The 144179-nt window shown below is 43.3% G+C and overlaps 3 protein-coding genes across 5 annotated transcripts; 2 read left to right on the plus strand and 1 right to left on the minus strand.

Moving 5' to 3' along the window:
• Positions 1-3320: 3320 nt before the first annotated feature.
• LCMT1 (leucine carboxyl methyltransferase 1) lies at positions 3321-58675 on the plus strand. Of its 2 annotated transcripts, XM_029221254.1 has the most exons (12): positions 3409-3640; positions 23092-23183; positions 25263-25384; positions 26055-26087; positions 32100-32176; positions 33078-33139; positions 42653-42755; positions 47001-47121; positions 50409-50510; positions 51932-52023; positions 55569-55666; positions 58452-58675. In XM_029221254.1, exons 1-12 carry the CDS (start codon positions 3531-3533, stop codon positions 58472-58474), a joined length of 1035 nt encoding a protein of 344 aa, XP_029077087.1. In that variant the 5' UTR covers positions 3409-3530; the 3' UTR covers positions 58475-58675. The 2 variants fall into 2 exon arrangements, with proteins under 2 accessions (XP_029077088.1, XP_029077087.1); XM_029221255.1 differs by lacking the exon at positions 26055-26087 and having other exon boundaries at positions 3321-3640; positions 58452-58666.
• An 11450-nt stretch (positions 58676-70125) lies between these two features.
• On the plus strand, positions 70126-80214 carry AQP8 (aquaporin 8). 2 transcript variants are annotated; one of them, XM_029222243.1, is made up of 6 exons: positions 70126-70227; positions 70367-70620; positions 73315-73441; positions 75489-75703; positions 77157-77291; positions 78529-80214. In XM_029222243.1, exons 1-6 carry the CDS (start codon positions 70216-70218, stop codon positions 78575-78577), a joined length of 792 nt encoding a protein of 263 aa, XP_029078076.1. In that variant the 5' UTR covers positions 70126-70215; the 3' UTR covers positions 78578-80214. The 2 variants fall into 2 exon arrangements, with proteins under 2 accessions (XP_029078076.1, XP_029078075.1); XM_029222242.1 differs by lacking the exons at positions 70126-70227; positions 70367-70620 and having other exon boundaries at positions 72608-73441.
• Positions 80215-88405: 8191 nt separating this feature from the next.
• ZKSCAN2 (zinc finger with KRAB and SCAN domains 2) lies at positions 88406-103170 on the minus strand. Its single transcript, XM_029221382.1, has 7 exons — positions 102705-103170; positions 101489-101675; positions 98933-99024; positions 98475-98601; positions 94881-95564; positions 92458-92949; positions 88406-90172 (listed from the first exon to the last, which is right to left on the minus strand). Exons 1-7 carry the CDS (start codon positions 103107-103109, stop codon positions 89232-89234), a joined length of 2928 nt encoding a protein of 975 aa, XP_029077215.1. The 5' UTR covers positions 103110-103170; the 3' UTR covers positions 88406-89231.
• Between the last annotated feature and the right edge of the window lie 41009 nt (positions 103171-144179).

Raw genomic sequence — 144179 nt, forward strand, 5'->3', positions numbered from 1 at the left:
GGCTGTGTGTGTCTCCATTGCTGCACGCGGGCTTTCTCCAGTTGCGGCGAGCAGGGGCTACTCTCCGCTGCAGTGTGCGGGCCTCCCACTGTGGTGGCCTCTCCCGTTGCAGAGCACGGGCTCCAGGCATGCCGGCCTCTATGGTTGTGGTGTGCGGGCTTCAGTAGTTGTGGCGCACAGGCTCAGCATTTGTGGCGCATGGGCCCAGTTGCTCCGCAGCATGTGGGATCCTCCAGGACCAGGGCTAGAACCCATGTCCTCTGCATTGGCAGGCAGATTCTTAACCACTGTGCCACCAGGGAAGCGCTCTCAACTGATTTTTGACAATTGTGCAAAAGCAGTTCAAAGCAGAAAATATAGCCTTTTTAACAGGCCATAGCTGTCTATGGAAAGCTTGTGAGGAAATCTCAGGCCAAAAACTTAGAAAATTGGACCAGCCAAGAAGGAAGACAATGATTTGATTGACGTTCTACCAGGTAGTGATGGGCGGGGAGGGATAGTGTGCACACAGATCAGGATGAAAGCTGCAGGTGTTTATTTCATCTTTCTGAATCCAGCCTCTTCTGATTGATCCATCACAGGCTCTGGTGATTTTCCCATCAGCCCCACACTGCAAAGTCAGGTCACCCCTAACTGAGCATATAGTGTTCCAGACAACATTAGCCTTCCCAATAGCAAAATTCTCAGGCTATACAAGGTAGCAAGATGGCCCTCAATAGCTTCAAAGGTACAGCCTCCCGGGTTCAAGTCTGCCAGAAAAGAGAGCTCTTAGAGACTTAACAACTCCCATTCAACTCCTGGGATTCATTCTGATTGGACCAACCTGGTCACGACCACCACATCACACACACACTCTTGAAGTGTAGCTAGGGTGATTTTTTGTATGATTGGCCAGGCCTTGGTAAGGTTCCACCCCCAGTGTCAGGCACAGAGCCTTACCTGATCCATGTGGACTAAAAGGAGAATGCGGTTCTCCATAATAAACTCTGGTTGTTGTTATAGAAGAAAGAATACTGAATAGCCAAAGTGGCAAACGTCCACTCTAGCCTCTCAGGGAGAAGTTTCATGGTTAGAGCCCAGCTATTTGCTCCCAATATTAACTAATGTTCAACAGGGCTTTTAAACTCTAGTTTCTCTTTTCTTGACTTTATCAGGGGATACAGATTAATTGTCAGTGAACTTTTGCTGGGACATTGTTCATGGCCACCCCAGCGTAGTCTCATATTTGGAGGTATTATGCAGCTTAAGATGGCTAAGCTTGCCATTTCCAGATTCCACTCCTGTATCATAAAATTCCAGCGCCTTGACCAGGAGCTCAAGTGGAATGAGCTAGCCCTGCCTGCAGGAAGCCTCTGGGGTGACCCCTCAGTGAAAAACTGACCAAAGTCCTCTGAATCACCAGTTTTTCTGAATCAAACTCTCAGCAGAGATCAGAGATGTTCTTTGCTCATCAAACAAGAGAGGAAGAAGGCTCCACCTTCTTCTAGTCCCTCAGTCTCACCATCCAGACCTATGGAATTGATGTCTTATACTACTGCTTGCTGTTGACCCACTGTTCTTGCCCACTGACACCCATGGACTGTGTACACTGCCAAGTTGGGAGACTATGCGTGTTCACTGGTTTGCATTACCCCCTTGGCAAAGGATCACTCAAAGAAAGTGGTGTATTTCATCTCATCACCACTCCCTCTGGCAAAACTCCCTAACCTCAGCCTTCCCCACTGTCATTTCTACTTTGGGTATCAATGGGCTCTTGTTCCTCCATTGAATACTAAGCAAGGATTTGATAACTGATCTTGCCCCAAGATACGTGTACTGGGTTTTTGTTGTCGTTTGTTTACTTTGCTTGTGTGTGTGTGTGTGTGTGTGTGTGTGTAAGACTCAAGGTTCTTCAAGTTTGAGTATATCCATTCTCTGCTCCTGACAGATAATGAAATGGAACATGCAAACACACTTTAAAAATTTTAGTTAGAAAATGTTTTATTGGTGGCGCAGGAGTCCGCCTGCCAATGCGGGGGACACGGGTTCGAGCCCTGGTCCAGGAAGATCCCACATGCCGCGGAGCAACTAAGCCCGTGTGCCACAACTACTGAAGCCTGCGTGCCTAGAGCCCATGCTCTGCAGCAGGATAGGCCACCGCAGTGAGAAGCCCACGCACCCTGTGCACTGCAACGAAGAGTAGTCCCTGCTCGCTGCAGCTGGAGAGAGCCCGCATGCAGCAACAAAGACTAAACGCAGCCAAAAATTAAAAAAAAAAAAGTTAAAAGAAAAGAAAATGTTTTATAATAAGTCTAGTACACAATATATGAACATCTTGAATATGTATCATAGTGAAACAAACACACGTGAACCTACCTCAGCTTTAGAAATTATTGAAGTGTCTATATACTCCTTCCCCATTTCGTTTCCCTGGAGTGTCCTACCCTCCTCCCTAAAGGTCACAAGGAGCCTAACATCTGTTTTTCTCCACTCATTCCTTTACTTTTCTGTATATTATTACCATATATGTTGTTTTTCTAAATAACATTAGTTTTGCTTGGATTGAACTTTACAAAAATGTTATCTATTTCTTCTTTCACCGAATATCATGTTTTTGAAATTCAGACACTGATGCTTGTAACTGGTAACTCTAGTTCGTTCATTTTCATTGCTACATAGTTTTCCATTGTATTCGTTTTCTACATATTCCTTCCCTCACAACATTTCAAAGGCGATTGTGTGTGCAAAGCTCTATCGCCCAGTTCCTGGGGTAGAGTCGGCACTCAGTAAATACTTGTTCAATTTCTGAATGAGACTGAGCCCCAACTGACTGTAACACTGACACCTGTTTTTCCGTCTGGATTCTCTGCCCTTTGCCCCAGTGCTGAGAATCCTTCCAGCTCTTCCGCTCTGAGTTAACTACAGTTATCGTGACTAGCAATAAGAAACTAGTGGCGGGGCTTCCCTGGTGGCACAGTGGTTGGGAGTCCGCCTGCCGATGCAAGGAACACGGGTTCGTGCCCCGGTCCGGGAAGATCCTACATGCCGCGGAGCGCCTGGGCCCGTGAGCCATGGCCGCTGAGCCTGCGCGTCCGGAGCCTGTGCTCCGCAGCGGGAGAGGCCGCAACAGTGAGAGGCCCGCGTACCGCAAAAAAAAAAAAAAAAAGAAAGAAACGCAGGGGCCTCTCAAAGCCCCTAAGACTACAATTCCCGGAGAGCATTGCGGTGCTCCCTTACGTCAATTTCAGTTTACTTTCTCCCTCCGGGTACTTCCGGGTTATGTGGGCGGGGCCAAGGGAGTTGTCCAATGGGCACCTCCGTGGGCTGATGGGGCGGGGAAATTGTCCAATGAGCGTCTTCGCAAAGGAGCTAATCAGCGGGAAGGTTGCTGGGGCAGCCGCCGTGGGCGGCGTCACTGAGCCGCGCCAGCTGAGCCTTGTAGAACCCAGTCCCTCTCTACTACCTTGTCTGGGGATCGCTCATTCTCCCGGCGTCCGTCGACCCCGCTTCCATGTCACCGGTGGACGCAGCACCCCGACACCTTCACGCCCATGGCCACTAGCCTGAGGAGGCCCTCTTTCAGCACCTGTTCTTCTTCCCCTACCGACACGGACGACGAGGGCGTGCGCGGCACTTGCGAAGATGCTTCTATATGCAAGAGGTGACTGCCTGGCGTGGGGTTAGGGGCTGGCATCTCCGGGGGGCTGGGGCCTAGGTGGGAGGCGGGCCTGTGTCTAAGGAATACGCTTTTACGCCAGAAGTCACCCGTCAACTCGTGCGACCTCTGTGAAATGCTCAGAGCAGGCATTCATCTACTTAACTCATCATTATCTAATTTTTGCTGTGGGCCAGGCACGGTACAAGCCCGCGGATACCGTGCCTGGGATACGGCGCTGAACCAGGCAGACGTGGACTTGGCCTTCTCGGAGCCAAGGTCTTGCTGGAAACACACTTGAAGCGAGTAATAACTACAGTTTTGATAGGTTGTGGGGAGAAGTGCAGGTTCTCCCTCTTTTGTAGGTTACATTCCATTGGGACTTGGCGTGATCCCCATTGTGCACCTGAAACTCAGGTCAGTTAAGGGGGGAAATGACCTGTCCAGGGTCACATAATATTTGTGTGCAGAGCCAGTATTTTCCTGAGAGCTTTCCTGTGTGCTATTGGAGTCTGCACTTTTGCGGGTGTAGTGGGGGCTATGTGGGGGGCCGTTGCGAGCACAGGTATGTGTCACGTACCTGAAAGCATGAAAAAGAAAGCATGAGACTTGAGTGTATGCCACTCATTCATTCATTCAACAAAAATTATTGAGGGAGTTAACGTGGCGGTCCAGTGGTTAGGACTCTGCACTTTCACTGCCAAGGGCGCGGATTCAGTCCCTGGTCAGGGAACTGAGATCCCACAAGCCTGGCGGCGTGGCCAAAAACAAAAAAAAACCCCCAAATTATGGAGAGCTTATTTCCTTTTGTCTGGTTGGTGGGTATTCAGTGATTGAGAACCCATGAAGAAGATTGACATGGTGTCTGAACTCACCCCCTAGTTGGAAAAGACAGGAAGCAAATAATTACCCAGGAAGTAATATAGTTACAATTTTGTGTTTAATGCTGAGAAATACAGTGCGCCATTAGAGTTTGAAATTTAGTTGATAATGTTTGAGCTGAGAACAGATGACTTTAAAAAAAGAAAGAAAATAGGGATATAGGAGGGTGTTCAGGCAGGTCAAGGAAGGAGTATGGACTGTTTGAGGAACTGAATGAATGCCTTGGAAGCTGCGGCCTTGTAGGGACCTGGTGGGGAAAACAACTTTTGGGTTAAGGTTTGAACTTTTTGTAGGTCTTGGAGACTAAGCATAGTGATTCAGAGCATGGACTCTGGAGCCAGACTGTCAAGCTGGGCCATTCACTAGCTGCGTGAACTTGGGCAGGTTACTAAATCACTCTGTGTCTCAGTCTCTTGATCTGTAAAGTGGGGATGAAAATAATACCCACTTCATAGGTGCTTGTAAAGATGAAATGATATTAAATATTAGTAAAGCACTTAGTGTAGTGTCTGGCATGTAGTACGTGTTAGTGGTGGTTGAGTAAATAAATAGATAAATACATTCATAAGTATTAAAGGCTTGAAGGCAGTCCCTGGTGAAATTTGTGAGCTTAAATGAGTTATACCCAACTGTATTTCTTCTCCAGCTTTTGATCTCTATTGACCACATCCGTAGCATTATTGAATTAGAAGCAATTTTTCTCATATTTGACTGCTGTTTGCTAAGAGAATCAGAAGTGCCGTCAGAATTACCAGAGAGAAATAAAATACTTTCCAGTAGCACGTTAGGGCTAGGTTTACTTAATATTTATTGGTAATACTTGGCTCATTTAATATTTGTTGGTAACATTTTTGGCCAACTTGCCTACATAAAGCAAATTAGGTACTATATATAAAATAGATAACTAATAAGAACCTACTGTCTAGCACAGGGAACACTACTCAATACTTTGTAATGACCTGTATGGGAAAAGAATCTTAAAAAAGAGTAGATATATGTATATGTATAACTGATTCACTTTGCTGTACAGCAGAAACTAACACAACATTGTAAATCAACTACAATAAAAATTAATTTAAGAAAATAAAGCAAATTAGCTAGGAAATAGTTCAGACACAAAAGTACAGAGAAATAGTATAACCAGAGCATGCCTTTCCTTGGCTCTCTGTTGGATGGTTTTTATAATTTCATTTCTTCTCTGCCTCAGTTTCCAATGCCCTTGGTGTCTTCAGACATCTCAGCGTCATAGGGGAAGTTTGGATTTGGAACTGCAGAGAATCTAAGGCAGTAGTTCCCAGCCCAAACTGCACACCAGCATAGCCTTTGCAGCTTTTAAAAGAAACGCAGATACTCAGGGCCGACTCTAGATCCACTGAATCAGAATCTTCTGGGATAGGTTCCTGGGCCGTAAAAACCAGACATGTTTGCCATCTGGATTCATTTCATCAAAGCTTCTTTTGCACTGGGTTTTCTCTCATCTGGAAAAAACATGCAAAGAGATGGTGAGAATCCATAAGTTAATGTTTTAAGATATTTTGCAGGATTTAATAACTTTCAAGTTCTGTTGATACTGTGACCTGCACCTTCACTGTAACATATGAAACCCTTAAGTCTTGTCAAGAAGTCATCTTATTAAATAGGGATTCCTTGGGTGAATTGTGGGCATGTTACTCTCTTTCTGCCTTAGTTTTCTTATCTTTATAATGGGGATAATAATGGTAACTTGCCTTTTAGATGTGAGGATTAAATGAGATAATCCATGCAAAGGTTAGCACAGGATCTGGCACAAAGTGAAGCCTTCAATAAATTCTTACTGTTATTTTGATTTTTCCTCCAGTCTGAATATTATTTGTTTGAAGTTACTGAAATAGCTGTGGGTCCTGCTGGTTCCTGCCGCCACGAGTTACAGCTGTAAGATCCCTAAAATAATGTTCAAAAAGTCGATTAGCTCCCCAGGGCTCCTACAGTTCCGTTATTTCTGTTTTAACTTGCGCCCTCCTTTTGGTTTAGAGCCCCTCTGCAGATAATAATGCTGTGATCGGTCTCAGAGGGTTGTTGTGAGGCTTAAATGTGGAGTGCTTCCAAGAGTGCTTGGCACACAGTAGGTGTTCACAATTGGTAGTTGTTGTCATCGTCACTGCCCCATTGTCACCAAATCATCATCATCATCGTCATCACCACAGACTCCATCACTCCTACAGTCCAACAGTTAGAACGCTTCCGATTGGATATATTAGGTTTATGCCTAGTAACTCCCATTTGATTCAACAGCTGTCTATAGTGCACTTACCAGGATGGCTAACTCACCCCACTCCTCAGTCCTCCTTATCTTCCCCATCATGCTGTGCCCCTAAGTCAGTTCCCCACTCTTTTTTACCCTTGATCGCACCCCTCCTGCAGCCCCCACTGTGCCCTCTGAAATCACCACTCCATAATCATCCCCCACCTCTATTTCCTTAGCCTCTCTTTAGTCATTCCGTCCCTCTCTTTGTATTGACGCCGGCCCTTCCCTGGGGATATCCTTTTCTTGAAGCCAAGTCATGCCTCTGTTTTCTCATACCCTGGATATCCTAGAATCAGGAGGATCAGAATTTGTGTCCTCACTGCTCTTTGTCCCCTCACCCCATTTCTTTGAGACCCACGTCCCCAGCATCCTCTCCTCCATATTACTGTTTTTTACCTTCTGCTGGTTATTCACCTAATTCATTGATGACTTGGGTATCTGGCCCACAGGCCTTCCTCTCTGCCTCAGTTCTTGCCATCATCCTAGTTGACTTCCTAGCGTGCATGTGGAGGACCCAGTGTACACGCGGGAACGCTCATTTTCTCGAACACCTCATCTGCAGTGATTACCTCTGCTCATCCGCCTCTGTCACCGTTCCCGCCACGATCCCCTGGATTTCCATCCCGGTGCTGCATGCACCACCTCACAGATGAACAGTGCAGCGCCCTTCAACCCCAGTCTCTTCTTTCCAGCACGCTTGATCAGTTGTTTCTGCTCTGCCCTCAGCATCTTTCTCCTCAGGACCTCCATGGTTTTCTCCAGCCTTTAGACACTTCCCTGTAGGCTGCTACGTCTTAACTGAGCTTCGAGTTCATAGCCAATCCTTCAGTAGTTCTCTTGGCAATGGCTTTATTTCCCTTGCCCTTAATCCTAGTAAACCCAGACCCTGGTTGAACCAGACTCTCCGTTTTCACCCGGAATACTGGTGGTAGAAATCACACAGCAGGGTGGCTTCGTACTGCTGGCATTTCGTGTCAGCCAGCCTCACCTGTGCCCTTACAGGACCAGCTCATTCCAGCGTGATTCTCTGGCTAGCTCACTTTCCTGTTCTCCAGTGTTTTGAGTGTAAAATTCATAATAAAAATGAAACATTAAAAAGTTGATAGAGGGCTTCCCTGGTGGCGCAGTGGTTGAGGGTCCGCCTGCCGATGCAGGGGACACGGGTTCATGCCCCGGTCCGGGAAGATCCCACATGCCGCGGAGCGGCTGGTCCCGTGAGCCATGGCCGCTGAGCCTGCGCGTCCGGAGCTTGTGCTCCGCAACGGGAGAGGCCACAACAGTGAGAGGCCCGCGTACCGAAAAAAAAAAAAAAAAAAAAGTTGACAGACATTTTATTTTAGAATTGCCTTATTTTCCAGCCAGTGGGAAGTTTTCTTTTTCATCTCTGAATTTGAAACTTTAAAGTTATTAATCTTGGGAAAGCGGATGAAAGCCCTGAGTTAAAATAGGAGGCTCTTTTTAAGTTAAGGGAGCTTTGGGGCCTATCCGTAAGGGGTGTTAGAAAGAACTTACAGGATTTGGGCTTCAGTTGGGTAATTTGGGGGAGGGTTCAAGGAAGCAGAGATTTGCCCGGGATTGGGTGCTCACAGGAGGCGGGGACAATTTTGTGATTGGGTAGCTCAGTCTTTTCTAGGAGGAGGTGTGTCTGACTTTTCTATAGTCAGACACTCTGTGATTCGTAAAGAAGCCACAGTTGCTCATCTCAGCCAGGAGAGAGGAGTGTTTGGGACCCTGTGGCTGGCATGATGACCTTGGTTTTGTCTGTTAGACAAAATTATGAAGGGGTCCTGTTTTGTCTCAGTTCGTCGCTGTTGCGGTGCGACCTTGTGCTGCTGGTCCTGCGAGATTGTTTCTGTCCAACAGAAGGACAGCGTGGCCTCTGTGAGCACCAGGCAAGCATCTAACTGCAGTGAAGCCTGGCTCGTGGTACCAGGCCAACTCCTAGCGGTCAGCACTGGTTTTCTTATTTTCACAGGGGAGGAGAGGTGAGTCTTAAAAAGACGGATAGGTGTTTACCAGGCAGAAGAAAAGAGCAGGAGCCAAAGAACATAGAGATCGAAGCTCTTAGGGGAAGTGTTAGGGGAACTTGACCTTGGATGGGCGCTGGGTAGCAAGAGTAAATTCTGGAGAGGTTGTCAGAGAACAGAATGGGGAAGGTCCCAAGGGCTTTTAAGTTGGGGAACTGACGTGATCTGGGTTTGTGTTTTAGAAAAATCCCCAGCAGCTGTGCAGCAGATGGGCTGGTGACAAAGGGAAAGTCTGTTCCCTTTTCCTTCCCGACGGCCACAGCCCTCGCTCACCTGATCTGTTGCAACATGTCCTTATTGTTCTACCTGCTTCTAGTCTGGCCATCTCCCCTGTCCAAGTGTTTATGCCGTGGCCAGGGTGATTTTTTCAGAATCACAAATCTTATCCTGTCACTTTGCTACTTGAAACTTTTTGATTCTCCATCAGCTACAAGATAAATAGCGACACACCTCACCTTTCCTGATCTGATCACGCTACCCTGGATCTGATCCTTGCCAGCTGGAAATCTCCATTTGGATTTCTCAGAATGACCTCAAATTCATTATTTCCAAAACTGCACTCAAGATCACCTTCCCGAATTTTCCTCCACGCCACCCCACCTTCGCAACTCAGTGGGTGATGCCATTGTCCCCTCAGTTAGAGTAAAAAAGGTAGGAGTCATTGTGGAGCTGCCCTTTCACTTATCCCCTGTAAGTGAAATTCATCTATGAATTTGAATCTATGAATCAATCACCGAGACCTTAGATTGTGTCTGCAAAATGTTTCCGGAATCTACCTCCTTTCCTCCACCTCTGCGGCTGCCGTCTCAGTCCACGCTCAGGTCATCCGTGGTCTGAGCCGTGACACTCATCTGCCAGCTGAGCTCCCCAATCATGCTTACGTCCCCAAGTCCAGTTCTCACACTGAAGCCAGAGGTTTGCAAAAGGCACATGGGACCTTATCACTCCCTAGTTTAATGGCTTCTTGTAGCTGTTAGAAAAAGAGCGAAGTTTCTCACATGGTCCGCCCGGCCCTGCCTGCTCCATCTGGCTCCTCCAATCTTGCTTCCCCCAGCTCTTCCCTTCTCACCACCGTCCTCTCAGTTCCTCAGGCGAGCCCTGTTCCTGTCTTTCCTGGGGCCTTTCAGCTGGCCATTCCCTCCCGAAATGCTTTCTCCCACCCTTCCTTGTCTGATCAGCTCCATGTCATCCCTCAGACTGATGCCTTCATTTGATATTCGTTATTGAGACCCTGCTCAGTTTATGGAGACCCTGTTCTAGTGTGGATGCAGAAGTGAATGAAACAGACAAAAGCGGAGCTGTCATGGGGCATGTATTCCAGTGGAGGAAGCAGCCAGGAAGCAAACGAGCAACATATCTGGCATGTGAGATGGTTGGCGATGCTGTAGGAATGTTGGAAGGCCACGTGAGCCGGGATGCCCAGGGACGGCCCCATCGAGAAGGTCAGTGCTGGGGAGGGAGTGAGCCCTGAGGATGGACTTCTGGGGAAACAATGTCCCAGGCAGAGTACAAAGGCCCTGTGAGGCAGGAGCTGGCCCCGCCTGTCCCAGGAGCTGCAAGGCCGGCTGAGTGAGGGGGAGACGAGCTCTTTTAAGGACTCAGCTTTCACTCTGAGTGAGATGGGAGCCGCTGGGGGGCTTGGAAGACGAAGGTGACTTGGGTTTGAACTGGATCCCTTCAGCGTCTCTGGTGAGAACAGACTGTAGGGGGCAGCATGGAGGCAGGGAGATGTGCTCTCAGAATACCCCAAGTCAGAGATGCCGGGGGCTTGGCTCAGGATGGTAGTGGTGGAGGTGCTGGGAATCCGTTAGATTCTGGATACACTGAAGGTCAAGCTGATAGAATGTACTGACGGATTGGATGGACGGTGAGGAGTCAAAGATGACGCCAAGATTTTTGGCTTATCTCAGGTGTGGCTCCTTCCAGGAGGCCCTTTTGGCCCCTGCAGACAAGACGTAGCCTCTGTTCCGTGTTCTCATAACACTCTTTGCGTCTCCTTTGTGGTCATCAGCCCAGTTGTAGTTCAGACATGCTGTTTAATGTCTGTCCCTTCGACCAGAATGAAAACAACACAAAGCAGGGACCTGTCTACCTTAGTGCCATTCGCATTGTAGACACACAATAATTATCTGTCGGATGGCTAAACTGATTAGACCCGAATGCAAGTGTTCAAGATTATATTTCCTGATGAGGTCTTAAAAATTCTGTTTTTCTGTTTAACTGGTTTTCAGTGGTCCATGTGTGTTAGAAGCCAGACCAGGGGCTGTAAGGCTGAAATTCTACTGTGCAAATAATAGAAGTTCATCTGATTTCTCAACCGAATCGACAGATGTCCCCCGCTACCCGGTCATGAAAGCAGGACACAGGATCACCTCTCAGGAAAGCCAGCGTTTTCCCGAGGGCCCTGGCCTCTCCAGCACACTGATTGCATCTTCACAGCTATGCCCCAGAGGGCAGGGCTAAGATTTTGATCTGAAATACTTTGAAGGCAGGTGCCAAGGTACTTTCCACTCCCAGAGAAGACATGTCACTTTAGAACTAGAACATACTGTGGAGGATACGTTAGCTGCCAACCTTGCCCATCGAAAAGGTCAAATAAACTGGGGATGTTTTATCGCCCCCATTTTTTTTTTTTTTTAATAAAAGGAAAACATTAGATTTTGGAAAACATTTGCGAAAGGTAGTGATCTTAGATCTCAAATAGTAATATCACATCTTTTTTTTCCCCTCTCTTAAAAGCTTAATTTTTTAAATGAGAAAGGTGAGTACAGTTGACTCTTGAGCAAGATGGGTTTGAACTGCACGGGTCCACTTATGCAGGCAGAGTGTTTTTTCATTAAATACCGTTCTACACGATCCAAAGTTGTCAAATCTGCAGGTGCAGAACCGAGGATACAGAGGGCCAACTGTAAAGCTGTACCTGGATTTTCTACTGCATGGGGGTCAGCACCCCTAACCTCCACGTTGTTCAAGGGTCAACTGTACTTTTTCCCCACTCAAGAGCCTACTGTGAATGCATTGTACGTGTAACTTCGCCCAGATCTGCCTCATTCTTTTTATTGGCTGCACAGTATTCTACAGTGTGGTTGTACCTTATTTGACTCTTCTTTTGGTCAGCATTTAGGTGGTTATGATTTTGTTCTTAAAATCGTGCTGTGGGGGCTTCCCTGGTGGCGCAGTGGTTGAGAGTCCGCCTGCCGATGCAGGGGACACGGGTTCGTGCCCCGGTCCGGGAAGATCCCACATGCCGCGGAGCGGCTGGTCCCGTGAGCCATGGCCGCTGAGCCTGCGCATCCGGAGCCTGTGCTCCGCGGCGGGAGGGGCCACAACAGTGAGAGGCCCGCGTACCGCAAAAAAAAAAAAAAAAAATCGTGCTGTGATGAGCATCTTTGCATACGTGTTTGAGTTTTCCCGTGAGACAGATTTCAGGGGAGAAGCTTCTGCAAGATGGTCCTCCAAGGAGGTGATAATCCGTTTCCATTCTTAACCTATGGTGAACGGAAATGCTAATCATGGAACATTCTCAGTCTCTTAGATTGTTCACCAACTGGCAGGTGGAAGATAACGCCTGTTCTTAATTTGTATTCCTAAAATCACGAGTGAGACTGAGCATTTTTTGACTGCTCACACACTCATTGATATTTTCTGTGTGAATCCTCTCTCCCACGTTGCTGTCCTACTGGGTTGTTGTCTTTTTCTTGTTCGGTTATTTGTATTTTTATTATTGATTTGTAAGAACCTTTTGTATCTGGAATAGTAATCCTTTACCTTGGTATTTGTTGCAGCATTTTCTCTCAAGCTGTTGCTTGTCTTTCAGTATAGCTTGTACTGTACATTTCATAATACAGAAATGGTGACGCTTTAGGGTATAGAATCTGACAATCTAACTTTATGGCTTGTGGTTTTGGGGTAAAGCTTTTAAAGGCCATTCTCAATCTTTATAACATTTTCTTTTAGCACTTCTAAGGTTTTGGCTTTTATGCTTAGATCATTCATCTATACTTATTATTTTGGACATTATAAGGTAGCAGTTTTAACTTAATTTTGTCTCAAATTATTAGCCATTTGTTCCTACATCATCTACTGAATGGTCTTATTTTCCCAATTGATTTGAAATGTCACTTGTATACTAAATTCTTATATATACTTTAGCACAGCAGTGCATATGTCATTCTTTTTTTATTGAAGTATAGTTGATTTACAATATCGTGTTAGTTTCAGGTGTACAGCACAGTGATTCAGTTATACATATATATATGTGTATATATATATATCTATATTCTTCTTCAGAGTCTCTTTCCTTATAGGTTATTACACAACATCGAGTATAGTTCCCTGTGCTTTACAGTAGGTCCTTGGTTGTCATTTCTTGACTTCCAGTTGAAATCGCTTTTTTTTTTTTTTCCATTTTGATGTCTGAAAATTTTCGACTCACAAAGTTACTCAGCTGTGAATTGATTCAGAGCTCCCACAGCTTGCTTCACAGGGTGAGGATAGGTTTGTAGCAGGGTTATCAGAATTTTTTTAGTCTGAGCAGCTGTGCTCCGGGAAGAAAGCAAAGGAAGGGATACTAGCAAGAGCCATGTATGTGTCTGAATCTGCCCATTTTCGTCAGGAAGGCAGTAGCTTTTTGGGAAGCCCAACCCTGTAGACTTCTGTGTACTTAGCCATCATTAGGACACATGGCTCCACTCCTGGGTGCAGGAAAGTGTGGGGAGGTAAGAATTTCCAATAGGGCAGATTGATGCCTCAAACAAAATTGGGATCCTCTTAGGAAGAAAGGGTGAATGGATATTGGAAAGGGAACTTGGAGGATGTGCTATATCCCTCACCTTTTTTTTCCTTCTGGAATTTCCTCAGGTATTCTTAGGAGAGAAGGGGAATGGGGAGAGGGAGATAATTTATACAGAATAAAATGTTCAGTTTGATGAGTGTTGATAGTTGCATATATCTATGTACCACCACCCGAAACAAGATACAAAATATTTCTGAAACTCCAGAAAGTTCCCTTATCTCTAGTTAGTCTCATTACCACTCTTCCGCCCCCCAGCAACCATTTTCTGTTTCGGGCTACCATAGATTTGCCTATTCTTGAATGTCATATAAACAGAATCATACAGTATGCATTCTTTTTGTGTCTTTCACTCAAGATGTTCTTTGAGATTCATCCATGTTGTACACGTTGTCAAAGATAAACACCCGTTGTCACAGATAAAGCTGGATGCTAAAGTGGTAAGGTCAGATTTTAATCAGCAGTAACTATTGCAACAGGGAAAAGAATCCAGCATGAGCTAAACTCAACTCTGATTTGTACAGAGGGTGTTTTAAAGGGCAAATGAGGGAGGAAGGAGGGGGGCGAGCAGGGATTCAGTAGAATCAGAGAAAAAATTACAGAAAATGGGAAAAGGGAGTGTTGGTCCAGCAGAAACCATCTGGATTTGCTAGCTGGGAGACAGGGAGGCCTTATCTTTAGGTGTTGCCTGGAACCAACAGTAAGTTCTTTTGGCAGCCTTGAGTTTTCTCAGGCAGGCATGCTAAGGGGGACTAGAGACACCCTAGTGGTGTGGCCTTGAGCTGTTAGGAGCTATGTTAATGTTTGCTCAGGTCTTTATATTATAGGCCAAGGTTGATGCCTAGTCGAGGAGGTCTCAGAGGAGCCTGGCTAGAGTTTGGTCAAGGAGAGAATCTTTGTCAGGGTAAAATAGTTTGCTCCTTTTTGTGTTGTATGAATGTACCACGATTTGTTCATCCATTCACCTGATGATGGACATTTGAGTCGTATCTAGTTTTTGGCCATGGTGAATAGGCTGCAATGAACGTTCTTATATAAGCCTGAATTTTTCTTGGATAAATATCTAGGAGTAGAATTGCTTAGTCATAGGGTGGGTATGTATTTAACTGCCAGACTAATTTCCAAAGTGGTTTATCAGATTACACTTCCCACCAGCAATGTATCAAAACTCCAGTTGCTCCATATCCTTGTTAAACATTCAGCATTGTTAGTGAGTGTGAAATAGCATCTCATTAAGGTCTGAAATAGCATTTCCCTGGTGACAGATGTATACTTATTGTGTGCTTATTGGTCATTCCTGCATCTTCTTTTGTGAATTGTCTGTTCAAGCCCTTGCCCATTTTCACTAATGATGATAACGTTGATTTTGACTTGTTGGAGTTCATTATATATTCTGTATAGGAATCGTTTGTCAGATAGATGTGTTGTAAATATACGTACACATATAGGAAAGTGAAAAATTTTAAATATTATTTACAATAGCATTAAAAAACCAACTGTCTAAATCCCAGTCAAAACCCTAGCCATCTTTTTGGAAGAACTTAACAATTGATTCTAAAATGTATATGGAAACACAGAAAATCTAGAGTAGCCCAAAAAAATGTTCAAAAGAAGGATGAAGTTGGGGAACTTACACTGCTTAATCTACTGATTTCTAAGACCCACTGTAAAGCTACAGTGATCAAAACAATGTGGTCTTTGCATAAAGGAAGAAAAATAGATCAATGAAACAGAAATAGACCTATACCGGTGCTGTAAGTCGATTTTTGCCCCGAGTGCCAAGTCATTTCAGTGGGGAAAAGTGAAGTCTTTTTAACCAATAATTCTAGATCAACTGGATATTCAAGTGGAAACAGAATGAACACTGACCTCCTTCTGTACACACATACTAATTTGGGATGGACCATAAACCTAAATATGAAAGCTAGAACCGTAAAGCTTCTGTATGAAAACATAGGGGAATACCTTGGCAGCCTTGGGTAGGTAAATATTTAGTATGTAGAACACAAAAAGTACTAACTACAAAGGAAAAAGAGATAAACTGAGAAAATGAACAGGCAAGCCTCAGACTGGAGGAAATATTCAGAATACAGGTTCTTAAATGTTTTATTTTTTTCAAAAGTACATCAGCATTATTCAGGTCCATGGCATCCTGTTACTGTGTTCTGTATTAATTTTATTAATTACATTTTCTGTTTTTTTGGTTAAAAAGTTAGATATGGGACATTGTACCAAGGGGACTGATTTGATTCTTCTACTTATTTCACTCTCTGTGAATGTAGGTTCCTTTTCCGTTTACGCTTTGACCACTATTCAGTGACTGCTTACAAGAGAGACAGTAGATTGTAGATCATATTACTTGTAAAGTAATTAGATGTTAGATTAAGCCAAAAGGCAATACCAGTAGCCTCCTTTGGGAGGAAACTAGCCTGTGAGTCTTCTTAGTTATTCAGGCCCAGTTTTTTAGATGATTGAACACTTAAGGTCTGCCGATCTGCTTAGGAAAACAAAAAGAAGCTTTCAAGAGCTCCCAAGAAAGGAAGCAAATCCGAACTCTGTTTAGGTACAGAGTCTATTGCCCTTAAGACTTTGCTTCCTATCTTCCATTTATAAACCAAGAATAAAACCAACAGGAAATAGAAACCAAAAATTGAAACCAAAAGATGTAGAAGAACAACAATAAAATTAAAAATTAGAGGACCACAAGAAGTATGCAGTTAAAATCCCAAACTTGAAAATTAGTGCTGAGAATATTCGGTTGACTTTTGCAATTGCATATATATAGATTTACATACGTACAGATACATATGTATCTATAAGCAGCTAAGCAATACACATACACACACACACACACACACACACACACACACACACGATAGATATGTATCATTTAAGCACTAAAGTGTTTGGGGAGGGATCTAAATCCAGGTGGGTGGGTAGGTTTGTAAAGCAGTTAATTTCCCTAAAGGTTCCACAGCTTAGGCAAACTACTTTAGGGTTGTTACAAGGGCTCAATGTGTTCCTATTTGTCAAGCATTTGAATGATGCCTGGCACCGCAGTCAGTGTTCAGGAGAAGTGAAACAAACCAGCCCCAGCCTTGACCCTCATAGTCAGGGAGACCAGGGAGGGCCTTTCCCAGTCCCTGAATCCTCAGATGAAGAAATGCCTATTGGAAGGCGCTTCACAACTTCACGTGAATTTCCCATTGTTGCAGCTGATACTTATGCAAATAGGACAGAATCAGTAAATGTCTCTTTAATGAATTGGTGGTTGGGCCAGATCACTGTTTCCCATGAGAGGAATGTGAGATGGTTTTAGGCGGTACACAGATAGATGTTTTAAATGTTAATGGTTAGGTATTCGTTACAGTGTGTGTTAGAAGAAAATATTAGGTAGCACATCAGACCTGAGTACTAAGAAAATTGAGTTTATTTAAAGACATATTACATTGGGAAGGAGGGGGCGTGGGAGGGAAGGATTGGGAGTTTGGGGTTGCAGATGCAAACTGTTATATATAGGATGGTTAAACAACAAGGTCCTGCTGTAGAGCACAGGGAACTATATTCAATATCCTGTGATAAACCATAGTGGACAAGAATATGAAAAAATATATATATATGTATAACTGAATCATTTTGCTGTACAGCAGAAGTTAACACATTGTAAATCAACTACACTTCAATGAAATAAATGTTAAAAAAAAGACATTACTTTGAACAGGTGGTATGTGAGTGTCATGAACATTTTGAAAGCAATAGTGATTGAATGAAGATTGAGTGAATCTTTCAGGTCTTTCCAGATCTGAGATGTTTGATTCTCTGATTCTGGGTTTGAAACATGAAATCAAGATATTCAAATGGAAGGGATGTTCTCTGGATTTGGGAAACAGAGGACGATCGTGGAAGTGACAGAACTAGGTGCACAGTATTGGGGTGTGGAGATAACCACTATTAACATTTTGGTATCTACTCTGGGCAGTCTTTATATATATGTGTACGTTCATTCTAACAAACTTGGGAATGTCCTGTCTGTATAATCTTGTGGCCTGTTTTGTCGACCTGATACTATAACTCCAGGTACAGCGTTCTTGTAAAAAAAAAAAAAAAAAAAAAAATCTTTGTGTTCATTCTTGGTTATTTCCTAAGGATAAAATCCCAGAAGTGGGACTGTTTGGCTATTGTGTTCGCACGTTATTCTGGCTTCTTATACCTGTTGCCACGGTGCCTTGAAGCATGACCGTGCCAGTTTCCAGTTTGGACATTGGTGCTCTAGGGCCCTCTTCCTCATTCCTCTCCAAAGCCAGGTTCTATTAAAAAAGAGTTTTATTGCTGATTTGATAAGAGCAGTACTGCTCTCTTGTTTTTGCTTTCATTTTCATTTTGCTTTTTTTTTTTAAATCATTGATAAGGCTGAGCTTTTTGTATGTTCATTGGTCAGTTTTTCTTCTTTTGTGAATGGTTCATTTTTGTCCTTTACCCATTCTTTTTCTTCTGGAATATTAGTTTTTTCCCATATTAATTTATGAGTCCTTTACATTGTGAGGATATTAGCACTTTGTGACCTGTTACAAATATTTTTCCTAGTGTAATATTTGCCTTGTATGTTTGTTTATGAAATCCAAACTTACTGTTGCTCTTGTGAAGACAATACTCTCTTTTTGATGGAAATAATTAATTTAGTTTAAAAAGAAATAGAATAACATCATTTAAAAATGGCAGATATTGGGCCTTCCCTGGTGGTCCAGTGGTTAGGGCTCCACGCTTCCACTGCAGGGGGCGCGGGTTTGATCCCTGGTCGGGTAACTAAGATTCCACATGCCGTGTAGCACAGCCAAAAAAAAAAAAAAAAAAGGCAAATATTCCTCCCTTGTTAGCTATTCCATTGCTAAATGTTGACATCTGGCAAGTCCCTTGTCATCATAGGCAATGGTGGTTCCTCACAGTTCAATACTATTTTTTAAAATTGAAGTATAGTTGATTTACAATATTGTGTTAGTTTCAGGTGTACAACAAAGTGATTTCAGTTATACATATAGATGTGACAATACTATCTGAGCCATTTTGCGACACACATGGTCTTGCATTTTAACTTCTCTGAAATCAGATGTGACTTACTCTCAATGTGTCCTGCAGACACTGTCAAGTCTGTTAGAGGTGTCCTTACCTGTGCAAGCAGGCATGGAGGTTATTTCTGCTGGCATGGCATGGTTGGGCAGCTGTGACCACAGTCCCTGGTGCTTTTAGTCCACATACTGTTTACGGGCCATTTGAAGAAAGAACCCAGATCCTGATTGCTGTTGAAAATCATCCCTTGATACCTTCTAATGAGATCAAGAAAAAGCCAGTATCAAAACTTCCAGGGTGAGGGTTAGCTGCTTGGAAGAAAATCTCAGAGATGATGGTGGAGATCTGTTAAGGAATGTATCCTCGCTAACGCCCTCGATGGCACGGAGGTTGATATTGTGTCGAAAGGCACAGACATGCTAAAAGTGAAGTCTTAGCAGCTTACTTCACTCACCTTTTCCTTTTTCTGTCTGTACAAGAGAGAGAGATGATGACACTCTGTCCCAATGAAGGAGCTTTTTCAGTAACCACAAAATTAAAATTCTAAGCAATAAGAAAAACATTAATTGGCAGTGTTTTTTAACTTCTTTTTTCTTTATTTTCTTTATTTATTTTTAGTTTTAGTTTTTGGCTGTGTTGGGTCTTCTTTGCTGTGTGTGGGCTTTCTCTAGTTGCGGCGAGCAGGGGCTACCCTTCCTTGCGGTGTGAAGGCTTCTCAGTGCGGTGGCTTCTCTTGTTTCAGAGTGCGGGCTCAGTAGTTACGGCACACGGGCTCTAGGGCATGTGGGCTTCAGTAGTTGCGGTGCGTGGGCTCCGTAGTTGTGGCGCGTGGGTTCTAGAGCGCAGGCTCAGTAGTTGTGGCGCATGGGCTTAGTTGTTCTGCGGCATGTGGGATCTTCCCGGACCTGGGATCAAACCTGTGTCCCCTGCATTGGCAGGCGGATTCTTAACCACTGTGCCACCAGGGAAGTCCCTTTAATTTCTTTTTTCAGTCTTACAACTGGTGGTGTCCTGGATGTAACGAAATATAGCCTATGTTTCATGAAACTCTTGCCGTCCCCAGTTCTTCTAATTTACGTTTCAGATGACTGGTTAGTACTCATTGTGTGGATGCCCTGTAATCTGCTCGGCTGAATCATGGTGCCCGCCTCCCTTCAGAGCTCCCAGCAGCAATGCCCAGCAGCACCCTCTTCCTTCTTCGCAGCAGTGTGTTGTACGTCCTTTTATCTTGGCCACTGTCACGGGCAAAGCAGTGAGCCTTTTTCCTCAGAGGCATGGAAACCACTGGCAGTCATCTAGATTTGAGGACTGCTAAGAGACACATGTTGGAAAAATTAGGAAGTAGGAGTCATGGGAACTAGTGATCAGGGGTCCTTGTGTTATGTCCAGGCATCTCCCCAAATGATCGGGGGTCCTTGTGTTATGTCCAGGCACATCCCCAAATGATCGGGGGTCCTTGTGTTATGTCCAGGTGCATCCCCAGATGATCGGGGGTCCTTGTGTTATGTCCAGGCATCTCCCCACCTTTCTGTACTGCTGCACATCACTGACCGCGTCCAGTGTGTTGTGGAGATCCATCCCAGGCTCCTGCCAGGCCCTGTGTGACCTGAGTCTGCTTCTCTCTCCATCGTCTTCTCCAGTTTCTCCTGTTTTCTTACTCTTCTCCAGCTGCCCTGCCTACTTCCTGCTACTAGAACACTCCACGTGCACTCCCACCCCCAAGTGTTTGTATCTGCTCTTCCTCCTACCTGGAATGCCTTTTGCACATCTGCCTTTCCCTAATTCTCTAGGACTCGACTCAGCCATGCCCTTTAAGAGAGGTCTTCCCTTTCACCTCTAAAGTAGGTCCTCTATCCGCCATACCATTATATCCCTCGTTTGTCATAATCTCTGTCTTTGTCTCTGTCCCTTCTCTATTTTGTTCACCACTGTAACCCTATGCCTGGCACTTAGCAGACGCTCAATAAATATTGCTAGACCAAATCAATAATATTAACTCAACTGATAATGCAGAGTTGGGAGGAATAGAAACTGCTCCTTGTTTTCCAAGAGGGCACTGATAAATCCAACAAGGAACACTTAGAGGGGGGCAAATTGATGAGCTTTTCAGCAGTTCGAGTTTCTTCGCAGTGGGGTGAGTGCCTTCTCTGTGGACAGTAGTCAACAGTGGCTCCATGTTGTCCAAAGGATTCTTGCTCTGGATGTTGGGCTTGACTAAGGTCCCTTCCAAGCTCTAAATTGTTCGAGGCGTGTTCTCATCACTGGTCTACCGTTGTTGCTTCAACTGCAGATATGGCTTTTACCACTAGATGGCGCGAGATGATTCCTTTGAAATCAGCGTTCCTCAAACTGCCACCCACAGTGAGAGCACATTTTTCTCGGCACTTATACCCCCAACACACACTTGAAACAAAAGCTTCACAAAACACTCTTACAATGTGGAATGATGCTGCTATTTTCTGTTTTACTCTGTTCTACTTCATTTTCTAAAAGGGAGATTTGCAAATTATTACATCGATTTTATGATATGAATGGGTCACAACTCATTGTTTGAAAAGCACTCTTTTATTTTATTTTATTATTTTATTTTATTTTATTGGCCGTGCTGTGTGGCTTGCGGGATCTTAGTTCCCCGACCAGGCATTGAACCCTCGCCCTCAGCAGTGAAAGCGCAGAGTCCTAACCACTGGACCGCTGGGGAATTCCTGGAAAGCACTATTTTAGACAACTGGGCAAGTTTGTTTGTAAAACTCTGTGGGTCTGCTGTTTTCCTTGGACAGTCTGGGCTTATAGCAAATTGTGTTCCTTAGTACTTTGTGTGTTTCTGTGTTGAGATGCTGCCTTGAGTAGTTGAACATATGTGCTTTGTTGTGGGTATCTATGGATGTGCAGATGTGGATGCGAGAGACTGGAGGAGGCATGTTTGTGCAGAATTCAGCACCTATTGCTGTCAAGGCAGCAGTAAGCCTTGTTGGTAGATATGAAGAAAAGGAAAGATGTAATATGTGCTCTGGGAGCTTAGAACTTAGCTGGGTGACACCACACACACACACACACAAACACACACACACACACACACACCCAGCCACCTTAAGTTTCAGCTTATTTATCAAGCAACATGGAAATGGATGTATTATTCAGGATATCACTTAGGATGCTTGAGACTGCAAGTAACAGAAGCCTGACTCAATTTGACTTAAGTGGTAAAGATGTTTCTTATCTCACTAAGTATTCGTTGCCAGGTAGAGAAGGCTCCAGGCCCACGGGTGTGGCGTGGCCTTAGGGATCCAGCTTCCTTCCCTGACTTCTCATTTGTCCTAAGGCTGGTTCCACTCATGGTTGCCAGGAGACTTCCAGTGGTAATCAGGGCTTCAGCTCCTAGGCTTGGAACACTACAACTTTAACTGCTTGTAGTGTAGACTGGGTTAGAGAGAGTTTGGGCTACCCTAGCATTTTCCAAGTTATAGCTGTTTTATTTGTTCCTAGTTTCCCCACTGTGACCTCCTTAAGGGACATGAAAGGACAGGTATTTAATACGAAGTCAGGAGAAATACTTTGGTAGTTGTTAGTGATGTTTGCCAAATATTTCTGGGTCTCCCTTCCCTTGGATACAAAACTTTTGGTTGAGCCGAGTTATCTGACTAGCTCTGGCCAGTGAGTTTGCTGAATGAATAATTGGTTGCAGGTCTTCTGTATGAAGTATGAGGTGAGGTTATTTGCTATTTAGGGTCCTGGGAAAGGAATTAGTGATAAGGGGGAAGAGGTAAGAAATGGTCGTGGTGGGAAATGTGATGGGCGGTGTATGTGAATGCAGAGGTGGATGGATGAGTCTGTTTAAGCTTGTGCTGGAGCATTAAATGTGATTTGGCCTTTTTAAAATTGAAGTATGGTTGATTTATAATGTTGTGTTAATTACTGCTGTACAGCAAAGTGATTCAGTTGTACATATATATACATTCTTTTTTAAAAAAATATTCTTTTCCATTATGGTTTATCACAGGATATGGAATATAGTCCCCTGTGCTCTACAGCAGGACCTTGTTGTTTATCCATTCTGTATATAATAGCTTACATCTACTAACCCCAACTTCCCACTCCAGCCCTCCCCCAACCCTCTCCCCCTTGGCAACCACCAGTCTGTTCTCTATGTCCATGAGTCTGTTTCTGTTTCATAGATAGGTTCATTTGTATCATATTTTTAGATTCCACATATAAGTGATATCATGTGGTGTTTGTCTTTCTCTTTCTGACTTACTTCACTTAGTATGATGCTCTCTAGTTGCATAATTTAGCCTTTTGAGGTCAATAAATTTCCTGTGGATCCTTGACCTGGTTCCTGGGAACGTGGCCATGGAACCTGGCCTGAACCTACTCTCTACTCACCTGCTTCCTTTTTCATCTCTTTCAGGTTTGCAGTGAGCGTTGGCTACTGGCAGGACCCTTACATCCAGCATTTGGTGAGACTATCTAAAGAGAGGAAGGCCCCGGAAATTAACAGAGGCAAGTGACCATCTCCCTCCCCGACATCTCATCAGCTGAGAGGCCTGAGGTTTTAGGGATTCATTCTTAAAAAGAGAGTTCCGGGGTGTACTGTCTTCAACAGTGTATGAAAGTGCTCGTTTCCCAACTTCTTCACCAGCACAGTGTATTATGAAACTTCATCTTTGTTCACCTGATACATGAAAAATGGTTTTTACAGTAATATAAAAGCCATTTACATATCTTTTACTATAAAAGCCATTTATATATCTTTTACTGCAAGCTGTCTGTTCACATAAGGGATTATTTTTGTTGTTGTTGCCCAATTAAAGTGCTAGTAACACTATTAGGTTCTGCAAGTAATTTCCATCAAGGAAGTCGAAGGAGTTGAGATTGGAGGGTGACTTAGTTTCAGCCAGATTGAGAAACTGACCAATGAACGTAATTCTTATATGTATGGGGAATCTAGGCCCTAAAGATGGGTCCCGTAGGTGGGTTCTATAAGAAGGGAAAAGGAATTTGTAAATGGTTGTTCCTGAGAAGAAGGACATGGTAGTTACTTTGAGCTGAGGGTGAATCCAGGCATCAGTTATATTGGGCAAGGCCTGGTTAAGAGGCCTTTCTTAAGCCTCCCTCCCCAGCTCTTGAGACAGATTTCCCAACGAATGTTCCAGAGACAGGGACCCACCATGGCAACTGGCTTGGTGCCCCAGGTGACATGTCAGCCCCCCTTCCTTCTTCCTCTCCTGGTTTGCAGATTGGGGACCTCCAGCCCAGTAGGAGAGCGCTTCCCAAACGTCTTTGGTGAAGACATATTTTTTTCTCCCAAGTCGAATCCATTGTGGATGATATTCTGTAATATACAATAAAGGTGATTTACTAGGAAAATGAAATGTAGACACAAGCCCAAATTATTTATTTATTTATAAGGTAGGGATTATCAAATTGATTATTTTATTTTATTAATTAATTTATTTTTTTTTGGCGATGCTGCGTGGCATGCGGGACCTTAGGTCCCTGACCAGGGATCGAATCCGTGCACCCTTGCAGTGGAATCGCAGAGTCCTAACCACTGAACCGCTAGGGAATTTCCCTGAATTATTTATTAGCACACTCACCAGACATAAAATTTCTCTGTCAAATGGCAATAAAGTTTCTAAATGCTACTCTCAAATTTTGTTCTTAAAACGGTCACACCTCAGGCTTCCCTGGTGGCACAGTGGTTGAGAGTCCGCCTGCCGATGCAGGGGACACGGGTTCGTGCCCTGGTCCGGGAAGATCCCACATGCCGCGGAGCGGCTGGGCCCGTGAGCCATGGCCGCTGAGCCTGCACGTCCAGAGCCTGTGCTCCGCAATGGGAGAGGCCACAACAGTGAAAGGCCCGCGTACTGCAAAAAAAAAAAAAAAAAAAAAAGGTCACACCTTGAGCAACAGGCCTTTAGAACAAGACAGACGCTGTCTTCCTGTCTCCCTTCTGGGTTTTCCATCTCCTTTGTCCCAGCTCCCCACCCCAGAGCTTAACAAGTCCATTAATTAGGCCACCACTTGCTGGTGTCTCTCCTCCCACTGTCTGCGATGCCATTTTATAAACACAGAGGCTCTAACCCAGACAAGATGGAGGTGAAAGGAACAAGATAAGAAGCATGGCTTTTTTTGCTTTGACTGACATTCATCTGCCCAATTTCCTGACCTAAAAATATTATTTCCCACACGCCCTTGCAATTTTGAGTTTCATCAGGGTACTAATTAGCTTTCCCTAAAGCCGTGAAAAAGCACATTTACAAGAGAAGCATTTAGATCAGATGTTTTGATATAAAACACTTGTCTTTCCTAAGTAAAAGTATAGGACACTATTTTTCTTCAGATCGTTAATTCCACCATTAAGTAGCTAGTACTTATTTTTGTTCAACCAGCTTTTTTAAAAAAAAAAAAAAAATGGAAGAGAGTTTGAAAGTCATTATTTCTTCCATGAAGTTTGCAGATAAACGCTGACCCCGAAGAAGGGCAAAGTGTAGTTTTGCTCTCCCTAGCACCGTGGGCTTTGCAGGGATTATTTCTGTCGTCACCGAGTGATAGCTTGCTTCTCTGTCTGTCTCTTAGGATATTTTGCTCGAGTCCATGGCGTCAGCCAGCTTATAAAGGCATTTCTACGGAAGACAGAATGTAATTGTCAAATTCTAAACCTCGGGGCTGGGATGGATACCACCTTCTGGAGGTTAAAGGTAAATTAAAATTTCCCGTTTTCTCTTTCCAGTTGTTTAAATTTAATTTGTTGAAGACATTCACCTGGTTCAAAAGTGTAAAGGAAAGATTAAAATGCAGTGCGATGGCAGCCTGTCTCCCACCTCGCTTTGCAGCCCTCCAGCCCCACAACTGCCTTCATCCCTGTACTTCATCTCACCAGGGCCCCAGTGAGGATATGTGGGTGGTTTCTCACCTTTTGCTGCTACTAACTGGGTTATAGTAAACATTCTTGGGTACATTTCCCCTGCATATGTGGCAGTATACCAGGAGAAGGAGCAAGGATTCTACCCGTGGAACTGCTGAGACAAAAGAACACTCGCGTTTGTAATTTTGACGATAACTTAAGATTTTATTGTCGGCATCGCGGTGTCTTAGGTAACATTTGGAGATTTGCAAGGCTGGGTAATGATAACATGATGCAAAGCCCTTTTGTAGTCATTCTGTGATTTGATGCCTCAATTGTTCTATTTGGGTTCAAGGGCAGGTGTAATTATACTCACTCATAGGAAAGGAAACTTGGGTCTAGTCAGTGGCAGAACCAGGACTAAAGTTCTGGTCTTTGATTCCTGGGCTGGATTTTATTGCCAAACCTTTTCTCTACAAATATCTCACTGATTGCAGTTTCTTTCTTTTTTCTTTTTTTGGTAGGTTTGTACAGATTTTTCTTGGTTCTTCTATCAGGTCAGTCACGTGGTAGTAATGGGTATGTGCGTCTCTTCAGATTTCTTTTTAAAAAATAATTAATTAATTTGTTTTTGGCTGTGTTGGGTCTTCATTGCTGCACGCGGGCTATCTCTAGTTGTGGTGAGCAGGGGCTTCTCTTCCTTGCAGTGCGTGGGTTTCTCATTGCAGTGTCTCCTCCTGTTGCGGAGCACAGGCTCTAGGTGTGCGGGCTTCAGTAATTGTGGCACTCAGGCTCAGTAGTTGTGGCTTGCAGGCTCTAGAGCACAGGCTTAGTAGTTGTGGCGCATGGGCTTAGTTGCTCTGCGGCATGTGGGATCTTCCCGGACCAGGGCTCGAACCCGTGTCCCCTGCATTGGCAAGCGGATTCTTAACCACTCTGCCACGAGGGAAGCCCCTCTCCAGATTTCTTGCAGGCGTAGACCAAGATAGATGAGAGTATATAAGCATAACTCGACCTGCATTATCTATTTTGTCCCTAATTAGCTCACCTGATAAGAAGGTCTTTGGTCATCAGAGCTCCCAGTCTTTCTGTTACTTGAGAATCAGTGTCCTCAACATGGCCCTAGTATCGTTTGCCTCTGCATTCTTCCTTCTAGATGAGATAACTGACATTTATGAAGTGCGTTTACATATATGACGTCATTAGTTAACACAAGAGCTGTGTTGGGTGGGGGAGCTTACACATCTGAGGGAAGTGGGGCTTTGAAAGTCTGTGTCTTCCCCCAAATTGGACAGCCAGTGGCATTAGGACATGGAACCAACATTGGCTCCAGCTCTTCAGACTCCCAATTCCTTCCTCTTTCCTCTGCACACAGCTCTGTGGTTGTTCAGGGAGAGTTTTTTCTGTGGGTCGATTGTGCCTCTGTAATGCCGTGACCCTGGTGTGGTGGAAGCAACTGGAACAGAATGTAGTGTAAGAGTGTGTGCACTGCCGGCATTACAGGGGCCGCTGGAGAAATCCCTCCTTTTTACCCTTTTGACTTGGTCATATGGTTTGGTTTTTCTCCCCATCTTGTAGGTGGGTGAATAATGAATAAATCTGAGATTTTAATTTCTGAGCCAGGTACACCGAGTCTTATGTGCCCCTTCCAAGAAAAAGTTTCTCTGTCGAAGGTGAGGAAGGGGAGTAGCACAGGGCCTTAAAGTCCTTTGTGGAAGTTTTTTGTTTTATTGATAATTGTATTGATCCAAAGGGATTTTTAAAAATCTAAAGTTTCTCTCTTTTTTAAATTATGCTTGTTTGCTCTTTTTTTTTTTTTTTTTTTTTTTTTTGCAATATGCGGGCCTCTCGCTGTTGTGGCCTCTCCCGTTGCGGAGCGCAGGCTCAGCGGCCACGGCTCACGGGCCCAGCCGCTCCGCGGCATGTGGGATCTTCCCGGACCGGGGCATGAACCTGTGTCCTCTGCATCGGCAGGCAGACTCTTAACCACTGCGCCACCAGGGAAGCCCTTGTCTGCTCTTTTATTATTATTTTTTGTCTTTTCCATTTTGTTGTGAGTTTTCCCCCCGATTTGATGTTTGCCTTTAATTTTTATTTTTTATTATTTATTTGGCCACTTGTGTACTTGCGGGATCTTAGTTCCCCGACCAGGGATCAGACCCCGTCCCCCTGCAGTGGACGGGCGGAGTCCTAACCACTGGACCGCCAGGGAATTCCCTTGTTTGCTCTTTTAGAGCTGAGGTTGCACAGGCCAAATCTGGCCAGCCACCTATTTTTGTAAATAAAGTTTTATTGGAACACAGCCATGCCCATTTATTTACATCTTATCTATGGCTCTCACAGCAGGGCTGAGTAGTTACAACAGAGACCATTACGGCCTGCAAAGCCTAAAATGCTTACTTTTTGACTCTTTCCAGAAAGTTTGTTAATCCCTGTTTTAGAGCTGTATGTGCCTCTATAAAAGAGCAGGGGAAGTCGTGTCCATCGATCTTATAGTCTCGTGCTCTTTCCACCTGGGATGGCCCCCCTGCTGCACCAGCAGAGGCTTAGTTGCGAGTCACAGGCTTTCTGGGGCCACTACCGTGTGAGCTTGTTCTGTATAATCTCAGGGGCCCAAGACTGGACAGTCGAAGACTCATCTTCAGGCAGCAGGCAAAAACAGGGCCAGGGAAAGCTGGCATCATCATGAGCAAAGAATAAAGGGTGAGTGAAACCCTTTAAGTGGCCTCACTTCTTGGTGTCTCTTGAATTCTGTTTCTGTACAACCAACGGGTCGGGTATGGAGGGGAAGCAGTCTCAGTTTTGGCCGCCTGTGAAGCGGTCGACTACCTTGGATCTTGGAGTCTGAGGGCCACCCTTCCTCGTGGCTGTTCCTGGCTTCCCCCTGGTGGCTGTGCCCTGCCTTGGGTATCTCCCCTGCCTCCTATGCCATGTGAGCTACTTGGGAGTGGAGTGTCAGAGGGCCGCAGAGAATCGTGGAATAAGAAGTTGAAGCATCACTTGCCAGAGCCATTTTGCCCGTTTCTGAAAGCGGAGAAAGAGGATGTCTGTTTCTTAAAAGTTCCAGGTGTGCCTTTTGTAAGCTTTCCTTCCTCGGTTACCCCTTATTCAGAATTCTTATAAGGATCAAGTGCACGAGTGCCTAGGAAAGCTCTTTAAAAGGTCAGAAGTCCTGGGCATCTACCCTGAGAAAACCATAATTCAAAAAGAGTCATGTACCACAATGTTCATTGCAGCTCTATTTACAGTAGCCCAGACATGGAAGCAACCTAAGTGTCCATCGACAGATGAATGGGTAAAGAAGATGTGGCACATATATACAATGGAAGATTACTCAGCCATAAAAAGAAACAAAATTGAGTTATTTGTAGTGAGGTGGATGGACCTAGAGTCTGTCTTAGAGTGAAGTAAGTCAGAGAAAAACAGATATCGTATGCTAACACATATATACGGAATCAAAAAAATTTATGAAGAACCTAGGGGCAGGACAGGAATAAAGACAGACGTAGAGAATGGACTTGAGGACACGGGGATAGGGAAGGGTAAGCTGGGATGAAGTGAGAGAGTGGCATGGACATATATACACTACCAAATGTAAAATAGATAGCTAGTGGGAAGCAGCCACACAGCACAGGGAGACCAGCTTGATGCTTTGTGTCCCCCTAGAGCGGTGGGATAGGGAGGGTGGGAGGGAGACGCAAGAGGGAGGAGACATGGGGATACATGTATACGTATAGCGGATTCACTTTGTTATGATGCAGAAACTAACACACCATTGTAGAGCAATTATACTCCAATAAAGATGTTAAAAAAAAGTCAGAAGTCCTGTGTGAGATATGGGACACTGTGCTGTCCTTCATTTATTTGCTTTTGATTGTCCTTGTGGTCTTCTGGAATTTTAGACTGTTCTTAACACTCTATACCTTGTGAGTAAAAGTTCTTGAAAGGTGTTGTAGAATTTCTTAGAGAAAGTTATTTCTGTGTATCCTTTAAACACATCCTCTCAATATCTTCAGATAGCTTTTACATAGCCCTGCTCTGCAGTCAGGTAGTAGGTATGTGTTGCAATTCCAAGAGTGAACAGCTGAAGGTGGTGAGTCCAGGTCTCCTCTGATGTCAAGAAACCGTATTGTCCCTTTGTTTTGTTTCTTTCTTTTTCTCTTCCTCCTTCCTTCTCTGTCCTTCCCCTCCTTCCCCCAGACCAGATCCCCTGAAAATTTAACTGAGGACCATTTTCCATGTGGGTGGATCTCCCAATTCTGTTACTTGCCCTTAGGGGTCACCTTCCTACCAGGAACTGCTTCCTCATGATTTCTGCCCCCATCATTCTGTCCTCAGTGGCAGGGGGGGGATCTGCTGCCCCTCCCGACCTGTCCTTCATCTCTAGTTATTGTCTGTGTAAATGGTGCTCTTACCTGCCAGTCTGCTCATCAGAAACAAGGAAACATCCTTACCCCTCCTTTTTCTTTATCCCATCCTACACCAAAGAAGCCACCACCAGGTTCTGGATATCAGCAACTTTCTTTTTCTTTCCTCTTTTTAAATTTTTTTTTTAAAATAAGTAGCTCTCTATTTCTGGGATATAAGTGCAGGTGGGCATGAGGGTATTAAAAAGAGGAGCAGGTTATGGAGTGCCTTGTTTCTTGCTAAGTCTTAGGGGTGTGAAGAGCTGTTGCAGACAGAAAGGGGTGTTGTTTTAGTCTTCACAGCTGGTGATAATAGAGCTGAGGAGGAGAGCATGCATTTGAGAATAGTCAGCAGGGCTGAGTGATTTTTTTTTAATTGAAATATATCAATACTTGACATAATTTTTTTAATTGAAGTATAGTTGATTTACAATGTTGTGTTAGTTTCAGGTGTACAGCAAAGTGATTCAGTTATATATATAGAGAGAGATACAGACATACATATAGATATCTATTCTTTTCCAGGTTCTTTTCCCTTATAGGTTATTACAAAATATTGAGTAGAATTCCCTGTGCTATACAGTAGGTCCTTGTTGGTTATCTGTTTTATATATAGTAGTGTGTATGTTAATCCCAAACTCCTCTAATTTATCCCTCCCCCCTTTCCCCTTGGGTAACCATAAGTTTGTTTTCTCTGTCTGTGGGTCTATTTCTGTTTTGTACATAAGCTCATTTGCATCATTGTTTTTAGATTCCACACATAAGCGATATCATATGATTTGACATATAATACTATGTTAGTTGCATAGTATGTATTGCATAGTGATCTGACATTTGTGTACATTCAGGCTGAGGGATTGATTGGACAGGGAGGAGGAGCTGGAGAATTCTAGCATGACCAGTAGGTGACTGGATGGGGGTGTAGCCACCGACTAAGCTAGGAAAAGCACGAAGTGGGGGGGGCTTCCCTGGTGGCACAGGGGTTGAGAGTCCGCCTGCTGATGCAGGGGACGCGGGTTCGTGCCCCGGTCCGGGAAGATCCCACATGCCGCGGAGCAGCTGGGCCCGTGAGCCATGGCCGCTGAGCCTGCACGTCCGGAGCCTGTGCTCCGCAACAGGAGAGGCCACAACGGTGAGAGGCCCGCGTACCGCAAAAAAAAAAAAAAAAAAAAAAAAAAGCGCGAGGGGGAAGCAGGGCTGTGTGTGTGTGTGTTTCACACTTTTTAAAACTGCAACCACAGTAAAAAAAAATAACTGTACATCCCTAGCCAGGACCCACATCTATGTACCTATGTCTGTAAATAATAAGGGCACACACATGGTACTTACTAAGGGCGGGCCCTGTTCTGAGTGTCACTCACGTATTTCCTCATTAATCCGCACAACCCTATGAGGTGTTATTTTCTCTACTTTTCAAATGAGGAAACCTTGGCCCAGGCAGTTTAGTGACTTCCCCAAGGCCTCACAGCAAACAAGTGGTGGAGCTGGGATTTGAACCTTGTCCCTCCAGGCTCCAGAGTGCCTGCTGTTTACCACCCCACTATTCTCCACTATCACAGAAAAAAATAAATGTATCCCTCATTCCACATGATGCTTTCTGACATTTGCTACTTTATTCTATTTCATCCCCAAACTGCTGGTCACAACCCACCACATTGGTTTCTTGACCCTCTCTAATAGGTCCCAAGCTGCTTTTTAAAAAAAATGAATGAATGAATGAATTTTTGGCCGCATTGGGTCTTTGTTGCTGCGCGCGGGCTTTCTCTAGTTGTGGCGGGGCGGGGCTGCTCTTCGTCGCGGTGCGCGGGCTTCTCATTGCGGTGGCTTCTCTTGTTGTGGAGCATATCAAGCTGCTTTTTTGAGAAATACTCTTAGGTCCTGCTTCCAGTCTACCTCTTAACATCCCAGTGACCATTCCCCTGATTCAGGCTCCCCATCACTTGGTTCCTGGACAGCTACAATAATCTCCTTTTTCCCTCCATTTGTTCTTTATGCCGAGACCAAATAACTTGAAAAGTACATTTCTTACCATATCATTCCCCTGATTTTAAATCCGTAAGTATCCCATTGCTCTTCAGGCCCTAGCACTTGGTACATGAACATGATAGGTAAATGTATGAGTAATAAATAATTATAGAAAGATTACTGTGTGTTTTTTCTCAGGATGAAGATCTTCTACCAAGTAAATATTTTGAAATCGACTTTCCAATGATAGTCACGAGAAAGCTGCACAGCATCAAGTAAGTGTGGCTTTGGCCGGAAGCAAGAGCATGGTGAGATTCAGAACCAGATCCTGGTAGACGGCAGGTCTGAGGCAGGAGACCTCATTTTAAGGCACTGCTTTCCTTTCATCCCCTCCTCCCTCTTTCTTGCCCCTGGGACACTCATTCGAACATATCGTGCAGTCTTCAACATGAAATACACCCTCCTTTGTGACTCTTCTATCCGTTCATGTAATTTCTCTGAACATTTAAAAAAATGACCTAGAGTAGATTAATAATCAGAATTTAAAAAAATTTATATTGGATTGTAGTTCATTAACAATGTTGTGTATTAATCTGTATTTCTATGTGTATTTTGCTTACTTATCGTCAGGGTATAGAAAGGTGCCTGACCCAGAATAGATGTGTAGTAAATATTCTTTGAATGAATGAATGGGAGGCTGAAGTTAATCAGTTACTTTGGGCTCGGCCTATGGGATCTTAGTTCCCCGACCAGGGATCGAACCCGTGTCCCCTGCATTGGAAGCACAGAGTCCTAACCACTGGACCACCAGGGAATTCCCTGTTTTCTTGCATATTTTTGATTGGGAGAGTTATCACATAAATGTTACTAAAAACACTGGAACATTTGGAAAATTCTTGCTAGCCTGTCTGTAGCTGTTTCTAAGTACGTATGTCATGATCAGTTTGTGATTTGATATCAGATTCTCCATGTAAAGCTTAGTTGACCTAACTGACTTGTATCCCCTGGACTTTTACTGTACGTGCCTAGGGTCAAATGTGATTAAACAGATGACCCTTTGGCGTGGCCCTTCCTTTGAACAGTAGTGATACCTATTTGCCATGTCTGTGGTGGCTGTCTGCATTTTAGCAGTAAATGAGCTGCTTGACTCGCCTTTCTTTTTCTCACCTTCTGCAGATTGAAACCTCTCCTATCAAAACCCATTTTAGACTTACATTCAGAGGACACACTTCAAATGGGTAAGTATCCTTAACCTAAGTAATACAACCTGGGCTATATAACAATTTTTGCTCTTTTTCCCCTTTTATTTTTAAAGATGGTGTGTGTGTGTGTGTGTGTGTGTGTGTGTGTGTGCGCGCACACACGAATACACGTATCCTTCTGCTGATACATTTTCACTTCCACCACAGTTACTATGAAGGAATTTAAAACAGTTTTGATGTGACTCTTCTTAGATGTCCATAGGTCCCCACTCTTTAAAAAGAATTTAAATTAGTTGTGAACATTTCAAAAATGGGAGATTTTTCATGAAAGTCTTGATTTTCCGTTTTGCTTGGAAAAATCACATCTAGCTCCTACATGGCAGTCATTGAGCAGCGGCCGCTTTATTTAGAAGGGTCATGTCTTCTCCAGTTCTGACCCCACCACTCCCTCTTGTCTTACACCTGACCTGCTTCCTGGTTTATGTCACCTCCTTGGCCCCTGCAGTCAGTTTTTCCCCTCAAGTTTTAATTATGAATGTTTACAACACCACTTTCCTCATTTCTAAGCCTTTCGAATTATGGTAAAACTCTTCCAGAATCTTCCATTGTTTTCAGTCTCTATCTGACAGAGAGGTTCCAGGGCCTTATTAATAATTTGGGTCAGAAAACATGCTTAGAGAGGATGGCCTTCTCGGATGGTTGACACAGATAGCACAGCAAACATCAGACAATTAGATACGCTTCCTCTTTTACACAACCACAGTGCTTTAGTCATCCTCCTAGTGATCAGATTCCCAATAAAGTTTCCACAGAAAATGATATCTCCCCCATCCTTTGTTTCCCTTATACAAGTTGTAAGTAGAAGCTGTTCAGGCTTTGCCATTTGCTGGCCTGTTTGCTTTCTGTACAGGTTTGCTACCATAATTTTCTATGTATTTGGTGTCAGAATGATTATCTGCAATGAATGTGCTAGTACTTTGCCAAGACTCTGATCCATCAATGTAGAAATATATGAAGTAGAAAGTAAAGACTTTCCATAATCCCTCCTCCCACCCAAGATAACCAGAGTTCAGAGCATTTTCTACTGTAGATGAACAGTATACCCAGAGGAAGGTTAGTATCACACAGAATAAAGTACACACACAGATATAATCCAGCGTGCGGCACATAAAAGGCTCAATAAGTTTTTGTTGAATGAATGTATATACACATTGAATAAATATGTGTTGTAGTGTAACATATATTTGTTGAACGAATAGATCTATACTTCTATATATAAATATAGGTTTATATGTAATTTTAATAAAATAAATAATTTATACATACTGTTTTGTGACTTGCTCTTTTCATGTCCTAGTAAATCATGGCTGTCTTTTCATGTCAGAATATATAAATCTACCTTATTATTTCTAATGGCTTTGCAGTACTCCTCTGCATGGAAATTCTGTTTTATTTAATCTTTTCCCTACTGATGGTCATTTAGATTGCTGCCTTTTTATATTTTTATATTCAGCAGTGTTGTAGAAAACACATATATATGTGTGTATTTGCAGGAGTTGCTAGCTCAAAGAATTGTACATTGTGAATTTTAATAGCTACTACCAAACTGATCTTCAAGAACATTTTATTAATTTATGTTTTCATTAAGAGTAGATGAGGATTCTCTTTCTCTACACCGTCACTAACGCTGGATATTATCATTTTTAAAAATTTCTACCAGTCTGATGGGCTGTAACAATGTCCCATTGTTTTAAAATTTTATATAACTTTGAATGCTTAGAGTCCAGCGAGATGGAGTATCTTTCTATAATTTTATTGGCCTCTAGGAATTTCTTTGTAAATTACCTTTTCATTTCCTTTGCCCATTTTTTTCTTCAGTTGCATTGTTTCCCCCCAGCCTTTTTTTTTTTTCAATTTATAGAAACCCTTTATAACATACAGATATGTTCTTTGATAAAAGCCTCTTGTCAACTTTTTTTTAAAAAGTATTTATTTATATATTTATATTTATTTGGTTGCACTGGGTCTTAGTTGCAGCAGGCGGGCTCCCTTAGTTGCACCTCACAGACTCCTTAGTTGCGGCTCGCCGGGTCCTCAGTTGCAGCACCTGGGCTCCTTAGTTGCAGCTCCAGGCCTCCTTAATTGTGGCAGGCAGGCTCCTTAGTTGTGGCTTGTGGGCTCCTTAATTGTGGCATGTGAACTCTTAGTTGCGGCATGCATGTGGGATCTAGTTCCCCGACCAGGGATCGAACCTGGGCCCCCTGCATTGGGAGCGTGGAGTCTTATCCACTGTGCCACCAGGGAAGTCTCTTGTCAGCTTTTTTTATTGTATATTTTTTTCTTAGTCTTTTGCTTGTTTTTTTAAATCTGTGTTTGTGTGTTATGTGGGTAAATTTTCCAGTCTTGTCCTTTATATCAATAGTTTTTGATCTTGCCATCGTACTGAGAAAGGAATCTGAATAAAAATAAATAAAAACGTGAATGAAAATCTGAGAAAAGTGATAGATGATAATAAAACTGACAAAAATTTCATTTAAAAATTACCCTTTTTCATCAAACCCCTGGGGCTGTAAGAATCACCACTATTTATTTATCAATAGGAGAGAAAAAGTGCTGACAAATTAAACTGATACATTATCGACTGTTAGATGCATCCGGATTTCAGAAATGTTAAAATGTGAAAAATATATGCATCTTAGAATTGATGATAGATGTTTTCTTAAGCTGAACTATGCACAGGGTAAGAAATTAAAAGTATGTAAATGAGCACACAACGAAAAGTAAGTCAAGATGAGTTCTTAAAAGTAAGTCAGGGCTTCCCTGGTGGCACAGTGGTTAAGAATCCGCCTGCCAATGCAGGGTACACGGGTTCAAGCCCTGGTCCGGGAAGATCCCACATGCCGCAGAGTGGCTGGGCCCGTGAGCCATGGCCGCTGAGCCTGCACGTCCAGAGCCTGTGTTCCGCAACGGGAGAGGCCACAAGAGTGAGAGGCCCGGGTACCGCAAAAAAAAAAAAAAAAAAAAGTCAGATTCTATTACTTTCCTGCTTAAATCCTTCTAGTGCTGAAATTTACATGGTTAATTGGGTGTCTGGATGCCTCCTGATTTTCTTTCCTTTTTTATTAATATTTATTTTTATTTATTATTTATTTGGCTGCATTGGGTCTTAGTTGCGGCACGCGGGATCTTTAATTGTGGTGCGTGGGCTCTTCGTTGCGGTGCACAGGCTTCTCTCTAGTTGTGGTGCGGGCTTCAGAGCGCGTGGGCTCTCTAGTTGTGGCACGCAGGCTCTCTAGTTGTGGTGCAGGCTCTAGAGCACACGGGATTAGTTGCCCCGCGGCATGTGGGATTTTAATTCCCCCACCAGGGATCAAACCTGTGTCCCCTGCGTTGGAAGGCAGATTCTTAATCACTGCACCACCAGGGAAGTCCCCCGATTTTATTTTCAACTACAGTAACTATGATCTCACCACACTGCCCTCCTGCTGTCCTCTGAATGTGCCAAGCTTGCTCTCACCTTCAAACCTTTCCTCTTCCCTTGACCTGGAACTCTTTCCCCCTAATTTTGCTTAATGGGCTCCATCTCATCACCCATGTCCCACTTCAGCTGCCACCTCCTACTCTAGGCACCGTTTTCTCTCATCCTCTTTTATTTTCTTCATAGCTCTTAATACTCTGATGCTATCTTGATTCTTCATTTGTTTAATGATTCACCGTCTCTCCCTCCTTGAGGGAATAAGCCTCAAGAGCACAGGGACCTCTCCTATCTTGTTCATTGCTATATCCCCAGCACCTAGAACAGTGCCTGGCACACAGAGATTATTGATGGAATAAATACATACCTGAATGCTTGAATGAGTGAATGTTTGTGTCTTTGTAATCCATCTCAACTCCGATGTGGAACTGGTTGAGTATAAAGTAAAAAGAGCAACAAATCAAAGCATTGCAGAGTGGTGTCAGGTATCTCAGCTGAGCCGCAAGAAGGACAAACCCTCTAGGGGAAAGATTGTCTCGCACAAGGCAAGCTTAGGGAAAGGAGGAGCATGCGAGGAAGCCGAAAGGCCAGTGTGACTGGAGCTGGCAGTGGGGAGGGGTGCATGGCTCAAGATGAAGCTGAAGAAGGGGGGGCTGCATCATGCAGGATCTCCTCGGCCAGGCCAAGTAGTGTGGACTCTCTTCTAAGGGAGGTGGGACCCTGTTATGCACTCCCAAAAGGCTGCACCCCCCCTTTGTAGTGCTCCCCACACTTGTCCACTCCTCATCTTCCCTGCTGGATTGCAGGTCCCATGGGGGCAGGACCGTGCCTTTTTGTTCATCAGTTTCTTCCCAGGACTCAGTGCCCAGGACATAATGAGAGCTCAGTAAGTATTCCCGGGTGGACAGATGGACAGACAAACAAGCAAAACTCCTGTGTGGTCCAGAAATCCACCTGAGGCTGTCTTTATTTTACAACGCTTTTTATTTTAATTTTAATTTTTTAAACTTTTTATTTTATATTGGAGTATAGCCGATTAACAACGTTGTGATGGTTTCAGGTGCACAGCAAAGTGACTCAGCCATACATATACATGCATCCATTCTCCCCCAGACTCCCCTCCCATCCAGGCTGCCACGTAACATTGAGCAGAGTTCCCTGTGCTATACAGTAGGTCCCCGTTGGTTATCCTTTTTAAATATAGCAGTGTGTACATGTCAATCCCAGCTTTTTTATTTTTAAGCTAGAATGTTCTAGGAAAATCTGGGGACCTAAAAGAACACTTTGCAATCCTAATAATAAGTCTGTCTTTGAAGACATATAATGAATGGGATTGATGGGACTCACTACAGGTCAGTAGCACATAGGAACACATCTCTCTTGAAATGCTGACTTGGAGGTGATGGAAGAGATCATGACCTGTATGCCCTGTGGATTGTGTGTGTGTGTGTGTGTGTGTGTGTGTGTGTGTGTGTGTGTGTGTATGTAAGTAACTACCATGTTACATTGTGTAAATCTTCCACTTTCTCCTGCCTTTCATAGGTGTGAGCTGAATGAGGCAGATAATTAAAGCCTGTATGAGCTTTTGCTCTGTAACAAACCACTGCAAAGCATGTGGCTTAAAATAACAGCCATCTGGGGCTTCCCTGGTGGCGCAGTGGTAGAGAGTCCGCCTGCCGATGCAGGGGACACTGGTTCGTGCCCTGGTCCGGGAAGATCCCACATACCGTGGAGCGGCTGCGCCCGTGAGCCATGGCCTCTGAGCCTGCGCGTCCAGAGCCTGTTGCTCCGCAACGGGAGAGGCCACAACAGTGAGAGGCCCGTGTACTGCAAAACAAAACAAAACAAAACAAACAGCCGTCTGTTTAGCTCACAATCCTGCAGCCTGGCAATTTGAGTTGGGTTCATCTGTGTGGAGCTTCTCAGCATGTGCCCGGATTTAATCACCTGTGGTCTAGTCTTCACAGAAGACCTCCACGATGTACCACCATTGAGTTAGGCCAAGGAGTGCGTGCCCACTTTCCTTTACTAAGTGCCTCAGTATATTTTTCATGATGACTCTAGGTTAAAAAACATATCAGCAGTTTTGTTTATTAATAAGTTGGGTTCAGGCATTGTAAGTATTTATGTCCTAACAACTTTTTGGTCATTTGAAAAAAAAGCCACTTACATTCTAAGAACAAATACTCTCTTAATTTCATTCTTAAATAACCACAGTTACTTCTAATGGGATATGTGCTCCTGTCGGGCCCTTTATGACCTCACCTGGGAGCCAGATTGGACACTACCACCTGTTCCTCTTGCAATATTGCAAATGATGTTTGAGCAGCAGTGGCTTTTTCATCACAGTCACACCTGAGAAATCAGCTTTGCAGAGATACGGTGTCATTAAAAGGAGTGCAGAGAAGTCTCCTGTGGAAACTGTGACTGCCTTGAGCTGATGGTCTGCTTGTGTCTGGTGCATGTTGAGTATCTCTGCGTTTCCCTCAAAAATTTAAAACATCCTGTTCTGCCCTTGTGAGTTGGTTGTGCCGCCCCAGGGCACCTCAGTACAGTTTGGGATCCGTGAAGCTCAGCACTTTGACATTGCCCTTAATCTTAGCTGCAACCATATGAGGTTGCCATTGTATGAATTTTATACTTAAAAGTAGGTGTGTGCAGTGTGTCATACGACTAGGAACTGGCAGAGTAGACATTTGCTGTCAGGGCTGTTTGAGACCAAAGCCCATTCCTCTGCAGGTGTACTCCAAAGAGAGTTTTCATCTTGGGAACCATGTCCTGGATAAAAGCTACGGCATGTTAAGTTGTCTCTATCCAAGAATAATTAGAACTATTTAAGGATTTTAAAAATTTAACGTCGACTAGTGATTTTGAATTTTTGTGTGTAAGTTTAATGCAGGGTTTCTTAACCTCAGCCCTCCTGACACCTGGGGCCGGATAATTCCCTGTTGTGGGGCTGCTCTGCACAGTTTATAATATTTAGCAGCATCCGTAACCTCTGCCTATTAGATGCCACTAGCATCCCCCAGTTGGCGACAACCAAAAATGTCTCCAGGTACTGCCAGATGTTCCCTAGGGACAAGGTTGCCCTGGTTGAGAACTGCCGCTTGAATGAAATGATGACCAAGCCTGAGGAACAGGATTTTCATACTTGTCTCTTCATTCTGGCCATGTACAAATTGGTTCTTAATTTTTTAAAAACCCATCATGGTGTTATGTTTTCAGGGGTTCTCCCTCTTAAATCCTCTTAGAAGTCAATCCTCTAAAGATTGATCACAGAAGGAACTACTAGTAGCAGTTCGGATGTTTTCAATCAATGTTAATTGGCTTTCCAGAATTGGGCAAGTATGGGCTATTCCTTTAGAAAGTTGTTCTTATAAGAGTATCACACAAAAAGCTTTTAATCCTCTCCCGTTTTTCTCTTAGGAAGTAGAAAATAGAAAAGAAGGAAGGGATTGTGGGTCTCGTTTTGGTGAGCAAGGTCTTTTTCTCACCCAGTCTCAGAAGCATTCCAAAGGTATCAAGGTTTTTTTGTTGTTCCCATGGTCTCTTGCTAGAGTTAGATTTTATAAAAATGGCATATCTTCCCAGAATAGTAAAACTCCTTTGAAACTTGCCCTGAGCCTGTATCCTCTACCAAATGCATTCTGTTTCTTGTGAAATGAAGGTAAGGCATCCTTCAAGGGCGGATAATAGACCTTCTATTTCTACACAGCTTGAGTAGCCCCTGACTTCAGAGGAGCATGGGGATCATGATGGCTGTGTGGTGTGCGTTATTAGAGCATCAGATCTATCATTAATGGGACCTTGGGGACATCACATCCAGCACTTCCCAGGCAGTATGCCAGCTTGCCAGGGCACACGGATGGGCCACTGCTGGCTATGCCCCAGGTCATTGACCCTTGCTCAATTTTGACCTTGTGCTCAATTTTTAAGAGTAATCATGACCTGTGCCATTTTTGTCTTGTGTGCTACCTTTAGATCTACATCTCTGAGTAAGACATGTCTTACTCAGAATGAATTGCACAGTTCAAGGAAACCACATGCTTCAACATTCTGATGGTCTCTTTGTGTGTGTGTCTGTGTGTGTGTGTGTGGTCAGGTATGGAAAAACTCGTCTTGAATATATATGTTATTTGTAAGAAGGCACACAGGCACTTGGGAATCACTGCTTGTTTTCACAGCAGGGCAAGCAAGTGCCTTCACATTCTCGATATTCTTTTCTGGACTCAGGTGTTATGGTGCCTGGGACTGACTCTGGGTTTCCCAGCCTTGCCCTTTGGTGGTTTCCGGACATCTAGCAGATTCCTAGGAGGTATTTCTTGTAGCTTATGGGGTGTGGCCAAGTGTATTTGAACCCGCTGAATGGGGTTCTCAAGAAAATAAGGGAGAACCTGCTTACATGCTGTTTCACCTTTCCCACACTTTTTGCTGTGGGTTCTCAGGAGGGTACCTGAGTTCTTAGCAATGATGTAGGATGGCTGTAGAATGTCCCAGCTTCTTCCGTGGTTTGTACTTTGAGGAAGTTGAGTGAACAGTGCTTCAGGTAAATAATCAAGCAATTTAATTTCTTTTTAAATTATAATCTATTTTTAAAAATAGAGAGTTTAAATTGAAAAGGATTTCAGGCCTACACAAAAATAATGTGACTAGATTGATGAACCTCCATGTACCCATCGCCTAACTTTATTGCCAGTCTCATTTCATCTGTACTGGTGGGTCTAAAAGTGTAGTCCCAGGCTTAACAGCATCAACCCCATCTGGAAACTTGTTAGAAATACAGATTTCTACTTTTGAAAAATCTGAATCAGAAACTCAGGGGCTGGAGCCTGATCAGTCTGTTTTAACAAGCCCTCTGGGCGAATCTGATGCCTGCCAAAGCTTGAGAACTACTCTACATACCATTCCATCCAACCTCTGGTGGAGTATTTTAAAGGAAATATTTTATTTGTAAATACTTTAGTACATAAACTATTTTCTTTTAAACGTAATAGCTCACAAATTGACAAAACATTTAGAGAGCAATTGGTACCAATATTTAAATAGGCTTACTCTTTGATCTCCTGATTCTTCTCATCATAATCTGCGTAACTGGACAGACAAGTCCTTTGTGACATGTACACAAGGATGTTCGCCTGAGATGGAGTAAACTTGGAAATACTGCCTGTCTAATATTGAGCGATTGGCTAAGTACGTTGTTTTATCTACTCCGTGGAGCATGGTGAAATCATAGAGAATGATGTTCGTGATACTACTGTTAAATAGGAAAAGCTTTCAGAACAAGTATTGGGTGACCCCATTATCTTTTTTTGTGCAGGGTGTGTGCGTATGTGTGTGTGTGCGTTTGAGGGAGGGAGGGAGGGAGGGAGAGAGAGAGAGAGAGACAGAGAGAGAAAGAGAGGGAGAGAGGGAGGATGTGTCCGTGTTGTGCATAGGAGTTTAAGCACAGAGAAAAAAGGCTAGAATGTTATACACTAAAACACTAATAGTTGTCTTTGGAAGGTATGATTTTTAGTTAATTTTCACCCTCTTACCTGATTTTTTTTCCCATAAGGAGCAGGATTTTGGTTTTGATTTTTTAAATAAATTTATTTATTTATTCATTCATTCATTCATTTATTTTTGGCTGCGTTGGGTCTTCGTTGCTGCACGAGGGCTTTCTTTAATTGCATCGAGCGGCGGCTAGTCTTTGTTGCGGTGCACAGGTTTGTCATTGCGGTGGCTTCTCTTGTTGTGGAGCACGGGCTGTAGGCGTGCGGGCTTCAGTAGTTGTGGTACGCGGGCTCAGTAGTTGTGGCTCGCGGGCTCTAGAATGCAGGCTCAATAGTTGTGGAGCACGGGCTTAGTTGCTCTGTGGCATGTCCGGATCTTCCCGGACCAGGGCTCGAACCCGTGTGCCCTGCATTGGCAGGCAGATTCTTAACCACTGCGCCATCAGGGAAGCGCGAGCATGCATTTTTATAATGGAGAAAACAATACATTTACTTTAGTTTTGAAAAAGTCACATCCATTGAAATTATAATCTCTTCTTGATCAATTTCTGTTGAAATTATAATCTCTTCTTACATTTACAGATGGGCACATATTGGATTCAACAAGATATGCCATCATTGGAGCAGATCTCCGAGATATACCTGAACTGGAAGAGAAACTAAAGAAATGTAACATGAATACACAGTGAGATTTTTTTTTAACCTCTTTTTGAGATAAGGCCAGTTGGAGGTACAGCATGATAACATGTACCATTTTTTTTTCATTGCTACTTAGAGTAGTTTTCTGAAATTTTCTGAGAAGCAATGTTCCTTGAGTCTGTTTTCACATGAGAATCACCTGTATTGCTTTTGTAAAATACTGATTACTAATATAAGTTTGAGGGAAGATAATTGTATGCATAGAAACATATAATTGTAACATATAAAGAAAAGATTAGCATCCAGGGTATATAAAGAATACCTACTATTTTTTAAAAAGTCCAGTAGAAAAATGGGCAAAGGATAGATCACCAGGCAGCTCAAAGAGGAAACAGGGTATCATATTAAAATGGTATTGAACTTAAGTAGTAATCAGATGAAATTCTGTTGTACTACCACCAAGTTGGCAAAAATGTAAAAGTCTGACAGTATCAAGTGTTGGCAAGGATATCGGGGGAAAAGGAATGGTCGTCCACCACTGGTGGGAGTGATCTTGGTGTGACCATTGCAAGGAATGACCTGGAATTATCTAGTAAAATTGTCAGTACCATATGAATTTGCAGTTCCATTGTTGGGTGTGTCCCCCCAAGAAGGTCTACATGTATGTACAAGGAGGATGTTCATTGCAGCTTCTGTTTTTAGTAGCAGAAAATTGGAAACAACTTAAACGTCCATCAGGAGGAGAATGGATGAATGCTATGTAAAATGCATGACTTCAGCTAGAGCTCAAAAACTTAATGTTGACTTTTTAAAAATTAAATTGCAGAGTGTGATACCAAATGTGTAAAATCAAACCCCCCCAAATACTGTATTTTCATGATTACATATATACGTAACAGAAGTATTTTTAAAATGGACCAGAAGGGTTCACACCAAACTCTTGAGCGTGGGTACCTTTGGGAGGCAGAGGAGGGGAGTGAGATGTGTGGTTTTAGCACAGTGATGCTGGTCAAATAGATAAAGAGCTAGTGGGAGGAAAAGGCATATCCACCTGGTCTAATATAGGTGAAGATGACACTTTCAAGGATATTTGAGGTGAGTAACTCAAGGGAGAGCTTTGGAAGGCAGGTAAGGGAAAGGGAAAGTTATTTTAAAGAATAAATTGAAGGCAAAGAATCAGTGGCAAACGATGAAGGAAATTAGCAACAAGGGAAATCATTGCTGGAGGAGAGGGAAGGGAGTATGTAGAGCATGGACTGAGGTTAACTAGCCTTTGAGGGAAGAGAAACACTCTCTATTATGAGAGGGCAGGAAGGAGGGTAAGGACAGGTGCAAATACAGGTGAGCTTTGGGCGATGGAGGGGTGGGAAGTATAGGGGGTTAAAGTGTGGTCTTCCTAACACTTCAGCACAGTGATGGCTGTTACCTCTACATTTTGAAGTTCTTGCTTACGTGTTTAGTCTAGAATCATCAACCAGGTTGTCATTCTTAGGATTTACATTTCCACCAGCTCAAATGTCAGGGACAGCTCTACTTGACCCAGTGTTGTCACTCCAGCTTTATTGTCTGAGTCTGTCTCACCAGGTGTTCAGAAGTAAGGTCAATACACTGTAAAGGGTATTTGTGTTTCTTTTTTCCTTTGGGGAGACCCTTAGGTGGTTCACTGATTGCAGAATGTAGTGTGTTTTCTTAAATTTATTTTTTAATTGAAATATAGCTGATTTACAATGTTGTATTAATTTCTGCTGTACAGCAAAGTGACTCAGTTATACACATATATACAGTCTTTTTCATATTCTTTTCCATTATGGTTTACCCCAGGATATTGAATATAGTTCCCTGCACTATACAGTAGGACCTTGTTGTTTATCCATTCTATATATCAATATAACAGTTTGCATCTGCCAACCCCACACTCCCAGTCCGTCCCTCCCACCACTCCCACCTTAGCAACCACAAGTCTGTTCTCTCTGTCTGTGAGCCTGTTTCTGTTTCATAGATAGGTTCATTTGTGCCCTTTTTTTTTTTTAATTTATTTTTGGCTGCATTGGGTCTTCGTTGCTGTGCATGGGCTTTGCTCTAGTTGCAGCGAGTGGGTGCTACTCTTCATTGTGGTGTGCAGGCTTCTCATTGCGGTGGCTTCTCTTGCGGAGCATGGGCTCTAGGCGCACGGGCTTCAGTAGTTGTGGCTTGCGGGCTCTAGAGCACAGGCTCAGTAGTTGTGGCACATGGGCTTAGTTGCTCCATGGCATGTGGGATCTTCCCGGACCAGGGCTCAAACCTGTGTCCCCTGCATTGGCAGGCGGATTCTTAACCACTGCACCACCCGGGAAGCCCTGTGCCATATTTTAGATTCCACAAATAGGTGATATCATAAGGTATTTGTCTTTCTCTTTCTGACTTACTTCACTTAGTATGGTAATCTCTAGTTGCATCCATGTTGCTGCAAATGGCATTATTTCGTTCTTTTCTATGGCTGAGTAGTATTCCATTGTGTATATGTACCACATCTTCTTCATCCATTCATCTGTCGATGGACGTTTAGGTGATTTCCATGTCTTGGTTATTGTGAGTAGTGCTGCTATGAACGTAGGGGTGCATGTATCTTTTTGAATTAGAGTTTTGTCTAGATATATGCCCAGGAGTGGGATTGCTGGATCATATGGCAACTCTATCTCTATTTTTAGTTTTCTGAGGACCCTCCATACTGTTTTCCATAGTGGCTGCACCGACTTACATTCCCACCAACAGTGTAGGAGGGTTCCCTTTTCTCCACACCCTCTCCAGCATTTGTTATTTGTAGACTTTTTAATGACGGCCGTTCTGACTGGTGTGAGGTGGTACCTTACTGTAGTTTTGAATTGCATTTCTCTGATAATTAGCGATGTTGAGCAAGTAGTGTGTTTTCTTTTAGCTGAAGGGAAGTCTTAACTTTCAAGGACACCACTGGATTTCTTGGGGGCACATGGGTTTGTGAAGTCAGCAGTAGATTGGTTAAAGCTGATACCGATGGGCCTGGAGCCCTCTCAGAATGAGGAGAGCACGAGTCTTAGAATCTCACCCTGGGTTTCTGCCTTACTTCTCCTGCTCACTAGATGTTTAATAGGGGGGAGTGGTTTTTTTTGTTTTTTTAAATCTTTTTGAGCCTTAGTGTTTTCATTTATTAACTGGGCTAAAAACTATCTCACAAGATGGTTTTGAAGATCAAGTAACAGCATGCAAAAACAGTTGAACAGGAATTGGCTCGTGATAGGCCCTGAGTCAGTTGCCTCTGACTCTAACTATAGTTGCAGTAACCATCTGTTTTGGCAGATGTGCTGGAAGGTTAGGGAAGTAATTGGGTATAAATTGGGCTAGCTGTTGATAGGGAAGTTTGCCTCGCTTTTGGAGATCTATAAAATGGATGAAAAACAATTGTTGAAACAAGTATTCGAATTGTGTATTCCTCCTTGTGGTTTCATTTGTATTCTGTTTTCCTTTATGGACTGTCTTGTCTTTGCTTTTCTTTCACTTATATTTTGAAAAATATTAATCCTCTTTTTTAATATTGCTAATGGCTACCTCTTAGAAAATATATTGTAAAAATGTCTAACTTCATTTTTAAATCATTCAAATCTACAAAAAAGTTACAAAAATAATACAAAAAACTCCCATATAGCCGTCTTTACCTGGCCTGGGCTTAGGTGGGTGGCTCGTCTGCTGGGGGCCAGGTTTAGGTGATGTGCCCTGGGGTTCACTCATGTGTGGACAGTGGGCAGGTCAGCTGGGCTGCCTCATTCTCATCCACAGGACCTCCCCTCCAGTGGTAAGCTAGCTTGGGTTCATTCACATGGTGGTTTCAGGTTTCCAAGTGCAGCAAGAGAGCAAACACCAGTGTGTAAGTCATTTCCGAGCTTCTGCTTGTATCCTGTCTGTTGCTGTTCCGTTGGCCAAAGCAAGTTACATGACTAACCCAGATTCCAGGGGAAGGGAAATGAGCTTCACCTCCTGAGTGGGAGAATCTGCGGGTTCACATCGCCGCACTGTGGGTGCACAGTAGGGAAGACTCTAGCTATTTTTATAGTTTACCACACACATTTAACACATTTTCACCAGCAAGACAAAACTCATTGCTGATTGCTCACCTTTTTACAGTGTAAAACTTTGGGCCCTGGTGCACTGATTGTTGATGTGAAACCTAGTGCTTCTGGTTTTCCTGGGGTATGAAGTGCCCTCCCTGTAATGTGAGTGCAATTTGAGAGTCCCATTTTGATGAAAACATATTTATGTGCCTTTTTCTTCTTTCGTTAAGATTGCCAACCCTCCTGATAGCTGAGTGTGTGCTGGTTTACATGGCTCCGGAGCAGTCTACAAACCTTCTCAAGTGGGCAGCCAAGAGTTTTGAGACTGCCATGTTCATAAACTACGAACAGGTAAAAGGAAGCACGAGAAACTTGCCTTCTGCTTGGGACTCCAGTGGTGGCTTTCTCTCTCTGAGCACCCTTGGAATGTTTTCACTTACTCTTTTCCTTTTGCCTCCAGCCTCTCACGTATCTCCTTTATTAATCAGTTCCCGCAAACCTAGTACTCCTGAGTTCTTGACTGCCGGCCAACTCTTCGCCAGAGTTTTTGGAACTTCTGTCTTGGCCTGTAAGAAAGTTGTTTGAGTTCCTATCATTGTGTTTCCTGTAAAGTCATAGATTTTGATGGAAGGAATTTTGGCTGTCATCAGTGTAGGGGTAGCAACTCAGATGCCTTCAGAGACAGGTGGTGATGCAGATGCAGGTTAGGTGTTATACAGTGTGGAGTGATGGGGACTGTGGTGGACTGGGGCACCCATGTCCCATTTCATGGGGTGCCCCCTATTCAGTTCCAGCCAACTGTTACCATGTGCAGTGAGCCTGGAGTTGCCTGAACTCCCAGTTTTTCAAGAAAGGTTAGAAATGCAGGATTTTAATGTAAAATTTCCTACTTTCTAAAATCACTGAGCTTGGCCCACGAGCTCCCTGTTTTTCTCCTTTGATCCAGTGTCGAAAGGGGTTATGTTTTAGGGCTTCGGAATAATTCAGATTGGATCTGAATCTTGGCCCTAGCTCTTATTATTGACTGTGTGACCTGAGCAGAATTGCTTGGTGGTTGGGAGTCCATGCTCTGGAGGCAGACTGCCTAGCTGTGTGACCTGGACAAGTTACTTAACCTCTCTGTGCCTGCTTCCTCATCAGAAAAGTGAGGATAATAATATCCCGACTTCATAATTAATAAATGAGTTAATAGGTGCACAGGCATTTACAGCATTGCTGGCTCTTAAGTTAGCTATTATTAAGTTAGCTATTATTAAGTTAGCTATTATTTGGATCTCTCTGATAGAGAGAGATACCTACCTAGATACCTAGGTATCTAGGTATCTAGATACCTAGATACCTAGGATAAGAATACCTACCTCTCAAGTCTAAATAATTCAGATTAAATGTGGCAAGTGCATTCATTAAAAAAAAAAGAATACCTGCTTCTCTGGATTATTATGGGAATTCATGAGCTGTTGGACAGCAGTGGACTAATGATAAGCGCTGAATACACTTTAGCTACTTTTATTGTTTATTTTAGTTTAGCTTTATTGATTTTATTTTGTTTTTTACCTCATTTTATTTTATTTTTATATTTTATTACAGATAAGGGCAGTACAGGACCTTGCCCAATGTCACGTAGCTATGAAGAAGTCTAAGGCTAGACCTTGACCTCCTGGCCTCCTTCCCACCCCTTACCCAGTCCAGGTTCCTGTATAGGTGGTTCTTGGTTGTTTGATTTTTCTTCCTTTTCTGTTTAATTGGAGGCATTCCTCGGACTCAGTCTCCTGTCCTAATGAATGGATATAATGTTAGCTGGCCTCATCGGTCTTTAGTATTGATGTGGATAAATCCTGGTGACCTATCTTTGCTTTCAGGATACCATACCTGGGGGAAAAGGAATTCCACTTCCCATGTTTCCACACATTTCGGATGTGTACCATTTCATTCACTCTGCTTCATTTTTGTATTCTTTTATTCAACAAACCTTTATTCAACATCACATGAGAGACAATGGGTTAAGTGAGTTTTGACTAGAGACACTGTCACTTTGGAACAGGCCTGAGAATGTGAGTTTTCAATATGTTGACCACAGCTGTCCTTAGATGGGGTTAAACCCTACCCAACACCTTCATTTTGTGAATAATAAACTTTTAACTTAATCCAGTTCTTTCCTAACAAGTACAGAATCATCATCCTCACATTTGTCAATTGCTCACATAACATGTATTATTGTTTAATTAGGGGTTAAATGACAAAACCACATGGATGACGGTTATTTCAGTAATGATAATAATTATTGCACATTCTTTGAATCTGATGACTTGTATAGCAGGCGCTGTTCTTGGAGTTTCATATATATTAACTTATTTAATCACCACAACAACCCTCAAGGTGGGTACTAGTACTATCCTAGTTTTACAGGTAAGAGGACTATTGAACCAAGGGGTTAGGCATCTTGCTCACAGCCTCACAGCTATTAAGTATCAAGCCAGGATTCAAACCTAGGCAATAAAATGAAGGAGTTTGTGCTCACAAATATGCTTGTATCCTGAATGAATAGTGTGCAATCCTATCATTAGTGCCACATAAGCCTTATGCATCCCCCTAAAAAAGAGTAACATTGGATTTTGTCTTGTAGCGTTGGCGTTGGTGTTGGCTTATGAATCCGGGAATCACTTCATATATTGTTAGAGTGCTGAATTTTAGATACCTTGTATATGACAAAATAACAGTGTATATGCTATCAATACAATAATGTACATAATATATATATATTTTTTGGCCTCACTGCATGCGGCTTGTGGGATATTAGTTCCCCAACCAGGGATCGAATCCACGCCCTTGGCAATGAAAGCACAGACTCTTATCCACGACCACCAGGGAATTCCCATGTACATAATATTTTGTTTTGTGACAGTTGTGCACATATATAAATTATGTTTTATAAACCAGTTTTTTATTCAAAAAGTAATGCCACATGCAGAATAAAACAAAAAATCATATAGTTCGATAGGGTAGACAAAGAAAAGTAAGTCTCTTATCTACCCAAGACCTCAGCCTCTAATCTGGGAAGCAACCTTGCTGTATTCCAGAATTTTCCTATGCATATATAAATGTGGAGAGAGTTTCCTTTTTTTTTTTTCCTAAAGGCAGATGGGAGCATACTATACACATTCCTCTGTACCTTACTTTTCAAGAGTTTATCTTAGGGATCATTTCATATCTGTCCGTCTGTTTATCTATCTATCTTCCTTTCCTGTTTTCACAGCTATATAGTATTTCATTAGATGAACATGCCAGAATTAATTTAACCCCAAATGATGAGTATTTAAGTTCTTTCCAGATTCTTCCTATCATACATAATGCTGCAGTAAATGTGCTTGCATCTTTGCGTTCACGTGTGAGTCTATCTATAGGACAGGTTGCTGGCGGTGGAATTGTTGGATCCCAGACTGAGTGTTTGCAATGGATGGACACTGCCCAATTGCCTTTCGAGGGGCTCTACTCCATCAGCATGGCACTCAGGATTCTGTGACCTGCAGTTGGTATTATCAGCCTCGACTGGTTAGAAATAGGATGTTGTTTTAATCTTGCATATTTAACAAACAAAGAGATCCTTGTGGCAGTGTCCAGCCTCCTCTGTCCCTTCCCAGGTGAACATGGATGACCGGTTTGGGCAGATCATGATTGAGAACCTGCGGAGACGACAGTGTGACCTGGCGGGAGTGGAGACCTGCAAGTCGTTAGAGTCTCAGGTCAGAGGGCAGAGACCAGGACATCCTCTTGTAACGTTAGCCAACCGAGAAAGGGCACCCTCCCTTCACAGATAAGAGAATGTGAGAGTCCCTCATGAGTGCCTGCTTCCAGGCAGCTAGGGCTCCACGTGGGCTACTGGTTCATCGTGCTGGGGGAAATCCAAGCCCTGTCCTGCCATCTTGGTATGGAAGATGCAGATTTACATTTCCGACCCCCTATTATCTTAACTTCTTATTATGCCGTTTTTCAAACAACATAAGAGTAGAGGGAATAGTTAAAATGAACACCCATATTCCATCAGCCAGCTTCAATAATTTAATAACATTTTGTCATTATCGTTTGATTTATCCCCCTGCCTCCAAATTTTTGTTGATGGTGTCATTGGAATATTTTAAGGCAAATCCCAGACAGTATATCATTTTCCCCATAAATACTTCAGGTGACTCTCCTACCAATAAGGACCTTCTGGGCTTCCCTGGTGGCGCAGTGGTTAAGAATCCGCCTGCCAATGCAGGGGACATGGGTTCAAGCCCTCGTCCGGGAAGATCCCACATGCCGCGGAGCAACTAAGCCTGTGCACCACAGCTACTGAGCCTCTGCTCTAGAGCCCACGAACCACAACTACTGAGCCTGCGTGCCACAACTACTGAAGCCCACGCGCCTAGAGCCCGTGCTCCGCAACAAGAGAAGCCACCGCAATGAGAAGCCCACACACCGCAACAAAGAGTAGCCCCCGCTTGCCGCAACTAGAGAAAGCCCGCGCACAGCAAAAAGAGACCCAGAGCAGCCAAAAATAAAATTATAAATTTAAAAAAAAAGCGAGGACCTTCTACCCCCCAGGATAATGATGATACCATTATCACACCTTACAAGTCGACACAAACTCCTTCATAGCACCTAACACCCAATTCATCTCCAGTTTTCCCCAGTCGTCTAAAAAAATGTTCATAGTTGGTGTATTTGAATCAGGATCCAAACATGGTTCCCACTTTGTACTTGACTGATCGATCCCTTAAATCTCTTGGAACCTGTAATAGTTCCCGCCCCCAGCACTCCCCAACCTTTGAAAATTTTTTGCTAAAGTGACACTTCCCACCCCTGCCCCCATTTAAATACGTTAGTTTTTACATGGCTTGTGTCACATTACTACTGGGGTACTTTAAAAAACTGTTGCTTATAGAAAAGTTTCTTCCTTTATTTCTCTTTAAATATTATACTTTAGTATGCATTTTCCCCCATTGTAACAATGCGTGTTCAGTATAGAAAATGGGAAAATTAAAAAAAAAAAAAAGAAATGATAGTGGCCACGGTGGGCTTTTGAAAGAGGAGTCCTCTGAGGGAAATTCTGTGTGCGTGAAGAGTGTCTCAGGTCATATGACAGCACGTTGTCCTCTCCCTTTCTCTCCACTGCCCATTTTAGAAAGAACGGCTTCTGTCGAGTGGGTGGGAATCGGCATCAGCCATCGACATGATGGAATTGTACAGCAAATTACCTCGTGCCGAAGTGAGCAGGTATGGGATTGGCAAGAGTTTGCTCCATGGCAGATAACTGTGAATTAAAGGCATCATTGTCTGTATCCTTTAATGTTTAAAACAAAAACAAAAAAAAAATTCAACCCTGAACTAGACTTATTTTGAAACAAGTTAAACTGCTGCTAATGTAGATTAAACATTGATAGCTCCTTGAGAGTAACTTATTAGCTATTAGCCAAGATAAGGTTTATGCCCAAACAGATTATCTTAGTTGAAATAAGCAGTTACACCTCTGCAGTGGAAATCTTGCACAATCCCTGTGTTTTGGAGAAGCAGGAAAATGACGTTGCCCAAGGGCTCCTAAAGGGGGAAAAGTCTGCTTGTGGATTTTTAAGTGGACTTTTCCTCTCATTACAAAAGAAATACATGCTCGTTGTTCTAATAAAACAATTTTCGAGCAGTGTAAAATGCATGAAGTATAGAGCAGTTGTGAGCTCTGTAGCACCCTCCAGAGAGAGCTGGGGTGTATTCTTTTTCTATGTGTATATAAAGATAAATATTTATCAATATATAGATTTATATTTTTTGAATCAGTATATTGATATTACATGTATTGGTCTGTAAACCACCATCCTTTCAAAAGCTTAACAATAGATTGTATTTATCTCTGCATGTCAAGATGTTCAGGGTTACCACATCCTGTTTAGTGGTACCTGTTATTTATGTGTGGATATATATTAATAACAGTTTTTTAAATTGAGGTGTAATTGACAGACAACATTAGTTTCAGGTACACAACATAATGATTCGATGTTTGTGTATATTGTGAAATGATAACAATAAGTCCAGTTACATCGGTCACTGCACATACGGGTTTTTTTTTTTTTTTTTAAGGAGAACCACTTTATTTTGAGTAGTAAACAAAACTCCATTTAGAACATAATAAACAAACCTTCCATCAGTTTCTTCACAGTCCAAAGAATAAAAGATCTTCTAAAGAAGATCTTTAAAGGAGATTTAGTAGCTGAATTTGTGGGCATTTTTGGTGCATATTTTTTGTTTAAAAAGGTGAACACAAGCCAAGATTTCAGGCAAATGATGAGCAAGAAGTTTCCAGTGGTTGCATAGTGCAGGCCATCACATCTGAAGCAAGGTCCTGCAGCAACACCCCACCGTGTGCAGCAAATGGCAGGCAGGACATGGCAGCAATCTTCACTACTTTCTCGGAATTTTTTTTTCTTGTGATGAGAACTTTTGAGATTTACTCTTAACAACTTTCAAATATGCAGTACAGCATTATTGACTATAATAACCATGCTGTACGTTACTTCCCCGTGACTTACGTATTTCACAGCCGGAAGTTTGTTCCTTTTGACCCCCTTCACATATTTTGCCTGCCTGCCCTCCCACCGCCCACCTCCAGCACCTACCAATTGTTTTGTTTGTTTGTTTGTTTTCTTTTAGATTCCACATGAAGAGAGATCCTACAGTATTTGTCTTTCTCTGACTTATTTCCTTTAGCATGATGTCCTCCGGGTCCATCCCTGTTGTCACATGTGGCAAGATTTCATTCTTTTTTATGGCTGAATAATAGTCCATTGTAAATCTCAGTATATATACCACATTTTCTTTATCCATTCATCCATCAATGGACACTTAGGTTGTTTCCTTGGTAATAATAATTTTAAAGTAATTAAAAAGTAATGTCTATAGCTGGGCATTTAGTTATGTTGCAAACAGCAGCCTTTATCCTAACAGAGGTGGGTAAAGAGGCGGGACAGGCTTCGGTCTGTCCACCCCAGGCCGACCAGCTCTCCCAGCTCTGCAGATGCCTCATAGTTTGTGTCTACATTTGTCAAGGGCTTTTGCCAGATACTCCATATGAAAAGAAACTGGAGGCAGGCCTGTTGATTTAACAGATGCCTACTGTGCGTCATGCCTGCCTTTGCGGAGTTCACCTTCTAGAGAACAGCTTCACAGCCTAGTGTGTCCTGATAGTTGAACTTGGTCATGACGGTGATGGAACCTTGATCATGATGCTGGCTCCTTCTCATACTAGGAAGCCTGCCTTGAGGTCCTCTGCTAAGATTAGTTGGGAAGCCACCAGAGTACTCCTTGGATAGTCATTCTTACTTCAGATGTGACTCTTTGGCCTGCACACCAGGGTGGGAGCTAAGCACAAATACAGAAACATGCACAAGCGTGTACATCTATACACTTTCATGGACACGCACATGCGCACAAGCACAGACACACACAGCCTGGACAAATGGCAATACCAGCATGTTAACAGTGGCTGTAAATAGTGGAATATGGATCACCTTTTATTTTTCTTCTTTACTCTTTTTGGAAATGCCTGCGTTGTCCCCACCGCCCCAGTGTGTGCGTATCTCAACAGAAAACATCTTAAAGAGCTGTTTTCGTATGTATCTCTGTGTGTGTATAAATTTAAAAGTTTACATTTAAAATGATTTTTGGAAAAGAGTCATATAAGCAGATGATGGGGAAAAAAATGTAACCAGAATAAAGTAGTACAGAGTGAAAACAGAACAAAACACCTGGTTCCTCACCCTCACTGCCATCAGCCACCTTCTGTTTCAAGAGACAACCACCATTACCACTTTCTTCTGCAGTTTCCAAAATTAGTCCATGTATGTATAACCATATATATGCCCCACTTTTTCTTTACATAGATAGTAATGTACTAGGTACATTACCTCCTAAACAACTTGCTTTTTAAATTCCATGATAGGTCTTAGGTTCCATGTCAATTCATGTAAACCTACCCTATATGGCTGCACAGTATCCTATTGTATGAATGTGTTTAATCTATTCAACCCATCTCTTCTACTTTAAAGTTTGTTTTTTGTTTTGTCTTTTTGCTGTACTACATTGCAGCTGTGATGCTGCAGTGAGATTTCTTGAACACCTATAGGGTGAATTCTTAAAGCAGAATTGCAGAATGAAAGGGCGTACATTTTAAACATTGACAGAGGTGGTCAAATTGCCCTCCAGAGAGGTTATACTATTTTGTCATCCTGCTAGTAATGCAGGAGAGCACCTCTTTCCCATGTCCTTGGTAAAATGTATATCAACCTTTAAAAAAAAGTTTATTTATTTATTTTTAAGGATGTATCAGCCTTTTTTATCTTTGTCAACTGTTAGCTGAAAACATTTCATGTGTTTTAATTTACATTTCTTTTCACATAAATGAGGTTGAAAAGCTCTTGTTTTTCCTTGCCAGTGAACTGGTCTTTTACCCATCTTTTAAGTAAGTTTTAAAAGATGTTCTTATTGAAGTGTAACAGCTCGTTATATAACAACGAAATCTACCCCTTGTCATTTCTATTGCAAACATTTTTTTTCTAGTTTGTCATTTGTCACTTTTGACTTTGCTTATGGGATTTTTTCTCCTTTTCAATAAAAATAAGTTAAAATGGGCCCACACCATGCATACTATTCTGTAGCCTGCTTCTTTTCACATAGTATATCCTGAACACCTTTCCATGACTATAAGCATGGGTCATGACCTTCATTTTTTGATTGGATACATTTGTACTGTTGTCTCTTCATTCTCTCCACAGAATAGAGTCCCTTGAATTCCTGGATGAAATGGAGCTTCTTGAACAACTGATGCAGCATTACTGCCTTTGCTGGGCCACCAAAGGAGGAAGTGAACTGGGTAGGTGACTTCACTTGTATTGATTTAACCTAGAAAGGGGGAATTTTTTTGTCTCCAGAGAACATAAGACTTGACGGGAATTTTTGACCCAGGAAGAACTAGGGGACGTATATATATACGTGGATCCGATCCATGAACATAGCCAGAGAAGCAGCTGTTATATCCTCCGTGTTTTTATAGCACAAAACCCAGGAGAACTGTTTAAATAAACCACATGTATGAAAAAAAAACAACAGCCCTTTAGAAGACTGTGGAATTTTCTCAGCTGGATGGTAAGAGACCTTGAGTCTTGTAATCATCTTAATAAAAGGACCCAGTGATTGTCTTTTTAATCAACTTGTAACCAGGTTTACTAGATGTTAAACACACAGATCATTATATCTCTCCAACACCCCTGTAGCTGTGGGTTGAATTTCTCTCTTCTCTTATATTTAAGATGAATTTCCCCGGCCTGGAAGAGTAGGGCCATAGGGACAGAGCATGGAGCCTTGTCTCAGTGTTTCTTGTTGCCTTGATCTTGATCGAGTTCCTCCTTTACAGCTGCCCCTTGTTGACCTTGCTTCCCCTGGGAGATAGCCCTTGGGCGGCTCTCCAGCCAGTGGAGACCATTTTAGATCTCGGTCCTGGCCTTTAATGTCATAGGTGCCCTTAAGCTTCCTATCGATGTGTCTGACACATGGCTTTAGGCAGGTAGTCCATACAAAACAAAGAACTTGGCAGAGTCACAAACTGTCTCCTGTGTGAAAATTCCAGGTTGTTAATCATCCCCCTTGGGCTTATCTTTCCACTAGTTTATAAATTTACCCAGCTGGGCAGTTCAGCCCACAAAATCCATTTAAGTTATTTTTTATTTAAAAAATCGTTTATTAGTGCGTTTCGTACTGCTGTCCTCCCGCACTTTTAAAAACAGTGTAATTTTTAGTAGGGACTTTGGAAACTTCTAAAAAAGCATGGCAAAGAAAAAAAAATCACCTGTATGCCCATCACTCAGAGATAACCTCTGGCAGCTTTTCCCTTCCATTCTTTTTCTAGCTGTTGTTTTGTTTTTAGCAGAGTTGAATTTATCTATTTATGTAACCTTGATTCCTGATCTTTTTAACTTAATATTATAAGCATCTCCCCTTGCACTTTAATGGCTTTATAAATATTCTGTCATGAGGCTATGTCTGAATTTACTTAACTTTCTCACACTTTAAAAAATATAGGTGGTTTGTAATAGCACAGAGTTAATTCTAGTTCCTGTAAAGTAGCGATGTATTGAGCATTTTTATGTAAGGGGCTTCTTTTCCCCACTTTGTGCCTGGCTGCTTTGTTGTATCAATACAGTAAGTCCCTTACATACAGACCTTCAAGGTGTGAGCTTTCAAAGATGCAAACTTGCGTTCCATCAACGTCATGCGTGAGTGACATTGCAGCTTGCCCTCCGTCTCCTATTGCTGACGATCCTTCATTTCTACCATCTCCCACCTCCTCTCCCTCCTCCAGTCAGTAACTGTCTCTTCTTGCTTGTTCACTCGATGCCAGCCCCTGTATGCCAGCTGTTGTACTGCACTGCTGTACTTTTCAGGGTACTGCACTGTAAGATTAAAAATGCTTTCTTTAGTTTTTGTGTTTGTTTTTCAAGTACTATTTGTGTGAAAAGTATTATAGACCTGTAGTACAGTACTATATAGCCGATTGTGTTAGTTGGGTACCTAGGCTAACTTTGTTGCACTTAACAAAAAATTGGACTTAACAAATGCGCTCTCGGAATGGAACTCATTCGTATGTAGGGGACTTACTGTACTTATATGTGTGTGGGGAAGAAAGAACTGTGTTTGCTTGAAGTTCAGCATTGAAAAGGCCAAGTCCTAAAGAATAGGCTCTAGTACAAAACCTAGACAGATTCATACTAAAACAACCCTGCAGCCAAGACTGTAGAAGATCAGGATGATTCTCCAATAAGATAATTGCCTGCCAGAACAAAACTCAGCACTCTTCAGAGGAAGACACTAGAATTCAGAGTCTCGTCAGCTTACTATCTGCCATGTCAGTATACGATAAAAAAATTACTAGACTTGTGAAGAAATAAATTGCCTACACTAGTCTTTTATTACTGAATTTGACTCAAAGAGAAAAGGGTGGGGCTTCCCTGGTGGCGCAGTGGTTGAGAGTCCGCCTGCTGATGCAGGGGACACGGGTTCGTGCCCCAGTCTGGGAAGATGCCGCGGAGTGGCTGCGCCCGTGAGCCATGGCCGCTGAGCCTGCGCGTCCGGAGCCTGGGCTCCGCAACGGGAGAGGCCACAACAGTGAGAGGCCCGCATACCGCAAAAAAAAAAAAAAAAAGGGTGAACAAAATTGCTAAGGCTAGTCACTAGCCCTTTGGCTTCTTTCTCACCAAAAACAGGCCAATATTAATTTTTAAATGTTTAAGGTAAAAAGCAGAACACTCAAGAATGAACTCCTTAAACAAGTTGTCTGAATGAGAACTATTATTCAGAAAAAAAAAAAGTTCAGCGTTTAAAGGATAGACTTTCAGGTTTACTGCAGAGAGCCCGTAAACTCTTATAACATTTCTCAATCCCTTCAAAACCACCCATAAACACAGTCTCATCCAACCTCCTGTTGCCTTGTGAAGTCTCATCTTACACAACCAGGAGGCCGGGGCTGCGGTGATCACACGTGTGGCTGGTGCCCCAGAGCCGGTCACTGTGGGCCTGGGATCCGGGGGTCACATTCTCCCACCGCTGGCTGTTTGCCCCAATCCGTGAGAGCCTCTTCACAGCTTCTGTGTGTTTCCTCCCAGGCTTGAAGGAAATAACTTACTGATCTGTTCAAGACTCGTGCTGAGCCAGAGCTGAAGCCACTGACCTTGCCGGAGTTGAGTCTCCGAGTTTCCTGAGTGGTGGTTAGGCCTCGGCTACCAGTCTCCCCGCTCGCCGAGAGACCTCACTGACCGAGGTGTTTGTACCAGTTCCTGTTCCTGTCGGCTTTTACCGTTTAAATAAATCTCAGTTGCCATTGCCGGTGTGTTGGTCCTCTGCTGTTTATCCTTTGCTCCCCTGGGTGGGCTGTGGTTCACCTCTGTGTCAGCTGGAACCAGAGGTCCTAACCCGACCTTGACCTTGGCTCGCTCCCTGTGAGTCAGACTTAGCTCGTCCGTTGTGGGATTTACTCCTGTGTGCTCCCGTTTGCAGCACCCGACATTGCACTTGGCACCTTGACCAGATGTTGGAGCTCGTCTCTGCTCCCGCTTCTGCCCTTTCCTGCTTAAATCCGCCTTCACCTTGGTCATTGTGGCAGGATGAATGATGAGCCCCTGATCCCTCCAACTGTGAACATGTTACCTTATGTGGCAAAAGGGGCTTTGAAGATGTGATTAAGGATCTTGAGATGGGAGATTACCCAAGAGCCTCCAAGTGGGCCGGATGTCCTCACAAGAGTCCTTCCTTATAAGGGAAGGCAGGGGTGTCAGAGTCGGAGGAGAAGGAGGCATGTGACACCAGAAGCAGAGACTGGAGTGATGCGCTTTGAATGTGGGGGAAGGGGTGGAAGTGGAGGAATACAGGCGGCCACCAGATGCTGAAAAGGGAAAGAGAACATCTCAGAGCATCCAAACGGAGCCAGCCTTGCTGACACTTTGACTTTAGCCCAGTGAAGCTGGTTTCAGATTTCAGACCTCCAGAACAGTAAGAGAATAAATTTGTGTTGTTGTAAGCCGCTAAGTTTGTGGTCACTTGTTACAGCAGCAGTAGGAAACTAATACAGTTATGATACAGATTAAAAGGGGCCCTGGAGACCTGGCCTCCAATTCAAAGACATAAGGCCTGTCCACACCTAATGAAATTTTTGGTTATGTGACTGGGGCTGTGAACCTGAGCCTGTGTGTGCAGAGCGGCAGTGAGGCAGCCCACCAGCCCTCTCCTGTCCGAGAGATCACGGCCCCTTACTAGAGACTTGCAGAGTCTCTAGATCAGCTTTCCCTACCGTGTGACCTGTCCCCCGTTACACAGCAGCACGCCTGTTGACAGGGGTCCGGGTGGTGACACAGCGTGAAATGACATTGAATCACCTGGTGAGAAAGTTACTGCCTTTTCAGTAAGGTCTTAAGGACCTTTCAGATCTTAAGAAGTCCAAGTTGAAGATCTCAGGCTGGTGCTGGTGTGTCTTTAACACTAATGCCATATTTACTAATCCATTGTTTTTGAAACTATGTACTAGGCCATTAATGGATGGTGACTCCATGTAGGGAATCAAGTCCCTTATTTTAAAAAGATACGGACTAGAATGGAGAATGTCATAGCACATCGTCCGTAGTAAGGGTGAGTACTTTTTTTGTAACTTGTTTCATTTTTATGTGTGTATACATTACCATGTTAGCACTGTTTCTAATGTTTTGGTTTGGGTTTTGTTTTTTAATTGAAGTGTAGTTGATTTACAATGTGTTAATTTCTGCTGTACAGCAAAGTGATTCAGTTATACATATGTATACATTCGTTTTTATATTCTTTTCCAGTATGGTTTGTTACAGGATACTGAATGTAGTTTCCTGTGCTATCCAGTAGGATCTTCTTGTTTGTGCATTCTGTATATAATAGTTTGCATCTGCCAATCCCTACATCCCAATACTTCCCTCCCCCAACCCCCCTTCCCCCTTAGCATTGGTTTTGATCACAGGTGGAGGTCAGAGTGTTACAGCATTTCTCCAACTGAGGGAGCAACAGCATTTGGCTAGAATTTTTAAAACTTTGCTTGGCTTCAATTACATTTCTGTTTTTCCTTGCATTTAGTTTTATGGAGTACCTTCTGTTCAAGGCTAATGATACGCCATTACTATTGATGGTTGTGTTCTAAAATATCCCTTAAAGTACCTGTCAATTTCATTTTAAAAGCGAGCCCATTTAAAGACCGTTACTAAGATGTATGGACATGCAGAAATCAGGGAGGTGATGTGTTTGGAAATACTGAAGTTGAGAAGCACCACATGACGGAATGGTTATCTTATAACATTATAGAAACCTTACAGTTTCTCACGGGAGTGTAGGGGGTATCAGGGGCAGAGGATCTCACCAAGGGTTAGCTTTCATGCCCTCCCTCTCCCATACCTCCCACGACTGAGACATGCATTCCAAAGTGTGGTTTTGGCTTTTCGAATTGGGACTTGGAACTCATTTCCCCCTGGAGTGACTGCCTCTCGCTGCCTCTCCTGTTCTCCCACACACTCATCTAAAACCTCTGGTAATCCTTTCTACACACACTGCTGAACTGAACCTGCCCTTGGGGAGGACATCAGTGACGTTGAAACCATCACACCCAGTGACCCTTTCTCTGTCCTTGGCTGTCTCAACTTCTCAGTAGCATCTGACATGGGCAACCGTCTCTCTCCTTGGAACGTCCTCACTGCCAGTAAATGATGGAACTGGATTTGAAACCAGGCAGGTTGGCCCTAGGACTTGTGCTTTTGACTACTACATTATATATATCCCTTCTCCCCTGGCCCCCAGCATATAAAAATTCCCCACCATCACCATTCCTTGAGGGTGTGGTTGCCCTGATGTCTCATTTCATTATTTCTGATAAATTTTCACAATTTATTACATTGGCTTATTTCCTATTTGGGGACTGTCCCAGGTGCCATTGATGAAAAGTGATCCTTTTCTCCAAAAATCTTAGTGAGGCTTTTGAATATTTAGTAGAAGAAATGGCATTGTTAAAAAAAAAAACAACTATGTTTTCCTCTAAGAGTTTTATAGTGTCTGGCCTTACATTTAGGTCTTTAATCCATTTTGAGTTTATTTCTGTGTATGGTGTTAGGGAGTGTTCTAATCTCATACTTTTACATGTACCTGTCCAGTTTTCCCAGCACCACTTATTGAAGGCACTGTCTTTTCTCCACTGTGTATTTTTGCCTCCTTTATCAAAGATAAGGTGACCATACGTGCGTGGGTTTATCTCTGGGCTTTCTATCCTGTTCCATTGATCTATATTTCTGTTTTTGTGCCAGTACCATACTGTCTTGATTACTGTAGCTTTGTAGTATAGAAAAATGGAATACTACACAGCAACCAGAAGAAATTAAGTTTGGACATACAACAAGATAGATGAATCAAAAATAAGTACACTGAGTGAAAGAAGCCAGATAAAAAAGAACACATGCTGTTTGATTCTATTTCTTTTTTTAAAATTTTTAATTTTTTGCACAATTTTTAAAGGTCATACTCCATTTACAGTTATTGCAAAATATTTCCTATATTCCCCGTGTTGTACTATACATCCTTGTAGCCTATCTCACATCTGATAGTTTGTACCTCCCATTCCCCAACCCTATATTGCTCCTCTCCCCCCTCCCCACTGGTAACCACTAGTTTGTTCTCTCTATATTTGATTCTATTTCTAGAAAATTCCAACTAATTTATAGTGGCAGAAAACAGATTAGTGATTGCCTGAGAACAGGAATAGGGTCATGAGGAAAATTGGGGGATGATACACATGGTCACTGTCTTGAGTATGGAGCTGGTTTCATGGGTGTATACGCATGTCAAAGCATCAATGGTATACTTGACCGGTAATTTATTGTCTATAAGTTGTACCTCAATAGAGCTGTTTTAGAAATAATTTTAAAAAACCCAAATGAGTCTCTCAAAAGATATTTCTGTTTTCTTTTTTTAGCTACTTTACCTCTTACAGAGATATTTTTTCTGTAAAAGCATGAGCTCTGGAGTTAGCAAACCAGTTCTGACCCTAATTACCTCTGACCTTTAGTGAGTCACTAGATCTTTGAACTTCAGTTTCCTCATCTGAGAAATGGGAACAACACCCACCTCACAGGACTGTCATGAGGAGCCAGCAGGGTGATGTTTGTTAAATGCTCAGTACAAGCCCTGGGATAGGGCCTGCTGACTGTTAACTTGTATTGTTATTGATAACAATTCAACTATTGGAGTGAAAAACAGCAGAGTGAAAGCTTTCTGATTTTTAAAAGGCAATTTCTAAATTAGCACATTTTTATATTTTATGGGGATAAAATGTTACAGGCGACAACGCGGAGATTGAATTCAGTGTTCTCTTCTTAGGTACCGTTGGTTCACCTACAGATTTCCTCTTGGTTATATCCAGAAGGTAACTTCCTAAAATAGATTGGGTTTATTTTTAACTTTTTATTGAAGTACAGTGTACACACAGAAAAGTACAGGCATCGTTATCGGCTTGATGAATTTTCACACAGTGAACTCACCCTGTGGCCAGCATCCAGATCAAGAAATAGAAAGTGATAGATTCCCGAAGCCTCCATGTGCCCCGTCCGAGTCACGACCTCCCAAAGCTAACAGCACAGTCGGCTTTGCTTATTCTCGAACTTTCTGTTCCACTGTATGCGCTCTTTTGCATCTGGCTTCTTTCACTTTGTTTGTGAGATTCATCCAGTTGCTAGCCAGTGCACGTGATTCACATTTTCATGATACTTTCTCTCTTACACCCTTTGAAGACATTATCATATCTTTGTTGAGACTTGAAGGATGAGAAAGTTTTTGTCAGAATTAGGGAGCAGTTTGGGTAAAAGAAACAGACTGTCCAGAGGCTTGATGCTGAGTAGAACGATGGGATGTTCAGGATACTGAAAATAGACATTCGTTCTGGGGTAGATGTTTTCATAATTATGACCATTCAGATAGTTCTCAGCTTTTTCTACCAATAAACGATAATGAAATCAATGTCCCTGTACACATACTCTTACTAATTGGAGTTTTTATTTCTATAGGATCGATTTTTGAAACATAAGGCTCGCTGGGTCTAGGGGTAGGTGAATTTACATATTTAATAAATATTGCAAGATTGTGTTGCAAAATATTGTAGTAATGCACACTCCCCCCAAAGATGCATGGGTTTGCCTATTTTCTCCCTCTTTGTCGGTACTGGATGTTAATCACGTTTTAAAATTTTCTGTTCTGTTGTTTTCCTTTGAATTTTTTCTGGCTATTATCTTTTCATGTTTGCTGACCTTTTGGATTTCCTCTTCTGTAGAGCTATTTAATTGTAATAAGTATTACATATGAAATTACATGAAATTACATGATGTAATTTCATATGAAACATGCTCATAGTGACAAGCTCTTCAGTAAATAGTGGACATTATTACTACCATTTTAACTGTTGTTCCAAACATGCAGATGGCGAGCAAATGAGCCCTTACTGATGAGACTTAGTGGACTGCTCCTTCAGTCCAATGACTTTTTGGCTGTAATAAGTTCTGACGTAGCCAGCATGTCTGATGTCTGGTTACCAGTGACTCCAAAGACATCAGCATTTGAACTGGACACTGCAGGGCAGAAAATAGGGTGCTGGTGGCTTCTACAAGGAAGGAAGGAAGGTGCTCAGGTTCAAACTAAACCTGTGATCTGAGCAGTGAGAAAGGTGAAAACTAGACTCATTTCCAACAACAAACTTGCCCTGAGCTCCAAGTGAGTGATCATACGTTGAAAACAATGGCAGAGCTATTTAGATAGAAATAAACCAGTTTCAGAAGACAGTGAGGGGTCTGAGACAGGCTGGGACCTGGGATCCTTTGCTGCAGTGCTTGATCCTGGACAAATGTCTCCTGGAGCAACAAAATACAAAGAAACTATACGGGACTAAAAATAACTGTGAATGTGCAGTTGGGGCAAATTATGAACAGCAAGATACAAAAAGACCAAAATCCAACTGCCACTTCTGAGGTGCTGGGGGCAAAAGCAGGGTCCTGAGCATGATCCTGCACACAGCACCACCAGGGGGGTGGGCAGACCACCTAAGCTACCCCTCTGGCCCGACCCACCAGTGCGCCCTTACATTCACCCTATTTATGGAACCAGCTCGCCGCACCGCCCCCTCAGGGAGCAAGCAAGGGAACCTGTTACTTGTTTTCACTCCTTCCTGCTGCAGCAGGAGTCCCAGTAAAGCCTTGCCTGAATTCCTTGTCTGGCCTCTTATCAATGTCTGTTGATTAAAGAGTCCAAGAACCCAGGTCAGTAACAGTTCTGCTTTACGTTTCTGTGACTGTCCACAGCACACAAATCTCAGCATCAGCCTGAAGTATCAAGCGTCTGCATTACTACAAATAGTGACTTGTTCTAAGAAGAAATTATTAGACCGAAAGCCCAGTGTCTTTGGTGTATTGGGAGGGAGCTTATCAGCCATAAATGCTCTGTGCCGCAAAGGATGGAAAACCCAGCCCCAGCGCCTGAAAGAGAAGGACATGTATTATCTGTCTCAGAGGCTCCCAAACTTCCTCGGTTCATGGTGTTCCTTGGACAAAAGGAATACCTAATAGTTGTATTTATTAGTTAGGTCCAAAAAAACACTTAGTATTTATGGCCTAACTACTTAGTGGCCATTTAAGAAAATACGCATACATTGAAAGGAAAAATATCTTATTTCTGTTTTATTTCATTCTTAAATAACTCAATTTAATTGCATTCTTAATAACTTTCATTTTTAAATACTACAGTTGCTTACCATGGGATATGTATGCCTTTGGGGCACTGCACAGGTTCTCAGGCCTTGGAGTCAGATTGGACACTGCCACTCTCACTTCATTTTCCACACTGATTTTCATGCAGCACGTGTTTTTCTTAATTATTATTATTAATATGGCAACACCCATAAAACCAGGTTTGCAAAGATATGATGTAATTGAAAGGAATGTAGGGCCATCTAATAGAAAACTGTGAACTGCCTTGAGCTAGTAATTCACACTCTGTCTGACAGATATTGAGCATCAATTTATTTCCCTTGAAAATTTAAAATATCCCACAGCCACTTTATGAATTCACTCTCTCTGGGGTGCTCTCTGGGAAGTGCACGTTTATTTAACAAGAAGTCTGGAGTAGCTGGTCTTGGGGTTGTCTGGGGCCTTGGTGGTGTCATCAAGGATCCACACTTCTGGCAAGTTGCACCTCATGACCTCAAGGTGGCTGCCATGGCACCAACATCACATTTTTCCCACAACAGTGCATCAAAGAACAACCTTGATGAAGCAAAGATAGACGTGTTGAGGCCCCAAAGTAGGACAGGGCAACAGCAATGGGAATGGTCCAGGTAAACATGACAAATGTCTGGTCAGCAAATGTCACAGCCATGGCATTACTGCCAAGGACGTCTGAAATGCTCAGAACTGTGTAATAGGCCTCATTGGTCAGGATGTAGATGAGTGTCATAATTGGCATAGAAATCCCAATGGCCAGGGGCAAATTTCTTTCTGGGTTTTTGATTTCTTCTGTTACAAAATTAAGGGTGTCCCAACTTGAGTACGAGAAAGGGCAGAGTACTCTGCAAGTGCTCAGAATGTCCCTGGCACAATTTAACAAGGCCCATGACAATGATGGCAATGAGTGCCAGGACCATGACATAAGTGAACATGTCCTGCACATGTGTGCAGCCATCAATATGAGAAAGGAGGATAGAGTGGTTTGCCAGGATAAGATGCAACCTGCTTTTATACTCCATTTGGACCTGGTGGTGGATGGCAGACAGGTGCCGACAGATGCAGAGATGTCTTAAAATGTTCCTGTGCAAACAAAGATAAAAATTAGAGGCTTTGGTCATGTCAACCAGACCAGGGATTGGAAGGCTGAAAAGTTTTCCAGTCAAACAATTTCTTAGGAAGACATCATTTCCCTAGTGTACTGGTTATCCTGGTGGTTTGGGAGACCAGTGCATTGCATATGGAGACATCAGGCCACACAAAAATCTCACGTTGTGGAAATACATTGTTTTGCTTGAATGACATTCAGATTTTCTCAGGAGAACCACTGGTTTTGGAGCTACTGAGTCCAATCCTGGCTCTCGCGGGGGAGGGGCATGCAGCAAGGACTGACAGCTAGTTGGCCCAGGAGTCAGGGAGGACAAATATCTGGATCTGAGACTTGAGTGAGCAGTAGAAGTCGGCCAAGAGGGCAAAAGAGAACTCCAAGCAGAGGAGATGGCATGGGCAGGGAGGGGGTGAGGGTGCAGGGCTCACCTGGCAAATCCTTGATGGTGGTTCATGTGGCAGGAGTTGAGTCCAGGGTAGACCTGTGTGGCTGCTATGGGAGTTGAGTTTGGCATTGACTGCCACAGAAGGTGCTAGAAAGTTTGAAGTCAGGGAAGGATAGGATTAGATTGACAGGCTGGGGAACAACAGCAACCACCATGTGGTGTGGTAGAAGTTTCTGGGCGTTCACAAAATGCCTTTCTTTTTCCTTCTGGTCACACCTCTAGACTGTGTTTCCCAGACTCTTCTGTGGCCAGGTGAAGCCATGTGATTGAGTTCTAGTCAATCAAATATGGAAGGAAGTGGTATTTGCCATTTCTAGGCCTACCCCACAAACCACCCCCTGCACAGTCCTCCACATTCTCCTCCCCCATTGGCTGGCTGGTGCAGATGATCTGAGGACCTAGATGGTGGATCTCCAAGGTGGAAGTAGCCTGGCTCCCTGAGCCACCATGTGATGAAGGGCCTGCTCTGGACTATTCTGTGAACAAGGAATCAATTTTTACTATGTTAAGCCATTGAAATGTTGGGGTTATTTGTTACGCACCTACTCTGACTAATGAGAACCATAATAAGAGCTACTAGTTGTTGGGCACCTGCTCTGAATTGGGCAGTGTACTAAGGGCATTGTCTCACTTAATCTATACACCAATTCTATGGGGATGGGTACCACCATTAGCCCACTTTTACAGACAAGGAAACTGAGGCTGAGAGAGAAGCTAGGGGGCACAGGTGGAGAAGCTTGATCCCCAAACCTGGACCCAAGTGCCAAACTGTGCCCTGCTGGTTGCCAGTTTTAAAGAAATGGATTGAAATTGGGTGAGGCATCAGACATAGAGAACAGACTTGTGGTTGCCAAGGGGGTGGGTGGGAAAGGGATGGACTGGGAATTTGGGTTAATGGATGCAAAATATTTTATATAGAATGGATAAACAACTAGGTCCTACTGTTTAGCACAGGGAACTATATTCAATATCCTGTGATAAACCATAATGGAAAAGAATATGAAAAAGAATGTATATATATATATATATATGTATAACTGAATCACTTTGCTTTACAGCAGAAATTAACACAACATTGTAAATCAACTATACTTCAATTAAAGAAAAAAAAAGAAATTGGTTGAAGCAAGAAGACCAGATGAGGAGTTGTTGTAGTAATACCAGCTGGGAGTTCCTACCTGTGAAGTGGGAAAATAATAGATTATTGTGAATATTAATTATTGAAGGAATGCATGTGTGGTGTCCAGTGCAGGGTCTGCAGTTGGCAGGTGTATAATGAATATTTAATTTGTTTTCAAGAGCCTAAGTAAGAACCGATGAAGGCTTGGGTGAAAACAGGAGAGAAATATTCCAGGAGCAGCACTTGGCAGGACTTGGGCAAAGAATGAGGGAGATGGGGGAGTTGAGGGTTGGACAACCATCTTATGTTGCAGGGAGGAGGGGAATAAGAAACATCTTGTACAATGTGCTGTGGGTGCAGAGGAGGGAGAGAACAGGTCTCGAGATAACCAGCAAGAGAGCAGCCCCAAAACCTTCTGAGATATGCAAATGTTCAATAGAGACGCTGCGTTCCAGGGCCTCGAGCTGCAAAGAGCTCTCAGCAAACTGTCAAACCCTTGTCCAGAGGCGTCTACTTCTGTCCCGAAGCAGATGCTTTTCATCTACACGATCTTGAGCAGGTTCTTCAACTTCTTTGTGCCTCATTTTTATCATCTGAAGATGGGGATAAGAAGTCATAGGACTTATAGGGCTGTTGTGAACGTGTGCAGAGCGCTTAGCACAGCGTTAGATGGGTAATGAGTTATCAATAAATGGTGGACATTTTCATTAAAATTCTCTTATCCCTGACATTACTTCTCTATCTCTACATACAATGCTCAGATAATAGTTATATGAACATCGAAACAGCATCTTTGTCTGTCTTGATCACCGCTACGTTTCCTGCCAGCTCTTAGGACAGTGGCTGGTTCACAGTAGGTATGTAAATATTTGTTGAATGTATGAGCATCTTTGAATGTATGAGTAAGGAAACCCATCTCTCTTTCCTTCCCTTCCTCCCTTCTTTCCTTCTTTCTTTCCATCCATCCACCCATCTGCCGATCCTTCCATCCATCTCTTCTTCCATCATCCATCCATCCATCCATCCATCCATCCATCCATCCATCATCTTAGAAAGGCTTAACCCACAAGTTTTTTTCTTTCAGTTGTGAGTGTAGTGGCTTTACCCACAGGTTTTTTTTTTCTTTCAATTCAAAATATGTGTAACACAAAATTTACCATTTTAACCATTTAAGTGTATCGTTCAGTGATATTAAGTACATTCATGTTGTGCAACACCTCCAGAACTTTTTCGTCTTCCCCAACTGAAACTGGGTACCCATCACACAGTAACTCCTCATTCTCCCCTCCTCCCAGATCAAGGCAGCCACCATGCTACTTTCTGTCTCTATGCATGTGACTACTCTAGGTACCTCACACAAGTGGAATCACACAGTATTTGTCCTTTTGTGACTTAGCCCACAATCACAAAAGCTGTGTGATCCTGGGAAACTTAACCTTCCCGAATTTCCACTTCCTCATCTGTAAAGTGGCTGTAATAATAGTACCTACCTCATGGGGTTGTTGTGAAGTTTAAATGAGATAATACATATAAGGTACTTAGACCAGTACTTAGAAAGTGCTCAGTAAATATTCACATAAATACATATTCTAAATCAGCAGGCACTGGTATTGTGCTTATCATGTGTCTGACTCTGTCATAAACACTTTATGATCTTAACTTATTTAAGCCACACAACCCGATGTCATTGGTACCACCACTATCATCCATGCTGCACGGAAGAAAAAGTAAGGTGCAGAGAGGGTAAGCAACTGCTCAAGGTTACTCAGCTGGTTCACGGAAGAGCTGGGATTGAAATCCAGGCAGCCTGTTTCCAAAGTCCACAGGCTTTACCATTGCCTCTGCAATCTCCAGAGATGGTCATCCGTCTACACCCTCAGTCCTGGATCAGCCTATCAGCATGAGTCTGTGGAGGTGCCGGGGCCTCAGACACAAGGAGGTGTCCTTAGAAGTCCATTGAAAAATCACTGAAGATGAGTTTACCGTTACTTCCCATGTGTGGTCCTGATCTGGCGGGGCCCTCCTCGTGTTCACTCACACACGTGGGTCTCCTCTGGGCCCCGGTGGTGACCAAGGGAGCTGGGGATCAGGGCCCTCCATCTCCTGCTGGGGCAGACCTGGAGCCCTCCCCAGGTGACGCAGTGAAGCCGACGCCTTTTGCCTTTGCTGGCAGAAAGCTCAGCAATCCTTGGCCACCCCCTGCCCTGCCTGGTTAAGGTTAAAAACAGTGTTTCCTCTCCTGGGCCTCAGGGCCGCCTCCTACTGGGCTTTATTGCTTTCTTGACACCCTCGGGAGCCTCTGTAGCCCTTTAAAAGGGGCAGAGCCTGTAGTGGGCTGGAAGCCCCGGTCCTGGAGATAAGAGTGTCCTGTCCGGGAGAGCAGGTGCGGGTTTTCCAGCCAGCGCAGGCCAGAGTCCCGTCCTGAGTCACCTCCGCCCTGATGTCTGCAGAGGTGAGTACACTGCTGGCCTCTTCCTCTGCAGCCTGGCCATCCAAGCAGTTGCTGAGAATTAATTCAAGATTGGGGCACTGGGGGGCTTCTTTCTGGACTCTCCTCCCATCCGTGTCCCCCTCCGTTTCCCCCCCTTCAGGCAGCTGCATCCATGTGTGACCTGGAGTTTGGTGGCGTCAAGGTGAAGGAGCCCAGCGAGGGGGGCAGGTGGCGTGGGTGCTGGTACGAGCGGTTTGTGCAGCCCTGCCTGGTTGAACTGCTGGGCTCTGCCCTGTTCATCTTCATCGGCTGCCTGTCGGTCATCGAGAACGGGACCGACACTGGGCTGCTGCAGCCGGCACTGGCCCATGGGCTGGCCCTGGGCTTGGTCATCGCCATGCTGGGGAGTATCAGGTGGGAACAGCTCTGAGCACTCTGCCTGGTGCCAACCTGGGGAGCCAGGCAGGGAGCAGAGCTGTGGGCAGGGACCCCTGGGCACATGCCCAGGATCCCAAAAGCAGTGTGGGTAAAATGTGGGTTGGGCGAGGGGTCAGGCTGCTTGGGTTTGAATCCTGGCTGTTCAGCCTATGAGCTCTGTGGCTTTGACTAAGTCACTCCCCAAACCCAAACTTCCCACCTATGAAATGCGAACAGTGGGAGTATTTTCTAAATCTTATTTCTCAAGCCAACACATGAAGGAGAAAGGCCGGGTAACTCGTCCAGAGTCCCATGGTAGAGCCAGGAGGCAAACCCAAGCTGTCTGTCCTAAACCCAGCATCTCCTGGGGAAGGCACGAGAATGAAATGATGTGAAGAGCTTAGTCTATAGTAAGCGCTCAGCCACTGTTGGTTGCTGTGTTATTGTTACCTTTAGGACGGGGCATTTTGCTCCAGCCTGGGGTAAGGCAGAGTTATGCAGAAGAACCCGCCGGGGGGGCAGGGAGGCCTGAAGAGTTCCCCTTGCATAGCCCTCCCCTGGACAGGAGCTCCACCGGGAGGTCGTGGGCTCCCAGGAGAACCAACCACAATGACAAATGTCTTGGATGGAGTGTCTGTCAGGGGCCTCTAGAACCTGGTTGGTCTGTATTTAATCTCACACAGAAAACAGATCTGAGTAAGGAAATTGAAATACTGTTTCCTAGAAAAGCAGAATGGAAAGAGAACTTTAACATTTCTCTTTAAATATCTAAGGGAAGCTGCAGGTGGGATGAAACACAGAGTCTTCTGTTCGACGACGGGTCTGGGATTGAAGGCAGCCTTTGTCGCTGCTTAGCTGGGTGACCAGGGCAGTTGGCTGGCCCTCTCTATGTTCAGTGGAATCAAAGGGGATGGTAGTGATAGCTGGTATTTATTGAGCACTAACTATATGCTAGTACTCTGTGTGAACACGTATTAGTTATCTTTGCAACAGCCTTTGTGAGGTGGGGACCACTGAGGCACAGAGAGGTTATGTAAGCTGCCCACGGTCATACAGCTCTTCGGTGGCAGAGCTAGGGTTTGAACCCAGGCCAGCTGGCAGGAGAGAACATCGCTTTGCGCTGCAGGAGACTGCCTACCTGAAATGCCAGCCTTTTATTCAGCCATCTGTTTTTTGTCAACAAATATTTATTCGGCACCTACTGTGTGCCCGGCACTGACTCTGAGGTTATTGGAGCGCCCGACACAGCACCTAGCACCAGAGTAGGTGTTCAATAAGTATTTGTTGAGCAAACCATGGATGAGTAAACTAAGAAGGTGTCTTGATTGTTTAACTGTTAATGAGTGTGAAGTGTCCCAGCCTTCTCCTGGTAGAACCACACTCTGAGTGACAGTGTCTCTCCCCGTTTGGGCTGTGGGACCTGGTGGTGAGGCTGATGGCCGAGAGGGTTCTAAGTCTCCCTCCTGCAGGAGGCCACCCCACCTCCACCTTCACCTCTCTGCTTTGGCAGAGCCCAGGCTAAGTTTGGTCATGGACCTGAATTGAGGCCAAGTAAGCCTGGCTGCCCCTCTCCCTGCCGGTCAAGTCTGAGATCAGCTGGTGCTTCCTGATCCTGCAGGAAGCTCACCCAAGGGCCTGTGCACAGAGCTGCACCTGACAAGTTGGGGCAGCTGGTCCTGAAGTGTGAGCATGTTGGACAAAGTCCCTGTGTCCAGAGCCAGGGTCCTCTGTCCAGTCTCAGCTCAATGCCCTGTGCCCATTGGGTGGGCAGGCGCATTGGTGGGCTCTAAACATCTGGGTTGACGTGGGGGGGCCTTGGGGTCACTGTCCCTCTTATTGGGTGTGTCCATCCCAGGCACCAGGGGGATTGGTGAGCCAACCTCTCAGGATAGTTCCTTCATCTGAGTGGGACTGGATAGGATGCCAATGGGGGTAGCAGGGCATTGGGGGGGGGCCTCTAGGCTCTGGGGCTTGGACTGGTTGAGCATCTTGGTGAAAAGGAAGGCTCTTGGCCCATGACCTCTGGAAGGACCAGCCAAGTTGAACCAGCCCTTTGGCCTAGGTTCGACTTGGTCTAATCCCCTTCACATCCCAAACTCCAGATCCCAATCCCAACTTAATCATGAACCTCTAGCCTCGATCCTGATTCCCAGTGCCATTTCCAGGAACCTCTAATCTCAATTTTACAGGCAACACTAGTCACACTTTCAGAGCAAAAATAGGAATTTTACTGGTTGAGTTCCACCAATAAAAAATTTCATTGGTTGAGTTCAACCAATCAGGAGCTGTTGTTCAGGGCCTGGTTTCTTCTAAGGGGAGGCCAGGATACCTGTCTTGGGCTGTGAGTTTGAAGCCTGGGGTCTCATTCTGACCTGTGGCCACGGCTCTGAAGGGCTGGATGCAGCTCTTAGGGGCTCTGGAAAGAGCTGAGGGACAGTTTCCCACCGTATTCTTGTCTGGGCCACCCTGGGGTCTGGGTGTAGGACAGGAATGGTGCTGCCCTCCCCTCCCAGGCTCTCCCCCACCACTTGGCACCTCGGGGAAAGTGGGCTTAATTTGGTGCCTGTTTTCTACCTGGGCTGCCCTTGACAGACTCCGGCCCCTCAAGGCCACCTGGGGAGGTGGTGGGGCTGCTGGGACCCAGTGCCTGGGCCTTGGCCTCACGACTCCTTCTGCTTTTGTGGGTGACAGTGGTGGACACTTCAACCCTGCAGTGTCCCTGGCAGCCATGCTGGTCGGAGGCCTCCACCTGATGATGCTCCTTCCCTACTGGATCTCCCAGCTGTGTGGGGGGCTGATCGGGGCCGCCTTGGCCAAGGTGGGTGATCCCCCAGGGGGCTGGGCTGGGGGCTTTTGCTCTGATGGGGCTGCTGGGGTGGGTGAGGGGCAAGGAGTGGGGACTGTCCAGTTCTTTTTTAAAAAATTGATTGATTGGCTGCGTTGGGTCTTCATTGTTGCGCTTGGGCTTTCTCTAGTTGTGGGGTGAGTGGGGGCTACTCTTCCTTGCAGTGCGCGGGCTTCTCATGGCAGTGGCTTCTCTTGTTGTGGAGCACGGGTTCTAGGCGCACGGGCTCAGTAGTTGTGGCTCGCGGGCTCTAGACCGCAGGCTCAGTAGTTGTGGCACATGGGCTTAGTTGCTCTGCGGCACGTGGGATCTTCCCGGAGCAGGGCTCGAACCCATGTCCCCTGCACTGGCAGGTGGATTGTTAACCACTGCGCCACCAGGGAAGTCCTGTCCAGTTCTTTTCCTGTTGCCTCCAATGGGATTGGGTGGACCTTTCTACCTTGGAGGGGACACTCAAAGGGCCTTTGGTTTCCTCCAAACCCACCCTGTTCTGTCTGTGTCTGGACACAGCCCTCCCTAGACAGACCAGGAAGCAGAATTCAGGACTCAAGGTTTCTGTTCCTGAGTCCATTTCTGGATTTAGACAATTCTAGTTTTTTCATTCATTCACTTCATTCATGCTACGAACATCTCAGTAAGCACTCTCAGAGGGTACAGGACATACAGGGTTATTCTCCTCGAGAAACTCCTGAACTAACTTCTCTGTGTGTTCTCCAGTTTGCCTGCCTTTAAACTGAGTTACTCTACCTTAAATGGGAGTTAATGCTCAAATTACTGGAATCCTCCCATTCCGGTAGGAAGGCTAGCTCTTCCTCTCAAGCCACAGAATTTCTATAGCTCTACACGTAACTCCATTGGAAGGACTTCCCTCCTCCCTCTTTGCCTGCCTGACTTCCTTGTTTCCTTCTTTCCTTCTCTCTCTTTCCTTCCTGCTGTTCTGAAGTCTCAACCAGGGACCCTTCAAATTGGAAGCCTTGCTTGGCTTGTGTTGGGGGTGGGATTGGAGGGAGTGGGGAGGTGGGAAGGGGTGAAGGGGGCACCCTGTTAGCTTGCCTGGGGTTTGGTCTGTGGCTCTAAGCGCTGCCCATTGCAGACTTTGGTCTCGAATCCCATCTTGCTGTCTTCCCTGCCCTGGTCTCCCTGTGCCCCCATTTGAGACCCTGCTCCCCTGTCTGTTTAGAACAGGGCCCGGACCTTGCTGCTCTGATTCCCAGTGGAAAGCAGTGCTGGGACTCTCCCTCAGGCCTGGTCACTTGTAAACTTGTCCAACATGGTGGAGACCAGTGTGGGGCAGAAGTGGTCATTCACTGGGTGTCCTCCCCCCTCCCCGAGCACTTGGTAGAATCCTCTCATTTAATCTCCAACTTGACTAGAAGCCTGCATCAGTCCTTAAAGAGCACTCCCCACCTGGGCCCAGGGCTATTACCATGACCATGCCTACTTTACAGAGGCGGAAGCAGAGGCACAGAGAAGGCAATAATTTGCCCAAGTTCAAATGAACTGGGGAGCAACTGAGCCTGGATTTGAGTCCCGGGTCCAGAAGCTTGTCTGCACTGCAGTCTTCCCTTCCCCAGTGTCGTGATGACCCCAAGGCTGATTTCCTGGGAAGCCAATGGGGCTTAAGCTTCAGGGCTCTTCTCAAGCCGCTCTTCGAAGCGGCCTTTTAGGGGGCTGGTAATGTGTTTACCTGGGTATATGTGTTTGCAAAGTTTGTTAAAATAAGGTATTTATTATTCTTTCTCAAAGAGGGTCATATAAGTTACATACCCTTCAGGCCTACAATACCTGGAGCCACCGCTGGGTTATCCCCATTTACAGAAGAGCAAAATGAGGCTTAGGGAAGTCCAATAGCTCAGGCAAAGCCGCACAGTAGGAACTGGTGGAGCTGGGATGTGGGTCCAGATATGTCTGACTGCGCATCGGACAGGACCCTTCCCTGGTTCAAAAGGATGGGGCCCCTCCCGTCAGCTCCCAGCTGTCTCTCCACCCACAACGTGAGGCTGAGCACTGCTCACTGCAGGCGGTGAGTTCCGAGGAGAGGTTCTGGAATGCGTCTGGTGCAGCCTTCGTGACAGTCCAGGAGCCCAGGCAAGTGACAGGGGCAGTGGTGGCAGAGATCATCCTGACGACACTGCTGGCACTGGCTGTATGCATGGGCACCATAAACGAGAAGACGCAGGGTCCTCTGGCCCCATTCTCCATCGGCTTCTCTGTCACCGTGGACATCCTAGCAGGGTGAGTGCCCCTTGGCTGTGGGACCACAGTGCTTAGACCTGGGCCGAGGCTCGCCCCTGGAGGAGGGCAGGTCTGCTGAGCTTACCTGAGGGTTGCCAATAGAAGCCACACAGGTAATGTAAACGGGGGAAGTGGGCTGGCAGGAGGCAGACAACAGAGAATGGTGGGGACTGTGGCATCTAAGGAGGCCACCACCACGCACCTCTGATAAGTTATTGCTGTGTGGGAATATGGGCTTGGGGTGACCCTTCTAATTTCATTCTAGGGAAGTCAGAAGACTGGATTTTTATGTGAATTTTCTACTTTTTGTAGTATCAATAAACCATTTCTGTGGACTGTGTTTATCCTGCCAGCAGGCAGCCAGGTTTTAGCCTCAGACTTACAAAGAGCTTCCACACCCGTTGTCTCATTTATCTAGAGCCTCTTAGTAGGCTTGGGAAGGCATTAAGGAGACAAAGGATTATTTCTTCCCTTTTATATATGAGGAAACTGGGGCTCAGAGAGGACACAAGTGACTTATTTAAGGTCATTGGGAAGTGGCAAATTAAATGAGAGATCTGGGACAAGGGCCCCTGCTAAATATAGGGGATGAGGGAGCTCCTTCCTACAGGCCACCTCCTTCCTTTCTTCTTGGACACAGGACCAAGTGTAGCCTTTCTCTGCTCTGCCTCCAGCCCTAAGTCATCCTTTAGGAGGTGGAGTCTGGGGAAATGCATGTGCAGAGCTGTGGCAGTGCTTTGATGCCTCCTAGTGGCTTTTGGTTCACTTATAAGCCTACTGACTCATCCAGTTGGCTTTGGCTGCTGGCCACAGGTGGGGTCTGTGAGGGGTGAGGCCTGAGTGAGGACCCCAGCTTGAGTGAATGGGGAAAGGGTACAGACACTGGGACTAGAGAGGTGCTCTTGGGGAACAGTCCCTCTTCGGGAGATGCTGGGTCCCTAGCTTGTGGTGCAACAAAGGCCTCAACTAGGTCAGCTAGATTAGAGTTAGCACTTGCACATGAATTATAGGAGAAACATGAGCTCTGTGAGATATGTACTTTCATCTCAGCTGAAACACAGAGAGGTTAAACAAAGGTCATAGCTAGAAATAGCTGGGCTGGGTTTTGAATCTAGGTCTGCTTGACCCCAAAGTTCATATAGCTGAAAACTGCTTATTTTGCCTTATCAACTCTGGAGGAGGAGTAGATCCATCTTCCTTCCTGCCATCACTGAACAGGCACTACTTGCTGCCCATTCTTCTAGAAGGGTGTGTGGGGAGTGGCAGACTGTAGGGAGGACTCTGGGGAGGGGGTCAAGCCTTTCACTTTGGAACCTCCCAGATCGCCATGATATGGTAGCTTAGAGGGGGTTTCTGGGTAGCGTGTGACTTAGGCCTACTTGGGGAAATGAACTTGGGTGAGTCGGAGCTCCTTGACTGAGATTCTGCCGACCATTGTGGCGGGTGTTTGTAGGGGAGCTGTGTCTGGAGCCTGCATGAATCCTGCCCGTGCCTTTGGACCGGCTGTGGTGGCCAACCATTGGGACTTCCACTGGATCTACTGGCTGGGCCCGCTCCTGGCCAGCCTGCTTGTAGGAGTGCTCATCAGGTAGGAATGTGACACAGGGTCATGGCCCATCTGGTGGGCATGGTGACAGTTCCTAGAACATTCAGGTCTAGAGGGCTAGGGTCTCGCTTGGGTTTGGAGAAGAGAAGAGGAAGCCTTCTTCAGAGGCAAAGATTATGGCTCTGGGACCTTTGGTGGCAAGTGACAGAAATCCATCTGAACACAGCTTTCATCATAAACGGGAACTCATTGGCTCACATAATTGAAAAGTTCACAAGTGGCCCTGGCTTTGGTGGGAGCTCAGACAGTGTCTTCAGGGCTTGGTCTTTTTAGGCTCTACTGTCCTCTGGGTAGATTTCATGCTTGGATAGGCTCTCCAGTAGAGGCAAAGATGCCCACCAGGCACTCCAGACTTACATCCTAGCAGGTTAATAGCTGGAAACAGAGGAAACAGAACAACAGCTCTTACAAAGGTCCTGGCTCTGCTGTTCTCTGAGTTGGACTGGTCCAGCTTGGGCCATGTCTACCTCTGAATCGATCTCTGTAGCCATGGGGCCAGGCACTCTTATTGGCTATGTCTGGAGCATGAATCTTATCCTGGAGTTGGGGTGAGGTCAGCCTCACCTGAACAACTGTACGGACTGAAAGTAGGGGAGAAATAGCTCCCCACAGGGGTGTTGTACAACTCAAGGGACCCTGTCCACATAGAACACCATGTTAGTGGTGTCCCCAAGAGCATGCATGTCATGAGATGCCAATCATGTAAGACGCAATGTGAGCAGTGCTCCCTGGAGCTGGGCAATGGGTAAGAAGGTTGATAGTGTTATCAGAAGGATAATATCCGCTTGACTGCTTCTCCTCCAGCTCTCTTCCTGTGAACCTCAAGGATCCAGAGTGTCCTTCCTTTCTGCTCCAGGTTGTGCAGGGATACAAGTAGGTACAGTGCCCGCTGTCTGGACGAGGACAGGCACTGGGCTGAGCTGATCTAGACTGCTTGCATCGCTGCCTGTCTGCAGTCCTGGCTTAGCCTATGGATTAGTGAAAAGCATCACAAGTAATTCTCTGATGCTTTCAGAATGGTAGAGATGGGGATCTTCAGGAAAAGGGTTAGAGACCCAACAGGAAAGAGTTTCTCCCTCTCCCCAGGGAGATCTGGCTCTTGAGGCTGGAGAGGCTCAGGAAGGCATCTCTCTGGAGAATTCTGGGCCTGGAGACATTTGATGGAGGGTTGGGTCTCTCCCGGAGATGCAGAGACCTCACTGGGCCACCTTTTTTGTAGGTTCTTCATTGGAGATGGGAAAACCCGCCTAATACTTAAGGGGCGGTGAAGCTGAGAAGGTGGAATTCCTGCTGCCCTAGGGGCCCTCAGTGGACCTGTCCTGGACTGCAGACCAGACAGGTCTGCATTTCCTGCCGGGGCAGAGCTCTGAGAAGTGACTGATACGCTTCCCCTGACTTGGGTCTGGCTTTTCAGATGTGCTGGCTCTTTCGAATTCCTTTGTGCTCATCAGAGACCTCAGCCTGGGGAATGTGTTGCCAGCAATGCCCAGAGACAGATAGCAACAAGCACAACAGAAGAGCTTTTCTTGACAGGGAAGGTCCCAGGAGCAGAAGAATGGGTGGAAGAGGTGGCCGTTTATGTGTCTCGGCTCACTTCCCTCCTCCCCTTTCTCCTTCTCTTGTTCCCTGATTCCTCTGTTATAGAAGGGCCTTCTTTGGTCTTTTTCCTTGCGGCCTGTGCTGTCAATCTAGCTGTGCAATAAATAGTCCAATGTTTCCTTCTGTGTGCCCACTGGCTGGCCTTTCCTTTCAGAAATGGACACCACTGGGGGGGAAGCAGAAGTCTGGGTTGAGCTTTAGGTGTCCAGAGTCTAATTAGCTCAAGCCCAGCTTAGAGTCCAGGGCCGAGGCAGGTACTCAGAGTGCAGACCAACCCAAAGCCCGTCTCCCTCTCAGCCAGCGCCAAGGGAGCTCTGTCCGGAGCTCAGAGTCCGTTCTGGAGTCCAGTTTGGACTCTGGTCAGAATCAGTTCCAGATCACAGACCTCAAGACCCTTCTGAAGAGCCCAGTGCAGACTCCAGGGCATGGTTTAGTGCCCAAAGCTATCCAGGGCATGGACTGACCCACTCATGGCACTCCAGCTGGGGATGCGGGTGGGTATGGGGGTGGACCAGAGCTGCAAGGATTTCCCAAGGAAATATATAACGTGGCATAATACAGGTCCGGAGAGACAGAGGCATTTAGATGGAAGATATGAGTATAGTGAATAACTAAGGATAAAAAAAGAATAAAAAGACACGTTCTGAAGTTCACACCTTAAAAATAGAGTGTGTATCTTCTCTACAAGAATCTATGGGTAATTTATGGAAGGTGATCATTCTAACACCGCAAAGGGGTGCTAGGGAAAAATAATTCTCAACAACGAACAAAAACATCACCCACTTCTACCAGACAAGCAAAATACTCACCTGAGTAAAAAGGAAGAAAATGCTCACTGGAGAATATTACCAATGCAATGAGAGATTGCCTGTTGAGAAAATGGACACTACCCAAATATCCAAGACATTTTGGAGAAAAAGAGAATAATAAATTTCAATAACAACAAACCTAAAGAGAAGAGCTACTCAGACAACCTGTGTTCAATGATGTGAAGGTAATTGTAAAAATAGCTACTGACACTAATTGAGCACTTTCTACATGCCAGGATCTGCTTTGTGTTTGAAACATGTGGTAATTTATTTCATTTTCACAACTGTACAGGTACATATTATTGTTATTATTATTATTTTTTCATGTTATATATGAGGAAAGTGAGGCATAGAGAAGTCAAATTACTTACTCAAGGTCACTCAGGAAGTGGCAGAGCTGAGATTCAAATCCCAGTGGTCTGGCTCCAGAGTCTGGGCTCTTATACTGTTCATGTAATCTTAAGACATATAGCTGCACTTAAAGACAAATAGCGAGGGCTTCCCTGGTGGTGCAGTGGTTGAGAGTCCGCCTGCCGATGCAGGGGACAAAGGTTCGTGCCCCGGTCCGGGAAGATCTGCGGCTGGGCCCGTGAGCCATGGCCGCTGAGCCTGCACGTCCGGAGCCTGTGCTCCGCAACGGGAGAGGTCACAACGGTGAGAGGCCCGCGTACCGCAAAAAAAAAAAAAAAAAAAAAAAAGACAAATAGCGAACATTAACTCATGGGGTTAAGAACAAACAGAATTGTTAACAGGGGAACTGTGCAGTAATAGGAAGAGCCGTTAGGGTTAGTCAGGAAAGGATGAGTCTTTGCTGGAAGAACATCTAGTGAGAACTTGTGATTTATCCAGTAGATCAAATGAATAGGCTGATAGGAAAGGGTGGTAAATGATGTGCTCAAAGAACCCAAGTGAAGGGAGGGAAGGCAAAGAACGCAATGAAGGCAAATTCAAGACCCAGCGTACGCGCTGATGGACCTACTTCAGTTAAGAAGTAGGACTCTGGAGTCAGCTGAACCTGGGTTCAGATCCCAGCTTCACCACACTTACTAGCTGTGTGACCCTGCCTGGGCAATTTATTTAAGCTCTCTGAGCTTCAGTTTCCTCAGCAACAGGCATATTGTGTGGGTCCAATGAGTTAATGCAATGGGAAGGACTTAACACGGCACCTAGCATACAGTAAATGTTCAGTAAAAGTTTGAAATCAGAAACAACACATTAGAAAACTCACAAAGAGTGAAAAACATTAAAAGTTACTACATCCTTTGGCGAAATAATGAAATCAACCTTTGGTAAATCTAGTAAATAACAAAATAGTTACATATATATATACGTGTATATACACACACCCATACACACACACGCATACACGTGTACAGCTAACATTTATTGTTTATTATGTGCTCGGCACTGTGCAGAGAATGCTTTCCATGCATATTTCATTTAGTCCTCACACAACAATCCCATAAGGTAGTGTAGTGGGTTGAATAGTGTCCCCACTTAAATTCATGTCCACTTGGAACCTCAGAATGTGACCTTGTTTGGAAACAAGGGCTTTGCAGACCCAAGTAAAGTAAGGGTCAAGACGAACCATACTGGATTAGAGTGGGCCCTAAATCCAATGAAAGTGTCCGTATAAGAGACAGAAAAGGACACAGAGAAGGTGGCCATATGGAAGGACCGAGGCAGAGTTATGGTATCACATGATAGCACCAGGAGTCACCAAGAGCTAGAAGAAGCAAGGAAGGGTTCTCCCCGCAGCCTTTGGAGGGAGTGTGGACTGCTGACGCCCTGATTTCAGACTTTTGGCCCCCAGAATGGTGAGAGAATAAATACCTGTTTTTTTAAGTCACCGAGGTTGTGGTCATTTCTAGGGACAGCCTCAGGAAATGAATACAGGTAGCCACTCTTACTCTTCCCATTTTCCAGAGGAGCAAATGGAGATCCCAAGAGATGACATTACCCAGAGTCACATAGTTAGTACATTGGTGGAGCCAAAATATAAGGTACGTTTGACTGCAGGGTTCATGATCTTTGTCATCACAGGTTACTATTGCTGAATAAGGGACAGTATGTCGCCTGACTACTTGCCCCTTAGTCCCCCATGAAGAGGGGGACAGAAGCACGTGTATGATAACTCTTCTCACTCCTAACTTGCAATTGGATTTCAAGTCCCGCTCTTCATATCCATTTCTAGACCACAAGCTCTCAAGAGGAAGATCGATGTTAATTCCTCTTTGTGATTCCACGTTATTGGGCTCACTGCTGTACAGAAGGGACTGAGTACTTGTTGACTGAAAGAATGGCATAGGCGGATCCTAATGACTCTCAGATTCATTCTGACCCTACAGAGTAGAATCCAGAATTGACCCAGATCACCTAAGTTTACCTCCACCCCACCTCCTGTCTTCTCAGGAACAACGAGGTCACAGAATTTTAGGATGTTAGAGCTGGGAACTCTATGGCAGTAGTAAAAAGCAGTTGCTACGAGTTTGGATTCTGAGAAAGATCCGAGTTTAAATCTCAGAACGTTGGCTTTTTTGCTGTATAAGTTTGAAGAAGTTATTTAACTTCTCTCAGCCTCAGTTTCCTTAAAATGGGAAACCTGCCTCAGAATGTTTGTGAGGATAAGTGTTTGTAAAGCATTAGCACAATGCCTCATACCTAGTAAGTGGACAATGTGATAGCTCTTATATTTATTATTCTCTAATCAAAAATTTTCTTTTCCCGGCACTGTGTGGCACGCAAGATCTTGGTTCAAACCCGTGCCCCCTGCAGCGGAGTGTTAACCACTGGACTGCCAGGGAAGTCCCTCTAATCAAAGGTTTTGAAATGTGCAGGTATCAGAATCATGGCAAGGGAGTGGAGCTCTGGCAAGAAGATTCTAAACGGACATTGCACGCATGTATTTTCTCAATCAACTATCTTCATATAAGGATCTTTGGGCCTCTTGAGGGGAAAATGTTGGGAAGCGCTCATGCTGTCCAATCCCAAAACCCAGAGAGGTGAGCTAAATAATTTGACTATAATCACACAGTGATCTAGTGGCAGAGCCCAATTAGAATCCAGGATTTTGGACACACTCTCTAGTGTTTTTTTCTACTGCAGCAGGCATGTGCTGCTTTATACCCTTGGAGCACAAGTACTGATTCATTTCCTTTTGTGAGAATCGGCTTGAGTCCTCATATTCTGTGTTGTTGAGAAGCCTAGTATTATGTTCTTGCATCTTCCCTCACCAGACTGTCCAAGAACTCTGAGAGTTTAAGCAAGCCAAAGGGGAAGTATGCCAATCTTCTACCTTCATGTCCTAACTTTTAATTTTATTTTTTAAATATTTATTTATTTGGCTGTGCCAGGTCTTACTTGCAGCATGGGGATCTAGTTCCCTGACCAGGGATCGAACCCAGGCCCCCTGCACTGGGAGCATGGAATCTTAACCACTGGACCACCAGGAAATCGCTTTATTTTACTTCTAATATTAAAAAAATTTTTATTGAAGTATAGTTGATTTACAATGCTGTGTTTCAGGTGTACAGCCAAGTGATTCAGTTTTATATATATATACTTTTTCAGATTCTTTTCCATTTTAGGTTATTATTTATTTTTGCTGTGTTGGGTCTTTGTTTCTGTGCGAGGGCTTTCTCTAGTTGTGGCAAGTGGGTGCCGCTCTTCATCACGGTGCGTGGGCCTCTCACTATCGCGGCCTCTCTTGTTGTGGAGCACAGGCTCCAGACGCGCAGGCTCAGTGGTTGTGGCTCACGGGCCTAGTTGCTCCGCGGCACGTGGGATCCTCCCAGACCAGGGCTCGAACCCGTGTCCCCTGCATTAGCAGGCAGATTCTCAACCACTGCGCCACCAGGGAAGCCCCATTTTAGGTTATTAAAAGATTGAATACAGTTCTCTGAGCTATACAGTAGGTCCTTGTTGTTTATCTATTTTATCTATAATAGTGTACATCTGTTAACCCCAACCTCCTAATTTATCCCTCCCCACACCCTTTCCCCTTTGGTAACCATAAATTTGTTTTCTGTGTCTGTGAGTCTATTTCTTGTTTTGTAAATAAGTTCATTTGTATCATTTTTTAAGATTCCACATATAAGTGATATATTTGTCTTTGTCTAACTTACTTCACTCAGTATGATAATCTCTAGGTCCATCCATGTGCTGCAAACGGCATTATTTTATTCATTTTTATGGCTGAGTAATATTCCATTGTATAATATACCACATCTCCCTTATCCATTCGTCTGCCCGTGGTCTTCCAGCTCTTACTTTTTACTTCGTGCCCGCTGCAGCTGCCATTTTATAGCTGAGTCAGTCACACTTGTCTCGGCCAGGGTGGTTTCTAGAAAGAGGGCTGTTTACTGACAATTCCACCACTTCCACACCAGGCACACCTGTGTGCTCCACCGGCTCCATGCTCATGTTTCCAAGCAACTCTTAAGGCCGGGCCTTTCGGGTCTTGCCCCCATCCCCTCTATCCCCACACTGCCATTTTCCTCCAGAGTCCTACCACCTCAAGGTGGGTCCAGGCGTTCGCCTCTCTTGGGACCCCAAACCATTGCTTCCCTTCTGAGTCCCTGGACCCACCATGGTGTTTGGAGGTTGTGACTAGCTTTGTTCCTTTTGGTGTTTGAAACACAAAGCATTCATTCTCCTCCCTTAAAATCTAATTGCCTTAACTGGTTTATAGGAATTGAAAATTTGTAGCCTTAGAGATTTTTTTCCCCTTAGAGATTTAAAGTCTCTCATCTAACTCCCACACGTGGGTCAGTTCACAGACTTAAATCTCTATAAAGGAATGGAAGATCAGGTAATCTTGTGGAACGATTATGATGTAACAACGCACATGAATATTGAGCCATTTTTTTCTTTTTAATATTTATTTAGTTTTTGGCTGCATTCAGTCTTAGTTGTGGCACACAAGATCTTTCATTGCAGTGTGTGGGCTTCTCTCTAGTTGTGGCACGTGGGCTCAGTAGCCCTGTGGCATGTGGGATCTTGGTTCTCTGACTAGGGATCAAACCGGCATCCCCTGCATTGCAAGACAGATTCTTAACCACTGGACCATCAGGGAAGTCCCTATTCTGAGCCTTTGTCTCTGTTCCCTCTAAAAAACGTTGTGGCCATTTACTCAAGGAAAATATAGAAGATGTAGAGGGACTCTCAGATACTGACCCTGAGCAGTTATAATTCTTGAGAACCTTGGGTGCTATTGCAGTTGGCTGCTTATAAAGTCCAGGTGAGAGATCCACTTTGTCTGGAATCTACCTCATGTCTAGGTGAACTGGCTCCAAATCCATCCTATGATTCTTCTTACAGTTTCTAAGAGTATAGTTGGAAATACATCCTCGGCAAGTGACAAAATCTCTACACTGACTCTATGACCCGTGGAGTTGGAGTTGTTATGGGAAGAAGGGCTAAGTGGAAGCCACTGGGACTCTTTAAATCAAATAGTAAACCAAAGGCACCACCGTATCTGGGGAAACCATGTCAAGACTTTTTCCAGCAGCAGAGGCTGTGGTTGAGAGCCCCTCCAAGAACACACGCAGTGTGTGCCTCCAAGACTAACTCCACTCTAGAATTAGAGGCAAACATTTTCTGGGACAATGGCAGTGACAACTATCGGAGGACTGCAGCACAGGAATAGGTGTGGACTCCCAAGGGATCCCTGCTAGCTGCGGGGAGAACAGTGGCCTGGAAAGAAACTGAAATTCTCTTGAGCTACGAGGATCAGCTTTTATTATCCCTTGGATAAGTTCTCTTTTTCCTTGACAGAAGACAGCCTTCAAATTATGGCAAAAACCAACGGGAGTCATTTATTTTAGACATTTATTTCACATACAAGTTTTCAAGAAGACATCTAAGTGAACATTAATACAAAACAATGAGTAGACATACATTTATACTTGGAATGCATTCAGAGGTAAAGGCTCATCACTACACAAGTCACTCAGACGCGCCTTGCATTTGGGGCTTCCCCAGCTCCCTCAGAGTTGAATCGTGTCTGTCACTGGGCACCAGAGCTCCCAAAATAGGCTTTCTCCACTGCAGCTACCTGCCACTGCCTGTCGAGGTGACTCAGGGGCTGCCTGCGGTTGAACATGAATGATTTGTCCTTTCTCCTCACTGAGCAAGCTCCCGGACTGCTCACAGCATCCTCTTGCTAAAGTATGGGGTGGATTCAGTGCGGCCCGAAATGCTGCCTGTGGTGGCGAGCCAGGGCAGTGGCCTGGTCTTATAATATTTTCCTCTCTACATGATGCCCCATAGCCTCACAAAACATCAGAGCCAGAGCGGTCTTGGCAATCATGCTCAACTTCTCTTCAGAAAAGGATATCAGGCCCAGAGAGAGAGGCTGATTTGTCCAGCAACACTCAGAAAGTGGTAGCGACAAGAATGAAACTTGTCTTTTGGCTTCTGGTCTAATGCTCATTCTACGTGCAGGCTGCCCCGAACTGTTTAAGCATATTGTGAAGTTTTCCTCTTTAAAAAAACGAAGGTTTCCTTCCAGATGAATAAAGTAGGTTGTACGTGTATAATAAAAATGACAGTAAGAATCACGGCATTTGTGGAAGTAACAAAATAAGCCTACGCAGGGATACAGCCAGGTTCCAAAGTGCCTCGGGTAAGAGGTAAGAGAATAAAATGACTACTTGTTTGCACCACTTTAAAAAAATAGGATTTGGGGTAATTTTTAAAGAAAAAATACAGTATTAGATAAATATAGATTTAAGTAGTTGGTTGAGGTGAGTTATAAGCTCTGTTTTTGTAAGTTTCTTTGTTCCAGCAGCCAGAAGAAAGAAAAGCAGTAAGTTGTAAAAAAAAAAAAAAAAAAAAAATCAGTGTTTGTAAGGTAAAAATTTTTTTTTTTTGCTTTAGAATCAGAGCTTTCTCTGGTACTGAGACCTAGGAAGGAACCTTCTCCTACGGGTCTTCATAAAGGCAATTTATGTGAAATGAGACACAGTAATCAGAGTATGACTGTTCATTTTGACTTTCATGCTCCACCTTAAAAAGGATAAAATACAAACTGCCTTGGTCTAAGATGGTGGGTAGGACTTCCTATTTCTTCAGAAGCAAAGTCCAGTAAGTTAATTTAATACAAGTTCAAATAGTCCACTTACAACTGGGAAAAGGTAAGGGAACCCAAATTTCACCTTAGCTTGATCCCAGACATATGACAGACAGAATCAGTTTATTCCACTGGAGAAGGAGTGGTTCTTGAGCCTTTCCTGCCACTGGGGAAACTGAAGCGACAGAGGTAGAGAATATGATTTTAGGCAATTAAAAAAACTCTTTTTGCAAGTGAAGGTGATTTTTTTCATTAATAAACTAATTATGTTCCGTAATTGACATGAACATAATTGACATTACGTTTTGCTGCAATACTTCTTCCATCATATTGCAAGTTCCTTGAGCACAGACACCATGCCTTTTTTCATTTTCATATCCCTCACTGTGCCTAGAACACAGCCTTACACATAACAGTGCTTAATAAATATTTATGAGTAAATCATCTACTTTCCTGAATCATGCTTCGATATAATGATCAATCCTGCGTACCTATTACTAAGTGGTGATTTCTATTAATGTGCGTCGTCTTTAGAGTTAGAATTCCAGAACATCGACACAATACAAGCACACGCCCACTGGCACCACACACACCTCACTGTGCTAGGCACACTACCAACATGAAACTGCACTTACCATTAGAAGTCTATAATTCAGACAACACAGAGGAAATCAACCTACTGAGACGTGAACAACCCTAACGTTCCTAACAAATGTACGAAACACTTATCAATGTTTACCTGAGTCACCTGCCTTCCAACAGGCCACACCCGATTCTGGCACCGTAAGTTGGATTTCCTTCTACACTGCCTACCCTCCTTGGTACTTTGTTGAACAAGTTTCAAAAGATTCAAACATACTCAGATGTCTTCAAATAAGAGAGCATCTGACAAAGGAAAGGAGAGAGAAGATCAAAAAAATGATCTACAGCCCTGACTCTGGTTATCTTTCCACTAAACTTATGACTTCTCCCTCCCCAAAGCCAAGCCCCCCGAGGTTACCTTCATCTTAAGGGTATAAATGCCACTGGCCTCTTCCTGGAGTTTAACAGCTTTGGATGGCCAAATCCCTGGTTTGCAACGTCCATAAGTGAACTGTCTCCCCATCTGAACCCTTCCTTCAGTATTTATCGGGCCAGTGCTGGGGGTTGTCAAAGACATCTTTCAGACCAACTGGTAAATGTGGAAAACGAAAAGTGTTCTGGCCTGGAAGTTTCAGTAAATATTTCCACCTTCACTCATTGAGGTATAAAGCTGTATAAATTACTCAGGGTTCTACAGAGAGGTTTATGACCACATGAACAGGGACTAGAAGCCTCAGAAAAGAGAAAGGTAAACTTAACAAGCAGCTCTGGAGTGCTGGTCTGGACCAAGGTGGCTATCTGATCTAAAGCAGGTCTAAGGAGTCCAACTGATCTTATAAATATTGAATGTTTCAGGTCTCTACCTCACTTCCTTCCCTATCTCCTTAGAGTTTTAGAAAACTATCTAAAATTATACAATATTATACTGAAGTGTGGGGTTGGGAGGCATAAAATATGCCAACATTATCAGTCATATTCTAGGTAAAAACCAGAGAAGTCACACATTCAGAACTAGAATGTGTCTGAAATTCTACTTTAATGAGACACACCATGAGCATGCACGCTATTCAATCTGAGGAGGGCATGGTAGTGCAGAAGAGTCAGACAAGGGCACCCAGAACAATTAAGAGGTAAGCGTAGGACTTCGGAGAAACAGTAACAGGAACTGGATTACTTATAGGCTGGAGAAACAGCAGCCGAGAGGCTCTCAGTCTTCAGGTACAGAAACGGTTAGTCTACAAAGGACGATGGGTGATCAGTTGCTTCTCATCTCTATGGAGGGCAAGGCATTATTTCAGTGACAATACAGGGCATCTACCATAGCTATTTAGATCAACTTCTTGACACAAAAAAGGTACACTGCAACAGACTTCTGATGGAAACTATAAAATCTTCAATCTCCTTTTGTGAATATCTTCAAAACTAGATGGATCTGATGTGGTTCTCATCAGGCTCCTGAAAGTTCTACCCAAACAGGAAACTCTGTGATCAAGTTGCATCCGGGATCGCATGTGGTAGAGAATGAAAAAAACTTTGAGCATTTTTTATCTCCTTGATAACAACTCTCCCATACACTGAAGGATCTTGGATGTTGCTGGGTTTAGTGATCCCATGGCAGTGGCCTCGACATACTGAAGAGAATTCCATTCTGCACTCAGACACTGTATCTTCTTCACTTTATTAAAGGAAAAGTTGAGACACATAGAAGGAGAGGAACAGACTGATCAAGTTAGAGGCAGAGTTGAGGACAGGATCCAAGTCTTTATTTATATTCTCAACCTTATCTTGGGAATTACACTTTATAGCTAAGAAAAGATTGCTTCCAAGAGTGAGATTAGGGTAAAATGGCTAAGGGGACATTTAGGAAGAGAAGAGATCCTCATCAGTTTGCCTGAATTCATCAGTCTTTCCCTTGTGTGGGTTCTCTGGGGCATAGAGCGCTGGAGGGTATGGCAGAAGCTTTTCTCTCACATGAACCTCCCGATGTTTAGTGAGAACAGAACTCTTACTGAAACGTTTGCCACACTGCACGCACCCGTAGGGCTTCTCTCCAGTGTGTACTCGCCGATGTTCTTGAAATCTCGTACAGTTATTGAAACTCTTCTCACAATCCACACATTTGTAGGGATTCTCACCAGTGTGGACTCTCCTGTGGGCACTGAAATGAGAACTGTTGGTAAAGCTTTTCCCACACTCTCCACACTGGTAGGGCTTCTCTCCAGTGTGGGTTCTCTGATGTATTATGAGACTCGAGCTCTGACTGAAGCATTTTCCACACTCTCCACATCTGTAGGGTTTCTCTCCTGTGTGGATTCTCTGGTGGGCACCGAAGTTTGAGGAGTCGTTAAAGCTTTTCCCACAGTCAAGACATTTAAAAGGTTTTTCTCCTGTGTGGATTCTTTGGTGTCTAATTAGACTCCTGCTTCTACCAAAGCACTTCCCACAGACACTACACTTATAAGGATTTTCCTTCTGGTGGGTCATCCGGCACATGAGGCGAGCACTCCTTCCAAAGCTTTCTCCGTATTTGAGAAGTCGGTAGGGCCTTTTCCCCATGAAAGGCCTCTGATGCACGACAGCTTTCCCTAAATCTCTAGGCTGAGACATCAGTTTTCCCTGTCTGACTCCTTGAAGGTTGTCCCATTGTCTTCCTGAGATGCATTCCCTTTTACAATATTTACCTGGGTCAGCATTCTGAGAAGCAACCCTTTTAGACTTTTCTATTAGTGCCCTATGCTGCTCCATGTCCTTATATATTACCTGTGTTGCATCCTCCTTGATACTACTTCCAATTTCAAAATCTGAAAAAAAAGACAATAAACATTTCAGACCAGTCATGTATCAACATAAACAACATGGCCTACAGGCCTTGTCTGTTAGATCCCTGTGTGCTTCACTGGCCTCAGGCGTGGAGAATCTTTCTGATTCACTGGGCCTTATTTTCTTTCAGTTCCACGAATAGCCAATAATACCCAGCACAAAGTAGGCCTCTGGAAATGTTTTCAGAATTTAATTATAATCCAAGCCATTATCCCCAATCTGTATCCTGATTAACGTGGGAGCAACTTAGTTTATCTCCCTGAAATTCCACTACAATTCATCCTGCTTTCAAAATTTCTCATCTATAATGAAAGTACACTACACTTCATTAGTGTTTAGATTCTAATGATCAAGTCCAAATTCCTCAATGGACTTCTAAGCTCATCAACCTCTAGTCAAACTCTATCCAAGAGTATTTCTTTCTTCTCAAATGTTGCTGTCACTTTGTTTTTCTGGCAGTCTCACACACAGACCACACTAACTCAAATCTTAATTCTCACTGCTCGACAACCAGAATTATCTTCTCCTCACTCTTTCATCTGCATCCCACAGTACATCTTGGATCCAGCTTTGCCGAGAAGTTTTCTGAACAGAGAGCATGATGTGGTGAAGACACAGGCTTTGGAATCAGACAGCTCTGGTTATGATTCCATCCTGGTCACTTATTAACTGTGTGGCTTTTGTATTAACTTTTTATTATGGAAAATTTAAACACAGAAAAGTAGAGAACAGTACATAAACTGAACTTCCATGAACCACTTACCCAATGATATACTCCTGGCCAATCTTGTTTCATCTCTATTCCCACACATTCTCTGCTCCCTCTACCCGGATTATTTTGAAGTAAATTCAGACATCGTATTATTTGATCCATAAATAGTTCACAAACTGTGTAACTTAGGCCCAATCCAGGTTTGCTTGATTCTCAAACCCTTCTTAGGCATTTTGCTGTACTTTTTTCTACTTGCTAATTTCAACGTTACTTTCCTTCCACATATTGAGCTGAAACTGCCAACATCCCTCAGTCCTAAGTGGGGTGGCTGTGTCCTGGGCTGGAAGAGGAGGGCAGCCATCAATGAATCCACTGACTTCGGTCAAAAGCCCTAACAATGTCATCTTCTGAAGTACTCTGATTGGGTCCAACATTGTTCTGGGATTTGGAGGAAGTTATAGCCTAGTAGTTGCCTCAGACAGAGCCTGATAATTTGATGACAGATCTGGAGCTCACCTTAAAAAACAAGATTCACAAGAGAAGGACTTTGTTTCCAAAGTTATCAACTTTAACAGTTCCAGTTACAGAGTTAATAATTTCAGCTTTCATTCCCATACAAAAACAAATTCCTGTATAAATACTACCAGAGAGCATATGTGTGAACTTCCTTTTCTAATGTTTGTTTTGAATAAGCATAGAGTACAGGAAGGAAAATAATAACAGGTAAGGTTAGAAAGACAAACTCAGATTAAGGATGGTTGTGGAATCTTAATACAAGTCTAATGGAGAAAACTGGTTTGGAGACTTTTACAATAGTTTAGGCAAGAGACAGAGAAACGCTAAACTAGGGTAATGGTTATGGTAACTAAAGAGGGGGGCAGATGGGAGTTCTACACCAGCTGAAAAAACATATCATCTGCCTGGATGTAAACAATGAGAGAGAAGGCATCAAAAGAATCTCTATCTTTTAAGTCTGGATGACCTGTGGGAGGACACAGGGAAGAGCCATAGTGTGGGAAGGAAGATGCTGATTTTAATTTTGAAAATTTTAAGCCTGGACTGCTGGTGAGACGCCCGTGAGGGCATCCAGTGGTCAGCGGGAAACCCGCAGGTGGAGCTCAGTACCAGAATAAAGTCTTTTTCTCTCTGCCTATCCTTTTTCTCATGCACATCACACATAACTGAGACATTTCTGTTTTGAGCTTACTGACACACCTCCTTGATCTGAGTTTTTCTCACGTTTAATTCCAAATTCTTCTTCCCCACAATATTTCTAGGAGATATTAAACATTATCTGCCCCATACACACCAAAACCGAGGCTGAGATCCCAAAAACCAAATCACGAGAATCCAAGTTCCTCCCTTGAACAGAAGCACCATAAGAACAGGGACTCTGTTTTATTCATCGATACCTCCCCCTTTTCCTCAAATGGCACAGGACACACGAATATCTGCTTAATGAATAGACCTTCATGAGCGATGTGCCAGCTCTTCTGATCTGTCAGTAAATCCCACTTCCTTCTTCTTTAGACCACAGCCCCTCATGATCCTTACCACTCGGGCTTTGCAGTAAACCTGGAGGTCCCTGGAATTCTGGCTCTGGCACAATTTCCTCCTCACTCAGTTTCTCACTGCTGGAATCTTCAACTATTGCCTCCTGTGAGTCCTCCTCAGGTTCCCAGCCCGTAGGTTCCTGGGGTTCAATCTCAATGTCCTCTCTTTCTTGAATTGAGGGTGACGGGGCTTCTTCTGGGGTGCTAGTGGGAGGGGCAGATGCCCGAGAGTTAATCAGGGCATCCATCTCCTTGTAGAATGCACAGGACTCTAGCACGTGACCATTTTTCACTTTGCGGTAACTCTTCTGAAGGCTTTTGAACTTGGTCCGGCACTGTTCCGGTGTCCGGAGGAAGCCACACTCTTGCAGCTGTTCAGCCACGGCCCCGTACAACTTGCTCTTCCGATGACAGGCTTGCAGTGCTTCATAAAACCGAGTCTCACGGAGGATGTCAAGGAAAGTCTTGGTTTCCTCGTAGCCCCAGTGCACACCTGCCATTCAAGGATAAAGTTCAAAGATACAAGGTGTCTGAAGCCTCTATACATTACAAAATATAAGAAGTACAAGAAAACAAATCCCATTCCCTGGAACTATTATATGCCTGGGAATAAGCTTTGCAAGAAATGAGAAGGTCTATATAAAATAACTATAATATTATATTGAAAGACATAAAAGAACTAGAAAGAATGGAGAGACACTATGTTTCTGGATAGGAAGATTCAAGTTGTACAGATATCAATTGTCAAATGAATCTATAAAGTCAAAATCCCAATAGGATTTTAAAATTGAAATTGATGAACTGAAAAAAAAAATTGATGAACTGATCTCAAAGTTTACTTGGTAGAATAAAAATGCAGCCCCCCCCCAATCTGTCATTGCTATGGTTCTTAAGGATTTAGCTGTCTTTTAAAAATTGTTAGGAATAATGGGCTAGGACACCCAGCAGGAACTTCTTCCCCAAATTCCCTATCATTTCTTTAGCCCGTCTTCTTTGAACAGCAGAACTATGTCCAGAGTAGTTTTTGATGTTACTGAGTCCTCTACTTTGAGAGATGAAACCATCTGTAAGACAGGCAGATGTCCTGCTTTTATAGCAGAATTAAGCTTTTCAGGATATGTATGAAGACAGTTTGTTAAACATACTTTTTGGGTGTTTTATAATCTGTAGTAGGAAAGTCTTTTCTGTCCTCCATCTTACTGGGTGGTCTCTTTCAGTCATGTCATTGGATTCCATATTTGAAACCACCTACCCTCATGTCTGTGGATTTCCAGAATGATGAATACCTGTATAATGCATTTTCCTATCTTTTTCCTGAGATCTGTTTGTTTTGAATAGGTACAGTCATGAGTACAGTCTCAGATCTCCCAGCCTGGTTTATTTTTCCATTCTACCTAAGAAATTATCATCTTTTCATAAAGTGGAGTACAGAAACATTACTAATAACTGTGACACCAGGCAGTGTTTTATTGCATTTTAGCATCTGCAGAATGCCTTCATCTACATTATCTCATTTAACACTAACAACTACCCTCATATTCTTAGCTATATTTTAGACAGAAAACTGAAGCTCAAAGTAGTTATATGATATGTCAGCTGTCACATAGCTACTAACTGGTGGTTTAGTTCTGCATGTCCCAGGCCCCAAATTTCAACACCATCTTTCTTTTGCATAGTATCTTTTTTTTATCCTTTTAATTTCAATATCTCTGAATATTGTTTAAGATGTATCTCTTGTGGTTCTGGGTTTTTGAGCATAAGCCACCCATTCTCCTTGCTTTGGCCCTGCAATAAGGCTTTCTCTGCTCCAAAAAAAAAAAAAAAAAGATGTATCTCTTGTAAGCAATATAGTTTTAAAATATATATCTGATAATCTTAGACTTTTAAATTTGTAATTAATGATATATTTGGATTTACATCTATCATCTTACTGATTTTTTTCCATTTAATGCATCTACTTTGTAATTCTTCTTTTCCTTTCTTCTCTTTGAATTTCTTTTTTTTTTAATTCTTTTTTTGTTGTTGTTGTTAGTTACATATTCCTTTATGGACTATCCTTGATAGTATAATAATGTATCCTTGACTGTTACAATCTAATACAATTGACTGCATTGTAACAATTCTCAGATAATGTTAGATCCTTAGAACCCTGGACTCCATTTGTCTTCCTTCCACAGACCCCAAATACTCAAAATGCATGCTGTGCTCTAACCCAAAAAAGAACCCTTCATGGCTGTTACTCAGACTGCACTGGGGGTAACAAAACACCTGGGAGTACTTTCAGTTACATGGCCAATTACAGTGATGAGTGGCAAGGTGTGCGTGACAGAATTCCCTGTGTTTGGTCACTTCTGGTCTACTCCTTTTTCCACAAGACCACATTATCCATTTTCAAACCAGAAAAAAAAAAAGCACCATTCTTACCACTCAGGTTTTGAAATAAGACAGGAGCACCACGAAGCTCAGACTTCTGGATAAACTCAACACCCATTTCATCACCATCAGATTCTTCTGCGGCTTCTTCCTCCTCCACCAAATTGATCTGTTCTTTAGCATTGATACCAATTCTCTTTAGTCTGGGGAGAGACAGAATCTCCTTTGGCTTATCCGTGGATGAAGTATGAGCTGCAGGGTTCAACAAAACATCCATGTCCTCAAAGAAGGCACAGGGTTCTAGCACATGGCCATTTCTCACTTTTCGATAACTCTTCTGTAGACTTTTGAACTTGGTCCGACACTGCTCTGGTGTTCGGAGGAAGCCACATTCTCGCAACCATTCAGCTACAGCACCATATACTTGGCTGTTTCGGGGACAGGCCTGAAGTGTTTCATAAAAGCGAGACTCTTTGAGAATTGTAAGAAAAGTCTTAGTTTCCTCATAACTCCAATGCACGCCTGCTATTTTTTCATCTTCCAAACCCCACTGCTGCTGCTCTCTCCGTGTTTTCCCTGCATTCCTTGCAGGGGTCTGAACAGCATGAACTGATTTTTCCTTGATACAGTTGCTTTGTAGGACATTCCTCTTATTAGGGGATTGTAGACCTATTGTCCATGGCTCCTTTCTTTGCTCCAACTGTGCCACCTTGTTAGCTGTAGACACTGTGTTTCCTAGAGTAAGAGAAACATATTTCATGCTAGAGAGAGCATCACTGCATGCCCCAATCTCCTGCTGTAGTATGCTCTCCTGGAACACTTGTTCACACCTATCCTTTAAAGGTCTTGTTCAGTTCCTTCTCTAAAGTCTTCCTCAATCACGATCATGCACACTAGTTTCTTACACGAGTTATCTGGCACAATCATCTACTAACTTAAGACTACCGTTTCACTTCTCATATATGTACTACTTCCTCCCCCAGCTAGTTCTTAAAGGAAAACTTTTAAGGGTAAGAAACACGTATTACATTACCTTCAATTCCCTCTCAGTATCTAACATTGTGTTAGGTTCAGAGCGTGCTCCTATGAACCAGTATTCGTTACTTATAAAGTGTGCTTACACCTGCTCCCCACATCCCCTCACTCCCCCACTCAACACACACATACACACACTAGGGCTATGGGAGATGAGAAGTCAAGAACTTTTGGAGACATTCTGGCGAAGTTAATGGGAAAGAGACATAAGAATAGGAAAGTAACTTAATTTTTTACTTTACAATATGGTGGAGATCAACATGTCTTAAATTGGAATCCGAGCTCCACCACTTACTTTACTTTCTGACCAGGGAAGTTTCTTAATCTCTCTGAGCCTCAGTTTCCTAGGAAATAATATAATCTGTTCAACAAGGTGCTGGGAATATTAAATAAAGGATCATCTGTAAAGCGTCCAATGCCTAATAAGTATGTAATAACATTTAGTTTCCTTCTATAGAAAACACACATAGGAGTTTCACAGAATTCTCCTAGGGAGGCAGCATCAAATCAAATCCTTGCTGAAAGAACCCTGGGGATGGAGATTTGCTCTTCAGTTTCACATGAGAGAAGTAAGTGTAGGGACAATGAAAGTTCAAACATCTACCAGGACCAGGCAGGCAAAGTAAAGGAGTGAGGTGGCTGGAGTGAGAGCCCTGGCATTTTAGCACGAGCTCCTCCACTCAGCTGTGGTCAATGGCTGCTGTGAGAGAAGGTGGGCCCATTGTGCCTGACGTTTGATTTTTTTAAGAGATACTGGAAATCCAGATTTATAAACTAATTTTATATTAAAACTCTGTGCAAGGCCCAAATATGTTTGTAGGCTAGACTCATAAGCCTTTAGTTTACAATCTATGATAAAAGACCGAGCCAGGTGTCTGTGGGCCTGGGCCTTTCCATATGTAATTATTATACATGGAGGCACTGGGCTAAATCTGAATGTCCATAGTATGGTCTCTAACCCACTCATGGCAGATTTTACTAAGACCTATAATTCATCATTTTACTAGGTCTGGATGCTGTGTGATCCAAGGCAACACTAGGAAACAGCTATTGTGTAGGCAACTTGCCATGTGGCCATCTTTCACTGGCTCCTGTAACAACACTAACAGCAATGACTACCGAGATAACCACACAGGTCTTTGAAGGATGAATGATCAGTGATGAAGTGCAGAGACCCTAAGTAAAATTAAAATCAAGGGTCCTGGGACTTCCCTGGCAGTTCAGTGGTTAAGACTCTGCATTTCCACTGCAGGGGGAGCAAGTTTGATCCCTGTTCGGGGAACTAAGATCCCACATGCTGTGGGTGTAACCAAAAAATTAAAAAATAATAATAAAAATAAAATAAAATCAAGGGTCCTGCTGTTTTGGGAAGAGTGCTTTGTTACTGGTGTGTCATCTTAAGTTGAGCATTTTTTTAAACTGCTTTAATTACTTTCTGATTATAAACAATTGTCAGTTTATCTTTATTCATTCAGTTTGACATGGCCTATTTTGTAAACTCTGTACTTCAGGGTCTATATGTATTGTTGTCCAACAGAACTTTCTTTGATGATGATGTTCTATAACTGTGCTGTCCAATACAGCTATTGAATACCTTTTTTTTTTTTTTTTTTTTTGCGGTACGTGGGCGTCTCACTGTTGTGGCCTCTCCCGTTGCGGAGCACAGGCTCCGGAGGCTCAGCGGCCATGGCTCATGGGCCAAGCCGCTCCGCAGCATGTGGGATCTTCCCAGACTGGGGCATGAACCCGTGTCCCCTGCATTGGCAGGCGGACTCTCAACCATTGCGCCACCAGGGAAGCCCCATGAAGACCTTAAATGTAGCTACTGTCACTGAGGAACTGAATTTTAAACTTTATTTAATTTTAATTAATTTTATAAATTTAAATTTAAATAGCCACGTGTAGCTAGTGGCTACTCTATTAGACAACAAAGGTTTATAGTATCTATAGTGTGTACTGGTGCACGTTTTAGGCCTGTAATTTTATTCATAAGTAATCTCTGACTTGTAGCTTACATATGAATGAACCATATTTAGCCCTATTGTTAAAGCAGATGCTATAGCTCTTCAAAAGTTTGCTTGTAAAATTTCGTTTCAGTGGTTATGTGTGCCTGTAAAAATTTGTGCTACTTAAAAAATTCACAACACGCTATCAAGGTTATTGTATTGAAATTACTTTTTTCCTTCTGTTTATAAGATTTCCGTCCACTCAGTGAATATTTGCTGGGCGCCACCCATATGTCAGGCTCTGTGCACAGTGTTGGGGTTACTATGGGTTAAACAAAAACAAATCCTAAAAAGACCTTATGACTTTACGGAATTTTTAGTCTAGTGGATGTAGGTAAGTTTATATTTCAATAATATGACAATCATATATAAATCTCCCCAATGTTTTAATCACTAAATTATAAGAATGTATAAAAATCTATAATATAAATTGGAAGAAAGGAATGAGTGAGGTATGAGAACATGGTATGCTAGAGGCCAGAAATGACTAGACAACCCATGGAGGTCCTTAAAGTGATAACATTTATAACTATTTTATCATCGGTAGAAGTGAATATATTAGAAATCCCCAAATCTTTTATTTGAAAAGGGATAGAATCCTTACCCAGGGAGACCATGTTCCCAATACTCTCCTTTCTAATATCCCGGTAGAGGTCTCTGTGAGCAGGAATCTGACGCACACTCTTTTTGTAGGAAAAACCTCTTGCCATGTGGACATCTTTCAGTGGTCCCTGTAACACACTAACAGTAATGACTACCAAGATAACCACATGGGTTTTTGAAGGATGAATGATCATGGATGAAGCACAGAAAGGCCCTAAATAAAAATTAAAATCAAAGAACCAAGTGTATATTATGTGCCAAATGAAGCAGAAGGTACTATAAAGCATCGTAAGAGAGATGATCCAGCAAGGAATCCCATTACTCAGATGGCTGGGTGCAGTCTCTTCTGGAAAAGGAGCAAGGGGGAAAAAGTCTCTTGGAGGGAGTATAAAAGATGGAGGAAATCATTGTGACTGAATATCCTAGGAAGTTAGGCTAGAGAGAACAATTACAATTTACCTGGGACCCAACAGGAACTCGTGTGGCTGTTACTTCCTGATCTATGGTGTTCCATTCATCAGCAGGAGCAGGAACCCAGGGAGAAGGCCGAGCTGTAAGAAGAGAAAGAAACAATTAGTGTTGTTGGCTCTGCCATCTTATTCATGCTCATTCTCCTTTTATGAAATGAGCATGTATAAAAAAACCGACAAATATAAATTGGTCATTTTCTCAATGAATTCAGAACAATGCCCCAAACCACGGTACCCTAAAGCAGGGCTCACAAACACAAATGCTTTTAGGGAGTAAGCAGGTAAAGGACATCATGAAAGGGGAGAGGTAAGGACTGTGGGGAACTGGAGAGCACACGTCCCACTGAAAGGGTACACCCAGTGTTCAGCTCCAGCTTATGCTTCATTGTGAGATTATTGCCCTGGCACAGAGCTTCTAACTTTTTTTTTTTTAATTTTATTTATTTTATCTTTGGCTGTGTTGGGTCTTCATTGCTGTGAGTGGGCTTTCGCCAGGTGCAGTGAGCGGGGGCTACTCTTCTTTGCAGTCCGCGGGCTTCTTCACTGTGGTGGCTTCTCTTGTGGAGCACGGGCTCTAGGCATGCAGACTTCAGTAGTTGTGGTACGTGGGCTCAGTAGTTGTGGCTCTCGGGCTCTAGAACACAGGCTCAGTAGCTGTGGCACACGGGCTTAGTTGCTCCGCGGCATGTGGGATCTTCCTGGGCCAGGGCTAGAACCCATGTGCCCTGCATTGGCAGGCAGATTCTTAACCACTGAACCACCAGGGAGGCCCCAGAGCTTCTAACTTTTTCAAGAGAAGCCAGAAAGCGGGACTTTTATGTACAATCTTAAGTCTTAAACCTTGAGAACTAAAAACAAACGAACAAAACCCCCAAACCAAAAACTCCTTGTAGGTGAAACAAAACAATCTGATTTGGCACGTGAGTTACCAGTTCGCTATCTCTAGCACAAATTAATTCCCTATGAGTGAATACTGTCCTAAAAAATGTTAGCGTATACAGATACATAGTACTGAACACTACAGGGAAATATACCCCCAGAAAGGTGGAAGGAAGATATATAAGCTTATATAGTATAAGGCAGTCTGTGGTCTAACTTCTCCTCTAGAATTCACTATCTAGGAAAACTTTAAGAATAAATATTACTGTGACCGAGAACTCAAAAGCTTGATCTACCACTTTCTATGGAATCAAACTGAATCACTTCCTTAGAAATACATTATTCCCTTAGGCACACATGGCTGAAATCCTATCTCTTCTTTTAGAAGGAATTCACCTTTCTGAGATATCTATCCCTCAAATTTTCTGTCCTCCTTACCCCCAGTAAGGACCTCAACAGAAAAAACCACCTTACTTTAGGAATTCCTTATCACCTGAGATGGCAAAATCCAGAAGCACCATGAATTTATCAGGTAAAGTAACTGACAGCATATAATCCATGTGAACAAGGGAACTTTGATGCTGATGAACAAACAATGAAAAATCCAGAAACCATTAATATTTGCAATGCATTCTATCATAATATGAATTTCAGAAGGGATAAGGAGGTGGGGTCCGAAGTGGTGAATCTTGCCTCTTGATGAGGGGTTCTGTAAGTCAGACAGATTTGAAGTTTAAAAATAATCATGCCATTATGGGAGAAAGGAAACTAACATTTACTGAGCACTATTATGCACTGACCCTTTTTACGATGCCTCCTTTAATCTACGCTAACAACCTTAGTATTTTCCTTTTACAGATGACAGAATGGAAAGTTTGAGAAGTTTAGTAACTTGACCAAGACCACACAGATAAAGAATGACAGAGGTAGGTTTTGAACGCATACTGTCTACCTCTAAAGCCTAATTTCTTAATCTCTATGCATTAATACACAGAGATTAATTAATATTACTTGCCCGAGATAACACAGGGAGGGGGCAGAGAAAGGATATAAACCCATGTCTTTCTAGCGTATGTTCAGTGATCTTTCCACTCTTCTCTTTAAGCCTGACACCATGCTGCAGAGGATGGAAAGATCACTGTGGACTGGGAAGGGCAGGGTCTTCATTTCCTTGTATTTGACTTGATTCATTAACATCTAGGGCAGATACGAACAGCAGTTGTCTCTTCTCTATGAAGTCTTATTGTTTATCCCTCTCATAAGCCACTTCTGTGATGCCTTACTGTCAGTCACTTTTTGAAAAAAAAATCTCATTTCCTCTTCCAGTTTTTCCAAGTTGCATATAGTCAGCCAAGAACACACACACTTACACATGCAGCAGGACTAAAAACCACAAGCTGATTGCAGGATGGAGATTCTTAAATAACACTATGAGACCTTAAGGCCAGTCTGGGCAATCTATGTTTTCTCAGATTCCATCTTTAAGATCTCTTTTACTTATGTCACACATATTCCCAAGTCTTGAAGCTAATGAAGTCTTTCTCCCCAATATTCAATTTACTTTCAAATATGTATTGAGGGGACGCTACGCTGAACAAGTCACAGTGTTAGGGCTACAAAACAAATCTGCCATGGTCTCTGCACTGGGCATGCTCTGAGTTCTTACCATTCTTGGGTAAGGGCCGAAGCTCTCTCTTTTGGTTCAGCTGCTCCTGGTGTCCTGAGTGGAGGCTTTCAGCTCCCTCCAGAGACATCACTCTGGGTTGGGTCTCCACCTGCTGTGGCTGAAAGTCTGCCACCTCCCATGCTGCTCCAAGTGGGGCTTGCTTCTCTGAGTACACAGGACTGCTAACCTGGGAAATAAAGTCAGTGCCATAGTGGGAAAAGGGAGTTAAAGAGGGCTAGATCAGGGCCAAATTCCCCCAAGAAAGATATCAAAGAAGGATAGAAGATGTGAGAAGGAATGAAAATTTCACTCCATTCCCTATGGGACCTCTGAGGGCATCAGGATAATAGTATTGTCCAGAAGTCTGGGCATAAGGGAATAGGAGAGTGCTCTTTATTAGTATACAGAGGGGCAAAATCTCTTAGGAGTGAAATACAGAGCCTCCCTGTTATCAGACTAGACATTATTTGAGTCCTCATATCTATTAGGTTCACAGAGAAATGAAAGTTCTCAGAACACTAATTAATTCACTAGTGCACTGAAAACTTAGAAAATTAATCTCGACATCTAGTGTCTATTTCTGACCAACACAGCAACTTGCTAATAGTCAGATCTTTACACAAATCCTGTGCTAGGTGAAAGTGCAAATCTTGCAGGATTTCATGAGGTTACTGAAAGGGCTGTTGAAAAACAATTAGAAGAGCATGCAAAGCCACTGACAAATAAGGATCAGCAATTCAAATGGAGAAGAGTGACAAGGATGATGACATTGAGGGCACTTCAGAAGACACGGATTGGAATATTAAAGGATTACAAGAGGCCCTGGGGTAACTGATAAAGTCCTTTCTTTCCTTTTCTTTTTGGGTGGGGGGCAGGGCAAAATAGCCCTCTTTAGGATCAAGCTACAAAAGTAAAATCCTGTGAAGCATAATGTACTGTTCTCTTATATAATTTTTGGGGGAAACAGTACGCAAAGATTTAAAACAAATACTTAGACGCATAATGTTTAGTGTCATTTGCAAGATAACAGTTCAACCAAAGCTTTTTTTCTATTTAATATGAAATTCTGATCCCTTTTAAGTAGATTCCCTTTAAAGGTCTTTCATTATTACCATTTATCCTTCCATAATTTGCATTTCCTGCAATGCATCCCTTGCCCATCTTCCTTTCCACCCCCTTCTTGCTAAATACAAAAATGTTGAAAACCCTCTCTCACCTGCTGTCTTAGTCTTCCAGTCTCTTTCTCCAAATGTATTACCAGGGCCACCGCCTCCTCTCCACTTTCCGGACACTGCTTCTGTGCCCACGCCTGAATCTTCTCGGGTAAAATGGTGAGAAACTGCTCAATCACCAGCAGCTCCAGGATCTGTTCCTTGGAACGCATTTCTGGCTTCAGCCACCGGCAGCAAAGTTCCCAGAGTTTACTGAAAGCTTCATGGGGTCCGGTCACATCCTCATAACAGAATTGCCTGAAGCACTTGCGAAAAGTCTCGGACTCAGAGCTGTCCGATCCTTCCAGAATGGGCTGCGATGCCCACTCGGGCTCCTTTTCCACCTTCATTATTAGGCATCCCTCAACCTCCAGGGGCGCGTCGATCTGAGGGTCCAGGGATGCAGCCATGCTCTAACCCGGGGGTCAACCTCACGTCTAGCTCAAAGGAGACTCGAAGAAACCAAACCTTCGAGAGCTCCCTGCTAATGGTTTTGGAAGTGTGGGAAGGCAGGGAAGTGAAAACGGCAGTGTCAGCAGGAACAGGGTACCCCAGGCTGATTAATCAAATCTACCCTAGGCCCTTGAAAAGGTGAACATGTACCCTAAGGTCCAAGAACTCAGCCTCTTCTCCCAACACGATGTGTCCCCGCGTTGTGGTTTTCCAGGGTGCATCTTTTAGTGCAATGTCGGAAAGAGCAATGCTACAGGACTGGGAGAAAATCAAGGGGACCGCGGACAGGAGAGCGGGGGCGGACAGCCGGGCCGGGAGGGGGTGTGTCAGACACCCGGGTAAGGGCCCGGGGGAGGGGAGGGCCCCGAGTGGGTGGGGCCGGATGCGTAGGCCCCGCCCGGCCCCGGGTTCGAGGCTCGGGGCACGGCAGCGCGCCCAGGCCGCTGCGGGTTGCTGGTGGGGGCCGACGTTATCCGAGGCCAGCGCCCGGCTCTTCTGGGCCAGGGTGGCCCGGGCCGTCCTCAGGAAACCTCCACACGCTGAGGAAAGCCGCGAATAGGTCCTGTCCCTAAGGGGAGAGAAGCGGCGGGGACCAAACAACGATTCGGAGGGTGGCGGCTGCAGGATCCTCGCTCGCAGCCTCGTCTGCTCTGTTCCCGGACTGCGCGGGGGGCGCTGGGAGCAGCAGCCACGCATGCGCCACTCGCGCCCGCGCGCCGCGGGGCTCAGCAGAAGCTTCCTCGTCGGCGAGGGGCTGGGGGGAGGGGGCGGCGCGGTGGACTCTCGCGAGAGCGCGCAGCGCACCGACGCGCTGCTGAGACACTTTAATAATGAGAAGGGTTGCGGCGGCTCTTCCCCGGGGCGGACGGACACACTGCAGGCACTTTGCAAGAGACTGTGGAACAGTGTGAGAAAGGGGAGTGGGCGTTCTCCGTCAGCCGGAGAATCTGGGAGGCGGGGAGAGACTGTGAGGTTGAGGAGCGCTAATGAGGAGGTGGCGCGAAGTCCTTTCTGACGCGGGGTGTGAGGACTCGTTTGCCTGGCGGAGGTTTCTGTCACGCGCTGCGAACGGTCGCGTGCTGGAAGGGCTGCTATAGGCGGCGACCCTCGGCGGGACAGCGGCCCTCGCGGAGGGACACGGTGCCGACCCCCGCCCTCCTCTGGGGGAGCATATGTGAATGTTCGCATGTGTGAATGTCCCCATCCATGAATGCCCCTGTCCGTTGCCTGCGGAGCAGCGGGGGCTGCTCTTCGCTTCGGGGGCTCTTACTGCCCCGGGCACCGGGGAAGTCGGTGTAGCTAAAACTGTTGGGAGAGGATGTCATCTCTGGCTCAGAGTTCCTCCGACCAGGCCCCAGCTTCCTCCTGGTGGTGGCAGGAGGAGCTGTCCAGTCTCTCAACTTCTGTGAAACCCCAGAACTGTGCCCGCCCATCCCTCCCTTCTTCCCTCCATCCCTTTACTGATTAGGTGCCAGAAAGTTTTAGGCATTTGGCTTATATCAGTGGGCAAAGCAAAAATCCCAGTTCTGGGGTTGGCGGGTAGATAGACTATTAAAAAATAAAACTTAGTGACTTTTTTTTCTTAGAGAAAGTCTTAGTTAAAACTTGACATGCAAATTCTAGCAGCCAAGAGACATTAGGTGAGAATCTATTGGGCAGCTAGTACGTGCCAGAGGTTGTCTTTACACAGCTGTCTACAAGCTTACTTTCCTTTATTTCATTTCTTTGGTCACTTTTTTTTTTTTTTGCTAGACATGGTGATAGGTGGTGAGAAAAACAAAACAAACGAAAAACACAGCATCCTTTGCCACTTTTGAGCTTTCAGTCTGGTGAGAGAGGCACGTGTTAATCAAATAATCTACAAACTAATGTACAGTTGTAACTGCGGCAGGTACTGCTGACGAGTACATGATGCTTAGAATCTGTGTATATTAGAGGGAGTTGACTTAGGAGGTCTGGGAAAGTTTCTTTGAAGAGGTAAAGCTAGGGATGAGATCCAAAGGAGGAGTAAGAGCTGACTAGGCAAGGTCTAATCCTCACAGAAATCCTATAAAACAGGTAAGATTACATCCGTTTTAGAGTTAAGGACATCGACAGCTCAGTGAGGTGATGTTTCTGCCCAAGGTTACTTTAGACTAAGTGGCAACCCACGGTTCTGAGTCGGCTAAGAACAGGGTCTTTTATATGCTCCTTGAGCCATTTGGTGTTTTTAGGAGAGGCAAGTGTCACAAGCACCTCAGGGACGGGCAGGGGTCACAAACTCGAAAGGCTACAGGGCTCAGGCAAACAACATAATTGAGTGAAGTAGAGTATAAGACAGTAGGGAGGGCTTCCCTGGTGGTGCAGGGGTTAAGAATCCACCTGCCAATGCAGGGGACACGGGTTCGAGCCCTGGTCCGGGAAGATCCCACATGCCACGGAGCAACTAAGCCCATGAACCACTATTACTGAGCCTGAGCTCTAGAGGCAGTGAGAAGCCCACGCACCACAACGAAGAGTAGCCCCCCCCTCGCCACAACTAGAGAAAGCCCTCGCGCAGCAACAAAGACCCAATGCAGACAAAAATAAATAAATAAATTTATTTTAAAAAAAAAGACAGTAGGGAATGGGGAATAGTGGGGATTGCAGTGAGCTGGAGGCCATCTTTTCTCTCTAAAGGAAAAAGCCAGGTGAAATTATCACACTTTTAAATAATTGGCAAATACATTTATCTATCTGTTAGCTCAATGAAGCAGCACTTTATTTATTTACTTAACTGTTGTGTGCCAGGTGGTTAGAGCAATGCCTTGCACATAGTAGGCACTCAACCTCATCTGCTGTCCATAAGCTCTGAGTAATTCTTGCCATATGTGCACAGTTCCACAGATTTTGAAGCAAATTTACATTCACTTTCTTATTTTATCCACCGCGTCTGTGTTGGCTCCTTATTTGCTTCTGATGTGGGTACTACATGAAAAGCCCCCCAACCCCCTCCGCCAATCCAGGAAATATTTAGGTATGTCTTCCTTTTGTACCTGTCCACCCTCTTCATGTTTTAGCTCCTCTCCCTATGTACTTGGCATCATATCTCGACTCCCTCTACTTATCTAGCCCATCTTATGTTTAAAGAATGCTTTGTTGTTGTTTTAGTTCTGACCCCAGACTTTAGGTGTTGGCCGTGGGCCCATCATCACAACCAGGGACCCATTCCCTACACTCAGCCTCAGCCTCAGCCCCTGCAACTGCAAGCTGCCCCCAGCTGCCTCTTGTCAGGGGAGGTGCATGAAAGGTTTCATTTCTTAGAAACTTCTCTCCTGAGACATCTTGCTCCAGAATAAAGTGAACATCCCTAGACGTCTGAACTCCCTAGTCCATCATATGATCTTGAGCGAGACAGAAATCTCAAGTCTGCAGGGGACAGTTATAGCTTAGTCTCCTTAAAGCTCCTCTTGGAGTAGAGGGTATTAAAGCTTGCTCTGCATTATCTCTTAGGTGCAGGATTATACATTCTTCAGGAATCATTGTTATTTTTATTTTTTTGTGGCCTCTCAGTGTTACATGCACACACATGTATATGTATAATGGAAAATTTCAAACATATAAAAGAGTAGAGAGAATTAACTCTTGTGTTCTCATGCTCCAGCTTTAACAATTAGCAGTTCATGGCCAAACTTGTCTTCCCTTTATCTCTATCTACTCCCCTGATCCTGGATTATTTTGAAACAAATCCCAGACATCATATTATTTCATTTGTAGCTGTCAGAATGTACTGCTAAAAGACAGGGGCTCCCATCTTAAACATAACTTCAATATAATCACAAACGCTTCCCCATAGCATGAACAATTCCTTAGTGTCATCTTTTAAGAACAGCTTATTTGTTTGAAAGGTGGTTTGCAAAGGAAAAAAAGGGTCATAGATGCTGGACAGGTAAAAAGAACAAATGTCCTTCATAGTTTCTAGTTAGGTATTTATGTTTACTTCAGCTTGGAAATGTTGGCACCTTGGGAACAGAAGAGCAAATGGTTGAAAAATTGTTGAAATCGATATGGGTCAATAAATGAAGCAGATCATGCTACTCAGAGACATCTTGGAGGAGTGGTTGTTTTCTTAAGACCCCATCCTCTGAGTTGACCCCAACCCTGATGTCACGCTCTTCCCATGATCCCCAGGGGAACATTCACACCAGTCTCTCGTTGGTAGTACATCTGCTGTCACAGCTGTTATTTTACAAGTAGCCTTAGATTGACCTTTGGCACCATTTCTCTCTGTCCATGGTGCTGATCCACCAGCCTTTGGCCAGCAACCAGAAGAGCTATAACTTGCTTTTGGCCAATGGGATTTAATGTAGGGTTACCATAAAAGTGAACATTAAATATACATTAAACAGTTCCAAGAAGTGCTGTCAGTGCTTATGCTCAGTTAAAAAAAATCCAAGCTGAGAGTGAAAAGGGAAAAGGTTGAGTATGTGTGTATTAGTGTGTCTATTTCAGACATAGTATAAATATTTTCCAATGTGATTTCTTAACCACATTATAACTAATTGAAATAAATTTCCATTTCATAAATTAAAAATTGCCTCTCCCACTGGTTCACTAATGGTGGTCAGATAGTTGACAGAATAACAACCATTAATATGTTCCAGTTCTTTTCACCCCATTGAGCAATATAATAATGAAAAATTCCCTTAAAAAATTATTTCTTAATATGCATATATAATAGTCAACATTTTTTTTCTGTATCTCTCTCTAAGGCACCATGCTAGGCACTAGTGGGATAGACAGAGACATAAGACATAACCCTTTTACTCAAAGTATTAACAGTAAAATGGGGAAAATTAGTCATAGAATTATCATATATTAGAATAAATGTGGTGGTGGAGGGATGCATGAAGGCCTGTGATAGTACAGAGCATAACCTCTTTGGCTATCAGACAAAGCTTTATAGAGGGAAGCTGAGTGATGTTTAGCAGGAGGGGGATAGAGAGGCATTCCAAAGAGAGGCAAGGTCATGAGCATGACTGGTATTTTCACGTCATGGTATGAAGTTGAGTGTGCCGTGAACTTAGCACGGGGGAAGGCAGTGGTGGAAGATGAAGTTGTACACGCAGGCTGGAGAGAATTTGGACTTTATGATGAAGGCAATAGAAAGTGTGCCCATTTCTGTAGGAAGGTGAGGGCATCTCTGTATCTTTGGGAGAGTTCTCTCCCTTATAGACTCCTGGGCTAGATCCACTGTGGAAAGAGGATGTTGAGAGAGTACTCAGCATACAGCAACTTGAGTAAGATGATTTCTAGGGTCTATTAATTTTTCTATTCATCCACCCATCCATTAAGCACATATAGAAGCTAATTATGTTTCAGGTAAAGTGTTGAATACTGGACACAGTGGTGAAAGACATACGTGAGTCTTGCCCTTAAGGAGCTTACATTCTAGATGGAGATTGGAGAAGGAGAAAAATAACATACAAGGAAACATATAAGTAAACAAGATAATATCAGGTTGTTATAAATACTAAGAAGAAAATAAATAGGATGATGGGACAGACTGTAACTAGGCAGAGGTTACTTTAGAAAGGCTGATCAATGAAAGGTTTCTCTAAGGTTTGATTTTTGAGCTGGAGTCTGAAGCGTGAGATGGAACCATAGATGTGCAGCTTGTAGAAGAGCATTTCTGGAAGGGGAAATAGCAAGAGAATGAAGACCTTGCCATTGAAGGCGGGAAAGTGTGGAGTGTTCTAAAAACTGAAAGGAGACCAGTGTGGCTGGAGCATAGTGAGCAAGGGAAGGGATGGGACCAGAGTGAAATGCAGTGCTGGGCAGGGGCCAGACCATGTCGCGAGAGCCTAGCAGGCCACGGTAATTGATTCTCAAAGTGGACATTTAAGGATTTTAAATGAGTGAGCGACAAGATCTGATGTACACTTTAACAAAATCACCCTGGATGATGTTGAGAGTGAATTGGAGCGAGGCAAGAATGAAGGAAGTGTGGCCAGATATGGGCCTCTGGATTTAGTTCTGGCAAAAGGTAATGGTGACTTGGACTTGGGAGTGACAACAAAGGTGGAGAGAAATGGATGTGTTCCATATGTTTTGAATGTAGAACTGTCAGGACTTGGAATAGCTTGGTTATGGAGCATAAGAGAAAGAGAGGAATTGAGGATGGCTCCTAGATTTTTTGTTTGAGGGTATTTGGGTTGATGGCACTACAGTTTTTGATGTGGGGAGAACTGGGAGCGACCTGTTTTTTGGAGTGGAGTGGTGGTGGGAAAAAGATTATTTCTGATTTGGATGCGATAATTTTGAGATCTCTGTTAGATATGTGTCAAGTAGACAGGTGGGTATACCTCAAGGGGGAGGCCATGGGTGGAGCTATAAACCTGGAGGTCATTATCATATATTAAAAGCCATCAGACTTGATGAGAACATATAGGAAAAGAGTATAAGTACAGAAGGGAAGAGAAGGTAGGCCCATGCCCTAGAGCATGCCATCATTTAGCAGACCGTGGAGGAGGAGAATTTTCATGGGTTGAATTATGTCCCCCCAAAATTCATATGTCGAAGTCATAACCCCCAATACCTCAGAATGTGACCTTATTTGGAAATAGGGTCATTGAAGATGTAATTAGTTAGGTTAAGATGACATCATACTGGACTAGGGTGGGCCCCTAGTCCATTATGACTGGTGTCCTCATAAAAAGGGGAACTTTGAAAACAGACACACACATTGCAAGAAGTCCACATGAAGATTGGAGTTAGAACTGCTGGAAGCTAGGAGAGAGGCCTGGAACAGAGCCTTCAGAGGGAATGTGGCTCTGCTGACACCTTGTTGTGCCACTCAGTTTGTGGTATTTTGTTACAGCAGCTAGCTAACTAATAGAAGAATCTAGCATAGAAGACTAAGTAGAAGTCACCAGAGAAGTAGAAGGAAAACCACTTGAGTGTGATATCATGGAAGCCAAGGAAAATAGGGGCTTCAGGAAGGGAGTGGCCGTTTTTATTAAAGGCTGTTGAGAGATTAAATAAGAGGAGGATAGTTAACTAGAATGGACTAGATTTTGTAATATTTTTGGGGGTTCTTGTCCCCCCTCCATGTTTGAGGTTGACATTTGATATTCACCTATTGATGATCACTTTGATTTATCAGCTTATCTTCAGTGTTAGAAGGGACTTGGTGTGCTGCCAGGTAGAGTGAGCTGGTAGTTTTCTTCTGGTTTGAATGTTTCTTGTCTCTCCTGGGAGTTGCAAGATACTTTTGGCAATGTCCTGTGTCTTCCTCCTTTGTGTTCAGAGTCACTGCTTTATTCTGTAGGAAAAGGTGGTTGCTACCTACTCCCCAGTGGCATAAGAATCTCAGTGAATGAGTTGACCACTCAACTGCTCTGAACTCAGGTCTCCGATTACTCCATTCACCATTCGCTACCCACTGCTTCCTGTTTTGAATGTGGACCATCCCTGAAACCACTCCCATAATCCCTTTCTACCCTTTTTTTTTTTTTTTGCGGTACGCGGGCCTCTCACTGTTGTGGCCTCTCCCGTTGCGGAGCACAGGCTCCGGATGCGCAGGCTCAGCGGCCATGGCTCACGGGCCCAGCCGCTCCGCTGCATGTGGGATCTTCCCAGACCGGGGCACAAACCCGTGTCCCCTGCATCGGCAGGCGGACTCTCAACCACTGCGCCACCAGGGAAGCCCCCTTTCTGCCCATTTTTTAGCTCTTTTCCTTCTGTTCAGGATTTATGGTCCTTTGCTGTACTTTTTCTTGATTTTTATTAATGTTATGTATTTATCATTTACCAATATCTTTTCTTGGGTCATTTCTAGGAATTTGGACTGAGAGCAGAGGTAGGCACATGCATATGTTCTGACATCTTGAATCAGTCCTCTGATACATTATTTTTTTGTGGATCAGTGTTGATTCCATCATTATGCCATGTTTGTGCTCAGGGAGCACAGATACCTCCTAATCACCAGGGTCTAATCAGAACTCACTGGCAAGTCTCCTTGGACATTTCTTCTGAGTTATACTATTTGAGTCAACAACACCAGGGGTAATGCCAAATAAATATAGCCTTTTATTGATTTAACAAATAATTTGTTAATTATGTACTATGTACATATCACAGTTGGTGACACAGAGAAATATAATATAGGGTCTCTATTCATGAATTCATGATCTACTTGGGAAAAAGAGGCATCCACATGAAGGATGTTAAATGACAGTGCAAGAATTAAGCAACATGAAGTCTTTTTTGACAAGAGCTATTTCAGTTACAAGTGAAGAAATCTAGGTTTATACCATATTAAGTTTAAAAAATGTTAACTGATGTGTTTTAGTGTCCAGAACAGTAGGCCTTCAATAAGTATTTGTTGAGTGAAGGGAATTTGTTTTCTCATATAACTGAAATGTCCAAGGAAAGTTTAAGTTCAGGCATAGCTGTATCCACAGATCCAGATCATGCCCTCAGGCATCTGATTCTTCCCTTTATTCAGCTCTCCTTTCTTCTGAATTGGCTTTATTTTCGTGAAGGTTCTCGTCACCATATGGGTAGCTGCTGGTCTTTTGAAAGAGAGTACCCCTTCCTTTTTTTTTTCAATAGTTCCAGCAAAAACTTTGGGGCTGACGTTCATGGCGTTGGTTGATTTGGGTCATGTGCCAATTCCTGAACCAATCATTTTGACTGGGGGGATGGAGAACCTGATTGGTCAGGCCTGGGCCTCGTGTCCATTCCTGGAGCTGAGCTCTCTGAGCCACTTCTAGTTCATAAACTGGTCCCTGTACAAGGAGACTGAAAAGAGGCAGCCACTCCAGATTGGTAGATGGCAGGGATAACAAGCAAGGGAAGTTATATATGAGGCATATCTTGGGTGGCCACAAGATGAGTAGATCTCTGAAGTCACCCCCCCAGAATCTTAAAAGTTTATATAGAGACTTTAACAGGGTTCAGTCATGAATACTGTCAAGACGGTCTCAATAACACATTACTGGGCTTCCCTGGTGGCGTAGTGGTTAAGAATCTGCCTGCCAATGCAAGGGACATGGGTTCGAGCCCTGGCCCGGGAAGATCCCACATGCCGCGGAGCAGCTAAGCCCGTGTGCCGCAACTACTGAGCCTGTGCTCTAGAGCCCGCAAGCCACAACTACTGAGCCCATGTGCCACAAGTGCTGAAGCCCGTGTGCCACAACTACTGAAGCCTGCACACCTAGAGCCCATGCTCCACAACAAGAGAAGCCACAACAATGAGAAGCCCGTGCACCGCAATGAAGAGTAGCCCCCGCTCACCTCAACTAGAGAAAGCCCACGCACAGCAACAAAGACCCAACACAGCCAAAAATAAATAAATAAATTTATTTAAAAAAACACAACACATTACTCTCTCAAGGCTGTGTCCTTGAAATGGCTCCCACTGTGGGCAGAATGTACATTCCAAGGATCCAAGGACAGGGAAGTGGGTGAGGAGCCTGTGCTTACCTGGGACCAGCTTGTGGGTCAACTGGCGGTCACGTTCTCTTGGTGACCTTCTCCAACACTCCACCCAGCCCCTATTTCCACAGTGGGCCCTGAGTGGTCAGCAAGGGGGTGTCACTAGCATGGAGGTGACTCATTGGGCGGCTGTCTGGCTGCACTGGAGGCATATGCCACAGCAGCCATAGAGGCACATGCAGGAGAAAACAGATCAGGAAAATGATTCCCAAAATAGGTAATAATTTTTTTCCACTGAGAGTCCCATGACCTGAACCATTGATTTGTTAACCTCCCTAAGCTGGGGGTCTGATCACTCAGGGCAATCACTTGTGTCCTCACATGGTCCTCACATGTGTCCTCACATAAAGATGATACATTAGCTGACTCATCAGGTATGAACACACAACATCCTGTTTGGATAACGGCACAGGTGCCTCCTTGCGAGGCAGCAATAACGTCCAAGGCCATCCTCTTTTGTAGGATGGCTTTTCTCACTAGACACATTTCAGTGTTCAGTAAGGACAGGCTTTGCTGGCTGTCATTGAAAGCTTGCTGGGTGAACTTAGTAAGGGCTTCTATGTGTGCTATGATGTCCTTCAGGCCAATGGAGGGGACAAAGTGGGGGCCAAATGATCGTACCAGTGGAAAACAGAATGTGCCCATCTGGCCTTGAGGAGAGAGAGGTTGGCAGTTTTTGTTACTGTGGTTGGATTCTCCCCTGGGCTCAGGAAAACCCAGGGTGCAGCAGCCCAACCACAGGTAGAAGCCATGGCCAAAGATCTGAGCCACACAACCATTGGGTCCCATTTGGGGCCACCCAATAAGTATCTGGGTGGTGTGACCACACAGTTCCAGTGATATCCATCCCCTATTCCTGATGCAGTTGGGTTGGTTCTTTTTAGAGTGATTTTTCTGTTACCAACATAGAGTTGCCCAGGTGCTTAAATGTCCACAACCTGAGGTGACCCACATGAACCCATCCCAAATCTGCTTGCAGCCACCCATGGCTCTGATGGTAGTATTTTTAGGGCCCTTCCTGTCACCAGTTTGATGGGCTGCCTGTGTAGTTTGAGTGACTGAAAAAGAGTACCCATACCCAGTGTTATTGATCGTGGGTGCCACAGGCCAGGGTTCTGGATCAATATTCGTGATATCAGATGAATTAAGAGTACTAGTCCTGGCTTGCCCTTTTTTTTTTTTTTTTCATCTTTATTGGAGTATAATTGCTTTACAATGGTGTGTTAGTTTCCGCTTTATAACAAAGTGAATCAGTTATACATATACATATGTTCCCATATCTCTTCCCTCTTGCGTCTCCCTTCCTCCCACCCTCCCTATCCCACCCCTCCAGGCGGTCACAAAGCACCGAGCTGATCTCCCTGTGCTATGCGGCTGCTTCCCACTACTGGCTTGCCCTTTCTTAATGTACTGCTTTGGGGCCTTCCAGTCCCCTCCCTGGAGTGATGATACCCACCATGTTTGTCCCGACGAGCTGAGAGGGGCAGCTGCCCACATACCTCATAGGTGGAGTGACTCCTTTGCTGGGCATACAAGTGGGCCCACTGTAGAAAGGTATCTCCATCAGGTGCCCATCCCGTGACCGGACACCACAGGAGCAGCAGAAGTCTAAGGTGAAAAAGACAGATATGTAGTAGGAACTTGTATGGGGAGGTCTTCCCTTTCTATAAGAACTACACCTGTGGCCTGACCCTTGGATGTTAATGTGGTTGCAGCTTTAGGAACTTGACCTGCTCGTGCTTCTGGGGAGGCAGACTGTCAGGCGTGAGGAGATGGACTGGGGGTGGGATATGCCGGACCAGGACCCTACCTTCTCCCCTCTTTCAATGGTGCGTGTTCCATTCCAGGTAGAGTGTGTTTCAGCAGTTCGGGCTTGCAGCAAGACAACAGGATCCTGGTGGAGACTGAGTAGTTTCCCCTTACCCAGGGGTGTGAAGTAATTTACCATCCCAGTGGGACGTCCCATTGCGAATTCCAGTAGATAACACCTTCCGCAGGTGTGATGGGGCTTGGTGCTCTCAGCGGCACAGCGTGTTGGTCCTCAGTGGGAGTCAGGGCGATGTCTGTCTCCTGCGACTGCCTACCTTGAGGGCACTGAGTGTCTTGGCAGGGGTCCCCAGTCTGGCAAATGGGGTGACAGGCCCTACTGGCTGATCATTCAAATGTATTAAAGGCTGGGACAGTACGTTAGTCCACCTGGCCAAGGTGGTTTTACCTGTGAGTGATTTAATCTGCTGCTTTAATATTTCAGCCTTTCTTTTTACCACTGCTGCTGCCTGTGGCTTACAGGGGAGATGGAACCTCCATTCGATGTCATGTTCTTTTCCCAGTCTTGCTTATCATGACCTTTGAAATGTAACCATTGATCACTGTTTATTTGACGAAGGTGTCTGCACAGGGTAGTCAGTTTCTCTAATCCCCTAGTGGTGGCTTCCTGGTTTGCATGGTGACAGAGGGAAGTTTGGCTTAGGCCAGACCCAGTATCCACACAAACCAAGGCACACTGAGAGCCCTCACTCAGTGCAGGGGACCAGTAGAATCAATTTTCCAGTCCCTCAACAGTAGGGAACTCCAGTGGATGACCCTAGACTTTGGCAGTTGTCTTGGGTATTATTTAGAACACACAGGTCATGCTTTTACTGCGTTGAGTCACTGTATTTTCCAGTCACTGTATTTCAAGGGCGTTCAGGCATCCTTGGCAGTGTACCACCGCACTCAGGCACCACAGTAGCCACTTTTTCTGTGCGCCCAGTCTGCTGTATCTACTGAAGGATCAGCTGCTAGGGCTTGTACCTGGGTTACAGCATCAGCTTGCTGGTTGCCTGGGGTGTCAGCACCTCTGAGCTGGAATGTGGAGGACATTGAGGACTGAGCCAGGCTCTTGCAGGAAAACCCAAATGTCTTTCCACGTATCCTGACCCCACAAGGTTTTATTCATGATCATCCGCCCCTCAGCTTCCCATTTTCTAAGCCGTAGTTTCAATCCCTTTAGAACAGCCCAACTGAAAGTGCAGAAGGTTAACGGCCAGGACTCAAGGGTGATCAACAAACTGCTGAGTTCAGCCCTCTGGCAGCTGCAGTTCATTCCTGTTTCCCTCCAGTGTTGGGCTGAATAGCGCCTGCAGTCCATGTGGATGGGTTGCCCCAACTAGACCCATCTGTATACCAGGCATCAACGGGAATTTCCCCCACTCCCCTCTCTACAGGCCACAGGCCCCTCCCCAGGATTAGGGGCAGGAGCATTTGAAGGATCTCCACACTCTACAGGGCCTAGTAGCACATGAGGGAACTTACATACAAGGCTTGTCTTGGGTGGCCACAAGATGAGTAGGTGTCTGCACCCGCCAGAATCCTAAAAAAGTCTATATAGAGACCTTAACTGGATTCAGTCATGTATTCAGTCTAGATGGGCTCAACAACACATTACTATCTCAAGGCCGCATCCTTGAAAGGGCTCCCACTGTGGGACTGTGGGCAGAATGTACATTTCGAGGGAAGGGGAGAGGGGTGAGGAGCCTCTGGTTGCCCTGGTCCAGCTCAAGGGTCAACTGGTGATCACATCCTTTTGATGACCTCCTTCAACAACCATATGGACCAAGAGTTTGGAAGGGCTTCTTTCCCCAGAGAAAAATCGGGTGGATATTGCTCCCAGAAGAAGGGATAAAGGATGCTATACAGGTAAAACTAGTGATGTTTGCTCTCCTACAAGGCTCTAGCATAATAGGTGTCATAAGACAGAGTATAATTCCACCTGATTGTATCAGGTAATGAGAGCTATCAGTTCAGAGGATTTGGAAGTGGTCAAAGTAAACTTTCTGGAGGGGATTGAAATTTAGTTAAGCTTGAGGAATGAACAGGAATTGACTTGATAAAGAAAAGAGGTTCTAGAGGTAAGTGAGAATAGAGTACAGGCAATGGACCAGAGTGACCCGAGTAGATAAATTTCTTAAAAGAGGGAGGTTGGAAATACCAGAATGGAAAGATGACCTTGACAAGATACCTTGAGCTACAGCAGCTGCAAACAAGCCTTCAGGCAAAATTCGCTTGAGCTAGCGTATTGAGTAATCTCTACCCTCATCTTGATGCCTGGATAATAACCCTTCTGGGTTCTGTAGCCTTTGCCTCTGGAGTTCTGGTAACACCTGTTAACTGCATTGTGATGCTGCTACCTAGGTGTTAACAAAGTCTGATGTCCATTTATGCCCTCCTGTGACCAAGTCACCTCACTTCTTGTAGTTGACTGTGCCAAGTCTTTTCATCCTGAGGGCAAGAAAAGTTTGCTACTGACCTTCTCCCATTTTCAGACTAAACCAACAGATGAGCTTGCTCCAGCACTGCCAAACAGAAGAAAAATCCCTCCTACTCAGAACATCAAGTGCACAAAAGCAAGTAGCAGTTTGTAAGGAAATCAGAGCTCCATGGGTGCAAGCCACATCCCTATGGGTACCCCCACTTTGCCTCTGTGAGTCCATAGAGAGACCCAACACTTGTCCTGAGGTATCACCCAATCAACCATGTACATGTAGACAAGGAGGTTACTTCCCTGAAGGAAGGGAGTCCAGGTTGCTGCTTGTAGAGTAGCTAAATATATTCAGTTTTATTATGAGCCAGGTTCAGTTTTATTATGAGCCAGGTTCAGTTTTAATTAGTTACTATATAGATGTTAATTAATTTCTTTCTCATGCCAACACTGGGAGGCAGACGCTATCATTATCCTCATTTACCAACAGGAAACTGAGGCACAGAGAACTTAAGTAACATTCCCAAGGTATTCTAGCTATGGAGTGGAGGATCCTGGGTTCAAATCCAGGTGGTGTGAATCAGAGGCTGTGCGCTTTACCATCACTTTATGCTATATCTGTTACTTTAACCCACAGTGACCAGAAAGGCGAATAAACCCAGATGATTATAGAAAGGACTTTAATGTTCATCATAGCTGGTCAGGAAGGGTGTCAGAGTCCAGAGGCTGCTACCAACATTTCCTTTCTGTTTTATGTGCATTACTTTTCAGTCAGGCTAAGTTTGCCTTTCATAGACACCAGGAAGTCCCCTTTTTCTTGGCATCTGTCCCTCTATCCTTTTCTAACAAGAGCTCTGGACTTCTTGTGCACCTGCTCTTTTTATCTGTCCTGATAAGACCCATTTGCCCTTAATTCTCACATTTTTTTAGAGCAGGATACTTAAAGACCATGAAATCTTATGGCTAGTATTGATCAACTCTCACAGGATAACTTTGATACATTATCACACTCTAAAGACCCTCTTCACATCAGGGGAGGGAGGAGGAGGCACAATGGAAATGAAGGGACAGAGGACCCCATCTTGCCCCGCTTGTGGGGATAGGGCAGGATAAAGGGGCTAAGTGATTAGGTAGAAAATGTGTTCTATACCTTCAAGACCAGGACTGCTGCCTGGAATACTATGAGAATTTCTTGTAGGAAGTGCAGTAAGCTTTCAGAGAGGCTTGGAAACAGAAAATGGCAAATGATTACGTTGGCCAAATGTGCCTGGGTTTGAGTCTGCAAACTACCCACTTTCCAGTGTTGGCCTAGGACTGAAGTCAACTCATCCCATGTGAGCATGTGCAGGAAGGGCTTACCGGCTTCTCTGAGTTGAGCAAACTTCTCTCTCTCTCATGACTCACCATATCTGCTCATACAGAAAGTTGAGTATCAATCCTGGGATTCAGATCCTGATGATGGAATCTCAATTTTCCCTCTTACGAACAATGTCAAGTGGGGCTGGCTGCCATTCAAACTTCTCGTTTGGTTTTGGGGTCAGAAGTCTTCATATATGAGGCTGGTTATGTGCATATCTCTGGGATTTGAGTAGGTCTAAGTGAGTAGACACTTCCCTACCCAACTATGTGATCTGAGAATGGGCTAGTGGGTCATTTCCCAGGTGGGGTGCAATCTACACCAGTTCTCTGTGGTTGCTGAGAGGATAAGACATATGCGTGGGGCTGTTGGTTAGTCTACTAGCTTGCCATAAGTAAAGTCTACCTGAGAATGAGGTCCAGAAAGAGGAAAGCAGAGCCAAAAAGTGGAGAGGGTGTCATAGAGTTCTAAAGTCATCATTTGAGCTCACAGACCTGAACAGAGGCCCTAGTCTTTTTAATATTTTGAGCCAATAAATTTCTTTTTTGCTGAAGCCACTTTGAATTAAATTTCTGTCACTTACAACCAATGCAGTTCTGACTAATGTATGCAATAAGCATTTTACATGTTATCTCAGGTGACTTAGAAATTATCATCTCCGTTTTACAGATGAGGAAATGGAGGTTTCAAGGTCCAGGTAATTTGCATGAAGGTTACAGATAGTCACTGAGAGAGCTAGGGTTTGGCACAAGGTTGATCCAGAATCTAAAGAGAATACACTTTCCCCAAAACCTTTGAAAATGTTTTCAGGTTTGTTTTCTCCCAGAAACATAAGCACCTATGATTCAAAGACTCCTTTAGAGAGGCTACCTTCCTTATGCTCGGTTCTAGAATTTAGTCAGTGAATTGTCAGCTGACTCGAGTTGTTGTTTACACAGTCTGTGAACTTCCAGTTTATGGTATTTTGTAATTTTGTTTTCCCTGCCGTTTTGCTTATGCAGTTTTGTGAGCAAACATTGCCTGTGATTTAAATCCACCACAGTAATGAAACACACACACACACACACACACACACACACACACGCATACACACACGCTCCCTCAGAACAGTCAACAGCTCTCTGATTAATCACATGTGTAAAGTACAGTGTTTACAGGAAGTCAGCAGGTGGCAATTAGCATCTTGGAAATTACCTGGGAAACACAACTGGAGCTGCCACTTCAGGATGGAAACATAGCAATAACCAGCAAAGTGACAAAGCCTCTAGGAGCTGGGAATGAATCGGGCTGGGAGCAGGGGCTGCTAGGCACACAACAGCTGGTGGGGCAGCTCGGTGTGGATCACAGATTGTGTGCCAGCCTCTTCCTTTTCTTCCTGACACTTCACAAGCAGTCTTTGGGTAGAGACATAAAATAGTTGCCTGATAGGCAGACCATCTTAGAACAACCTTTAAAAAATACTCAAAAAATATTAATAAAAAACCCCCTCAGACCTCAATCTAGGTGCAGACAGACACTGGTGCTACTGTGCTAGTTGTCAAAATATTGAACTATTTCCATACCAGTTAGTAAACAGCTACTGTCTTGAGCTCACTAAGTGGCATCCCACTGCTGTTTTCCCTGGGGAATGCTTCACCTCTTCAGGATCCAGTGATCAAAATGTGAAAGCCTGACTCCTGCTCCAGTGCTAAGTCCAGGGTCCATTCTGATTGGTCAGGGCCTGTGCTATCTGCTTGTTAACTATTTGAAGTATCACCCCTCAGGAGTTTTAGGGACCTCTGCAGAAGACAGATACAGAGGATGGGTTGCTGGAAAAAGGGAGAAGAGGAACTAGTGCATGGTCCATTTTATGCTTGAGATGCTCTTCCTCAATAGTTGAAAAAAATTCAATATGTATATCTTTGCCTGCATCTATGCCATCTCTTTCTCTATCTCTGTCTCTGTCCCTATCTCTGTCAGCTCTATCTCTATCTCTATCTCTATCTCTCTATCATCTTTTGCATATGAAGTGGCAGTGTAGCCCTGAATCCCAGCCTCTGCCTTTTCCATTTGCAAGCAATGTGACCTCACAGTAAGAATCAATATCAATCACTGGTTCTCAACCCTGACTGCACATTAGAATCACCTTCCGGAGCTTTAACTACAAAATACAGATGCTTGGACCCCCCCCCCCCCACTCACAGACGTTCTAATTCTGTAGATCTGAGATGAGGTCCAGTCATCAGAATTTCTTTTTTAGAACCACTCCTCAGATGATTTTAAGGCGCTATTGCACCACTAACAAACTTTCTAAGCTTCAACTTCCTCATGTAACAAAAAATGAGTACCAGTGCCCGTTTTGTGAGGTTAAATGAGATAATGTATGTAAGCCTTTTTATCACAGAGTGTGGGACATAACCTTGTGTTAGTTCCATTAATTAATATTCAGTACTTTAATAAGAAGCTTTTATATTATTTTAATTACATAGGTAACAAGTAAATTCATCCTACTTATAAACAATTCAAATAACATAGAAAGAGTAAAAAGTGATGAAAGGTATCCTCACTCCCTGTGTGCAGAGGTAGACACTGTTACATTCCCATGTATATCCTTCCAGAAATTTATCTTTGCCTTTATTTATGAAATGTGCATCTTAAAGACATGTCTTCAATAATGTAAAGAGAACCATTTACATTGTTCAGTGACTTCTTTCTTTTTACTTAGCAATAGGTCTATATACTTTGGAGATCACTCCATGTCAGTAAATAGACATCTACCCTGTGATTTTAACAATTGCACCTATCATATGAGTAATGGATGCACCATAACTTACTTAACCTTTCCCCATACTAATGGGCATTTTAGAGAGTTTCCAGATTTTCACTCCAGACAAATCTGCAGTGAACTATTTTGTCTATGCACCTGTGTGCACAGGGGTGAGTTTTCTTTAGATTATCCTTGCAATTGATATCACTGGGTCAAAGATGATTGTATAAAATGATGTTAAATTCTGCCGAATTGCTCTCTAAAAAGCTGTGCCAATTATGTTCTTAATGAAGAATGAGAGTTGATTTTCCATCCCTTTCATAGCCCACAATTTTTAAGGGAGTTTTCCTTTTTTTTGCAATGTACAGTCCATAGCTGGGTAGCAGGACAAAGAAACAAAGAGTCTCTGTCTTTTGCATTTCCCTGATGAATAATGTCATTGAGCACCTTTTCCTGTGCTTATTGGTACATGAAGTTTCTGTTCAAGTGTTTTGCCCTTTAAAAAATGGGGCTTTGAGCCTTTTGCAGTTCAGTCTATGGTTCATTTCAAATTCATGTTTGTGTATGGAGTGAGACAGAGGTGGAAGTTCTTTTTTTTCTAATTGTGCCAGCATCATTTGTTAAAAATTCTTCTCTTTCTTCACTGCATTGACTTGGCACCTTTGTTGAAAATAAATGGATTGAGTAGGTGTGAGTCTTCCTGGACTCTGTTCCATTCCATTCATCTATTTGCCTATCCTTACTTTGAGTCTTTGTCTTTTAATTGGAGATTATTGATGTACTTTGTTGACTCCCTTCTATATATCCTAATTTCTTTAATTAGGCCCAATCTTTCTTGGCAACAGCAAGGGATAAGAAAAGCAAACAAGGCAGATGACTGTCCGACTGCTAGTAAGCTGGTTCACAAAGCCATCAGGAGAATGAGCCTGCTTTTACTCGTGTGGGTTTTTCCTTCCACTGATCAATGGTCATCAGATAAAAGAATTAGCACCATGGATGTACCAACATTTTCTACCTAAGTTATGACCATGTCAGTGAAAGACAGAGTAGGGCTGCAGTAGCCAAGAATTTCCTGAGCTCCCAGCTTCATCCCAGTTCCTTGAGTTTACATCCCAAGCCCCTCTCCCCCTCTTATCCTTTGCTAACTGCTCATAAACCTCCCAAACTACACCCCAGACCTTCTGCCAAAGTGGAACTGGCTAGACCACATGCTGTTCTACCTATAATTACTGTTTATTCTGTCTGTTTCTTGGCATGTGAGTTTTCTAATTATAATATCATTATCAAGAAAAGGAGACCCTCTGTATTAGTTTGCCAGGGCTGCCTTAACAAACTACCACACACTGGGTGGCTTGAACAAAAGAAATTTATTTTCTCACAGTTCTGGAGGCCAGAAGTCTGAGATCAAGGTGTCAGGAGGATTGGTTTCTTCTGAGACCTCTCTCCTAGACTGTAGATGCCTGTCTTCTTCCTCTGTCTTCACATGGTCTTCCCTTTGTGTGTGTCTGTGTCTTAATCCCACTTGTTAGAAGGATACCAGTCATATTGGATTAGGGCCCACCATTATGACATCATTTTAACTTAATCACCTCTTAAAGGACCCTATCTCCAAGTATAGTCACATTCTGAGGTACTAGGGGTAGGACTTGAACGTATGAATTTGTTGCGGGGGGACACACAATTCAGCCCATAACACTCTCTGAGTGGTCAGACATGGCCTTGGCCCCCATTCACTCACAGCTGGACCCCCTGGCTGAACCTGGCTGGACTCAGCTGTGGTTTTCGCTCACCTCACTCCTGGGGACCTAAGAATATACAACCTCTGTTCTCTCTTCTTCTCAAGTCTTTTCCCCCTAAGGTCCTCCCTCCATTCACAATTTGAATTTTATTGCTATTAACAAGACATACATAATATATCCAAACGCTTTGCCAATTTATTTCTTAAATTAATATGTTCTCCTTTAATACAATAGATTTACCATTGGACCCATTTGCCTTTCGAGAGTTTTGTATCTTTTTTCCCCGTCATATTTTATGTTTTCTGTTTATGATACTTCCTTGTTCTTTGTCCCTCCCCCCACTGCCCATTCCCGTGCATATTATTGCATTGATTGACTTTCTTTGGTTCATTTTTTCCATATTGGGTTTCGGAAGTTATAGATCGTATTCTGTTCTTCAGTGGTTCCCCTAATATTTTAACACATTAAAAAATCATTACTAAATTAGAGCACAAATATGAAAAAAAAGCTAAGCAATACAGAAAGGCATAACATGAAAAGCAAGACTTTTCTAGACTTCCTACCCCTGATTCCACTCCTCAGCGTAATCTACTTTTTAACCATTTCCCTTTTGAATTATTATACTTACATAACAAATACTATTTTTATACTTTTACTTTTCAAATTTATCATATACAGACAGTATTTATTGAAGCTCTATTTTGAAAGTTAAGGAATAGTCTTACCTTGCATATATACAATGGAGTACTACTCAGTCATTAAAAAGAATGAAATAATGCCATTTGCAGCAACATGGATGGACCTGGAGATGATCGTACTAAGTGAAGTAAGTCAGACAGAGAAAGACAAATATCATATGCTATCGCTTATAGGTGGCATCTAAGAAAAATGATACAAATGAACTTATTTACAAAACAGAAACAGACTCACAGACCTAGAAAACAAACTTACAGTTACCAGAGGGAAAAGGTGGGGGGGGGGAGGGATAAACTGGGAGATTGGGATTGACATGTACACATACTACTACAAGGACCTGCTGTATAGCACAGGGAACTCTGCTTAGTATTCTGTAATAACCTAAATGAGAAAATAATTTGAAAAAGAATAGATATATGTATATGTATAACTGAATCACTTTGCTGTATACCTGAAACTAACACAACATCGCAAATCAACTGTAGTCCCATATAAAATAAAAATTAAAAAAAATAAAGAAGTAAAATATTTCCAGATTAAAAAAAAAAAAAGAAGTGCCATAATGTCTTTGTGAAACTGATGATAATACTGTCAAGCCTATGGAAAATTTCTTTAGACAAAGGAATAAAGAGAATAAATCTTTGTAAAAACAAACAAAACAAAAAAGGAGTAGTCTTACTTAAAAGTCCCACCTCCAAATTTAACTAGCTACTTTATTATTTGTAGTTCTTGTAATTATTCCTATAAAGTAAATATGATCTATGAACTTTAATTTATTGTTCCATTAACTTTAGACAATATCTTTTGACATTATCAAAGATGTAGAAATTAGTACTCCTACATTTTTCACTTTCCTCTGCCTCCCAACTTCTGTGCATTGCAAGTTCATAATATTTACACTTTGCTAATTGATTTAGTACAGAAATCGAAAATGAATAAATACTACCTATTATTATGATATTATAAATATTATGATAATGTAAATATCTTTCAATTCAGAGCCAAGTAGTATGATTGGCCTTGTAGAAAGGAAAATATGATCTTATGTTGCTAAACCTCTGTGCTTGAAGGTATGTGTTCCAGGGCCTCAAAGTGAAGTGGATTATCTTAGAATCCATCAATTGCTCAAAAATCACTTCACACTTAGGTTGGCTTTATATTTAGACCCTAACTTTCTTTTCTTTTTTTAAAACATTTATTTATTTATTCTTAATTACTTTTTGGCTGCGTTGGGTCTTCATTGCTGTGGGCAGGCTTTCTCTAGTTGCAGCGAGCGGGGGCTACTCTTCCTTGTGGTGGTGGGCTTCTCATTGTGGTGGCTTCTCTTGTTGCGGAGCACAGGCTCTAGGTGCATGGGCTTCAGTAGTTGTGGCATGAGGGTTCAGTAATTGTGGCTCCAGGGCTCTAGAGCGCAGGCTCAGTAGTTGTGGCATACGGGCTTAGTTGCTCCGCGGCATGTGGAATCTTCCTGGACCAGGGCTCAAACCCATGTCCTCTGCATTGGCAGGCGGATTCTCAACCACTGTGCCACCAGAGAAGCCCTAGACCCTAACTTTCTTATATAGCTTTTTTGGGCGGGGGGTGAGTTCTGGAACTTCTAAGTGCCTTTCCCTTTTTTTCTTTCCGTAACCCAAGAAGAATGTCTTCATGATTTCCCTAAGCATAACCATATTTCTAACAGATGTCTAACTCCACTCTCTGCTGAGTGTAGTTTTTCTTACAAAGACATCTCACCCAGAGCCCTCTGACTTCCAGACTGGATATAAACTAGTTGCTTTCTGGACGTGCTACACAAATGTCCATGTGTCTCCCTTTCATGTATTACTAGGTTAGCTCCATTGTATCTTAGATTCTATGCTTTCCTCTGTTTTGATTTTTTTAAAGAATGAAGGCTTGTTTTTTTTTTAAAGAATGAGAGGCCAATTTTCTGAATCCTTGAATGTCTTAAAATAACTTTATTTTATTACATTTTATACAGTTTGGCTATTTATAGATTTCTATTTCCTTACCATGGGGAAAGTTTTCCCTTATTATTTCTTTTATTATTTTATCCCCTCCATTTTCTGTGTTCCCTTTTTCTGGAGCTATTGATAGACAAATGGTAGAAATTCTGTATTTATTCTCTAAATCTCTGAACTTTATTTACCTAAGACTTTTAATCTTTTTGTCCTTTTATGATTCATTCTGGGAGTCTCTCAGCTTGATCATTAAGATCATAAATTCAGACTTTTAACTCCATGAGTCTATGCTGTCCATATATTGTCAAATTATAGTGAACGTGTTTTTTAAATTTCCAATTTTTAATTATTTAAAATTTAAATAATTTTAACAATTAAATTATTTATTTTTCTTAACAGTTTTTTGTTTGTTTGTTTGTTTGTTTTTTTATACTGCAGGTTCTTAATAGTCATCAATTTTATACACATCAGTGTATACATGTCAATCCCAATCGCCCAATTCAGCACACCACCATCCCCACCCCACTGCCGTTTCCCCCCTTTGGTGTCCATACGTTTGTTCTCTACATCTGTGTCTCAACTTCTGCCCTGCATACAGGTTCATCTGTACTGTATTTCTAGGTTCCACATACATGCGTTAATATACAATGTTTGTTTTTCTCTTTCTGACTTACTTCACTCTGATGACAGTCTCTAGATCCATCAACGTCTCAACAAATGACTCAATTTCGTTCCTTTTTATGGCTGAGTAATATTCCATTGTATATATGTGCCACATCTTCTTTATCCATTCGTCTGTTGATGGGCACTTAGGTTGCTTCCATGACCTGGCTGTTGTAAATAGTGCTGCAATGAACATTGGGGTCCATGTGTCTTTTTGAGTTATGGTTTTCTCTGGGTATATGCCCAGCAGTGGGATTGCTGGATCATATGGTAATTCTATTTTTAGTTTTTTAAGGAACCTCCATACTGTTCTCCATAGTGGCTGTATCAATTTACATTCCCACCAACAGTGCAGTAGGGTTCCCTTTTCTCCACACCCTCTCCAGCATTTGTTGTTCGTAGATTTTCTGATGATGCCGATTCTAACTGGTGTGAGGTGATACCTCATTGTAGTTTTGATTTGCATTTCTCTAATACGTAGTGATGTTGAGCAGCTTTTCATGTGCTTCTTGGCCATCTGTATGTCTTCTTTGGAGAAATGTCTATTTAGGTCTTCTGCCCATTTTTGGATTGGATTGTTTGTTTCTTTAATATTGAGCTGCATGAGCTGTTTATATATTTGGGAGATCAATCCTTTGTCCGTTGATTCATTTGTGAATATTTTCTCCCATTCTGAGGGTTGTTTTTTCATCTTGTTTATGGTTTCCTTTGCTGTGCAAAAGCTTTTAAGTTTTATTAGGTCCCATTTGTTTATTTTTGTTTTTATTTCCATTTCTCTAGGAGGTGGATGAAAAAAGATGTTTCTGTGATTTATGTCAAAGAGTGCTCTTCCTATGTTTTCCTCTAAGAGTTTTATAGTGTCCGGTCTTACATTTAGGTCTCTAATCCATTTTGAGTTTATTTTTGTGTATGGTGTTAGGGAGTGTTCTAATTTCATTCTTTTAGATGTAGCTGTCCAGTTTTCCCAGCACCACTTATTGAAGAGACTGTCTTTTCTCTATTGTATATCTTTGCTTCCTTTGTCATAGATTAGTTGACCATAGGTGCGTGGGTTTATCTCTGGGCTTTCTATCTTGTTCCATTGATCTATGTTTCTGTTTTTGTGCCAGTACCATATTGTCTTAATTACTGTAGCTTTGTAGTATAGTCTGAAGTCAGGGAGTCTGATTCCTCCAGCTCTGTTTTTTTCCCTCAAGACTGCTTTGGCTATTCGGCGTCTTTTGTGTCTCCATACAAATTTTGAGATGATTTGTTCTAGTTTCGTAAAAAATGCCATTGGTAATTTGATAGGGATTGCATTGAATCTGTAGATTGCTTTGGGTAGTATAGTCATTTTCACAATATTGATTCTTCCAATCCAAGAACATAGTATATCTCTCCATCTGTTGGTATCATCTTTAATTTCTTTGATCAGTGTCTTATCGTTTTCTGCATACAGGTCTTTTGTCTCCCTAGGTAGGTTTATTCCTAGGTATTTTATTCTTTTTGTTGCAGTGGTAAATGGGAGTGTTTCCATAATTTCTCTTTCAGATTTTTCATCATTAGTATATAGGAAAGCAAGAGATTTCTGTGCATTAATTTTGTATCCTGCAACGTTACCAGATTCATTGATTAGCTCTAGTAGTTTTCTGGTGGCATTTTTAGGATTCTCTATGTATAGTATCATGTCATCTGCAAACAGTGACAGTTTTACTTCTTCTTTTCCAGTTTGGATCCCTTTTATTTCTTTTTCTTTATTATTGCCGTGGCTAGGACTTCCAGAACTATGTTGAATACTAGTGGTGAGAGTGCACATCCTTGTCTGGTTCCTGATCTTAGAGGAAATGCTTTCACTTTTTCCCCATTGAGAATGACGTTTGCTGTGGGTTTGTCGTATATGGCCTTTATTATGTTGAGCTAGGTAACAGGAGTTTTTAATGTACGTGATTTCTTATTGAATATTTCTGAAACTATTAATATACAATTTAACATTGTCTTTTGCCTCCTCAACTAACTGTAATTTTTTAGCGGTTAATTTTCTTTTTCATGGGCTTGGGGCTCTTCTTTTATGGCACTGGTTTTCGTCATAGGTTGGACTAGAACTAGAAGTCAAGACATAATTTTCCCTCAAAACTTCATGGACATTGCTTCTCTGTCTTCTGATATTCAGTGTTGTTAAGAAGTCTGATGATATCATGATTTTTTTTTCTTATATGGGTAACTGGTTTTACATTTTTTTAACTCCTTGGAGCTCCTAGGTTATTCTTTTTGTCAATTGAAAGGTAAGCATAACTTTAGGAATCACAAAAATGTTTGGGAAATAACATTATTAAAAAGTAGGTAACAAGTTGAGTAAACTGAAAAGCTAACACACAAAGAAATAGGAAATATGGGAAAGAAAGACTAAAATAAATATAACTCATGTTTCTTAAAAATGTTTATTTATTTATTTATTTTGGCTGTGTCAGGTCTTAGTTGTGGCACGCAGGATCTTCTTTGTGGCATGCCGAATCATTTTAGTTGTGGCATGCAGACTTCTTAGTTGTGGCATGTGGACTTAGTTGTGGCATGCAGGCTTCTCAGTTGTGGCAGGCAGACTCTCAGTCGCAGCATGCAAATTCTTAGTTGCAGCATGCATGCAGGATCTATTTCCCCAACCAGAGATTGAACCTTGGCCCCCTTCGTTCGGAAAGTGGAGTCTTACCCACTGGACCACCAGGGAGGTCCTTCATGTTTTAAGAGTCATTAGATAAGAAATAGCATCCATAAAACATTTTACAGGCTGGTATGAGAAAGAACCATTAAAGATCTTGAAATGAGCACACTGACATTAAAAAAAAAACTCAAGATAGACTAAATCATTGAAAAGTCACAATTGAAAATAAAATCTATGATGGTCTGTCCCAGCATGTAGTATAAAAGGGTGACAAAAAGGAAAGAAAAGAAATTATGAGAGAAAAGTTAAGAAATATGGAGGATAAATCTAAAAGCCCCTGCAAGGCAATTTAATCAATGATTTCAAATTTGTGAGGCAAAGCAATTTTGAACTCAGACTTTTACATTCAGCTAAACTAGCATTACATATGAGGTTCTCATCCTGCTGGAAAAGGAATGAGAGATTCTCATCTGTGAACTTGGGGTTTCTTGCTGATTTGTTGAAAAGATCTGTTTTTATATCTGTGGTATCCTTTTTCAGTGCGTATTTTGGACTCTACTTTTCTCTCCTCTGTCTCTCTTTTTTAAATAAAAAAAGACCAACCCATAGTCTTTTAATGTTTCAGAAACTGAACTCCTCAAAATGTTTGTTTTTAAAAAAGTAACAATTCTGAAACTGTTTTATGTGTATCCCAATAAGGAAATATATTGTGAAAAATGAGAGATAAGCTTCTCACTGCCAGAAAAAGTGGGAAAAGGAAAGGCTTGAATAAACCCAGTGGTGTAGGATTGGAACTGAACATATCAGTGTGAATTCAAGGTTTTAAATATAGGTAGAAAAATACAGAAATAGATTTATGTATGTATGTCTATCTATGTCTGAGATGGCCTAGAAGCAATGACACCCCAATTATAATGAGCATACCTATTACTGATATCTTGGTGTCTAAATCCCATTCTCCAGTAAAAAGAGTCAGGATGTCTTGGAGAAATGTCTGATTCCAAGGCAAGGGCAGGAAAAGTACAATATGTACTTGGAATATCTTATACCAGCAAGCAAGGGAAGGACTCAAATGATAGGGGCATGCGAAAAGGACTCAGGAGCCAGTTTTAAGGGTCTCCCACTGACCAAATCTGGGACAGTTTGAACAACAAAATAAATAATGATAGTAATGGATGATGATCTGTGGAATAAAATAAGAATCCATGAGTCCATATAGACTTAAGTAACTATATGGATAAATAAATAAATGGGGAGGAGGGAAACCTTTTGCTTACAGTAGAATTGCAACTAGTAAATACAGAAGCAATGAGGGAACTAGAAAACCACCACTTGGCAGTAACCACAGCAATAATTTTTTCAGGTAAGGGTCATCAGTGGATGTTAAAACTGGTAAGTAAATGCATGATAAGAAACAGGATATTTACATAATCTTGGAGTATCTCCCAAAAGGAAATCTATTGTTTACAAATGGAAAAATAGTAACTTTACAGTGGAGAAACCTGGCTGACATCACCTTAGCCCAATGATCATATGTTTTTCTTTCTACACTGTAATGTAAGGCCCCAAGTACAGGGATTTATTTCTGTTTTATTCACTCCTGTACCTTGAACACCTAGAATAGTGTTGGGCACATAGTAGTTGCTCAACAAATAGTTTTTGACTGAATACCGTATTCATGTTTATGCCTTACTTATAAGGTCAACTTCATTAACTGTATTTTTTGTAAGCTCTATATCCTTATATTTTATCTACCTCATCTGTCATGGACTGAGAGAATTGAATGAATATTTACTGCCATTGTGTTTTTGTCTAATTCTCCTTATAGTTTCTGTTGTTTTTGCACTTTGAGGGCATGTGATTTGGTATATAAACATTTATGATGGTTAGATCTTCATGTGGGTTGTACCTTTGTCATCATTAACATAAACCTCTTTCCTTTGCTTATTTAATACTTTCTTCTTTAAATCACATCTCACAGTTAGAATGTAGTTCATGCTTTCTTTTTTCATCTGTATTTTATTTTTTAGTGCTCTAATTTGTTGCCTATTCATTTATTTCATCCAGTCAGTTTTCCTAAGATTCTGCCCTCTTTTACTTTGTTATCCACAGCAGTCAAGAGAAACGTGACTATTTTGAGACAATTTCTGTTAGTTCTAACAGAATGATTTCCTCTTTACTTCTCCATCTGTCAAATTATCATTTCACCTTGAAATGTGAAATGTTCTTCAATTTCCCAGGTAGAGCTAGCTACCCCCACCAATGTGTACATACAATACTTTGTATTTCTAGAATAGCCTTTAACATATTTATCAGATTATATTTTAATGATTGCTTTGATAAAGAGGTTTCATTCTCTGAGATTTGAACTTCCCGAGGCCAAGGATGTTATGGCAGTTGGTATATTGGCTTCCCTTTATGCATCACTTCGGTTTTCACCTTGAGGTACAGTTAATGCAGCACTTGGTATTCCTTCACATCACCTGAAAAAGAAGTCATACTTCCCTAAGCATTAGCAGGCAGTGCAGATCCTACTGAAGATTTTGTAGGGAAGTGATGGAGAGTTTTACATGACACTCCATACAGCGCACGACTTCAAAAAAACCTTTCTGCAAAGTGTCTCCTAGCCTGTTTCTCCTTGGCTGAAGCCTCCAGAGTGCAAGGCCTCAGCCACACCCCCTCTCCCTCAGTGTTCCTGAGAATTGTCCTCTTTCCCTATGTCAGATTGGAGAAGTTAGAGCTCTCTCAGCTTTTATATCCAAACGTGCCACCCACTACCATTTATCAATACTGCCTTCATGTTGGCTAGAGACCGGTATAGAAGGATAGATAGTTTGCTCTTAGCAAACAAAAAAGTCCTTCACTTACTACACCTTCTTCTGAGTGGGAGTCACATGATTTTCTTTTGAGGGTGTTCACATTTGTCCTTTTGGTGGCTTGTCACAGTGTATGGTGTTTCCAAGTGAGGTCACATTCCATAGTTCATGGACCCTCAGCAAACCCCCCCGAGGTATCATGAACCTCAAAGAGACTGAAACTGCAAGATTAAGGGATTTGCCTTAAACCATCTCCATGTCAGAGGGAAAGGCGGGACAAGCACACAGGTCTTTGAGGTTCAACTTCAGTGCTGTTTCTCCTCTTTTTAGTGGGCACACATTTCTCAGGCTACAACGCTCCAGTGTGCAAACATATCACCTTTGATTTTAAAAAATTTTTGTTAAAATATAGTTGATTTACAATGTTGTGTTAGTTTCAGGTGTACAGCAAAGTGATTCAGTTATATACATATATGTGTGTGTATGTATATATATAAATATATATATTCTTTTTTAGATTCTTTTCCATTATAGGTTGTTACAAGATATTGAGTATAGTTCCCTGTGCTATACAGTAGATCCTTGTTTATCTATTTTATATATAGTAGTGCGTATATTTTCCCTCCCCCACTTTCCTCTTTTGTAACCATAAGTTTGTTTTCTATGTCTGTGAGTCTATTTCTGTTTTGTAAATAAGTTCATTTGTATTGTTCATTCAGATTCCACGTATAAGTGATATCATATGGTATTTGTCTTTCTCTGTCTGACTTACTTCACTTAGTATGATAATCTCTAGTTGCATCCATGTTGCTGCAAATGGCATTATTTCATTCTTTTTAATGGCTGAGTAATGTTCCATTGTATATATATGTATATACCATGTCTTCTTTATCCATTCATCTGTCAATGGATGCTTAGGTTGCTTCCCTGTCCTGGCTATTGTAAATAGTGTTGCTATGAACATTGAGGTGCATGTATCTTTTCAAATTATAGTTTTCTCCAGGTATATGCCCAGGAGTGGGGTTGCTGGATCGTATGGTGGCTCTATTTTTAGTTTTTTAAAGAACCTCCATACTGTTCTCCATAGTAGCTGCACCAATTTACATTCCCACCAGCAGTGTAGAAGGGTTCCCTTTTCTCCACACCCTCATTTATTATTTGTAGACTTTTTGATGATGGCTACCCTGACCGGTGTGAGGTGATACCTCATTGTAGTTATGATGTGCATTTCTCTAATAATAAGCAATGTTGAGCATCTTTTCATGTGCCTGTTTTTACCTTTGATTTTTATACCCCAGTTTAATTTCTATTTTGAGTCCCACTGTGCTGAAGGTGGGAATATAATCTTAGTCAATTTGAGCTAACCTCATTAAATTCAAGCTTTTCTTGGTCAGTTCAGTTTAGTCTCTATCAATTTCTTGTTTTCTCTCTCCCCTCTTCTGTCTGTGTTCAGGGTGGGCTCACCTAGTTCCACAGCATTGGTAATCCAGACTCACTCTAGTCTGTCCCCTGTGGCATCCACCAGGATGGCCCTGCTTATCAGTTCCCAGGTTTACTTTGTATCAGCCTTGGCTGAGCTGTGTGGGCTCGTTGGGTCCAGCAGCCTTCCCTCAGCTACCCGTGGAGCCTTCCTAGGTGGCGTAGAGGCAGGGGAGAGTGGGAAACTTCAGATGGTCTCCTGAACCCATTGGGGGTTGAAAGTCTCTGGCCTCCCTGGTCCAGGCTGACCAGCTGCCATTTCATTCTACCGCTGCTGCATGAGGCTGGTGCTGGTGGTGATGGGACTGGGGGTGTGACCACTGTTGGACCTGCCTTCCTCCTGGACTTCACCCACGAAGCAGGGACATAGGTCTCTTCTACTTACTTTTGGTTTCCCAACTTGATCTGGGAGTTCTGTCTTCCATCTCCCTTCCCCTCAAAACTTAGCCAGGGCCGGTGTGGCAAGAGCAGATCCCTTCCTCCAGACAAGGATTAGCAACTAACTCTTGCTTTCTCTCAGATTGTACACCCTCCTCTCTCAGTCCAGATGAGCTTTATCTCCTTGGAGGGCAGGAAAACACGATCCCTCACCCTCCAACTTTGTGGTCTATGACCTAAACTTGATGCTTGTTGACTTCAGGGCCTTGGTGACTGATACCCCAAGCCTAGGTTTTGGAGAAACAGAAACCCTTTCTCTCAAATGATTTCCTCTGCTGTGAGTTTCAAAAGCCTAATTTTAAAACTGAAAAAGTGAGCATCCATGCTTTTCTTTCTCTTTGCATCTCTGCAACTCTACCCTGAGGGCATGGGTCTAGGAAACTTTTGCTACTCCCTAGATGGGGACGATGGATAGGGAAGCAGGAGATGCTGAGGAAAGTAGCACAGATTAAAATTTGAAAAAACGCTACCCAAAAGGGACAGAGTGATGTGGTCCACAGCAAATTGTCCTGGCCTTCCTCCCCACCTCTCCACCCTCCGCCAAAAGCTTCAAAACCTTCATATCAGAAACCAGAGAATAACTATGGGCCTGTGATGGAGACTCGGAGCAAGGCAGGAAGGGACCATGAGAAGGAGTCCTGGTTGGAGTGATGACAAGTCATGGCTTTTTATCCTGAATTTTCTGCTTCACATTTGAGACTTTGAACAAGTCGTCTCCCCTTTGTTGCCCTTCAGCTGTGCTGGAGTGAGGGAGGGAGATCTTGACCCTTACCCTGGTTTACCATGCACTGGCTAATGAGACTGAGCGCAACTTTCTCAGCCTCCTAAAGCCTTAGTCCTCTCACCTGCAACATAGGCTACCAAGGCCCCCATGGCTTGCCCTACAGGGGTTTGTGGAGGATCAAATGAGCAAGTGGGCAAATAGCTGAGTCCTTTCAAACGTAATATATGATGGAAGATGAACGTGTGAAGCTTTGGGAGATGCCTTCTCCTTGTATCCTGTCCTTCAAGGGCTTCCTGAGATGTCAAGCTGCTGGCAAGGAAGATGAGGTATTCTGATAACTGCTTATCTGCTTTCTCCTGGGACAGTGACTGCTTCTTCAGGGGATACTTGTAGGTGTTCGTCGTCAAAAGTGAACAGCAGAGGGCAGCCTGTGCTCAATAATGATGCTATTCTGCAGGCTCCAGAAAGCTCTAAGGATGCAGTGGCCAGGGATTATGATAAAATGCACGTAGAGTCCACTAATATTGGAATCTGGGAGAACAGCTCAGGATTGCTATTTGGTTTTGCTCTATATATTTCTTTAAAATTATTGTTTTGAAAGGAACACACACATTTGGTTAAAAAAAAATTAGAATGGTACAAGAGTTTACAAAAAACTCCTTATAGTGGCCCTACACAGCCTGGCCCCCCTTTCATCTCTCTGCCTTCAAATCCTACACTCTCCCTTGGCTCTAGCCCACCCTTGGAAGCCCGTCTTTGCCTTTGCTGTTTCCTCTTCCAGGAGGACTCTTCCCCTAGATTTCAGTGAGGCTCATTTGCTCACCTTTTTCAGATCTTTACTCACTTCACCTCCTTCTCATGGAGGTCTTGTCTGGCTTTCCCATGTAGTATGACATCCCCTCTCAACACTCCCTATCTTCATTTAGATGGTGCCTGGAACATAGTGTTATACATTATTATTTTTTTTCTCCAGAGCACTTGTCACTATTGTTCAACGTATTGTACATAGTAATTAAAATTTTTTTCTGCCTCTTACCCCTTACGAAAGCTTTATGAGGCAGGGGCATTTTTCACCTTTTTTCCCCCATTGCTATATCATCAGTGCCTAGAACAATCCTAGCATGTAATAGTAGTGGCTTAATAGATATTTATTGAGTGAAGCTACATGGTAGCTCTACTTCTGAAAGACACTGCCCCTCATGAGAATATGATGAAATGAATTGGCATCTTTTATGAGCTCATCCTGGGATTGTGGGATTTGGTAGTTTGGCCTGGGCTTAGCTGGAAAGCATGGCTGATCTTGGCTGGGTTTGCTCATGCATCTGTCCACTCTGTCTACTCAGGTCCACTGAGGCACCTTAATTTCCCCCACGTGGCCTCTCATCCTATAGCAGGCTTGCTTGGGCTCATTTGCATAGCAATCTCAGGCTTCCAAGTACAGCAAAGAGAGGCAATTCCCAATGTACAAGTGCAATTAAAACCTCTGCCTGTGTCACAATTGCTATCACCCCTTTGGCCTAAACAGTCACATGACTAATTCATATTGATGGGGGGAGGAACTGCAAGGTTACATTGAAAAGGGGAAATGTGCACAGGGCTGAGAAGAATTTTGGGCCATTTTGCAATCCTCCACAATAAATATGATTCAGTTGCCCCATAAAATATAATAAAATCCCACCCATAGCATGTTAAGGTGCATATTTCTCCACCTCTGTTCTGGACTATGTATTACCAGAGTAAAGAAATTTTTCTTCACTAATCAGATAGGTGAAAAGTAGTGTCTTATTTGCTCAGAGAACTTAAGAGACATCCCTGGTAAGAGGCAGAGCCTGACCCCAAAATGCAACCTCTTACCTGGCTTGCAGTGTCTGCTCACTGTGGGCAGGGTGACAAGCCCTGTCCTTGACTCTGGGCATGGCCCTGTGACTTGCTTTGGCCAGTGTGTATTAGTGGATGTGATGCAAGCAGAGGCTTAACATAGGCTCAGTGCTTGCTGTCTCTTATACCTTTCTGTTTACCACCAGAGCATGCCCAGGCTAGTGTGCTGGAGAATGAGAGACACTTGAAGCAAAGCAGAACCCAGGCACCTGGCAGCGGCCAGTCCAGATCGGCTGACAGCCAGCTGACACCTAAACATGTGAGCAAGCCAACCAAGATCAGCAGAGCCACCCGGCTGACCCTCAACTGACCCCAGGTATATGTAATAATTGTCTGCATCTCACTGGTCTCCCCAGATAACCTATGAGTTTAGAGCAGAGAACTATGGGGCCCATAACCCAAGGTTACAGAGGAGCCCACTTAGATCCCAGGCCCTGGGGAGCCCCTGTAGCTATGCCTGGACCTGTGGGTTTGGGCCCTCTGTTGGGGTGTCCTCTACAAAACAAGTTCTGCTTTCTCAGTCTCTTGTAGTTTCCCTAGCTCTGGAGAGCTCTGATGGCTCAGAGGCTGTCTGGCTGGGTTGGAAAAAATCTCCATAATTGTCAACAAGCTGGCCAGAGCTAGACCCTGACATCTGATGGAAAGGGTCATGAGTGGCAATGAAAGAGGCTGGCTGTCGCTGCCCAGAGGCTGCCTGAAATGATGGATGTGAGGCCTAGCAGGCTGGGGAGGATGGAGATGTTTATGTTTCCAAAGGCAGGGCATTTTCTCCCAGGGCATGGGGCTAGTGGAAACAGGGTCAGAACAAATCACTTTACATTATTTCTCTCTTTTATTTTTTTCTTCTGATGAGAAATAACTCTTACTCTCAGGGCATGATAGACTAAGGAAACTGTATCAGAGCTACATGTTTCTTTGAAAATTTTTTTCCCTTGAATTTTAATCTTACGGGACACTGACCTTTCTGATAATCTGCAGAAGCTATGAACCCATTCCCCAGGAATAATACTCAGAGATACAGAATTTTACTTATAATGTCAGAGGATTTACCATTTCTCTAAACCACTCATGGAACTTAGATTAGGGGATTCTAGGAGAGAGAGAGGGAATTGGAAGGGAAAATAGGAAGACAGAGGTAAAGATGGTATCAGAAAGAAATGGGGAGACTTTGGAAATAGATTTGTTGAAGAGTTTTTTTTGGTTTGTTGAAGAGTTTTAACCAAAGATTGCTCTGGTCCCAAATATATTTCCTCTTCACTCTGTACTAATCCTAGAACCTATACTTGTAAAAGTCATTCTTTTCAGTCAATGATATTGTACTTTATGTATCATTCTGCTAATTTGCCATTTTCAGTCAAGTCTGTATATTTGAGATCCATTCATTATGACATACATTGATTTAACTTATTCATTTTAACTGCTAAACAATATTCTGTAGAATGAATACACTGTCTTTTATTTATCCATTCCTTGATAAATAGACGTTTAAGTAGTTTACTTTTTCTCATATTAGCAATAGGAAATATCCTTGTACATGCCTCCTTGCACAGAAATGAGGGAAGTTTCTCTACGGACTATACCTGGAAGTAGAATTGTGGGGTTATGGGCTTTTCAGTTTTCTAGATACCATTGCCTTGTTTTCTGGATTCAACACACTAATTTACAGCTCCCACCAGCAATGTCTGAAGGTTGTACCCCCATATCCTTTCCAGTGCTTGTTATTTTCTGATTTCTACATTTTTAAAATGAATCTGATGGGTATAAAGTAATAATATGTATTTTAAAATTTGTATTTTATTTGCATTTTTTTACCTGTTTTTGGCATTTGTGTGCCTCTTCTGCAAATTACCTATTCATATTTTTTGCCCATTTTCCCCTTACTGTATTGAATATGAAGTCTTTCTGGGTCTTGTCATGGGTTTCTTTTAGTTTGGCCATAGCTCTAACTCCTCAAAATTTGGTAAAAAATAAAAAAAGACTGTCATGGTAGAAAGAAAGTCTGAACTTGGATTTAGGGTATGCAGTTTGCGTCCTGGCTCTGATGCTAACTGGCTGTGTGAATTTGGGCAAGTTTTTAACCTCTCTAAGTCTCTGCCTCCTTTCTTGTAGAATGGGGATAACCATCCCTACTTCACAAAGCCAAGGTGAGGCTTAAATACCTGATATCTATGAGTGGTCAGTAGTTGAGTTGAAGAACCCAGATGAAGTTGTCTCTATGCCCAGAAACCTTCAAATGTAGCTGTGAACCTGCCTATGACACAGCCTCCATGAAGGAATTCAGATATCACTGTGGGACATGGTCCTCCCATAGGACAGTCCTGCTGTCCTTCAGGTAGTCCTAGGAACTGACTCATGGCTCTGGAGGCCCATAGACTGCCCTTGGGACAGATCCCATCTTCTCTGCCATTTCCAGAGAAGTATCATGAGGCCATTATTAACCTTCACATCAGAATAGTGGTTCTGGAATGCTGAACTCATCTCTATACCTTCCCCTAGTGCCCACTCAGGAAACCAAATCATTTGAAATTAACAACAACAAATCAATAGCTAACTTTTTGAATGCTAACTGAATAAATATATGTAAAGCATTTAGAACTTTGCCTAGCAAATAGAAAGCACTATGTGTTAGCTTCACTAATAATAATAATAATTATTACTATGATGATGATGATGTACTAAGCATTGAGCTAAGGATAATGGGCATTAATTTATTTAATCTTCATAATTGTAGGACTTTTGCTTACTTCTCACAAATGTAAGAAGTGCTAGGGGTGGACCTCCCTCCCCAGCATTTCTCCAAGGGTCAGGTTTGTTGCAAATATACTTCCTCTGTGGCACAGGTAGGACTGTTTTACCAGGAGGAGAATAATTTTTCCCCTTAGATGATGCTAATACCTCATCTAGTATTTGTTCATCAGTTAACAATTTATAAAGTGCTTTTGCATGTATTTCTCACTGAATTCTCATAACATCCCTGTGTAGCAGTATACTATCTCCTTTTTGAAACAGACCCCACTCAGCTTCCATGAGCCAACATATCCTGGGTGACTTCCTACGTCACTGGCCACTTCTCAGTCTTCTTTTGCTGGTTCCCTCTCCTTCCCCCAATCTCTAAACATAAGTGTTCCTTCCAAGGTCTGATGTCTGGGTTCCACCTCCACAGCTTCTGATTTAATTGATTTAGTGGTAGGGTGTGGGCAGCAACACATTTAAGAAGTCCTCTAGGTAATTTATTGAGCAGCCACAGTCAAGAACCACCCATCTATATGCTGAAGATGTCCCCTTTCAACCTCTATCCCAGACCTCTCTTTTGTCTCCAGAGAGTCTACTTGGCATGTTCACTTGGTTGTCCCTTAGGAATTTCCGTCTTATTATGTCCAGCACTGAAACCTTGATTTCTCAACTCCACTCCTCTGCTTACTCATTTCTCCCATGATCATCATCATCTTAGCAAATAGCATCATTGTTCTTCCAGATATTCAAGCCAAAGACTGGGAGTTGTCTTTGATCCCCTCCCTTTTCCTTGTCCTCTTTTTTTCAATCCAATAGTAGATGCTGCTGACTCTACCCCCCCAAATTCCTCCATATCTCCCTGTTTTCTTGCCACTGCCTTAGCTGAAGTCACCACCATTATCTCTTTCCTGGATTATTTACTGCAGTGATCTCCCACCCACTTCTCTTGCTTTCATCCTTACTCCTCTCCAAAGCATTTTCTACAGAGTGGCCAGAGTGATCATTCAATCTGAAATGAAATCAGATCATTTCATTTCCCCTCAATTGTTTTCCAAAGATAAAATGCCTCATTATGCCTTTTCAGGGTGCCGTGGGATTTGGCTCCTGCTTCTCTCTCCAAACTCCCTTCCATCCAGTCTCCCATCTTGCTCATTTTGCTCCAGCTGCACTGGACTTTTTCTAGTTCTTGGAACAATTTCAAACTCATTCCCCTACATCAGAGCTCTTGCTACTTTTTTACTTTGATCATTCTTGCTTCAGTCTTTATAGAGTCCTTACTGTTCATGTCTCAGCACGTCAAATATCACCTTGCCAGAGAGGCGTTCTCTGACTACTCTTCTCCCATATTCTCTTTTTTAAAAAATAATTAATTAATTAATTTTCGGCTGTGTTGGGTCTTTGTTGCTGCGTGCAGGCTTTCTCTAGTTGTGGCAAGTGGGGGCTACTCTTCGTTGCAGCGTGTGGGCTTCTCATTGCAGTGGCTTCACTTTTGCAGAGCACAGGCTCTAGGCGCGTGGGCTTCAGTAGTTGTGGCATGTGGGCTCAGTAGTTGTGGCTTGCGGGCTCTAGAGCGCAGGCTCAGTAGTTGTGGTGCATGGGCTTAGTTGCTCCACGGCATGTGGGATCTTCCCAGACCAGGGCTCAAACCCTTGTCCTCTGCATTGGCAGGCAGATTCTTAACCACTGTGCCACCAGGGAAGCGTCCCCATATTCTTTATTATAGAACCATTGTTCCTTTATTTTATTTATTATTTTGTTCCTTGATGCCTTTTTGTTTTCTCCTTCAACTGATTAGATTATAAACTCCATGAGGGCAGGGGCCATGGTTGTGTTGCCAAACTTAGCAAAACAGACAACACAAAAGACGAAACAGGAATTATGTTATGTTTGGAGAGAATTGACATCTTTACTGTGTTGAGTCTTCTAATTCATGAACATGGTACATCTCTCTGTTCATTTAGATCTTTGCTCTCATAATTTTTGGCTTATAATTCTTGTATGTATTTTGTTAGACTTATACCTATTTCATTTTTTTGAGCAATTGTAAATAGTATTGTATTTCTAATTTTGGTTTCCACATGTTTATTGCTAGTATATAGAAATACAATTGATTTTTGTATGTTTATCTTATATCCTGTCACCTTGCTGAGCTCATTTATTCTAGTTGTGTTTTGTAGATTCCTTGGAATTTTCTATGTAGAATATCATGTCATCTACAAATATGGACCACTTTATTTCTTCCTTTTTTGATCAGTTTGCTTTTTCTTTTCTTTCCTTTTCTTTTTTTCTTTTCTTACCTTATTGCACTGGCTAGAACTTTCAGCACTATATTAAACAGCAGTGACAAGAATGGATGTTCTTGCCTTGCTCACAACTGTCTCACCTTTTTAAACACAGATTTGCATGATGCCATGGAGAGACAGAGCATGAGTGTTAAAGTTAATTTAACCCATAGTCAAATAAATCCCACACACTATCTATGTGATCTCAGAAAATGGCTTTGTCTTTCCCCAAGTTTCCTCATCTCCAAAGTTGAGATAATAATATCTATGCTTTGGCTTTGTTAGAGAGCAGACAAAGTGCAGAGGCTATGAGCTGAGTTTCCTGGGCTCAGATTCCAGCATCACCACTCTCAACTGTGTGACCTCAGGCAAGGTTTTCATCCTCTGTGCCTCAATTTCCTCTTCTGTTAAATGGGCAAAATAAGATTAACCACTTCATCAAGTTGTTGCAGAGATTGAATGAGTTGAAAATGTAAAGTGCTTAGCATCTGGCAGTAAGCACTAGAGAAGTATTTGTTTTTGTGAGGTTTAAGTGAAATAATGTGTGTGTAATACTTAGCACAGTGCAGGTGCTCAGTAAAACTTTTCCTGACACTAAGTCCCATGCTAACTAAAAATAGTTGGATAGCACAAAGAGCTTGTGATGAGAAGCAACAATCTCTCTTCTACCCTCCTTTCCTGTTCTCTAGAGACAACCATTTTAAACTCTTTTAGCTGTCTTCCAAATGATAAGCTCCTTTACCTATTTCTTGATGTTTCAACTTCAGGTATTATCTATTTACATCCTGAAATAATGGTTGAGGATTTAGCTCTCTTATACTCCCTATTTCCCATCCTTCTAATATAGTGATATCACTGTTTATATAGTTGAACCTTGAACAGGAGGTGGTTAGGGGTGCCGACCCGTGCACAGTCAAGAATCCTTGTATCACTTTACAGTTGGCCTTGTGTATCCCCGGTTCCGCATCCGTGAATTCAATCAACCGTGGGTCGTGTAGTACTGTAGTACATATTTATTGAAAAAAATCGGTGTATAAGTGGACCCAGGCAGTTCAGACTGTGCCGTTCAAGGGTAAACTGTAATCATATCAATATTGGTGAACAATAACAGATATCATTCACCAAAGAGCCAAAAGGTATAAAATGATTATATTTCTTTTCTTGAAAATTTCCTAGTGCCCTTCCTTTTTTTTTTTTTTTTATTTGTACTACTTGCCTTTCTCATATACATAGTTTTTTTTTTTAAGTGCTTCAATCCTGTCGATTACTCTATTAAATTTACTTATTTTTCCTGGAGACTTCCAAGTCATAGTGTTTTCTGTTACACAGCTGTCATGACAGTAACAAAAAAATTTGTCTTTTTCCCTTTCACTTCCAGCCTAATACCATCCCCATTCCCCCACTGGCAGTCACTGCTTGCCCATGTTTCCCTTTCTTCCTTTTCTTTTCTGTCCATGCTTTTGGTCAGCTTGCCTCTTTTTCCCAGCCATGTTCTTTCTCGGTCCATTCCTTTGGCCTCTCAATAGTCCACTCATAGTATTATTATTATTACTCTGTCAGTCAACTTTCGGCTCATTAGAAATTAGCATTTTGAAGTGTTCTCACTTACATAGGGCACCCTAAATAAAACTTGGTCCACAGCTAAAAGAGCAGTTGCTGTAATGCTTATGTGATTGAGGTAAAGCCCTTGCAGGCAATAGCAAGCTAAGGGCAGCTGATTATAATGGAAGGCTTAAGTAAGGCATAAATGCTTCAGGCATGACAAGAACACAGACTGAAAGAATTGATGACCTGTTTCAGCAGAAAAATATCCATCAAAAGAGGAAGCTTTCCTAAAGGAGTGCCCAGCCAAAGTGTGGGCCTTAGAAAAGCTGGATCCATATTTTAGGAGACAGCAATGCGCTTTGTTGACAGATCATAAGTCAAGAAACAAGTTTAATAAAGAATTCACGGAAAAACACTATTTTAACACCAGGCTATAAAGTTGGTCCCAGTAGAGTAGGACTTAGGAAGGTTTTTGGACATATTATTGGTTGATATCAGATGTTGAACTTAAAAGGCTACATCTTAAGATTTATGGAGCAGTGTCCAAGCATCATGACCTTGGACGTACTCCGGAGTCCCATGTATTAGCTAAGTGAATCCATTCAGACAACTATGTACTAACTTGGCTTTTGTTGTGCATTCTCTCCTTGTTAATTCCTGTTGTCTTTGAGCTTGAATTTCTTCTGGGGACTGACTCCCACACTCTCCCCACCTGGCTGTAGCACTACTGTTAAAACAACTGGATTGTGGACCCTGGAGTCCACGTTGTTTCACGCCATGCCTTCAGGCTCCCTATTTGCCTTTTCATGGTATCCTGATCATTAGTTAGGACTTTACCTCTCTCATCTTAGACCCATCCTGTGACCTGTGCAGACTGCTTTACTAAACCAGTTACTGACACTGGTCCATTGGCTGGTGCCTGAGCTGAGTCCACCCCAGTCCTTCTTTGCTCCAACCCATCCCCTCTTCCCCTGCCACTTAAAATAGGGGATCTGGAAGGTCCTATGATTCAATCTCCCTACAAGTAGTATAATAATTTCTCTTTTTTTAGAAATATGGCCTAAGGGTGGGCCATACCCATTATGAAACTCTAAAGTGAGGGGAAGTGGGGGGACACCCTATGTAGAAGCACACCTACAAGCTTCAGAAGTGTGCTTTGTTTCCATACCTCAATCTCAAGAATTGCTGAACTTAATTTCCTGTTTTTCTTCTCAATCATTCTGCCAAATAACAGCAGAGATCAAAGTGACACTGGACGCTGGGGAAGGCTGGGTATTAAAATCAACTTGGGTGTTGTAGCAGAAGAAGGGTGGTGGAACAGAGAGGTCTGAGCTAAATGCATTCATCGGAGGGAGTTATATCCTCAGTCAATATCCATCCTCTCCACACTTTATGTGAAATCTTTTTTTGACTCCTTGAGCTCACTAAGGCCATCAACACCTTTGGATCAGCCCTCAAAGAGGCCTTCTGGGGAAGAGAAGCCCCTAAGGAGGGTTTTCTCCAGCCTGGTTCCCCTGAGACATCTGGTATTCTTGCTGCCTGGCATCTAATCCTCCTTCTGGTAATAGAATCCATAGTTTCCTTGGGGAATCACTTATTTCTCCTACTTCAAGCCTGATTGCATTTTAGGTTGCATGTG

This window comes from Monodon monoceros, unplaced genomic scaffold (assembly GCF_005190385.1).
Source record: "Monodon monoceros isolate NGI ecotype Baffin Bay Population unplaced genomic scaffold, NGI_Narwhal_1 Super_Scaffold_13, whole genome shotgun sequence".
In the NCBI taxonomy this organism is placed as follows: Eukaryota; Metazoa; Chordata; class Mammalia; order Artiodactyla; family Monodontidae; genus Monodon; species Monodon monoceros.

What these genes read in the sequence shown, in the direction of transcription:
- LCMT1 (XM_029221254.1), top strand. Translation starts at nt 3,531, where the DNA reads ATGGCCACTAGCCTGAGGAGGCCCTCTTTCAGCACCTGTTCTTCTTCC. An exon ending in AGAAAGCTGCACAGCATCAA is followed by an intron (nt 32,177 to 33,077) that starts GTAAGTGTGGCT and finishes CACCTTCTGCAG; the next exon opens with ATTGAAACCTCTCCTATCAA. An exon ending in CAAAGGAGGAAGTGAACTGG is followed by an intron (nt 55,667 to 58,451) that starts GTAGGTGACTTC and finishes GTTTCCTCCCAG; the next exon opens with GCTTGAAGGAAATAACTTAC.
- AQP8 (XM_029222242.1), top strand. Translation starts at nt 73,022, where the DNA reads ATGCAGCTCTTAGGGGCTCTGGAAAGAGCTGAGGGACAGTTTCCCACC. An exon ending in TCGGGGCCGCCTTGGCCAAG is followed by an intron (nt 73,442 to 75,488) that starts GTGGGTGATCCC and finishes TGCTCACTGCAG; the next exon opens with GCGGTGAGTTCCGAGGAGAG. An exon ending in ACCGTGGACATCCTAGCAGG is followed by an intron (nt 75,704 to 77,156) that starts GTGAGTGCCCCT and finishes GGGTGTTTGTAG; the next exon opens with GGGAGCTGTGTCTGGAGCCT.
- ZKSCAN2 (XM_029221382.1), bottom strand. Translation starts at nt 103,109, where the DNA reads ATGGCTGCATCCCTGGACCCTCAGATCGACGCGCCCCTGGAGGTTGAG. An exon ending in TCGGCCCTTACCCAAGAATG is followed by an intron (nt 99,025 to 101,488) that starts GTAAGAACTCAG and finishes CTCTTCTTACAG; the next exon opens with CTCGGCCTTCTCCCTGGGTT. An exon ending in GAGTTCCTGTTGGGTCCCAG is followed by an intron (nt 98,602 to 98,932) that starts GTAAATTGTAAT and finishes AGTGTGTTACAG; the next exon opens with GGACCACTGAAAGATGTCCA.